This window comes from Garra rufa, chromosome 25 (assembly GCF_049309525.1).
Source record: "Garra rufa chromosome 25, GarRuf1.0, whole genome shotgun sequence".
NCBI classification, from domain to species: domain Eukaryota; kingdom Metazoa; phylum Chordata; class Actinopteri; order Cypriniformes; family Cyprinidae; genus Garra; species Garra rufa.
Window position 1 is genome coordinate 1,720,287 of NC_133385.1, and position 128,135 is coordinate 1,848,421.

Here is a 128,135-nt window from a genome sequence, read left to right on the forward strand (position 1 = left end):
TTTTTATCTCAGTCGAAATTACGACATACTTTAGCATGTTATAATTTTGACTTTTTATCCCAGTCAAAATCATGACTTTAAAAAGTCGAAATTACGACATACTTTAGCATGTTATAATTTTGACTTTATCTCAGTCAAAATCATGACTTTAAAAAGTCAACAATACGACATACTTTAGCATGTTATAATTTTGACTTTATCTCAGTCGAAATTACGACATACTTTAGCATGTTATAATTTTGACTTTATCTCAGTCGAATTTACGACATACTTTAGCATGTTATAATTTTGACTTTATCTCAGTCGAAATTACGACATACTTTAGCATGTTATAATTTTGACTTTATCTCAGTCGAAATTACGACATACTTTAGCATGTTATAATTTTGACTTTATCTCAGTCGAAATTACGACATACTTTAGCATGTTATAATTTTGACTTTATCTCAGTCGAATTTACGACATACTTTAGCATGTTATAATTTTGACTTTATCTCAGTCGAAATTACGACATACTTTAGCATGTTATAATTTTGACTTTTTATCTCAGTCAAAATCATGACTTTAAAAAGTCGAAATTACGACATACTTTAGCATGTTATAATTTTGACTTTTTATCTCAGTCAAAATCATGAATTTAAACAGTCGAAATTACGACATACTTTAGCATGTTATAATTTTTACTTTTTATCTCGGTCGAAATTACGACATACTTTAGCATGTTATAATTTTAACTTTATCTCAGTCGAAATTACGACATACTTTAGCATGTTATAATTTTGACTTTATCTCAGTCGAAATTACGACATACTTTAGCATGTTATAATTTTGACTTTTTATCTCAGTCAAAATCATGACTTTAAAAAGTCAACATTACGACATACTTTAGCATGTTATAATTTTGACTTTATCTCAGTCGAAATTACGACATACTTTAGCATGTTATAATTTTGACTTTATCTCAGTCGAAATTACGACATACTTTAGCATGTTATAATTTTGACTTTATCTCAGTCGAAATTACGACATACTTTAGCATGTTATAATTTTGACTTTATCTCAGTCGAAATTACGACATACTTTAGCATGTTATAATTTTGACTTTATCTCAGTCGAATTTACGACATACTTTAGCATGTTATAATTTTGACTTTATCTCAGTCGAAATTACGACATACTTTAGCATGTTATAATTTTGACTTTTTATCTCAGTCAAAATCATGACTTTAAAAAGTCGAAATTACGACATACTTTAGCATGTTATAATTTTGACTTTTTATCTCAGTCAAAATCATGAATTTAAACAGTCGAAATTACGACATACTTTAGCATGTTATAATTTTTACTTTTTATCTCGGTCGAAATTACGACATACTTTAGCATGTTATAATTTTAACTTTATCTCAGTCGAAATTACGACATACTTTAGCATGTTATAATTTTGACTTTATCTCAGTCGAAATTACGACATACTTTAGCATGTTATAATTTTGACTTTTTATCTCAGTCAAAATCATGACTTTAAAAAGTCAACATTACGACATACTTTAGCATGTTATAATTTTGACTTTATCTCAGTCGAAATTACGACATACTTTAGCATGTTATAATTTTGACTTTTTATCTCAGTCGAAATTACGACATACTTTAGCATGTTATAATTTTGACTTTATCTCAGTCAAAATCATGACTTTAAAAAGTCGAATTTACGACATACTTTAGCATGTTATAATTTTGACTTTTTATCTCAGTCAAAATCATGAATTTAAACAGTCGAAATTACGACATACTTTAGCATGTTAAAAATTTGACTTTATCTCAGTCGAAATTACGACATACTTTAGCATGTTATAATTTTGACTTTATCTCAGTCGAAATTACGACATACTTTAGCATGTTATAATTTTGACTTTATCTCAGTCGAATTTACGACATACTTTAGCATGTTATAATTTTGACTTTATCTCAGTCGAAATTACGACATACTTTAGCATGTTATAATTTTGACTTTATCTCAGTCGAAATTACGACATACTTTAGCATGTTATAATTTTGACTTTTTATCTCAGTCAAAATCATGACTTTAAAAAGTCGAAATTACGACATACTTTAGCATGTTATAATTTTGACTTTTTATCTCAGTCAAAATCATGAATTTAAACAGTCGAAATTACGACATACTTTAGCATGTTAAAATTTTTACTTTACCTCAGTCGAAATTACGACATACTTTAGCATGTTAAAATTTTTACTTTACCTCAGTCGAAATTACGACATACTTTAGCATGTTATAATTTTAACTTTATCTCAGTCAAAATCATGACTTTAAAAAGTCAACATTACGACATACTTTAGCATGTTAAAAATTTGACTTTTTATCTGTTAAAATCATGACATTATAAAGTCGACATTACGACATACTTTAGCATGTTATAATTTTGACTTTTTATCTCAGTCGAAATTACGACATACTTTAGCATGTTATAATTTTGACTTTTTATCCCAGTCAAAATCATGACTTTAAAAAGTCAACATTACGACATACTTTAGCATGTTATAATTTTAACTTTATCTCAGTCAAAATCATGACTTTATCTCAGTCGACATTACGACATGCTTTAGCATGTTATAATTTTGACTTTATCTCAGTCAAAATCATGACTTTAAAAAGTCGAATTTACGACATACTTTAGCATGTTATAATTTTGACTTTATCTCAGTCGAAATTACGACATACTTTAGCATGTTATAATTTTGACTTTATCTCAGTCGAAATTATGACATACTTTAGCATGTTATAATTTTGACTTTATCTCAGTCGAATTTACGACATACTTTAGCATGTTATAATTTTGACTTTATCTCAGTCGAAATTACGACATACTTTAGCATGTTATAATTTTGACTTTATCTCAGTCGAAATTACGACATACTTTAGCATGTTATAATTTTGACTTTATCTCAGTCGAAATTACGACATACTTTAGCATGTTATAATTTTGACTTTATCTCAGTCGAAATTACGACATACTTTAGCATGTTATAATTTTGACTTTTTATCTCAGTCAAAATCATGAATTTAAACTTTAAAATCTTAACTTTATCTCAGTCAAAATCATGACTTTAAAAAGTCAACATTACGACATACTTTAGCATGTTATAATTTTGACTTTATCTCAGTCGAAATTACGACATACTTTAGCATGTTATAATTTTGACTTTTTATCTCAGTCGAAATTACGACATACTTTAGCATGTTATAATTTTGACTTTATCTCAGTCAAAATCATGACTTTAAAAAGTCGAATTTACGACATACTTTAGCATGTTATAATTTTGACTTTTTATCTCAGTCAAAATCATGACTTTAAAAAGTCGAAATTACAACATACTTTAGCATGTTAAAAATTTGACTTTTTATCTGTTAAAATCATGACATTATAAAGTCGACATTACGACATACTTTAGCATGTTATAATTTTAACTTTATCTCAGTCAAAATCATGACTTTAAAAAGTCAACATTACGACATACTTTAGCATGTTATAATTTTGACTTTATCTCAGTTGAAATTACGACATACTTTAGCATGTTATAATTTTGACTTTTTAGCCCAGTCAAAATCATGACTTTAAAAAGTCAACATTACGACATACTTTAGCATGTTATAATTTTGACTTTATCTCAGTTGAAATTACGACATACTTTAGCATGTTATAATTTTGACTTTATCTCAGTTGAAATTACGACATACTTTAGCATGTTATAATTTTGACTTTTTATCTCGGTCGAAATTACGACATACATTAGCATGTTATAATTTTAACTTTATCTCAGTCAAAATCATGACTTTAAAAAGTCAACATTACGACATACTTTAGCATGTTATAATTTTGACTTTTTATCTCAGTCGAAATTACGACATACTTTAGCATGTTATAATTTTGACTTTTTATCCCAGTCAAAATCATGACTTTAAAAAGTCAACATTACGACATACTTTAGCATGTTATAATTTTAACTTTATCTCAGTCAAAATCATGACTTTAAAAAGTCAACATTACGACATACTTTAGCATGTTATAATTTTAACTTTATCTCAGTCAAAATCATGACTTTAAAAAGTCAACATTACGACATAGCATGTTATAATTTTGACTTTATCTCAGTTGAAATTACGACATACTTTAGCATGTTATAATTTTGACTTTATCTCAGTTGAAATTACGACATACTTTAGCATGTTATAATTTTGACTTTTTAGCCCAGTCAAAATCATGACTTTAAAAAGTCGACATTACGACATACTTTAGCATGTTAAAATTTTTACTTTACCTCAGTTGAAATTACAACATACTTTAGCATGTTATAATTTTGACTTTTTATCTCGGTCGAAATTACGACATACATTAGCATGTTATAATTTTAACTTTATCTCAGTCAAAATCATGACTTTAAAAAGTCAACATTACGACATACTTTAGCATGTTATAATTTTGACTTTTTATCCCAGTCAAAATCATGACTTTATAAAGTCGAAATTACGACATACTTTAGCATGTTATAATTTTGACTTTTTATCTCAGTCAAAATCATGACTTTAAAAAGTCGAAATTACAACATACTTTAGCATGTTAAAAATTTGACTTTTTATCTGTTAAAATCATGACATTATAAAGTCGACATTACGACATACTTTAGCATGTTATAATTTTGACTTTTTATCCCAGTCAAAATCATGACTTTATAAAGTCGAAATTACGACATACTTTAGCATGTTATAATTTTGACTTTTTATCTGTTAAAATCATGACTTTATAAAGTCGAAATTACAACATACTTTAGCATGTTAAAAATTTGACTTTTTATCTGTTAAAATCATGACATTATAAAGTCGACATTACGACATACTTTAGCATGTTATAATTTTGACTTTTTATCTCAGTCGAAATTACGACATACTTTAGCATGTTATAATTTTGACTTTTTATCCCAGTCAAAATCATGACTTTAAAAAGTCGAAATTACGACATACTTTAGCATGTTATAATTTTGACTTTTTATCCCAGTCGAAATTACGACATACTTTAGCATGTTATAATTTTGACTTTTTATCTCAGTCAAAATCATGACTTTAAAAAGTCGAAATTACAACATACTTTAGCATGTTAAAAATTTGACTTTTTATCTGTTAAAATCATGACATTATAAAGTCGACATTACGACATACTTTAGCATGTTATAATTTTGACTTTTTATCCCAGTCAAAATCATGACTTTATAAAGTCGAAATTACGACATACTTTAGCATGTTATAATTTTGACTTTTTATCCCAGTCGAAATTACGACATACTTTAGCATGTTATAATTTTGACTTTTTATCTGTTAAAATCATGACTTTATAAAGTCGAAATTACAACATACTTTAGCATGTTAAAAATTTGACTTTTTATCTGTTAAAATCATGACATTATAAAGTCGACATTACGACATACTTTAGCATGTTATAATTTTGACTTTTTATCTCAGTCGAAATTACGACATACTTTAGCATGTTATAATTTTGACTTTTTATCCCAGTCAAAATCATGACTTTAAAAAGTCGAAATTACGACATACTTTAGCATGTTATAATTTTGACTTTTTATCCCAGTCGAAATTACGACATACTTTAGCATGTTATAATTTTGACTTTTTATCTGTTAAAATCATGACTTTATAAAGTCGACATTACGACATACTTTAGCATGTTATAATTTTAACTTTATCTCAGTCAAAATCATGACTTTAAAAAGTCAACATTACGACATACTTTAGCATGTTATAATTTTCACTTTATCTCAGTTGAAATTACGACATACTTTAGCATGTTATAATTTTGACTTTATCTCAGTTGAAATTACGACATACTTTAGCATGTTATAATTTTGACTTTATCTCAGTTGAAATTACGACATACTTTAGCATGTTATAATTTTGACTTTTTAGCCCAGTCAAAATCATGACTTTAAAAAGTCGACATTACGACATACTTTAGCATGTTATAATTTTGACTTTACCTCAGTTGAAATTACAACATACTTTAGCATGTTATAATTTTGACTTTTTATCTCGGTCGAAATTACGACATACATTAGCATGTTATAATTTTAACTTTATCTCAGTCAAAATCATGACTTTAAAAAGTCAACATTACGACATACTTTAGCATGTTATAATTTTGACTTTATCTCAGTCAAAATCATGACTTTAAAAAGTCGAATTTACGACATACTTTAGCATGTTATAAATTTGACTTTTTATCTGTTAAAATCATGACATTATAAAGTCCACATTACGACATACTTTAGCATGTTATAATTTTGACTTTTTAGCCCAGTCAAAATCATGACTTTATAAAGTCGAAATTACGACATACTTTAGCATGTTATAATTTTGACTTTTTATCCCAGTCGAAATTACGACATACTTTAGCATGTTATAATTTTGACTTTTTATCTGTTAAAATCATGACTTTATAAAGTCGACATTACGACATACTTTAGCATGTTATAATTTTAACTTTATCTCAGTCAAAATCATGACTTTAAAAAGTCAACATTACGACATACTTTAGCATGTTATAATTTTGACTTTATCTCAGTTGAAATTACGACATACTTTAGCATGTTAAAATTTTGACTTTTTATCTCGGTCGAAATTACGACATACATTAGCATGTTATAATTTTGACTTTATCTCAGTCAAAATCATGACTTTAAAAAGTCAACATTACGACATACTTTAGCATGTTATAATTTTGACTTTATCTCAGTTGAAATTACGACATACTTTAGCATGTTATAATTTTGACTTTATCTCAGTTGAAATTACGACATACTTTAGCATGTTAAAATTTTGACTTTTTATCTCGGTCGAAATTACGACATACATTAGCATGTTATAATTTTGACTTTATCTCAGTCAAAATCATGACTTTAAAAAGTCGACATTACGACATACTTTAGCATGTTAAAATTTTGACTTTTTATCTCGGTCGAAATTACGACATACATTAGCATGTTATAATTTTGACTTTATCTCAGTCAAAATCATGACTTTAAAAAGTCAACATTACGACATACTTTAGCATGTTATAATTTTGACTTTATCTCAGTCAAAATCATGACTTTAAAAAGTCGAATTTACGACATACTTTAGCATGTTAAAAATTTGACTTTTTATCTGTTAAAATCATGACTTTATAAAGTCGAAATTACGACATACTTTAGCATGTTATAATTTTGACTTTTTATCTCGGTCGAAATTACGACATACATTAGCATGTTATAATTTTGACTTTATCTCAGTCAAAATCATGACTTTAAAAAGTCAACATTACGACATACTTTAGCATGTTATAATTTTGACTTTATCTCAGTCAAAATCATGACTTTAAAAAGTCGAATTTACGACATACTTTAGCATGTTAAAAATTTGACTTTTTATCTGTTAAAATCATGACTTTATAAAGTCGAAATTACGACATACTTTAGCATGTTAAAAATTTGACTTTTTATCTGTTAAAATCATGACTTTATAAAGTCGAAATTACGACATACTTTAGCATGTTATAATTTTGACTTTTTATCCCAGTCGAAATTACGACATACTTTAGCATGTTATAATTTTGACTTTTTATCTGTTAAAATCATGACTTTATAAAGTCAACATTACGACATACTTTAGCATGTTATAATTTTGACTTTATCTCAGTCAAAATCATGACTTTAAAAAGTCAACATTACGACATACTTTAGCATGTTATAATTTTGACTTTATCTCAGTCAAAATCATGACTTTAAAAAGTCGAAATTACGACATACTTTAGCATGTTATAATTTTGACTTTTTATCTCAGTCAAAATCATGACTTTAAAAAGTCGAAATTACAACATACTTTAGCATGTTAAAAATTTGACTTTTTATCTGTTAAAATCATGACTTTATAAAGTCGACATTACGACATACTTTAGCATGTTATAATTTTGACTTTTTATCCCAGTCGAAATTACGACATACTTTAGCATGTTATAATTTTGACTTTATCTCAGTCAAAATCATGACTTTAAAAAGTCGAATTTACGACATACTTTAGCATGTTAAAAATTTGACTTTTTATCTGTTAAAATCATGACTTTATAAAGTCGAAATTACGACATACTTTAGCATGTTATAATTTTGACTTTTTATCTGTTAAAATCATGACTTTATAAAGTCAACATTACGACATACTTTAGCATGTTATAATTTTGACTTTATCTCAGTCAAAATCATGACTTTAAAAAGTCGAAATTACGACATACTTTAGCATGTTATAATTTTGACTTTTTATCTCAGTCAAAATCATGACTTTAAAAAGTCGAAATTACAACATACTTTAGCATGTTAAAAATTTGACTTTTTATCTGTTAAAATCATGACTTTATAAAGTCGAAATTACGACATACTTTAGCATGTTATAATTTTGACTTTTTATCCCAGTCGAAATTACGACATACTTTAGCATGTTATAATTTTGACTTTTTATCTCAGTCGACATTACGACATACTTTAGCATGTTATAATTTTAACTTTATCTCAGTCAAAATCATGACTTTAAAAAGTCAACATTACGACATACTTTAGCATGTTATAATTTTGACTTTATCTCAGTTGAAATTACGACATACTTTAGCATGTTATAATTTTGACTTTATCTCAGTTGAAATTACGACATACTTTAGCATGTTATAATTTTGACTTTTTAGCCCAGTCAAAATCATGACTTTAAAAAGTCGACATTACGACATACTTTAGCATGTTAAAATTTTTACTTTACCTCAGTTGAAATTACAACATACTTTAGCATGTTATAATTTTGACTTTTTATCTCGGTCGAAATTACGACATACATTAGCATGTTATAATTTTGACTTTATCTCAGTCAAAATCATGACTTTAAAAAGTCAACATTACGACATACTTTAGCATGTTATAATTTTGACTTTATCTCAGTCAAAATCATGACTTTAAAAAGTCGAATTTACGACATACTTTAGCATGTTAAAAATTTGACTTTTTATCTGTTAAAATCATGACTTTATAAAGTCGAAATTACGACATACTTTAGCATGTTAAAAATTTGACTTTTTATCTGTTAAAATCATGACTTTATAAAGTCGAAATTACGACATACTTTAGCATGTTATAATTTTGACTTTTTATCCCAGTCGAAATTACGACATACTTTAGCATGTTATAATTTTGACTTTATCTCAGTTGAAATTACGACATACTTTAGCATGTTATAATTTTGACTTTTTAGCCCAGTCAAAATCATGACTTTAAAAAGTCGACATTACGACATACTTTAGCATGTTAAAATTTTTACTTTACCTCAGTTGAAATTACAACATACTTTAGCATGTTATAATTTTGACTTTTTATCTCGGTCGAAATTACGACATACATTAGCATGTTATAATTTTGACTTTATCTCAGTCAAAATCATGACTTTAAAAAGTCAACATTACGACATACTTTAGCATGTTATAATTTTGACTTTATCTCAGTCAAAATCATGACTTTAAAAAGTCGAATTTACGACATACTTTAGCATGTTAAAAATTTGACTTTTTATCTGTTAAAATCATGACTTTATAAAGTCGAAATTACGACATACTTTAGCATGTTAAAAATTTGACTTTTTATCTGTTAAAATCATGACTTTATAAAGTCGAAATTACGACATACTTTAGCATGTTATAATTTTGACTTTTTATCCCAGTCGAAATTACGACATACTTTAGCATGTTATAATTTTGACTTTTTATCTGTTAAAATCATGACTTTATAAAGTCAACATTACGACATACTTTAGCATGTTATAATTTTGACTTTATCTCAGTCAAAATCATGACTTTAAAAAGTCGAAATTACGACATACTTTAGCATGTTATAATTTTGACTTTTTATCTCAGTCAAAATCATGACTTTAAAAAGTCGAAATTACAACATACTTTAGCATGTTAAAAATTTGACTTTTTATCTGTTAAAATCATGACTTTATAAAGTCGACATTACGACATACTTTAGCATGTTATAATTTTGACTTTTTATCCCAGTCGAAATTACGACATACTTTAGCATGTTATAATTTTGACTTTATCTCAGTCAAAATCATGACTTTAAAAAGTCGAATTTACGACATACTTTAGCATGTTAAAAATTTGACTTTTTATCTGTTAAAATCATGACTTTATAAAGTCGAAATTACGACATACTTTAGCATGTTAAAAATTTGACTTTTTACCTGTTAAAATCATGACTTTATAAAGTCGAAATTACGACATACTTTAGCATGTTATAATTTTGACTTTTTATCCCAGTCGAAATTACGACATACTTTAGCATGTTAAAAATTTGACTTTTTATCTGTTAAAATCATGACTTTATAAAGTCGACATTACGACATACTTTAGCATGTTATAATTTTGACTTTTTATCTGTTAAAATCATGACTTTATAAAGTCAACATTACGACATACTTTAGCATGTTAAAAATTTGACTTTTTATCTGTTAAAATCATGACTTTATAAAGTCGACATTACGACATACTTTAGCATGTTATAATTTTGACTTTATCTCAGTCAAAATCATGACTTTAAAAAGTCGAATTTACGACATACTTTAGCATGTTAAAAATTTGACTTTTTATCTGTTAAAATCATGACTTTATAAAGTCGAAATTACGACATACTTTAGCATGTTAAAAATTTGACTTTTTATCTGTTAAAATCATGACTTTATAAAGTCGAAATTACGACATACTTTAGCATGTTATAATTTTGACTTTTTATCTGTTAAAATCATGACTTTATAAAGTCGAAATTACGACATACTTTAGCATGTTAAAAATTTGACTTTTTATCTGTTAAAATCATGACTTTATAAAGTCGAAATTACGACATACTTTAGCATGTTATAATTTTGACTTTTTATCTGTTAAAATCATGACTTTAAAAAGTCAACATTACGACATACTTTAGCATGTTATAATTTTGACTTTATCTCAGTCAAAATCATGACTTTAAAAAGTCGAAATTACGACATACTTTAGCATGTTATAATTTTGACTTTTTATCTCAGTCAAAATCATGACTTTAAAAAGTCGAAATTACGACATACTTTAGCATGTTATAATTTTGACTTTATCTCAGTCAAAATCATGACTTTAAAAAGTCAACATTACGACATACTTTAGCATGTTATAATTTTGACTTTATCTCAGTCAAAATCATGACTTTAAAAAGTCGAAATTACGACATACTTTAGCATGTTATAATTTTGACTTTTTATCTCAGTCAAAATCATGACTTTAAAAAGTCGAAATTACGACATACTTTAGCATGTTATAATTTTGACTTTTTAGCCCAGTCAAAATCATGACTTTAAAAAGTCGACATTACGACATACTTTAGCATGTTAAAATTTTTACTTTACCTCAGTTGAAATTACAACATACTTTAGCATGTTATAATTTTGACTTTTTATCTCGGTCGAAATTACGACATACATTAGCATGTTATAATTTTGACTTTTTAGCCCAGTCAAAATCATGACTTTAAAAAGTCAACATTACGACATACTTTAGCATGTTATAATTTTGACTTTATCTCAGTCAAAATCATGACTTTAAAAAGTCGAATTTACGACATACTTTAGCATGTTAAAAATTTGACTTTTTATCTGTTAAAATCATGACTTTATAAAGTCGAAATTACGACATACTTTAGCATGTTAAAAATTTGACTTTTTATCTGTTAAAATCATGACTTTATAAAGTCGAAATTACGACATACTTTAGCATGTTATAATTTTGACTTTTTATCCCAGTCGAAATTACGACATACTTTAGCATGTTATAATTTTGACTTTATCTCAGTCAAAATCAGGACTTTAAAAAGTCGAATTTACGACATACTTTAGCATGTTAAAAATTTGACTTTTTATCTGTTAAAATCATGACTTTATAAAGTCGAAATTACGACATACTTTAGCATGTTAAAAATTTGACTTTTTATCTGTTAAAATCATGACTTTATAAAGTCGAATTTACGACATACTTTAGCATGTTAAAAATTTGACTTTTTATCTGTTAAAATCATGACTTTATAAAGTCGAAATTACGACATACTTTAGCATGTTAAAAATTTGACTTTTTATCTGTTAAAATCATGACTTTATAAAGTCGAAATTACGACATACTTTAGCATGTTATAATTTTGACTTTTTATCTGTTAAAATCATGACTTTATAAAGTCAACATTACGACATACTTTAGCATGTTATAATTTTGACTTTATCTCAGTCAAAATCATGACTTTAAAAAGTCGAAATTACGACATACTTTAGCATGTTATAATTTTGACTTTTTATCTCAGTCAAAATCATGACTTTAAAAAGTCGAAATCACAACATACTTTAGCATGTTAAAAATTTGACTTTTTATCTGTTAAAATCATGACTTTATAAAGTCAACATTACGACATACTTTAGCATGTTATAATTTTGACTTTATCTCAGTCAAAATCATGACTTTAAAAAGTCGAAATTACGACATACTTTAGCATGTTATAATTTTGACTTTTTATCCCAGTCGAAATTACGACATACTTTAGCATGTTATAATTTTGACTTTTTATCTCAGTCGACATTACGACATACTTTAGCATGTTATAATTTTGACTTTTTATCTCAGTCAAAATCATGACTTTAAAAAGTCGAAATTACAACATACTTTAGCATGTTAAAAATTTGACTTTTTATCTGTTAAAATCATGACTTTATAAAGTCGAAATTACGACATACTTTAGCATGTTATAATTTTGACTTTTTATCCCAGTCGAAATTACGACATACTTTAGCATGTTATAATTTTGACTTTTTATCTCAGTCAAAATCATGACTTTAAAAAGTCGACATTACGACATACTTTAGCATGTTAAAATTTTTACTTTACCTCAGTTGAAATTACAACATACTTTAGCATGTTATAATTTTGACTTTATCTCAGTTGAAATTACGACATACTTTAGCATGTTATAATTTTGACTTTATCTCAGTTGAAATTACGACATACTTTAGCATGTTATAATTTTGACTTTTTAGCCCAGTCAAAATCATGACTTTAAAAAGTCGACATTACGACATACTTTAGCATGTTAAAATTTTTACTTTACCTCAGTTGAAATTACAACATACTTTAGCATGTTATAATTTTGACTTTTTATCTCGGTCGAAATTACGACATACATTAGCATGTTATAATTTTGACTTTTTAGCCCAGTCAAAATCATGACTTTAAAAAGTCAACATTACGACATACTTTAGCATGTTATAATTTTGACTTTATCTCAGTCAAAATCATGACTTTAAAAAGTCGAATTTACGACATACTTTAGCATGTTAAAAATTTGACTTTTTATCTGTTAAAATCATGACTTTATAAAGTCGAAATTACGACATACTTTAGCATGTTAAAAATTTGACTTTTTATCTGTTAAAATCATGACTTTATAAAGTCGAAATTACGACATACTTTAGCATGTTATAATTTTGACTTTTTATCCCAGTCGAAATTACGACATACTTTAGCATGTTATAATTTTGACTTTATCTCAGTCAAAATCAGGACTTTAAAAAGTCGAATTTACGACATACTTTAGCATGTTAAAAATTTGACTTTTTATCTGTTAAAATCATGACTTTATAAAGTCGAAATTACGACATACTTTAGCATGTTAAAAATTTGACTTTTTATCTGTTAAAATCATGACTTTATAAAGTCGAATTTACGACATACTTTAGCATGTTAAAAATTTGACTTTTTATCTGTTAAAATCATGACTTTATAAAGTCGAAATTACGACATACTTTAGCATGTTAAAAATTTGACTTTTTATCTGTTAAAATCATGACTTTATAAAGTCGAAATTACGACATACTTTAGCATGTTATAATTTTGACTTTTTATCTGTTAAAATCATGACTTTATAAAGTCAACATTACGACATACTTTAGCATGTTATAATTTTGACTTTATCTCAGTCAAAATCATGACTTTAAAAAGTCGAAATTACGACATACTTTAGCATGTTATAATTTTGACTTTTTATCTCAGTCAAAATCATGACTTTAAAAAGTCGAAATCACAACATACTTTAGCATGTTAAAAATTTGACTTTTTATCTGTTAAAATCATGACTTTATAAAGTCAACATTACGACATACTTTAGCATGTTATAATTTTGACTTTATCTCAGTCAAAATCATGACTTTAAAAAGTCGAAATTACGACATACTTTAGCATGTTATAATTTTGACTTTTTATCTCAGTCAAAATCATGACTTTAAAAAGTCGAAATTACGACATACTTTAGCATGTTATAATTTTGACTTTTTATCCCAGTCGAAATTACGACATACTTTAGCATGTTATAATTTTGACTTTTTATCTCAGTCGACATTACGACATACTTTAGCATGTTATAATTTTGACTTTTTATCTCAGTCAAAATCATGACTTTAAAAAGTCGAAATTACAACATACTTTAGCATGTTAAAAATTTGACTTTTTATCTGTTAAAATCATGACTTTATAAAGTCGAAATTACGACATACTTTAGCATGTTATAATTTTGACTTTTTATCCCAGTCGAAATTACGACATACTTTAGCATGTTATAATTTTGACTTTTTATCTCAGTCGACATTACGACATACTTTAGCATGTTATAATTTTGACTTTATCTCAGTTGAAATTACGACATACTTTAGCATGTTATAATTTTGACTTTATCTCAGTTGAAATTACGACATACTTTAGCATGTTATAATTTTGACTTTATCTCAGTTGAAATTATGACATACTTTAGCATGTTATAATTTTGACTTTTTAGCCCAGTCAAAATCATGACTTTAAAAAGTCGACATTACGACATACTTTAGCATGTTAAAATTTTTACTTTACCTCAGTTGAAATTACAACATACTTTAGCATGTTATAATTTTGACTTTTTATCTCGGTCGAAATTACGACATACATTAGCATGTTATAATTTTGACTTTATCTCAGTCAAAATCATGACTTTAAAAAGTCAACATTACGACATACTTTAGCATGTTATAATTTTGACTTTATCTCAGTCAAAATCATGACTTTAAAAAGTCGAATTTACGACATACTTTAGCATGTTAAAAATTTGACTTTTTATCTGTTAAAATCATGACTTTATAAAGTCGAAATTACGACATACTTTAGCATGTTAAAAATTTGACTTTTTATCTGTTAAAATCATGACTTTATAAAGTCGAAATTACGACATACTTTAGCATGTTATAATTTTGACTTTTTATCCCAGTCGAAATTACGACATACTTTAGCATGTTATAATTTTGACTTTATCTCAGTTGAAATTACGACATACTTTAGCATGTTATAATTTTGACTTTTTAGCCCAGTCAAAATCATGACTTTAAAAAGTCGACATTACGACATACTTTAGCATGTTAAAATTTTTACTTTACCTCAGTTGAAATTACAACATACTTTAGCATGTTATAATTTTGACTTTTTATCTCGGTCGAAATTACGACATACATTAGCATGTTATAATTTTGACTTTATCTCAGTCAAAATCATGACTTTAAAAAGTCAACATTACGACATACTTTAGCATGTTATAATTTTGACTTTATCTCAGTCAAAATCATGACTTTAAAAAGTCGAATTTACGACATACTTTAGCATGTTAAAAATTTGACTTTTTATCTGTTAAAATCATGACTTTATAAAGTCGACATTACGACATACTTTAGCATGTTAAAAATTTGACTTTTTATCTGTTAAAATCATGACTTTATAAAGTCGAAATTACGACATACTTTAGCATGTTATAATTTTGACTTTTTATCCCAGTCGAAATTACGACATACTTTAGCATGTTATAATTTTGACTTTTTATCTGTTAAAATCATGACTTTATAAAGTCAACATTACGACATACTTTAGCATGTTATAATTTTGACTTTATCTCAGTCAAAATCATGACTTTAAAAAGTCAACATTACGAAATACTTTAGCATGTTATAATTTTGACTTTATCTCAGTCAAAATCATGACTTTAAAAAGTCGAAATTACGACATACTTTAGCATGTTAAAAATTTGACTTTTTATCTGTTAAAATCATGACTTTATAAAGTCGACATTACGACATACTTTAGCATGTTATAATTTTGACTTTTTATCCCAGTCGAAATTACGACATACTTTAGCATGTTATAATTTTGACTTTATCTCAGTCAAAATCATGACTTTAAAAAGTCGAATTTACGACATACTTTAGCATGTTAAAAATTTGACTTTTTATCTGTTAAAATCATGACTTTATAAAGTCGAAATTACGACATACTTTAGCATGTTAAAAATTTGACTTTTTACCTGTTAAAATCATGACTTTATAAAGTCGAAATTACGACATACTTTAGCATGTTATAATTTTGACTTTTTATCCCAGTCGAAATTACGACATACTTTAGCATGTTATAATTTTGACTTTTTATCTGTTAAAATCATGACTTTATAAAGTCAACATTACGACATACTTTAGCATGTTAAAAATTTGACTTTTTATCTGTTAAAATCATGACTTTATAAAGTCGACATTACGACATACTTTAGCATGTTATAATTTTGACTTTTTATCTGTTAAAATCATGACTTTATAAAGTCAACATTACGACATACTTTAGCATGTTAAAAATTTGACTTTTTATCTGTTAAAATCATGACTTTATAAAGTCGAAATTACGACATACTTTAGCATGTTAAAAATTTGACTTTTTATCTGTTAAAATCATGACTTTATAAAGTCGAAATTACGACATACTTTAGCATGTTATAATTTTGACTTTTTATCTGTTAAAATCATGACTTTATAAAGTCGAAATTACGACATACTTTAGCATGTTAAAAATTTGACTTTTTATCTGTTAAAATCATGACTTTATAAAGTCGAAATTACGACATACTTTAGCATGTTATAATTTTGACTTTTTATCTGTTAAAATCATGACTTTATAAAGTCGAAATTACGACATACTTTAGCATGTTAAAAATTTGACTTTTTATCTGTTAAAATCATGACTTTATAAAGTCGAAATTACGACATACTTTAGCATGTTATAATTTTGACTTTTTATCTGTTAAAATCATGACTTTATAAAGTCGAAATTACGACATACTTTAGCATGTTAAAAATTTGACTTTTTATCTGTTAAAATCATGACTTTAAAAAGTCGAAATTACGACATACTTTAGCATGTTACAATTTTGACTTTTTATCTGTTAAAATCATGACTTTAAAAAGTCAACATTACGACATACTTTAGCATGTTATAATTTTGACTTTTTAGCCCAGTCAAAATCATGACTTTAAAAAGTCGACATTACGACATACTTTAGCATGTTAAAATTTTTACTTTACCTCAGTTGAAATTACAACATACTTTAGCATGTTATAATTTTGACTTTTTATCTCGGTCGAAATTACGACATACATTAGCATGTTATAATTTTAACTTTATCTCAGTCAAAATCATGACTTTAAAAAGTCAACATTACGACATACTTTAGCATGTTATAATTTTGACTTTATCTCAGTCAAAATCATGACTTTAAAAAGTCGAATTTACGACATACTTTAGCATGTTAAAAATTTGACTTTTTATCTGTTAAAATCATGACTTTATAAAGTCGAAATTACGACATACTTTAGCATGTTAAAAATTTGACTTTTTATCTGTTAAAATCATGACTTTATAAAGTCGAAATTACGACATACTTTAGCATGTTATAATTTTGACTTTTTATCCCAGTCGAAATTACGACATACTTTAGCATGTTATAATTTTGACTTTTTATCTGTTAAAATCATGACTTTAAAAAGTCAACATTACGACATACTTTAGCATGTTATAATTTTGACTTTATCTCAGTCAAAATCATGACTTTAAAAAGTCAACATTACGACATACTTTAGCATGTTATAATTTTGACTTTATCTCAGTCAAAATCATGACTTTAAAAAGTCGAAATTACGACATACTTTAGCATGTTATAATTTTGACTTTTTATCTCAGTCAAAATCATGACTTTAAAAAGTCGAAATTACAACATACTTTAGCATGTTAAAAATTTGACTTTTTATCTGTTAAAATCATGACTTTATAAAGTCGACATTACGACATACTTTAGCATGTTATAATTTTGACTTTTTATCCCAGTCGAAATTACGACATACTTTAGCATGTTATAATTTTGACTTTATCTCAGTCAAAATCATGACTTTAAAAAGTCGAATTTACGACATACTTTAGCATGTTAAAAATTTGACTTTTTATCTGTTAAAATCATGACTTTATAAAGTCGAAATTACGACATACTTTAGCATGTTATAATTTTGACTTTTTAAAGTCTTAAGGATTTTGACTTAAGTGTGTCATAATTTTGAATTTTCAAGGCATGCTTTTTTTTCTTACCTGGTGGAACTGGGCTTCCATATAAAGAACAAATTAAGAATTTGGGGAAAAAAAACTTAGGTGAAACCAGAGTTTAAATAAAAAAAATATCAGACAAAAGTAAAACAAGCTAATGCATTTGAGAATGAGATTAAAATTTTTAATTATAATTTTAAATTTGCACTTTGCTTTCTCTCTTTTAATAACTAACTCTTACTTTTGATGTTGGTTTCAAAATGTTTTTTTTTTTTTACTTTGCATTCACTGTTTGCTCAAAAAATGAAATTACACTTTGGGTTCACCCATTTAATAACACATTTAAACAAACAAACAAAAAAAAAAAAGCTTTATTAGTATGAAAATAAGAACACAAGTTTTGAAGAAAAGATTTATTCAGTGTCAAAATATCACAATGACCACACATTCACCTGGTCAAGAGAGACGACTACAGATTACTCAAATCAGACCGAGAACATCGAGCCAGAACAAGTACACAAATATACAATTGAAATGTACAACGGCTGCTCCCAATCAACAAAAATAAAACCAGACTAAGAAAAAACTCTGAAATTGATCTGGAAAGCTTCTAGTTAATTAAACTAGTCAGAATGTAAATGTCAATACAGTCTAAGCTCCAGGAAGCATTTATAATCAAAGGAAGCTTGTATTGAGATTTTTGCTGGTTTTCTGTTCAAAGAACAAATCATAACCCAGACATCAATTCAATACTAAAACATCAGGAAGAACAAAATCACCACCAGGTTTTTCCGTCTGTACTTTGATGAATGCACAAATACACATTGAGTTGCTGGTTGAATCTGGTTTTGTCAGCGTGTCTGAGGTAGAGTTAGTCCTGGCCCGGTTGTCTTCAACAAACAATAGAAGCCTTACAACGTCTGAAAATAGACTCTGCAGTGTTGATTAAAGGCAGGAGATTGCACAATAATTCACATTTTGCTGCAATGTAAACATTATCTGAAATGTAATTCAGATCCTGTGAGGAATGACAAATAAATACAACAAAAATCAATTGATATGCTGTTCCACACCTGACTATATTTTGTTCTGCAGAAGAAAGTCAATGTTAATGTGAACTGGGGCTGTTATGCTCCAACATGACCATAAAACTAGTCCATAGGAAACATCAGGGAAATATGAGATGGGAGGAAAATTATATTTCCAATTGCATTCTCTTGCAGAACTTTTGTGTTCCCACAGAAACATTGGGCGAGCAATTGAGGAAAACTTTTGCATGCAAACAAGTAAAACAAAGAAATTTGGAAAAATGTACTTGGATTAAATAAAAACATTGGGACAAAAGCAAAAAAAGTTATAAAATGTAATAAACTTTACACTTTTTAAATTTTTAATTCATACTTTGATCTTTTAAATTACTGTTTTGCCTTCACTCAAGAAAATTTCTTATTTTGCTTTTCACATTTTTTTACCCATATTTTGAATTTGCTCGTTTAATCACTAAAGTTTTAATGTATAAATTAAAAATTTGGGGAATAAATTATTATGAAATTAACAAATTAATTAAAAACAGTTTCTTGGGTGAAGGTAAAACTTTAATTAATGAATGTACATTTTGGGGAAAAAAACTTTGTGTTAAAGTATGAATTCAAAATTTTAAAAACGTAAAGAAAAAAGTAAACTTTAGCGATTAATCAAGTGAATGCACAGTGTAAAATGAAAATTGTGAAAAATATCTTCTTCGGAAAAAGTAAAATAGTAAAAGAGAGAATGCCAAATAAAAATTAAAAATAAAAAAAATGGGAATTTTGAAAAGGTAAGCAAAAAGTAATACTTTAGTGATTAAACAAGCAAAAGCAAAGTATAGAATAAAATTTTGAAAAAAAAATTGGGCAAAAGTAAAACATTAGCAAACATAAAGCAAAAATGCAAAATTTTGGAAAAAATAAACTAAAAAATAAAAAATAAAGGTTTTGTGATTAAATGAACTAATTCAAAATTTTTGTGTAAAAGTAAAATTTAGAGTCATTTTCTTAAGTGAAGGCAAAACTAATTAAAAAGAGTGAGCAAAGTATGAATTCAAAGATCTAAATCTAAAAAAAGTATTAAAAATAAATTCTTTTTTTCAGTAAACAAATGGTAAATGCAAAGTTCAAATTTGAAAAAATCTTAAGGTGAAAGAAAAAATGTGAAACATTATCTTTAAACTACAAAAAAAATTGATTAAATGAGTGAATGCAGTGCATAGATTCTTAAATTATTTAACTTAGTGACTGAAATTTAATTTTTTTCAGTGAGCAAACAGTGAATGTAAAGTTCAAATTCAAAATTTTGAAAAAAAAAAAAAATTATTGGTAAATGAAAAAAGGTGAAAACAAAACTAGTGATTAAATGAGTGATTCAAAATTCGGGGAAAAATAATTATTTGGAAGAACTAAAAATTTGAAATTTTTTCTTGAGCGAAAGCTAAATTTAGTAATTAAAAGAGAGAGAATGCAAAGTACATTTTTAAATTAACAAATCTTGCCAAAAGCATAATTCAGAAAAAAATTGTGTTAGTGATTAAATTCAAAATTTTGGGGAAAAAAAGACATTCTTGTTCAAAAGTGAAACAAGTGATTAAATGAGTGAACACAAAGTCTAAATTAAAACTTTTAAAGAAAAACAAATTTAATTCTAAATTTTGAAAAATGTTGCATGTAAAGCAAAACAAATGAATGCAAAGTTCAGATTAACAATTTGAGAAGTTAAAGGGGAATGCCAAACTATTGCTAACATACTAAAAAACACTGAAATAATTATTCCTCCCATGTCATATTTTTCTAACACTGTGTCCTCTCAGAGACTTTGTGAATTATGAGACAACGGTAACGTTTGAGTGAATAATTCCTTTAGGTGCCTTAGTCAAAATATTCCGGTAACAAAAAAGCATTAAAAAAAATGCAGTGAAACTTGTTGAATTGCTTAGAAAACATTAACAAAGTGAAAAATATTCTCGTCTTTTCTCATAAAAATCGCCGCATTGAACGAGGCAAAAGTAGATCGTACCGCATGGGGTAAAGTTTGAGGAGTCGCGTGTGAATCTATACAGTAGTAACCGACAGGAAGGCGTTGTGAACTTTGGATCCTTCAGGTGCTTTCTCCCCGTGCGTCATCAGCTCCTGAATGGTCATCCAGTTGTCCAGAATCTTCTTGTTCCGCTTCTTCATCATCTTGCGGTGGCTGAGTTCGATGATGCTCGCTTCCTTGCGTCCCTCTCCGCTGCTGAGCGGATTTTCCCGCAGACTCTCCAGGCGGCTCCGCTGCATGAACTCCCGCCGCCGCCGCTGCTCCTTGGCCCGCAGGAGGTGCTGCTTGCGCTCTTCCTTGCTCCAGTAGCGTCCCATCTTCATCTCACTCATGGTGTCGTCGTCGGTCGTCATGCCGCCGCTGCGCTCCTCCTTGATCTTGAGTGCTCTCTCCCGGAGGAGTCGGTCTCGGACGGGCCTTTTGGTGATGTACCTGGACAGAGAACACAAATCAACAACTTCAGTAAATGTGTGAACAAAATACTGCTCCAGTAAAAATATTAAGCAATCCTTTTCAGTTTTACTTGAGTACAAATGTACTGATAAATGTTTTAGCAATTTTAACCTGTGTGTACTTTTATATTTAGTAATGTTATATATTATATACTGTACAATCCTACTGCTCAAAATACCTCAGAGAGAGGGGCTTGTCATACATTAAAATATCAGTTTAGGTAACTGATATTTCTTGAGTGCAAACAAGTGAAAAAAAATCAGGCAAAATGTATATAATTTTAAGAAGAATGCTGGAGACTCGCTAGCGAGTTGTTGACTCAAGAACACAGAGTTGTTGACCGGAGAACAGCCAGTTGTTGACTCGAGAACAGCCAGTTGTTGACTCGAGAACAGCCAGTTGTTGACTCGAGAACAGCCAGTTGTTGACCAGAGAACAGCCAGTTGTTGACCGGAGAACAGCCAGTTGTTGACTCGAGAACAGCCAGTTGTTGACTCGAGAACAGCCAGTTGTTGACTCGAGAACAGCCAGTTGTTGACTCGAGAACAGCCAGTTGTTGACTCGAGAACAGAGTTGTTGACCTGAGAACAGCCAGTTGTTGACCTGAGAACAGCCAGTTGTTGACTCGAGAACAGCCAGTTGTTGACTCGAGAACAGCCAGTTGTTGACCTGAGAACAGCCAGTTGTTGACCTGAGAACAGCCAGTTGTTGACTCGAGAATAGCCAGTTGTTGACCGGAGAACAGCCAGTTGTTGACTCGAGAATAGCCAGTTGTTGACCGGAGAACAGCCAGTTGTTGACTCGAGAACACAGAGTTGTTGACTGGAGAACAGCCAGTTGTTGACTCGAGAACACAGAGTTGTTGACCGGAGAACAGCCAGTTGTTGACCGGAGAACAGCCAGTTGTTGACCGGAGAACAGCCAGTTGTTGACTCGAGAATAGCCAGTTGTTGACCGGAGAACAGCCAGTTGTTGACTCGAGAACACAGAGTTGTTGACTGGAGAACAGCCAGTTGTTGACTCGAGAATAGCCAGTTGTTGACCGGAGAACAGCCAGTTGTTGACTCGAGAACACAGAGTTGTTGACTGGAGAACAGCCAGTTGTTGACTCGAGAACACAGAGTTGTTGACCGGAGAACAGCCAGTTGTTGACCGGAGAACAGCCAGTTGTTGACCGGAGAACAGCCAGTTGTTGACTCGAGAATAGCCAGTTGTTGACCGGAGAACAGCCAGTTGTTGACTCGAGAACACAGAGTTGTTGACCGGAAAACAGCCAGTTGTTGACTCGAGAACACAGAGTTGTTGACTGGAGAACAGCCAGTTGTTGACTCGAGAACACAGAGTTGTTGACCGGAGAACAGCCAGTTGTTGACTCGAGAACACAGAGTTGTTGACCGGAAAACAGCCAGTTGTTGACTCGAGAACACAGAGTTGTTGACCGGAGAACGGCCAGTTGTTGACTCGAGAACAGCCAGTTGTTGACTCGAGAACACAGAGTTGTTGACCGGAGAACAGCCAGTTGTTGACCGGAGAACAGCCAGTTGTTGACTCGAGAACACAGAGTTGTTGACCGGAGAACAGCCAGTTGTTGACCGGAGAACAGCCAGTTGTTGACTCGAGAACACAGAGTTGTTGACCGGAGAACAGCCAGTTGTTGACCGGAGAACAGCCAGTTGTTGACTCGAGAACACAGAGTTGTTGACCGGAGAACAGCCAGTTGTTGACTCGAGAATAGCCAGTTGTTGACTCGAGAACAGCCAGTTGTTGACTCGAGAACAGCCAGTTGTTGACTCGAGAACAGCCAGTTGTTGACTCGAGAATAGCCAGTTGTTGACTCGAGAACAGCCAGTTGTTGACTCGAGAACAGCCAGTTGTTGACTCGAGAACAGCCAGTTGTTGACTCGAGAACAGCCAGTTGTTGACCTGAGAACAGCCAGTTGTTGACCTGAGAACAGCCAGTTGTTGACTCGAGAATAGCCAGTTGTTGACCGGAGAACAGCCAGTTGTTGACTCGAGAACAGCCAGTTGTTGACCGGAGAACAGCCAGTTGTTGACTCGAGAACAGCCAGTTGTTGACCGGAAAACAGCCAGTTGTTGACTCGAGAATAGCCAGTTGTTGACCGGAGAACAGCCAGTTGTTGACTCGAGAACAGCCAGTTGTTGACCGGAGAACAGCCAGTTGTTGACTCGAGAACAGCCAGTTGTTGACCGGAGAACAGCCAGTTGTTGACCGGAAAACAGCCAGTTGTTGACTCGAGAACAGCCAGTTGTTGACTCGAGAACAGCCAGTTGTTGACCGGAAAACAGCCAGTTGTTGACTCGAGAACACAGTTGTTGACCGGAGAACGGCCAGTTGTTGACTCGAGAACAGCCAGTTGTTGACTCGAGAACAGCCAGTTGTTGACTCGAGAACAGCCAGTTGTTGACCGGAAAACAGCCAGTTGTTGACCGGAGAACAGCCAGTTGTTGACTCGAGAATAGCCAGTTGTTGACCGGAGAACAGCCAGTTGTTGACTCGAGAACAGCCAGTTGTTGACCGGAGAACAGCCAGTTGTTGACCGGAGAACAGCCAGTTGTTGACTCGAGAACAGCCAGTTGTTGACTCGAGAACAGCCAGTTGTTGACCGGAAAACAGCCAGTTGTTGACTCGAGAATAGCCAGTTGTTGACCGGAGAACAGCCAGTTGTTGACCGGAGAACAGCCAGTTGTTGACCGGAGAACAGCCAGTTGTTGACTCGAGAACAGCCAGTTGTTGACTCGAGAACAGCCAGTTGTTGACCGGAGAACGGCCAGTTGTTGACTCGAGAACAGCCAGTTGTTGACTCGAGAACAGCCAGTTGTTGACTCGAGAATAGCCAGTTGTTGACCGGAAAACAGCCAGTTGTTGACTCGAGAACACAGAGTTGTTGACCGGAGAACGGCCAGTTGTTGACTCGAGAATAGCCAGTTGTTGACCGGAGAACAGCCAGTTGTTGACCGGAGAACAGCCAGTTGTTGACCGGAGAACAGCCAGTTGTTGACCGGAAAACAGCCAGTTGTTGACTCGAGAACAGCCAGTTGTTGACCGGAAAACAGCCAGTTGTTGACTCGAGAACACAGAGTTGTTGACCGGAGAACGGCCAGTTGTTGACTCGAGAACACAGAGTTGTTGACCGGAGAACGGCCAGTTGTTGACTCGAGAACAGCCAGTTGTTGACTCGAGAACACAGAGTTGTTGACCGGAGAACAGCCAGTTGTTGACCGGAGAACAGCCAGTTGTTGACTCGAGAACACAGAGTTGTTGACCGGAGAACAGCCAGTTGTTGACTCGAGAACACAGAGTTGTTGACCGGAGAACGGCCAGTTGTTGACCGGAGAACAGCCAGTTGTTGACTCGAGAACAGCCAGTTGTTGACCGGAAAACAGCCAGTTGTTGACCGGAGAACAGCCAGTTGTTGACCGGAGAACAGCCAGTTGTTGACTCGAGAATAGCCAATTGTTGACTCGAGAACAGCCAGTTGTTGACCGGAAAACGGCCAGTTGTTGACCGGAGAACAGCCAGTTGTTGACTCGAGAACAGCCAGTTGTTGACCGGAAAACAGCCAGTTGTTGACTCGAGAATAGCCAATTGTTGACCGGAAAACAGCCAGTTGTTGACTCGAGAACACAGAGTTGTTGACCGGAGAACAGCCAGTTGTTGACTCGAGAACAGCCAGTTGTTGACCGGAGAACAGCCAGTTGTTGACTCGAGAATAGCCAATTGTTGACCGGAAAACAGCCAGTTGTTGACTCGAGAACACAGAGTTGTTGACCGGAGAACAGCCAGTTGCTGACTCGAGAACAGCCAATTGTTGACCGGAAAACAGCCAGTTGTTGACTCGAGAACACAGAGTTGTTGACCGGAGAACAGCCAGTTGTTGACTCGAGAACAGCCAGTTGTTGACTCGAGAACAGAGTTGTTGACTCGAGAACAGCCAGTTGTTGACTCGAGAACAGCCAATTGTTGACCGGAAAACAGCCAGTTGTTGACTCGAGAACACAGAGTTGTTGACCGGAGAACAGCCAGTTGTTGACTCGAGAACACAGAGTTGTTGACCGGAGAACGGCCAGTTGTTGACCGGAGAACAGCCAGTTGTTGACTCGAGAACAGCCAGTTGTTGACCGGAAAACAGCCAGTTGTTGACCGGAGAACAGCCAGTTGTTGACCGGAGAACAGCCAGTTGTTGACTCGAGAATAGCCAATTGTTGACTCGAGAACAGCCAGTTGTTGACCGGAAAACGGCCAGTTGTTGACCGGAGAACAGCCAGTTGTTGACTCGAGAACAGCCAGTTGTTGACCGGAAAACAGCCAGTTGTTGACTCGAGAATAGCCAATTGTTGACCGGAAAACAGCCAGTTGTTGACTCGAGAACACAGAGTTGTTGACCGGAGAACAGCCAGTTGTTGACTCGAGAACAGCCAGTTGTTGACCGGAGAACAGCCAGTTGTTGACTCGAGAATAGCCAATTGTTGACCGGAAAACAGCCAGTTGTTGACTCGAGAACACAGAGTTGTTGACCGGAGAACAGCCAGTTGCTGACTCGAGAACAGCCAATTGTTGACCGGAAAACAGCCAGTTGTTGACTCGAGAACACAGAGTTGTTGACCGGAGAACAGCCAGTTGTTGACTCGAGAACAGCCAGTTGTTGACTCGAGAACAGAGTTGTTGACTCGAGAACAGCCAGTTGTTGACTCGAGAACATGACCTGTTCTCTTGATCATGAATCGGACACTGCTATCGCATCTCAGAGTGGTTGACAATTTCTCCAGTTCAAAATAAGAAGGAACAACATGGAGTAAGAAGTACAAAAGTAAAAGTTTCTCAAAATAAAAATACTTCACTAAATAAAAGATATTTAAGTGCACCACTGGTACCTGGTTCCGTCACTCCGGACCTTCACCTTCCACTCCATCTTGGGTTCAGAAGGGTGGGCAACCTGCGGACCACCCAGAGCGAACTCTACCGCCGACTGCTGCTGGATCAGCTGCATGTAGCTTTGGTACTGTCGTGCATGCACAGGCATGTCAACCGCCCGCTGGCACCATGCGGGAATCCGTGAGTGTGAGCCTTCGGGAGGCGTCTGCTCAGACTCAGACGGGTTGCTGTGGTCAGGACTGCCGCTCGGTGCCCGTCGGAGCGCCAGCAGGTTCTTCTGGTTGGTCAGGCTGACCCTGCGGCGCTCCGGAGAGCGGTCCATGGCTAGCGGTGTGCTGCGCGAGCTCTCAGCCGTGTTATACGCGCTCGAACTGTCCTTGTCCGACTTCTCGGGATGCTCGCTGATGTCCGCCAGCTTGCGGGATCCCAGTTGATGCGCCTTCATGATGTTCTGGCACTCCAGCTCAATGCTGCGCAGCTCCTCGTTGAGCATGCGCAGCTCACGCTCCACGCCGCCGCTCGGCTCCTTCAGGCTGCATTCGATGGTGCTGCTTCGTGCGTAGAACAGGTCGTACTCGCCGCTGTTGCGGATCTGACACTTCAGCTCCAGGAGCTGCCGATAGCGCTCGTCCTTCTCCGCTCCGTCCGCCGAGCTCCGTCCCGACGGCGAGCCCTGCCGCAGACACCGCGATAGCTTCTTCTGGATCTGCGCGAGGACATTCTTCTCTGAGCCGGCCGTCGTATCGATGATCTTCTCGTGATTGTAGGAGCAGGACGCCATGATGGTCTCATCTTGAGTTATTCTAGCCTGCAGGAAGATTCTGAGTGAGAATCATTCAAGCGAAACCAGCATCTACTGAGACTTTATTAGCAAGTTTTCATGTTCATTTAGGAGATTCTAGGAATGCATGATTATCTGCTTTTGTTTGAAAGTTCAGATGAAAAATAAAATGATTCAGAATGTTTGTCATCTATCGTTCTTTAATTTCTAAAACAAGCAATGCACTGCATAAAATGATTTTCTAAATATTTTTTACTTGTTTTTTTAGTACAAATATATAAACTTTCTTGCTTGAGAGCAAGTATAGAGTAATGTTTTCTGAAAAAATCAAAATATTGTGAGTTTATACTTCAAACTAGAACAAATATCTGCCAGTGGGATCTAAAAAATCTTCTATCAAAACGAAAATCCAATGGAAGATATTTGTTTCTTTTTTTAAATAAGCTATAAACTATATAATTTTATATTTTTTGTCAGAAAAACAGTCAAATTTTTAAATATTATTTTTCTAGTGGGTGCAGGACACTACAGTTCATTTATGTAAGTGAGGATGGTAAAATAAAGTAAACTTTGACATTATTCAATTAATAATTATTTGGGACCAAAAATTATTCAGACACTTTAGCCTGACCATGTTTTGCTTAAGTGCGTTTTTTAATTGCTGGAAAACAAGACAAAATACTACAAAACTAGAAAATTAAAAGCCATAAAAATGTATATATAATAATGAAATAAAATAATTATTATCTGAAATAAAACTAAATAAAATATTTTAAAAATTTATGAATTTTATTTCAGATACTGAAATAAAAATGAATAAAAGTTATGAAGACATTAAGAAAACTACTGCAAATGAGAAAAATAAAAATGACAACTTTAAGTACAATTATCAAGAAAGTAGAAAACAATCTAATTCAAAATAAAATTATAATTTTTGTTAATATTTTGAATGAGATTTTATTTATGTATTTTCTGTGCTCATTGTAATTTTAAATAAGTAATTTTAAGTTTAAGTAATTTGTTTTATGTTTTTTGTCATTTTTGTTTTTATATAAATTTGGGACTATTTATAAATTTTTATTTTATCAGTTTTAGTTCTTTAAATTAAACTAAATTAAAATGAATAATGTTGCCTTTGCAAAACATTTGAAAAGAAACCAAAGTTTACAGCTTAAGTATGTGATTATTGTTTTAGATAGATGTTGGTTTCTCTCACCTTCTCCTCTTCCTCTTGAGCCGCTCTCTTCATCTCCTCCTCCTCCTCTTCTCTCCTCTGCTCCTCCAGCATTTCCATCTTCAGCTCCTCTAAGAATTCGCTGTGTTCGTCGTCCAGCCACGGCTCCTCCTGAAACAACACAAAGCGGCTCAGTCACGGTACATTCTGCATATAGAAGATAAAGCTCTTTTGGCCGTTATATGATGATGTTTGTTTCTGTTGAAGCTTGAAGTCAGAGTTCAACTTCAATGTCAGATTCCTGGTGAAGAACTGCACGACTTGTTATCCTGAAGCCCATGAAAATGAAAAATGGGAAAAATTTCATTTATTTTATTTTTTTTCCCATTTCATTTATTTTCAAACTCCAAAAATGTTAAAATGGCCAGTTTTCTTGTCATAATTAGAATGTTATTTGAAGATTAATTATTTTTAAAAACATATTTTAGTAGTTTTAAATGTTTTTGTTTTGTTTTAGGTGTAGTTATTTTTGTACATCAAACTAAATAAAAAAGAGTAATGTTGACTTGCCCAACTTTAATTAAGTTTAAGACTTTTTATATATGTTTTATTTCAGTTAGATAAGATGACGTTTTAGTGCCAAATTGAAAAAAAAAATCAAGTCGAAATACTACGACAATAAAGTCAAAATACTACGAGAGTGAAGTCGAAATACGAGAATAAAGTTGAAATACTACGAGAGTGAAGTCGAAATACTTCGAGAATAAAGTCGAAATACTTCGAGAATAGTCAAAATACTTCGAGAATAAAGTCAGAATACTTTGAGAATAAAGTCGAAATACTTCGAGAAAAGTCAAAATACTACGAGAGTGAAGTCGAAATACTACGAGAATAAAGTCGAAATACTACGAGAATAAAGTCGAAATACTTTGAGAAAAGTCAAAATACTACGAGAATAAAGTCATAATACTTCGAGAAAAGTCAAAATACTACGAGAATAAAGTCGAAATACTACGAGAATAAAGTCAAAATACTTCGAGAAAAGTCAAAATACTACGAGAGTGAAGTCGAAATACTACGAGAATAAAGTCGAAATACTACGAGAATAAAGTCGAAATACTTCGAGAAAAGTCAAAATACTACGAGAATAAAGTCGAAATACTACGAGAATAAAGTCAAAATACTTCGAGAAAAGTCAAAATACTACGAGAATAAAGTCAAAATACTACGAGAGTGAAGTCGAAATACTACGAGAATAAAGTCGAAATACTACGAGAATAAAGTCGAAATACTTCGAGAAAAGTCAAAATACTACGAGAGTGAAGTCGAAATACTTTGAGAATAAAGTCAGAATACTTCGAGAATAAAGTCAGAATACTTCGAGAATAAAGTCAGAATACTACGAGAATAAAGTCAAAATACTTCGAGAATAAAGTCAGAATACTACGAGAGTGAAGTCGAAATACTACGAGAATAAAGTCGAAATACTACGAGAATAAAGTCGAAATACTACGAGAATAAAGTCGAAATACTTTGAGAAAAGTCAAAATACTACGAGTGTGAAGTCGAAATACTACGAGAGTGAAGTCGAAATACTTCGAGAATAAAGTCAGAATACTTCGAGAATAAAGTCAAAATACTTCGAGAATAAAGTCAAAATACTTCGAGAATAAAGTCAGAATACTTCGAGAATAAAGTCAGAATACTTCGAGAATAAAGTCAGAATACTACGAGAGTGAAGTCGAAATACTTCGAGAATAAAGTCAGAATACTACGAGAGTGAAGTCGAAATACTTCGAGAATAAAGTCGAAATACTACGAGAATAAAGTCAAAATACTTCGAGAATAAAGTCAGAATACTTCGAGAATAAAGTCAGAATACTACGAGAGTGAAGTCGAAATACTTCGAGAATAAAGTCGAAATACTACGAGAATAAAGTCAAAATACTTCGAGAATAAAGTCAGAATACTTCGAGAATAAAGTCAGAATACTTCGAGAATAAAGTCAAAATACTACGAGAATAAAGTTGAAAAATTTCGAGAATAAAGTCAAAATACTTCGAGAATAAAGTTGAAAATTTTCGAGAATAAAGTCAAAATACTACGAGAATAAAGTTGAAAAATTTCGAGAATAAAGTCAAAATACTACGAGAATAAAGTTGAAAATTTTCGAGAATAAAGTCAAAATACTACGAGAATAAAGTCGAAATACTTTGAGAATAAAGTTGAAAATTTTCGAGAGTAAAGTCGAAATACTACGCGAATAAAGTCAAAATACTACAAGAATAAAGTATTTTGACTTTATTCCCAAAATATAACGATTTTAATCTCATAATCGTAGAATTTGTTTTATTTTTTTAACATGGCACTTAAAACGCCATCTTAGTGAGATACTATAATAACCCTGATAAAAAAAAATTCTTAGCACCATTTTCTTTGTTTTCAGCTGAAAACATTTCTTCATTAAACTCCCTCGTGCTAAACTTAAGTTGATTGTGTTTTTATGGCTCCGATGTGAGAAACACATTAACGTTAGTGTCTCCGTCACACACACATTACTGGAGCTCATGTTCTCTGGTGATGAACTAGAGCAGCAGCGGTCAGCGATCTCACACATCATCTACTCGTCTGCATGGACGCGTTTAATTAAGAGTTAATGTTCACACAAAATGCTGTGGAGTGAAACGCCAGTTTCTCAGGTTGAACCTCCTAATATATTCCCATGCTGTTCATTTATATACCCAATCACACCAGGATTATTATACTTTGATATTAGTAAGATGGACTGCATTATAAATATCATGAATATTAATTAATTAAGCCATGCAGATGTGTTTGTACCTGCATTTCCGGCCTTGCGACCAGCAGCACGATATTCCTGCATTCTTCATTCGAGAGAACAGCCACCGCTTCCTGTCTGTCCTGAACGTCCTGCCCATTTATCTGTCAATCATAGACATCAGCCAATGAGATGCAGTGTTACGTTACTACATGGTGAAAAGTACAAATATGTAACCATTCCTAAATCAATATAATTTTACTGGAGATGCAAAATCGTGTTTAGAAAAAGATGTTTCTTTGTTTGTACTGGAAAACACAGTGTGTGGAAGCATGTGAGATTGTGGATGCTTTTATCAGGAAGCACAGAATCCATGGAGAGCTCCTCAGAAACACCTCAGGATGTTTTCCTGAGCGTCAGACTGCAGCTAAAAATACGCCGGCGTGAATCGACATCAGAGTAACGACTCTGCCAGGACCCCTGCTCTCCTGCAGGTCCTGTAGCTGACAGTCTCTTTTTTTCTCTGCTGACTCAAGCGCTCTCGTCCTCTGAGGTGTTAAACTTAATGAGCCGCTCGGCGCACATGATAGCAGATGTACAGCAACACAGACGCTTAATGAGTTAAAGGTGAAGTTACCTGTAAAATACGGTCGCCTTCTCGGATTCGGCCGTCTCGTGCGGCGATGCTGTTCGGCTCGATCTGAGAATGAAAGCAGATTTCAGATTTAAACAGTTGACGTTTGAAATTGATGTCATTTAGAATTATAGACTCTAGATCTGATTGGCCGAGGCTTTAATATTCCAGCCAATCCAGTGCTCCTCTGTGATCAGAACGCATTAGTGCACGCCCACTTTTGCCTACTAATTTAAGATTTTCAAGTGTCTTTGTTTAAGAGGTACAAGTCATTAACCAAAGCAATCAGCCACAAGGAGAATCTCAACATAACAAACTTTCTTTTGAAGCAAAAAACTATTTGAAAATTGGACAAAAAGTCAAAGACACAAGACTGTGAACTTAAAGATTCTTATGAAGAAAATAAATGGGATTTTTACTCCCAGAACCGACTGCTGGACTTTGTAGCAGGGTTCATACAGAGACTGTAAAATGAAATGCCATGACTTTCAAGGAGCTTATTAAGCAGTTTTTTTTATTTTCACAGACTTCAATCAGAGATCTCACTTATCGAACAATGTATTCCATTTCAAATAATAAAACAAGAAAAATAGATAAATAAAAACATACTAACAAAAAATGGCAGAAATAAAGTATAGCACATTCAATGTATTACTACTAAAGTATACTAAACCTATACTATAGTAAAACCCCTGTTATTTTTCTTAAGGGATTTTTTATGTGTATACTTTCTTTCCTTTTTTTTATAACTCTACTGCATTCATGGTTTGATGTTTTCTACAGTTGTAAAATTTTTTTTGAAAAAATAATTCGCGAAATCGCTCAGAAATCCTGATCTGAAACTAATGATTTGCAAACCCACACTAAAGTCCCGATCTGAATCAAATAATTCACAATCCGTGCTCCAAAGTTTCCATCTGAATCAAATGATTTGTGAACCCGCTCCAAAGTTTCGATCTAAAGCAAAACGTTCACAAACTCCCACTAATGTTTCAATCTAAAGCACAAGATTTGCAAACCTGCACTAAAGTTTAGGTCTTAAGCAAAAGGTTCATGAATTCACTTTGTAGTCCTGAACTAAATCAAATGATTTGCGATCCACGCTTCAAGGTTTCAATCAAAACCAAAAGATTTGCGAACCCACCCCAAAGTTTTGACATAAACCAAAAGATTCATGAATCCGCTTCGAAGTCCCAAACTGAATCAAATGATTCACAAACCTGCTCCGAAAGTTCGTTCTAAAGCAAAAGATTTCCAACCTGGCACTTAAGTTTTGATCTAAAGCAAAAGATGAATGAATCCACTCCAAAGTCCCGATCTGAATCAAATGATTTACAACCGCACTCCAAAGTTTCAATTGAATCAAATGAACTGCATTCTGCACTCCCAAGTTTTAATCTGAAGCAAAAGATTCATGAACCCACTCAGAAGTTCCGATCTAAATCAAGTGACTTGCAATCTATGCTCAAAGGTTTCGATCTAAAGCTAAGGATTTGCGAACCTGCACTAAAATTTCGATCTAAAAAAAGATTTGCGAATCTGCACTAAAGTTTAGATTTTAAGTAAAAGATTCATGAATCCGCTTTGAAGTCCCGATCTGAATCAAATGATTTGCGATCTGCGCTACAAAGTTTCAAACTAAAGCAAAAGATTCATAAACTCGCTCCGAAGTCCTGATCTGAATTAAATAATTCACAATTCGTGAAATCTAAAATTTTGATCTAAATGAAATTATTTGTGAACCCGCTCCAAAATTTTGATCTAAAACAGGATTTGCGAACCCACACTGAAGTTGCAATGTAAAACTAAAAATTCACAAACCTGCTCCAAAGTTTGGATCTAAAGCAAAAGATTTGCGAACCCACTCAGAAGTCCTGATCTGAATTAAATGATTTACAATTTACACTCCAAAGTATCGATCCGAATCAAATGATTTGCAAACCCGCTCCACAGTTCCGATCTGAATCAAAAGATTCGCAACCTGCTCCGAAGTTTCGATCTAAAGCAAAAGATGAATGAATCCACTCCAAAGTCCCGATCTGAATCAAATGATTCACAATCCGCACTCCAAAGTTTCAATTGAATCAAATGAACTGCATTCTGCACTCCCAAGTTTTAATCTAAAGCAAAAGATTCATGAACCCGCTCAGAAGTTCCGATCTAAATCAAGTGACTTGCAATCCATGCTCAAAGGTTTCGATCTAAAGCTAAAGACTTGCGAACCTGCACTAAAATTTCGATCTAAAAAAAGATTTGCGAATCTGCACTAAAGTTTAGATTTTAAGCAAAAGATTCATAAACTCGCTCCGAAGTCCTGATCTGAATCAAATGATTCACAATCCGCACTCCAAAGTTTCAATTGAATCAAATGATCTGCTTTCTGCACTCACAAGTTTTAATCTAAAGCAAAAGATTCATAAACCCGCTCCGAAGTCCTGATCTGAATTAAATAATTCACAATTCGTGAAATCTAAAATTTTGATCTAAATGAAATTATTTGTGAACCCGCTCCAAAATTTTGATCTAAAACAGGATTTGCGAACCCACACTGAAGTTGCAATGTAAAACTAAAAATTCACAAACCTGCTCCAAAGTTTGGATCTAAAGCAAAAGATTTGCGAACCCACTCAGAAGTCCTGATCTGAATTAAATGATTTACAATTTACACTCCAAAGTATCGATCCGAATCAAATGATTTGCAAACCCGCTCCACAGTTCCGATCTGAATCAAAAGATTCACAAACCTGCTCCGAAGTTTTGATCTAAAGCAAAAGATGAATGAATCCACTCCAAAGTCCCGATCTGAATCAAATGATTCACAATCCGCACTCCAAAGTTTCAATTGAATCAAATGAACTGCATTCTGCACTCCCAAGTTTTAATCTGAAGCAAAAGATTCATGAACCCGCTCAGAAGTTCCGATCTAAATCAAGTGACTTGCAATCTATGCTCAAAGGTTTCGATCTAAAGCTAAGGATTTGCGAACCTGCACTAAAATTTCGATCTAAAAAAAGATTTGCGAATCTGCACTAAAGTTTAGATTTTAAGCAAAAGATTCATGAATCCGCTTTGAAGTCCCGATCTGAATCAAATGATTTGCGATCTGCGCTCAAAAGTTTCGATCTAAAGCAAAAGATTCATAAACTCGCTCCGAAGTCCTGATCTGAATTAAATAATTCACAATTCGTGAAATCTAAAATTTTGATCTAAATTAAATTATTTGCGAACCCGCTCCAAAATTTTGATCCAAAACAAGATTTGCGAACCCACACTGAAGTTGCAATCTAAAACTAAAAATTCACAAACCTGCTCCAAAGTTTCGATCTAATGCAAAAGATTCATGAATCCACTTCAAAGTCCTGAACTAAATCAAATGATTTGCGATCCACGCTTCAAGGTTTCAATCAAAACCAAAAGATTTGCGAACCCACCCCAAAGTTTTGACATAAACCAAAAGATTCATGAATCCGCTTTGAAGTCCCAAACTGAATCAAATGATTCACAATCCGCACTCCTAAGTTCTGATCTAAATCAAATGATTCACAAACCTGCTCCGAAGTTTTGATCTAAAGCAAAAGATGAATGAATCCACTCCAAAGTCCCAATCTGAATCAAATGATTCACAATCCGCACTCCAAAGTTTCAATTGAATCAAATGAACTGCATTCAGTCCCTCCAGAAAAACGCGGCGTTTTTTTGTGATTGTTGCGGGCAAAAATCCTTGATTATGCGGCACGTTTTCTTAAAAAATGCGATTGAATATGCGGGATATTTATGCAATTTTATGCGATGAAATTGCGGGAACTTGCAAAAACTGCGGGAACTTGCAAAAACTGCGGTTTGGTGAAAAAGAGAGAAAAAAGTGATTCCCCCAACACCCTTATTGCCAGATGTAGCACCGTAAGGGGTGAATTTCGTTATTCTGGACTCAATTATAATTATAACATCGACTACTCCACCCTGGGAATCTCTCCCAGGGAAATAATGGTCAAAGACACCCAGGTCTGTTCCCACAAGAATAGAGCAGAGACGTGAATATAGAAAAAAAGATACAATATTTTATTATTACTGGGATAAAAGCTAAACACACAGACACAATTTAGGACACAAGGGGTTAATATGGCTTCCAAATCAAAACAAAAAAATAAACAAATTAGACAAATCAAAAGTAACACATCAGATGGCAAAGAGAAATAACCAACCTACCCCAATTCCACTTCACTTTGCACTTCAAACGTACACTAATGTACTCATTTCACCACAAACACACGTGTATTCAGATGACACGTGTAAAAATCAGAAGAACAAAATCACTCAGTGAACAAGGGTACCCATTAACATGGACCTAGAGTGGTCAGCACTCCTTAGCCCGTCCAACAAAATTAACAAAATCAACATCAAATTGACACAAATCAATAAACACACACACACACACACATACAAAAAAAGAATACAATCAAATAGTCATAAGTCAAAATCAACTAAACACGAAAAAAAAAAAAAAAAAAAAAATCAAATGACCATAAATCAAATCAAATCAATAAACACACACACAAATAAAATTGATCAACAAAAATAGAAAAGCAACAAAATAACAGATGCAATCACGTTACACCTGGTCCATCAACAATATACACACAACAAAATTTACTCCATAAGATCACGCAAACTCACAACCCTGTACCGATTTCTCACGCTCACACACTCGTACATATACACACTCGCACACGCTTCCAACAATAAACAAACAGACCACACTCAAACCACTCACATCAATTTATAATTTCAACCACACAACAATCTAATGGTACCATACGAACCCCACAAACACAGTCCTCCAGTTGAAACAGTGCGGGGATGGCCAAACGGCCACACGGATTAATATTCGGGTCTCACAATCTCTCGATGTCCAATACACTAGATGTGGACTGGTCAGGCTGGCGAAAATGAAGTGAGGCAAGACAGAACGTCGCGGCAAGGCACGACCACAATAGTACTCGAAAGAACGAAGACAAAGACCCAAACGGAAATGGGATTATGAAATCATGCAAGCCCGCATATTTTGCGCGCGGAAATCTGCAATTTATGCGGCGAAAGTGCGGCGTATTTGAAAAAATGCGTCCCCCGCATAAATATGCGGACTTTGGCTGATTATGCATGGAATCATGCGATCGCATAATCGCGTTTTTCTGGAGGGACTGTGCATTCTGCACTCCCAAGTTTTAATCTGAAGCAAAAGATTCATGAACCCGCTCAGAAGTTCCGATCTAAATCAAGTGACTTGCAATCTATGCTCAAAGGTTTCGATCTAAAGCTAAGGATTTGCGAACCTGCACTAAAATTTCGATCTAAAAAAAGATTTGCGAATCTGCACTAAAGTTTAGATTTTAAGCAAAAGATTCATGAATCCGCTTTGAAGTCCCGATCTGAATCAAATGATTTGCGATCTGCGCTACAAAGTTTCAAACTAAAGCAAAAGATTCATAAACTCGCTCCGAAGTCCTGATCTGAATTAAATAATTCACAATTCGTGAAATCTAAAATTTTGATCTAAATTAAATTATTTGTGAACCCGCTCCACAGTTCCGATCTGAATCAAAAGATTCGCAACCTGCTCCGAAGTTTCGATCTAAAGCAAAAGATGAATGAATCCACTCCAAAGTCCCGATCTGAATCAAATGATTCACAATCCGCACTCCAAAGTTTCAATTGAATCAAATGAACTGCATTCTGCACTCCCAAGTTTTAATCTGAAGCAAAAGATTCATGAACCCGCTCAGAAGTTCCGATCTATATCAAGTGACTTGCAATCTATGCTCAAAGGTTTCGATCTAAAGCTAAAGACTTGCGAACCTGCACTAAAATTTCGATCTAAAAAAAGATTTGCGAATCTGCACTAAAGTTTAGATTTTAAGCAAAAGATTCATAAACTCGCTCCGAAGTCCTGATCTGAATCAAATGATTCACAATCCGCACTCCAAAGTTTCAATTGAATCAAATGATCTGCTTTCTGCACTCACAAGTTTTAATCTAAAGCAAAAGATTCATAAACCCGCTCCGAAGTCCTGATCTGAATTAAATAATTCACAATTCGTGAAATCTAAAATTTTAATCTAAATGAAATTATTTGCGAACCCGCTCCAAAATTTTGATCCAAAACAAGATTTGCGAACCCACACTGAAGTTGCAATGTAAAACTAAAAATTCACAAACCTGCTCCAAAGTTTCGATCTAAAGCAAAAGATTCATGAATCCACTTCAAAGTCCCAAACTGAATCAAATGATTCACAATACACACTCAAAAGTTTAAAATGAATCAAATGAATTGCATTCTGCACTCCCATGTTCCGATCTAAATCAAATGATTTGCAAACCTGCTCCGAAGTTTGGATCTAAAGCAAAAGATTTGCGAACCCACTCAGAAGTCCTGATCTGAATTAAATGATTCATAATTTACACTCCAAAGTTCCGACCTGAATCAAAAGATTCACAATTCGCAAAATCAAAAATTTTGATCTAAATGAAACGATTTGCGAACTCACTCAGAACTTTCGATCTAAAGCAAAAGATTTGCAAACCTGCTCTGAAGTCGCGATCTGAATCAAATGATTTGTGATGCGCGATCCGATTGAAGCGCTACGAAACAGTGAATCGTTTTGCGATGCAGTGGTTTAATGATTCAGAGTTTCGAAAAGCTTCACTACGCACTTTTTAAAATCTTTGCAAGCGATGTTGATATAATTTGATCAGCTTTTCGCTAGTGAATCGCTTGAAATGAATGATCAAAGTCACGATTTTGAATCAAAGCGGTTTCAGCGTAAATGACTCGGTTGATTTGGTTGATCTTTTCACATCTTTAACCATGTTTACATGACTCTGTCAGTACTGCTATTTACTTTGATCGATTGTTCTCTGACATTAACTGAAATAAGCAAAAAAAGTATGTTTTTTGATTAGCATGAAAAGATATGTGCTTACAGACAGAATTAAACACTTATTTCATTGATATGTTGTCTTTCAACAATTCAAACACTTTTAAAGTACCTCTTCAGGAATACTGCTATTTTTAAGGGCCTTTCCAGATCTTACATTTCAAAAAGGTCAGATTCAATAGAGACACATTCTATAACAGCCAGTCAATGACCGTCTGATCTGTTGAGTAGATCTGTCTTCATTAGATCACAATAACACGACATGATGACATCTACTAATGAACTCAAGCACATAAATGAATAGTTCTTCCTGTCTAACAGAGGTTCATCACGGCAGCGCTGTAGTATCACTGATATCACGGCTCTCTGCTCTTCAATTTTATGGAGTGTAGATTTTAATAAGCCTGTAAGCGCTGACGGATCTGTATTCACACGCCGCAGAGAGACTATGAATCTGAGTCGACTTCTAATGAAGCCCAGAACTCCACACACAAACACTCACTAAATGAACATCCAAGCTGAAAACTCAGCTTTACATCACCGGAATAAATTACACTTTACTACATATTCACATTGAAAACAGCTATTTTAAATTAGAATAATATTTCAGTATTTTTACTGTGTTTTTGATCCAATAAATGTGGTAAGCCGTAGAGATTTTATTATAAATATACACTAGTGCTGAAAAGTCTAGGATCAGCAAGATTTTTAATGTTTTTTTTCCTTATGATCAAGGGTGCATTCATTTGATTAACTGTAATGTTGTGAAATATTATTTCAATGTAAAATAAATGTTTTGTGTGTTTTCAAATGTATTTTATTCCTGTGATCTAACCAATCCTAGCAACTAGAATCATGTTAACATGCTAATGATGCTAAAACATGCTAGTAACTTGCTTACCATGCTAACAACAGGTTAGCAATGCTAACATCATGCTAGCGACAGTCTAATCATGCTATCAACGTAATGTTAGTAACATGCTAATCAGGTTATAAACATGCTAATGAAAAGCTGACCATGCTAACAACAGGCTAGTAAGTCTGTGGAGATTCATTCATCCAGGTAGAAGTTCCTTCTAAATAGAGTTTAATTTACAAAAACACTGGACTTACAAACATACTTAAAAACACAAGACGTTTCAGTGTTCATCCAAACACCTTCATCAGTTGTTTGGTGCACAGGAAGTAACTCTGGCAATTGTAGACAAAAGGGTCACATGATCTAAATCACATGACAGGTGTTAGTCCAATTGTGTGCCAGAGAAGATGGTGCTCCAGCAAGGAGGACAGCCTAAAGGTGCTACGGGAGTATGAGAAAATGGCAAGGAAAGTGGCGGACTACAGGAACCATGTGCGCTTTCACCTAAGATGTCGGCTTCATGGAATTACACCTAAAAGTTTGCGTCTCAGATCATCTCTTAAAGGTCACAAAGCAACAGATATTTTACAAAGAGCTCAAAAACAGCTGTTAAATGAAATGATACGACAGGTGCATTTTACTTTGGATGTCTTGAAGCAAGAAAACAAACGGCTATATCAGAAGTTGGCTACCAAATTACCAGAAGATATTTTATACAAAGTGACTGATTTTGTACAGCATGCACAGTTGGCTCAACACACCAAGAGCAAGGAAAGACAAATTAAGAAGTTTGACTTGTTATGTTCACATACTCAAGGCATTCAACAGAATGCTCTACCGGAGGAAGATGTGAGAGTAAGTTCCGAAAAATGGGTGAAGAACCTGTCTGATAGAGAACTCACAGGGCCGGAGATGGAGGTTTTGGCCAAAGGTCTTAACTTTGCAGTAACACCTGATCACATCCCGGTGGTAGATATGATCACTGCAACTGAGTCAGCTATCAGGAACAATAATATCTCTGAGGAGGAGGCTGAACAGCTCCGTTCTCAGGTGTCCATGTCTCTTCTAAAAGCCAAACCCCCACCACCCAATCTCAGTAAACAGGAAAAAAGGGCCCTGACATCTCTAAGCAAGGATATTAATATCACTATCTTGCCAGCGGACAAGGGGAGATGTACAGTGGTGCTAAATGCAGACGACTATCACTCCAGGGTAACCACCCTGTTGAGCGATCACAACACATATGAAACTCTTAAGAGAGACCCCACCAGCAAATACAAGAAACAAGTGATTAATTGTCTACAGTCATTAGAAAAACAAGGAGTGATAGACCGCAAGTTATACTATCACTTGTATCCAGGAGACACCACACCTTGTTTGTATGGTTTACCAAAGATACATAAGGACAATTATCCCCTCAGACCAATTGTCAGTAGTATAAATTCAGTTACATATAACATTGCAAAATACCTGGCCACTGTACTAGCCCCACTGGTTGGTAACACTCCATACCATGTAAATAATTCTATGGATTTTGTGGAAAAAATCAGGGGATTGTCATTGCAGGGTGATGAAACCATGGTGTCATACGATGTGACATCCCTGTTCACATGCGTGCCAACAGTATTGGCGATTGAGACAGTCAGGAGTCGTTTGAGTCATGACCCCACGTTAAGGGACAGAACACAGCTCAACCCAGACCAGGTGAGTACTTTGTTGGAGCTATGTTTGAATACCACCTACTTTAAATATAAAGATGTCTTTTATAGACAGAAACATGGTTGTGCTATGGGCTCCCCCGTGTCTCCCATTGTGGCCAACCTCTATATGGAGGAAGTAGAGAGGAAGGCATTGGAGGCATATAGTGGAACCCTTCCAACTCACTGGTTTAGGTATGTGGATGACACATGGGTGAAGATCAAGATCAATGAAGTTGGCCCCTTCACTGACCACATCAATTCTGTGGATGATTACATTAAGTTCACTAAAGAGGAGATGAGGAAAAATCAACTCCCATTCCTAGACTGTGGCATATACCTAGGGAATGAAGGAGACCTGCAAGTGGAGGTTTATCGAAAGCCCACCCACACCGATCAGTACCTGATGTTTGACTCTCACCATCCTCTGGAGCACAAACTGGGAGTAATCCGCACTTTACAACATAGAGCAGGGACCATACCCACCAACCAGGGGGCAAGGAATAAAGAACAGAGACATATAGAAAAAGCATTGAAACAATGTCACTACCCTAATTGGGCCTTCACCAAAGCACAAAAGAACAAACAAAACGACCCAAAACCAGGAAACACCAAGATTAAAAGACCTAGAAGAAGTCACGTCGTTGTTCCATATGTGGCTGGGTTGTCAGAGAAGTTCCGGAGGGTTTTTTCTAAGCACAACATCCCGGTGTATTTTAAACCTAAAACTACTTTGAGACAGATGTTGGTCCACCCAAAGGACCAGGTTCCCAAACATCAGAAGTGTAACTTGGTATATGCAGTAAAATGCACAGAGGAGTGCAAAGATCTCTATATTGGGGAGACAAAACAGATGCTTAGTAAACGTATGTCTCAACATAGGAGGGGGAATTCTTCAGGACAAGAATCAGCTGTCTTCACCCATCTACAAAAAGAGCAACACAGTTTTAAGGATCAAGATGTTCACATTTTGGACAGAGAGGATGGATGGTTTGAGAGAGGCGTCAAGGAGGCCATCTATGTGAAAGTAGAGCGACCTTCTTTAAACAGAGGTGGGGGACTGAGACATCATTTGTCCTCATCATACAATGCTGTTTTGAGAACATTGCCCCGGCGCTTTGCAGACAAGCCAACTGACTCCCCCTCACAGGCAGGGGAGGGGAGACCTGTTTAAACTGCTGGAGCACCATCTTCTCTGGCACACAATTGGACTAACACCTGTCATGTGATTTAGATCATGTGACCCTTTTGTCTACAATTGCCAGAGTTACTTCCTGTGCACCAAACAACTGATGAAGGTGTTTGGATGAACACTGAAACGTCTTGTGTTTTTAAGTATGTTTGTAAGTCCAGTGTTTTTGTAAATTAAACTCTATTTAGAAACAGGCTAGTAATGCTAATACCATGTTAGCGACATTCTAATAATGATAACAACGTAAAGTTAGTAACATGCTAATCATGTTATAAACATGTTAGAAACATGTTAATCATGCTAATAGCTTGTCAATCATGCTAGAAACGTTAATAACTTGCTGATCATGTTAAAAAACAAGCTATCAAAATGCTAATAGTGTTGATCATGCGAACAACACGCTAGTAACATGCCAATCATGTTAAAAACATGTCGACAACATGCTAATCATGCTAGAAATAGGCTAACAACATGCTAATTATGCTAGAAACATACTAGAGACTTGTTAATCATACTGGTAATGCGGACATCATGCTAACAACATTCTAATAATGCTATCTACACGTTAGTAACATCCTAATCATGCTAGAAACATGTTAGCAGCATGTAAATAATGCTAACATGGTGATAACATGGTTATCATGCTAGAAACTTGCTAACAAATTCTAATCATACTTACAACACGTTAAAAACATGTTAATCATGCTAGAAACAAGCTAACAACATGCTAATCATGCTAGTAACATGTTAATGATGCTAAAAACATATTAACAATATGTTAATAATGTTAACATGGTAGCAACTTGCTAGTATAATGCTTATGCTAGAAACATGCTAACAACATGCTAATCATGCTAGAAACATGTTAGTAATATGCTAGTAACTTGCTAAACATAGTAATGCCAACATAATGCTAGCAAAATTCTCATCATGCTAGCTACACGCTAGTAACATGCTAATCATGCCAGAAACATGTTAGCAATATGTTTATGATGCTAACAACATGGTAGCAACACGCTAGCAGCATGCTAATCATGTTAAAAACACGCTAACAACATGATAATCATGCTAGTAAGCATGTTAATAACATGCTAATCATGATATTAATGCTACTGTCATGCTAGCAACATTCTTATCATGCTAGCTAGATGCTAGTAACATGCTAAATATCTTAGACACATGTTAACAACGTTAATGATGCTAACATGTTAATCATGCTAGAAAAATGTTAGCAAAAAGGTTAATCATGCTAGCTACATGCTAATCAAGTTAAAAACATGCTATTTTAAATTTTTTACTTTTTAAACTTTCTGATCAGGTTTTCTCAAGCCAACGTAAAGTTTGTCTTGACAAACCTTTTTATCTAGTTTTAAACTATAAAACTTTTTCACAATATCACAATTTTCTCAGTATTTTGATCCAATAAATGCAGCTTTGATGAGCATAATTCTTTAAAACATGTTAAAATCTTACTGATCCCAAACTTTAGAGCGGGGCTAGTTGTCACACAGTCCATATCCCAACAACTATCAGATTTAGTTCATTTAGACTGGACTTCATGTACTTTATTAAATGAACGAGAGCAGGATTAACGCATTGTGACAACTTACCCCATGCACTGTGACAACATGCCCCGCTATAGCGCTCAAAGTGTTTAAAATAGTTTGAATGATTTCAAAATCAATGTAAATGTTCCAAAGCTTCAATTTTTAAGAGAGAAGACTTCAAAGTTTGTGTCAGTCAACAGAATGGTCTTCAGCGTTGGCTGGAGTGAAGTGTGTGTCTGTTTTAATGTGTGTTGTTCACCTCGCTGACGTAGATGGCGATGTCCTCCTCATCATCCGTCCTGTAGCACAGCGTGAGGCCCAGCTTCTCCTGACTGCTCATGCGATGCAGTTCAACCTCCTGCAGACAGAAGAGATGCACATGACCCTCATCCATCTCTAGGAGCGCACAAACACACTCAGCACTGGCTTTTATCGATTAAAGGCTGTCATTAGAGCTTGCAAGCCTCTTCTGAGGAAATCAGTCCATTTACTATGCGCAAAACTCATGTTTATTTTGTAAATAAGTTTGTAATTATGTTAATGAGCATTCATTTATCCAGTCGTTCAGGCGGTTGCTGTGAATCCCGCACGGATACAGATGAAAAATTCATGCTGCGTTTCAGGAAAAAGTCAAGAATCATTGAGAACAGGAGCTCAATAAATCAAGCAAACAGTCAGATCAGAGTCATTTCAATGAGCAAAAGCTCTTCATGTTCAGCAAACAAAGCACAAACGGTGTATTAGAGAGACGCGGGACGTCCCAGCAGGTGAAACACAGGCGCGGCTAGAGCTCAGGGTCACGGAGGAGTCACACAATCCATATTTCATCCACAGACGGCCAGCGGATGAATGATTACAAACCTCCAGAACAAAAGAGCAGAAACAGGCAATAACTGTAATGGAAACTGCACTGGGGAAAATTGGTTTCCTTTCGAACATTTTTGCGGGTAGGGTTTTTAAAGTTGAATTTACTTTAAATATTTGTACATTATTTTTATTTGCAATTATTTTAGGATCTATAATAAACATAATTTTTTATATATATTTAGTTATTTAGGTGTCTGTTTTGGTGCAAGGATTTTAAATAATTAATTTAGGTGCATTTTTTGGTTCATTCATTCATTTGGTGTAAGATGTAATTTAAACCATTTTATATTTTGGTTTTGGTGTAATGCTTTTGTTTTTATGAATGTTTATGCATTTCATTAAAAAATTTCATATATATATATATATATATATATATATACCTATTTTTTTTTTATCCTATGTGAAATTTTAAAGCGGAAAGACTGAAATGGTATTTTCCTGAAATTAACATATTTCTGGGGTCACAAAGGAGTCAGAGAATCTATATTTCTGTAGACGTCCAGTGGCTGACTGATTACACGCCTCACGTGTCACAGGAACAACTCCAGAACAAAAGAGCAGAAACACTTGCAGCAGCTTGAAATACTACGAGAGTAAAGTCGAAATACTACGAGAATAAAGTCTGAATACTACGAGAATAAAGTCGAAATACTACGAGAATAAAGTCAAAATACTACGAGAATAAAGTTGAAATACTACGAGAATAAAGTCTGAATACTACGAGAATAAAGTCTGAATACTACGAGAATAAAGTCTGAATACTACGAGAATAAAGTCAAAATACTACGAGAATAAAGTCGAAATACTACGAGAATAAAGTCAAAATACTACGAGAGTAAAGTCGAAATACTACGAGAATAAAGTCTGAATACTACGAGAATAAAGTCTGAATACTACGAGAGTAAAGTCGAAATACTACGAGAATAAAGTCTGAATACTACGAGAATAAAGTCGAAATACTACGAGAATAAAGTCGGAATACAACGAGAATAAAGTCAAAATACTACGAGAATAAAGTCGGAATACTACGAGAATAAAGTCGGAATACTACGAGAATAAAGTCGGAATACTACGAGAATAAAGTCTGAATACTACGAGAATAAAGTCAAAATACTACGAGAATAAAGTCAAAATACTACGAGAATAAAGTCTGAATACTACGAGAATAAAGTCTGAATACTACGAGAATAAAGTCTGAATACTACGAGAATAAAGTCTGAATACTACGAGAATAAAGTCTGAATACTACGAGAATAAAGTCGAAATACTACGAGAATAAAGTCAAAATACTACGAGAATAAAGTCGAAATACTACGAGAATAAAGTCAAAATACTACGAGAGTAAAGTCGAAATACTACGAGAATAAAGTCTGAATACTACGAGAATAAAGTCTGAATACTACGAGAGTAAAGTCGAAATACTACGAGAATAAAGTCTGAATACTACGAGAATAAAGTCGAAATACTACGAGAATAAAGTCGGAATACAACGAGAATAAAGTCAAAATACTACGAGAATAAAGTCGGAATACTACGAGAATAAAGTCGGAATACTACGAGAATAAAGTCGGAATACTACGAGAATAAAGTCGGAATACTACGAGAATAAAGTCAGAATACTACGAGAATAAAGTCAGAATACTACGAGAATAAAGTCGGAATACTACGAGAATAAAGTCGGAATACTACGAGAATAAAGTCGGAATACTACGAGAATAAAGTCAAAATACTACGAGAATAAAGTCGGAATACTACGAGAATAAAGTCGGAATACTACGAGAATAAAGTCGGAATACTACGAGAATAAAGTCGGAATACTACGAGAATAAAGTCTGAATACTACGAGAATAAAGTCAGAATACTACGAGAATAAAGTCAGAATACTACGAGAATAAAGTCTGAATACTACGAGAATAAAGTCTGAATACTACGAGAATAAAGTCGGAATACTACGAGAATAAAGTAAGAATACTACGAGAATAAAGTCAGAATTCTACGAGAATAAAGTCAGAATACTACGAGAATAAAGTCGGAATACTACGAGAATAAAGTCAAAATACTAAGAGAATAAAGTCGGAATACTACGAGAATAAAGTCGGAATACTACGAGAATAAAGTCAGAATACTACGAGAATAAAGTCGGAATACTACGAGAATAAAGTCGGAATACTACGAGAATAAAGTCTGAATACTACGAGAATAAAGTCTGAATACTACGAGAATAAAGTCTGAATACTACGAGAATAAAGTCGGAATACTACGAGAATAAAGTCGGAATACTACGAGAATAAAGTAAGAATACTACGAGAATAAAGTCGGAATACTACGAGAATAAAGTCGGAATACTACGAGAATAAAGTCAGAATACTACGAGAATAAAGTCGGAATACTACGAGAATAAAGTCGGAATACAACGAGAATAAAGTCGAAATACTACGAGAATAAAGTCAGAATACTACGAGAATAAAGTCGGAATACTACGAGAATAAAGTCAGAATACTACGAGAATAAAGTCGGAATACTACGAGAATAAAGTCGGAATACAACGAGAATAAAGTCAGAATACTACGAGAATAAAGTCGGAATACTACGAGAATAAAGTCAGAATACTACGAGAATAAAGTCGGAATACTACGAGAATAAAGTCGGAATACAACGAGAATAAAGTCAGAATATTACGAGAATAAAGTCGGAATACTACGAGAATAAAGTCGGAATACTACGAGAATAAAGTCGGAATACTACGAGAATAAAGTCAAAATACTACGAGAATAAAGTCGGAATACTACGAGAATAAAGTCGGAATACTACGAGAATAAAGTCTGAATACTACGAGAATAAAGTCTGAATACTACGAGAATAAAGTCTGAATACTACGAGAATAAAGTCTGAATACTACGAGAATAAAGTCAGAATACTACGAGAATAAAGTCTGAATACTACGAGAATAAAGTCGGAATACTACGAGAATAAAGTCGGAATACTACGAGAATAAAGTAAGAATACTACGAGAATAAAGTCAGAATTCTACGAGAATAAAGTCAGAATACTACGAGAATAAAGTCGGAATACTACGAGAATAAAGTCAAAATACTACGAGAATAAAGTCGGAATACTACGAGAATAAAGTCGGAATACTACGAGAATAAAGTCGGAATACTACGAGAATAAAGTCGGAATACTACGAGAATAAAGTCGGAATACTACGAGAATAAAGTCTGAATACTACGAGAATAAAGTCTGAATACTACGAGAATAAAGTCTGAATGCTACGAGAATAAAGTCTGAATACTACGAGAATAAAGTCGGAATACTACGAGAATAAAGTAAGAATACTACGAGAATAAAGTCGGAATACTACGAGAATAAAGTCGGAATACTACGAGAATAAAGTCAGAATACTACGAGAATAAAGTCGGAATACTACGAGAATAAAGTCGGAATACAACGAGAATAAAGTCGAAATACTACGAGAATAAAGTCAGAATACTACGAGAATAAAGTCGGAATACTACGAGAATAAAGTCAGAATACTACGAGAATAAAGTCGGAATACTACGAGAATAAAGTCGGAATACAACGAGAATAAAGTCAGAATACTACGAGAATAAAGTCAGAATACTACGAGAATAAAGTCGGAATACTACGAGAATAAAGTCTGAATACTACGAGAATAAAGTCTGAATACTACGAGAATAAAGTCTGAATGCTACGAGAATAAAGTCTGAATACTACGAGAATAAAGTCGGAATACTACGAGAATAAAGTAAGAATACTACGAGAATAAAGTCGGAATACTACGAGAATAAAGTCAGAATACTACGAGAATAAAGTCGGAATACTACGAGAATAAAGTCAGAATACTACGAGAATAAAGTCGGAATACTACGAGAATAAAGTCAGAATACTACGAGAATAAAGTCGGAATACTACGAGAATAAAGTCGGAATACAACGAGAATAAAGTCTCAGAAAAAAAATAAAAAAATAAAATAAATTCTAAATTGCTCCAAAACTAAAGCACACTATTTGTGAACCCACACCGAAGTTCTGATCTGAATCAAATGATCCATGATCCTGGCTCCAAAGTGCCGATCTAAAGCAAAAGATTCACAAACCCACTTAAAAAAAGGCATGAACATCTTGCATGACATGGTGGTGAGTAAATTAAACTGGAATTTACAGGTTAAAGGGCGCTGTGTGAATAAATTGTGTGTTATTTATAAACTTGTCACTCATTGCAGCTCATGAACAGAGGTGCTGGGGGTTGAGGTGGGCAGCGGTGAGGAATCCATCAGCCGTCACACGTCAGCAGACGCCCGCGGGACACACTCACACTCCATTACGGGCGGGATGGCTGCTCTGATTGGGACGGCACCAGGGGGGTGTCAGCTGTTATAAATGGGGGACGTCTCACCTCGTACTCAAAGTCATCGGCCCTCTCCGCGTCCACCGCCATGTTGGAGAGATACTCGCTGCCCTCGAAGTATTCCTGATCCATCGTGTGCAGAGAGTGACAGCTGATGAGAGAACACACAGATATTACTAAGAGATACACAGTGATAAATGATATTCATAGGCATGTTGTGTACACTACCAGTGTTTTAAACTATTCTCAAAACATTTAGACTTTTTCCTCAAAGTATTTAGACTTTTTCTCGTAGTACTTCGACTTTACTCTCGTAGTATTGTGACTTTATTCACGTAGTATTTCGACTTTATTCACGTGGTATTTCAACTTTATTCACATAGTATTTCGACTTTACTCTCGTAGTATTTCGACTTTACTCTTGCAGTATTGCGACTTTACTCTCATAGTATTTAGACTTTATTCACGTAGTATTTCGACTTTATTCTCGTAGTATTTCGACTTTACTCTCAAAGTATTTAGACTTTATTCACGTAGTATTTCGACTTTATTCACGTAGTATTTCGACTTTATTCACGTAGTATTTCGACTTTACTCTCAAAGTATTTAGACTTTATTCACGTAGTATTTAGACTTTACTCTCGTAGTATTTAGACTTTATTCTCGTAGTATTTAGACTTTATTCACGTAGTATTTCGACTTTACTCTCGTAGTATTTAGACTTTATTCACGTAGTATTTAGACTTTATTCACGTAGTATTTCGACTTTACTCTCATAGTATTTAGACTTTATTCACGTAGTATTTCGACTTTATTCACGTAGTATTTCGACTTTATTCTCGTAGTATTTCGACTTTATTCACGTAGTATTTCGACTTTATTCACGTAGTATTTCGACTTTACTCTCGTAGTATTTCGACTTTATTCACGTAGTATTTCGACTTTATTCACGTAGTATTTCGACTTTACTCTCGTAGTATTGTGACTTTATTCATGTAGTATTTCGACTTTATTCACGTAGTATTTCGACTTTATTCTCGTAGTATTTCGACTTTATTCACGTAGTATTTCGACTTTATTCTCGTAGTATTTCGACTTTACTCTCGTAGTATTTCGACTTTATTCACGTAGTATTGTGACTTTATTCACGTAGTATTTCGACTTTACTCTCGTAATATTGTGACTTTATTCACGTAGTATTTCGACTTTACTCTCGTAGTATTGCGACTTTATTCACGTAGTATTTCGACTTTATTCACGTAGTATTTCGACTTTATTCTCGTAGTATTTCTACTTTACTCTCATAGTATTTAGACTTTATTCACGTAGTATTTCGACTTTATTCACGTAGTATTTCAACTTTATTCACGTAGTATTTCGACTTTATTCTCGTAGTATTTCTACTTTACTCTCATAGTATTTAGACTTTATTCACGTAGTATTTCGACTTTACTCTCGTAGTATTGCGACTTTATTCACGTAGTATTTCGACTTTACTCTCGTAGTATTGCGACTTTATTCACGTAGTATTTCGACTTTACTTTCGTAGTATTGCGACTATATTCACGTAGTATTTCGACTTTACTCTCGTAGTATTGCGACTTTATTCATGTAATATTTCAACTTTACTCTCGTAGTATTTAGACTTTATTCATGTAATATTTCAACTTTACTCTCTTAGTATTGTGACTATTCACTTAGTATTTCGACTTTACTCTCGTAGTATTGCGACTTTATTCACGTAGTATTTCGACTTTACTCTCGTAGTATTGCGACTTTATTCACGTAGTATTTCGACTTTACTCTCGTAGTATTGCGACTTTATTCATGTAATATTTCAACTTTACTCTCGTAGTATTGTGACTATTCACTTAGTATTTCGACTTTATTCACGTAGTATTTTGACTTTACTCTCGTAGTATTGCGACTTTATTCACGTAGTATTTCGACTTTACTCTCGTAGTATTGCGACTTTATTCAAGTAGTATTTCGAGTTTACTCTCGTAGTATTGTGACTATTCACGTAGTATTTCAAACCTAAGAACGTTGCCGGTTATCCGGGTATTTAATACGGTAATCAGGTGCACCTCCAAAAACATATAAATATATATAATGACTATAGAGCCTGCCAAGTATAAGAAACTTGACATTTCGAGCTACATGATTAATCAAAAATAGACATTGATGCATAAATATTTAATACTGCAACTTTTTACACAACTATATCATGAGATCCACCAATAAAATGCTATAAAAATGTCTCACTGCACAATATGATATTTTGCAGCTCTATGTTGTATCTATATTTGTTGAGGGAGAGCCATGGGGTCACATGCGGAGAGGAACAATGGAGAAGCGCAGGAGGCCGGTGAAGAATGAGCACAGAGATTGCAGATGTCAGCAGAAAGAGACACAAACACACATAATGCATCTTCAGTAGAGATGAGAATTGAATTGTGCGTCTCCGTTCGTGCGTCTTTCTGTCGCCGACAGAAGAAATGAAGCTGCTGTCATGTGCGGCTGCTCAGAGTCTAATTCATCTTTATAAATCACGCCGGCTGTCTCCGCAAGACTCACGTGTCTTTGTTTTCTTGATGTTGTGGTGAAATGTAATCTGCGCACACAGCTGATCGGCGTTCATTAGCATGCGTGTGATCTGCTGTTTCTCTGGTACACTCAGGCGGTTTATGATCTGCTCTGTGACTCTGAGCAGCATTTGTAGAGTCTATAAACACTGACGGCGCAGCTGATGCCTAACCAGCCTGATCTGATGGGCTGCTTGATCATGTCTGGATTCAGATGGGAAAGGCAATTTACCAAACGGCAATTAAAAACTAGACAAAAAATTTTGTTGAGACAAACTTCGAAGTTGGTTTGAGAAAGAATGACCAGAAATTATCTTTTTTTTTTTTTTACACATTTTTACAGATTTAAAAAATTGTGTAAGTTTGATGGTTTTCAGTCTGAAATAGATTAAAGTTAAAAGTACTTTTAAAGCTTAAATGCTTTGAAGGAAAAACAGTCATTCAGATAAATAGATAGATAGATAGCATACTACTAGCAAGACTACCCAGTTTGCTAACATGTTTCTAACATTACCAAGTTACTAACATGCTGTTAACATGTCTCTAAAATTATTAGCATGTTGCTAGCATGATTAGGAAGTCACTAATATGTTGTTAACATGTTTCTAACAAGATTAGCATGTTACTAACATGTTGTTAACATGATTAGCATATTGATAGCATGTGATAAACACGATTACCATGTGATTATCATGCTGTTTGCATGCTTCTAGCATGATTAACATGTTATTAACATGTTATTAGCATGTTTCTAACATTATTACCAAGTTTCTAACATGCTTTTAGCATGTCTCTACCATGATTAGCATGCTGGTAGCATTATTAAGAGGTTACTAGCATGTTGCTAACATGATTCTAACATGATTTGTATGTTACTAGGATGTTGTTAGCATTATTAACATATTGCTGACATGTTTTATCATGATTAACGTTACTAACATGTTTCTAGCATTCTTATCAAGTAACTAGCATGTTGCTAACATGTCTTTAGGATGTTGTTAACATGGTTAAGAAGTTATTAGCATGTTGTTAACTAATGTTGTTAATGTGATTAGCCTGTTATTAACATGATCACTAACATGTTGCAAACATTATTGGCATGTTTCTAGCATGATTAGGAAGTTACTAGCATGTTGTTAGCATATTTCTAACGTGATTAGCACGTTGTCAACATGTTTAATTAGATTAACATGTTACTAACATGTTTGTAGCATTACTATACAGGTGCTATCATGTTGCCAACATGTCTTCAACATGACTTACATGCTGCTAACATGGTTAGGCAGTTACTAGCATGCTGTTAGATAATGTTTCTAATGTGATTAACCTGTTATTAGCATGAATAGGAAGTTACTGGCATGTTGCAAACAATTATTGGCATGTTTCTAACATGATTAACATGTTGCTAACATGGTTAAAGAAATCAACATGTTGTTAGCTAATGTTTCCAATGTGATTAGCCTGTTACTAGCATGATTAGCATGTTGCTAACATGTTTCGATTAAGATTTTAACATGATTAGCATGTCACTTACATGTTTCTAGCATGAGTAGCAGGTTGGTAACATGTTTCTATTAGGTTTTTAACGTGATTAGCAAGTTATTAGCATGTTGCTAGCATGATTATCATGCTGATAGCTTGTTATTAGCATTTTTTAACATGCTAGCATGTTGTTATCCAGTTTCTAACGTGATTAGCCTGTTTTAACATGACTAGTCAGTTACTAGCATGTTGTTAGCTAATGTTTCTAATGTGATTAACCTGTTATTAGCATGATTAGGGAGTTACTGGCATGTTGCAAACAATTATTGGCATGTTTCTAACATGATTAACATGTTGCTAACACGGTTAAGGAAATTAACATGTTGTTAGCTAATGTTTTTCAATGTGATTAGCCTGTTACTAGCATGATTAGCATGTTGCTAAGATGTTTCGATTAGGTTTTTAACATGATTAGCAAGTAATTAATATGTTGCTAGCATGATTATCATGCTGATAGCATGTCACTAACATGTTTTAGCATGTTTTTAGCATAATTAGCCAGTTACTAGCATGTTGCTAGGTTAGAAATGTTAGATGAGTCTCAGGGATTGTGGCAGTTTGAATTTAAATTTTGACAGTTGGAGTTTGAATTTTGACAGTTGGAGTTTGAATAGTGTTGGTCATTTGAACATTCCCTCAATGTAAGTCTATGGGATTTTTCACAGTTTTATTCATCATTTTTAAGAAAACCGTAAGCCCGATCAGTTAGAAAAGATACAGCAACTGACATCAAACCAGTTTGAAGATCTGGGCTGAGTTTGGAGTTTGAGTTAGTCTTACGTTATGTTTAAATAGGATTTCAGTAAGTTGGCTTTCTCAAGCCAATGTATTAAATTCAAACCCAGGGGATGCATTCTGGGAAATGAAGTATTCTTCCATCCTGATGTACAAATGTTGATTTATTAAACACACATGTATAAACTAGATGAACTAGAGTCTACTGCAAATGACTCCTGAATAATTCAGATTTCCAGGCACCAGAACAACAACAGCATTATTCACAGAGAATTCCTGAACGCTTTTGTGTTGAGAGACAAAGGGACTCCAAACGTCTGCATCAGCACACGACACACCGAAGGGAATTTAGAAACAAAATGCGGATGACAAATTTGAGAGTCTGAATTATCCACGGGCCATTGTGCGGCATTAATTACCTCCTAACACCCTCTCTGCGCCTCACTCGCTTTCAATTAACTTCCCAGCATCCACCGTCTCCTGAGGAGAAACCCAGATACTCCTGCTAAACTTTATCTCTTTGTCCTCAGAGACCAACTCCACAACAACAAAGACAGAATTAGGAAAGATATTCTGGCAAACCAGCGCTGTAGATCTCTGCATTGTTTTCGAGGAAACTCCAGCTGATACGGAACGTTCTAGCAACTTTCACTAACGTTCTTTAAACGTTACATAAATGTTAAGACCAAACGTTCTAAAAGTAATGTTTATGAAACAAGCGACAAGTCAGCCACTGCGCGGAAAAAAAGTGTTCAGCAAGCAAGGACTGACACTCTAAAATATCAAAAGTACAGAACTGACACACACACACACACACACACACACACACACACACACACACACACACACAGAAATAAGCAGAAAAATGCAAAACCTGATATTTATCCAATCAAAAAATATCTAAACCTTGCCAAAAGTAATCTTTTAGAATGTCTGAATATATCTCTAAATGCAAAGCCTATTAAAATGAAGAAACAGTAAAAAAAACAAAAAAACAATAGGAATCCCAAAGCCCCTGTATATATGTATATAGGGAGATACAGGAGGTTAAATGACATTACACAAGTTTTTATTTTTTATGCCACTAGATGGTGCAATTTTCACTTTAAAAAAATGGATTTTAAATTTTTTTACTCTATTTTAATGTGAAATGTTGTATTTATTGAAAAAGAATAAATACATAATTAAATTAAAAATATATAATATAAAATATAATTCTAGTGGGAAAAAATTGCTCATTAAAACTATATAAATATTGCATAGATTCATAAAAAATGCTCAAAATTCTAAATAATAATGACAAAATATTATTGAACAAAAATATATTTAATTGATTTTCCTGAAGAAAAAAAAAAGTTACTTTTTAAGGCTTCGGTCACTTTTGACCGCGAGGGAGCCAAGTGTGACCCATTAATGAGGAGGCCCAGGTGCCATAGAATGAAAATCTGTATTTACCTTGGCATAGTTAAATAATAACAGTTCAGTACATGGACATGACAGACCATCTCAAACACCATCGTTTCCTTCTTATATAAATCTAGTATTTGCAAAAGACCACTGAAAAACAGGTCAATTCCAACATAACACCGACTATTGCGCAATAGTCAGGAACGTTAATAGTTACGCCCCCAACATTTGCATCGCCCAATCATCGGATGATCTCCAGATAAAAAACAAAGCCAGGACAATAGTGAAATTGGCGGATCACAGGAATAAAGATTATGTTCCAGCTTGTGCAGGAGATGTTACAGTAAGTGCAGGGATGAGTTGGTGTCTGTACCCAGAAAGGCAAGGAAAACAAACACTGTGTTAGGAGTAAGGAGAGATGACTGCGCTGATGATGGAGAATGATTTACAGATCCTGATCATCGCTGACAGCATCTAAACTTATCAAATGTGGTAAGTACTGCGGCTGTAGTATAATGTTACACAGAGCACATGCAATCACCGATCTCAAAAGTGAAACTAAAAAGTTATCTTGGAATCAAAGCAGCAGTTTCAATGCCCTGCATATTAATAGCGGCTCGAGCTCCGTGATTAAATATATATTTTCTCCATGTGTTTCCTTACAGCTGTGTGAGAGCGAGCTGCTCTGTGAAACAGCCAATCAGAGCAGAGCACCTCATTAATATTCACGGAGCTTCCAAAATAAGGCAATAACAGACCATTTTATTCTAGGGACAAATCCTAGGGTTGTAAATGGACTTGTAAAACCGTTTCTGGAGAATTTGTACCCTTTCCTATGCCATATACCTTCTATGTAGATCTCAGAGAACAATTTAAAATATTCTCTCAATACATTCTATGGCACCTTTAAGCAATGTTGTTGTAATCTAATAATTTTCTGATCATGACAAGAAAACCAGAAATTTTAATGCTTTCAGAAAAAAAAGTTCAAATAATGCTACATTTTGGGTGAAAATAATAGTAAAATACAGCTGCTAGCAGTAATTACCAGGGTTCGAGCATTTAAGGCCTTTATGGCTTCTATCCTGTCAGGGTGTAGGCCAGCATGAAATAAATGACTGACACCAGAACACATGATGCACGGGTTTACTTAGATTTGTGAAGTTTTGAGTTTTCTTATAGGATGTATAGGTTTTGGGTACACTAGATCAGGGATTCTCAACCGGTGGGCCGCGAGATGGCTTAAAATTAATTTAAATATTATCCTAAAATGATCAAAGCACGCCTCTTTCGTGTTCTGTGATGGATTGCTTTGGACTCGGCACAGCAAGCCTCATCGTACTGTTAAATACAAACTGAACGGCAGCTCAAAACGTCTAACTGATGCACGCAAGCGTCATTAGATACCTGCAAGGGACCAGAGTATGTGAGCGGAGTGGAGAGGCAACATTTTCCCCTCCGCGCATTTAATAATCACTCCTCTCCGGGTTCATTATTTACCGGTCCACTCCTCGCTCACTGATATTAGAAACACCGCTCCGCGTCAAAAAAAATTCTGTATGTTTGAAATATAACAGTCCTGTTCATAACATATATTAAAACACAAAAAATGATAAAATAAAATAACAAGAGAGTTTGGAGCACTACTGTGCAAACTATGTTCCTACCACATGCCAAACTAATAACACTGTCAGCATTAAAAGAGTATAATTTCTGCTTTTCCAGTGCAAAGTTTGTAATGAAAATAAGAATACGTTTTCATCGTGACTAGATCATGACCAAATTATTAAATGAGCATGTTATAACTCTCCAAATGCAAATGTTCAACTTTTTTATAATTATTAATATAAAGAGTCCAACGAATTGTACTGCAGTGGTTTTTGAGTTAAAAACCTAGGACTAGGTCACAAAAGTAGTTTTTTTTATAAATAATATAAAATATTTAAATAACAGCTGGATTGACAGCAGTGTTCCTAGAGGCAAAGTTGTTCAGAATGAGAGGATCTATCATATGATATGAAGATCTAGTGTTTGTGTGAATATATGAGTATTATTTTAGGTCATTTACCATAGAAACTGTGTGTTTTTGAAGCCTTTTTAACTGTTATAGCACCACCTATGGTCCAATCTCTATGAAACTTTGCATGCTTGTTAAGAGTCATCAGACACATGTTTCCAAGAAGTTTTACAAAGTTTTCATTTACGTTTTATAGGCTTTTGTGTATACTTGGTCATGCCCCTTTTTAAATTGACCCAATTATATCCAACCAAAAGACCTAATTCAACATTTTTTTTTGATAATTTATTGATCTAGAGAGTCTAGAGAACTGCACTGCAGTGGTTTGATCGAGATTGAGCAAAAAAACCTAGGACTAGTTCTCATATGCTTTTAACATATTTGTGAATAATTAATTAACAATTTGATTGACAGCAATGGTTCTTGGGGCAAAGTTGCTCATAATGAGGAGATGCATGTTGTGTGGATGTGTGAAACACCACATGATTACAAAAGCAAAAAAAAACTTGTTAGCGCCAACTAGTGGCTGATTTCTTTCAAAATTCTTTAGGGCCATGAGTTGAACATGTCCACAGAGTTATGTTCCGATCGGCCTCTGTTAACCTTGTCTAATAGGTGCTCAAAATTCATTGGCTGATGGCGGCCATGTTTTTTTAGATACGCAAATGTCTTCGTAGACCCTTATGGCACATTGGACAAAGACACTGCATACCAATTTTCAGGTCAGTTGGACTAATGTTTGCATAGTTATAGCCATTTTTATGTTTTCTCCATCCTTACAGCGCCACCAAGTGGCATTTTTTTTTATTTGACCAAAGATTGATCTCATTCATGTTTGTTCCGAGTTTGATGAAGACATCTCATTGTGTTCAAAATGTATAGCCTTTTTAGTAAAAGTGGCCCTGACTCTTTCGAACTTTTTAAGTCGAAAGTTTTACTTTTTTTAATAATTATTGATATTCACTGTCCAGGGAACATTTCTGCAGTGGTTCAGCTCCGGTCAGGTGAAAAACCTAGGACTAGTTCGCAAAAGTAGGTTTCGGACAAATTTCAAAAATGTGAAAAATAAGTGAAAATTTCAGCGTTTCTAGAATATTAAAATTAAACGTTTAAATAATGCAACATTTTGGGTAAAAAAAAAAAAACTTTAAATATTGTTCTTATCATGACATATTTTAACATTAGAATATTTCGGGTGAAAAACTGTTGAATGTTGTAACCTTTAGATGATTTATCACAACAAAAAACTGAACATTTTAACATTCTTTGAATGTTCAAAAACATTCAAGTAACATATTTTGGGCGAAAAAATAGAATGTTGTAAGTAACGTTTTAGTAACCTTTAAACAACGTTATAATCACAACAGGCTTTAGAAGTGAATGTTCCCACATGGCTGTTGTAACCTAAATGTGCCGATGCTCCTGCGGCGCTCACCTGTCTGACAGGAGGAAGGGGCAGATATCGGGGACAGGTGGAGTAGCGGGACGGAGTTTGGCCAAAGCCATGATGTGCTCGAAGGTGATCTCCGTCTGCGTGCACACATCCACCAGCTGGACGTCCTGCGCCGACCCTTGACCCCGGGGCACAGGGGTCCGCCGGAGCACCTGCACCACGATGGGGTCTTTAGCGCTGCGTAAGGCTTCCACCGCCTCCTCATGACTGGCTCTGGACAGATCTCTCCCGTTCACCTGCGGACCACAAACACACTCCGATTTCAATCTAAACTAGCACACAATCCACCTCAAGTGTAGATAAGAGCAGCACCAACATCCTGCTAAACGTCTCCTTTAGTGTTCCTCAGAAGAAATACAGGTTTAGGCCTAAAGTTAGGATTTATGTACTTGAAAAAATTATAATATATATTATAATTTCATACATTATAATGCATATATATATATATATATATATATATATATATATATAAAATGTATTTATTGCATGGGTCAAAAACGTTAAGATGTCTACTTCAAAAGAAATTTACAAAAGTGATTTTATGTCCACAGAAAGCACATTAAATGTAAGTAAAGTGTCTACTTTTAAGGATTCAAATACGTTTTTGATGAATAAAATGTCAAACCTTGGTTGAAATAAAACAATGTTTATGTAAAAATTCTAACAACATGCTTATTCTGACCTGTGCATATTAAAATATATATATATAAAAAATTAGGGAGCATGTTAAATTTTATTGTGTTTTAAATGAGTAAAAAATTCTTACTGACAAATGGGCAAAACCTAGAATAGTGCCACATTTATATATACAAGTATACATATAAGTAGAATTACAGCTAATTAGTTTTTAGGGTTAAAGTAATTGTCTTTTAATGTCATAAATTGATTTTTGCTGTAAATATGCAAATATGACAAGATTGACACTGAATGACATTTTAGTGAGTGTCTTCTGTAGGGAAAAATGTATGATATTTATTTATTGCTCAGAAAAACAAAAACAAAAATGCAATGAAACTAAACCGAAAACTTTTACAGATTTTTTTTTTTTTTTTTAGAAAAACTACAATTTAAAGCAGTATTACACTTATTTTTAAGCTTAAACCCTTTTCCGTCTTTGACCCGCATATAAAATGTAGTTTAACTTTAGTTTGTACTAAAATACCAAAACTGAAATAAAAATGAATGAAAACTATATAGACATATTCAAAATATTAATAATTAGTATTATTATTTATCATAACATTCATTTTTGTTTCATTTAGTTTAACTTGATGTACTAAAATAACGAATTACTCAAAACTATACAGACATATTCAAAATAATAACAAAAATAATAAATATTATTAGTATTATTTCTCAAAACACTTATTTTTTTCCATTTAGTTCAGCTTTATGTACTTAACTAAAACTGAAATAAAAATTAACCAAAACTATATAGACACATACAAATAATAATAATGATATTTATTTTTATTATTATTTCTCATGACATATTTCATTTAGTTTATCCTTATGTGCTAAAATATCAAAATAAAACTGAAATAAAAAAATAATCAAAACTATACAGACATTTTCAAAATAATAACAAAAATATAATAATAATAATTATTATTATTATTATTTCTCAAAACATTTATTTTTTTCCATTTAGTTTAACTTTATGTACTTAACTAAAACTGAAATAAACATTGACTAAAACCATACAGAAACATAAAAATAACAATAATAATAATGATATTTATTTTTATTATTCATGTTTATTTCACATGAACATGTTTATTTCATTTAGTTTATCCTTATGTACTAAAATAACAAACTAAAACTGAAATAAAAAATAATCAAAATTATATAGATAAAATTATATAATAATAATAATAGTTTATATCTCACAATTCTAAGAAAAGAGTTAGTATTGAGAAATAAAAATTTGCAATTACTTTTATTATTTTTTTATTAAGTGGCTGAAACAGGCTTCCCTAAATTTTAGTACCACTGAGATACAGCTATAGTTTTTAATGATATTTTTTCATTTTAATTGAGTAATTTTGTTGTGTTTTTGTTATTTTTACTAGTTTTTTTTTATTTAAATCAATTTTAGTATTTTAGTACAAGTTAAACAATTTAAATGACAAATGTTGCAGCTCAAATTAAAGTTTTTTTTATATTATATTATATTTTATTTCAGTCAACATTTTATTTTAAATATATAATTTTTTAAGGTTAGTTTTATTATTTAATATAATAAGGCTATAATGAGCATGGTTAAATATGGCAATGAGATTAAAAAAAAATAGGATTTACTGATGATAAATATATAAATCTGTTGATTGTGTATTTAAAGCACATTCAGTTTATTAGCACTATTACAGAAATCGTATGGCTGAGAAACATGATCACGTTAAGTTTATCAGTTTATGTTAAAATGCAATTCAAGAACATAATCCTAAGTTTTGTCCTATATAGTAATTTGATAAATGAGTGAGGAACAGCGTGATGGGGTCCAGAAGAGCAGCATCAGCGCATGTGTATTCATCAGTGAGCTGTAATTAAACACTCATGAATGAATGGAGCAGATTGAGTCTCACAGGACACTGATTGGCTCTTAATGACACACATTATATCACAGCGCCACCGACAAACACTCCAGAGCCTCGTTTAGCTGATCTGGAGAGGTGTCTGCATCAACAAATACTGTTTCATGACGGCCGTTTGAGCTCGAGTGCGGATTATATTCATGTCATTCTTTTATTGGATCATTTCAAACAGTTCATACTGACAATAGATTGAAATAATGAACAGAAATGAGTTTAGTGCTATAAAATGACACCAAAGAAACGTTTTGATTCTGATCTGTTTAAGCAGCTCATGTCAACTTCTGAATCAGCCAATGGAGTGAGGCTGGGCGGGGCTACAGTAGCCTCACTGACCAATGACAGACAGGGGGTGTGTTCAGGAAATATGACTGAAAATTAGATTTTAATTTAGCAATATTTCTCACTGATGCATTCAAATAACTAAAGTTAGAAATTAAATACCAATGAATTAAAACCGTATAGACAAAAAATGATAATTTCAAAAATTAAAAACAACATTTATCTGCCTTTTCATTTAGTTTTACTTAATCAAAAGTATATAGATATAGTCAAAGTAATAATTATTATTTCTTATAACACTTTATTTATTTTAATTTGACTAAAACTGAAATAAAAATTTAACTGTAGACATTCAAAATAATTAAAATAATTATTATTATTATTTCTTGTAACGTTTCTCTCCCATTTATGTACTAAAATAAACTAAAACTGAATTAAAAATTAATCAAAACTATATACATATAAAAAATAATAATCATTATTAATAATATTATTATTTCTAGTAACACTTTTTTGATTTAGTTTAACTTTAATGTACTCAAATAAACTAAAATTTAAATAAAAATTATAACTATATAGACATTCAAAATAATAATAATAACTATTATTATTTTTTGCATAACATGTTTCCATTTAGTTTAACTTTTATTCACTAAAATAACTAAAAAATAAAAAAGGGGAAAAAAATTATTAATTATATGAATACATATTCATAATAATAGTTATAATAATGATTATTATTATTTCTAACATTTTTTTTTATTTAGTTATTTTATGTACTAAAACAATTAAAACTGAGAAATAAAAAATTTAAACTATATAGACATTTAATAATAATAATAATTTGTAATATTTTGCATGACTTTTCTTTATTTCATTTAACCATGTACTAAAATAAAACTGAAAGAAAAAATCATTAAAATGAAATAGACATTCAAAATATTAATACAAATAATAATTAAAAATATTTTTAATGACACTTTTTAAAATTTCATTTAATTTAAACAATTAAAACTATATTTAATATATATTTAAAAATATTTAATTTATATTTAAAAATATATTTAATTATTTAAAAAACTATTTAATTATTTTAAAAAGACTACAATAATAAAAAACGAAACATAAAATTACTAAAACTAGAATTAAAGTGCAATATAAAAATGAAAACTAATTATTATATGAAACTATTAGTGAACAAAAAAAAATCTCAATGATACTAAAATAAGAAAATAAAATATACTATAAACAGACTTCCGGTGCGGTGCTACAACAAGATGGTCGCATAACAGCGAGCTCCTGCAAGTCGGTTAGGAAAAAGTACCTCCTATCATTATAAATAGCGCTGATATCATTTCAATTTAAGTATGGACGGAGGGAGAAAGCTAAGGAGTCAGAGGACGAACAAGAATGATTCACAACAAAACCCAGAAGTGAACGAGTCTACTGAGCACGAGGAAGACGACGACGACAACGGGGAAACAATGCTAGGTGTAGCTAGCACTGATCAGAACGCGCTGCTTCAAGCACTAGCAATGCTTCATACAGAGTTAAAAGACTTTAAACAAGGAATGAGACGAGACCTGGACGAATTTAAAAACGACGTCAAGAAAGTTCTGAAAGACGACCTCGCGGAGTTTAAAGGTGAAGTTTTGCAGGAGCTCCAGAGCCAAAATGCTAACATAGCTGAGGCACAAACCCGAATAGCTGATGTGGAGTCGGCCTGCTTGGAGATGAAAGAAACGCTACTGGCGGTGGTGAAAGAAAACACGCAGATGCGGGACAAAGTTGTCGATCTGGAGAGCCGTTCAAGACGAAATAACATCAGAATTTACGGGGTGCCAGAAGGAAAAGAAGGAGGATCTGTCATTGAGTTTGTTAACGAGTTGTTTAAACGCCACCTGGCCCTGCCGGAGGGAATCGAGCTCCGTGTCCAGCGGGCACACAGAGCATTAATCCCAAAGCCAGCTGCTGCAGCTTCCCCGAGATCAATAATTGTTCACTTTTTGGAGTTTCACATTAAAGAGTTGGTCCTAAGGAAAGCGTGGCAACAGAAGATTGAGATTAACGGCAAAAGACTTTACTTTGATAACGACTACGCGACAGACGTCATGGAGAGGCGCAAGACATACGGACCCATCAAAGCAGCTCTGAGGGAGAAGGGGATCCGGTACCAGACGCCCTACACGAAGATGCGGGTGCACTGGGACTCCGGTCTGGTGATATACAGCACAGCGGAGGAGGCAGCTCGGGACCTGAACCGACGCGGAATCAGGGTGAAGGTGATGACCAAAGTGAACATCGCAGCGGCCGCGGAGGAGCGTCTGAACGCAGCGATGCCATGGAAACGTACCACCAGCGCTTCTGACAACACAGCTCTACGTGCAAGAGAGAGGCTGACGGAGTTTAGACGAGACACAGACCAAGGGAACCACAATGGATGAAAAGATATAGACTACGTCGCCGGGTGAACCCAAATATTATTATTATTATTTTCTACTTCAAAAAGATATTTATTTTTGTAATATAGAGTGTTAGTACACACACATCTGGGTCATACTATTTAATGACTCACGACTTAAGTTTATAGATCAGTAAAACCGATAAGAGGGAGAGTTCTGTAGCAAGCACTAAATGTTGGACAATTCTAGTATTTGTGGGTTTTTTCTCACAACTAGGGAGGGCCCCTACTACAGTGAGGCACTAAACCCTCCTCCCACCAACAGGGACCACAAGGGATGGATAAGTACATCTCCTTTTTGGAAGCCACTTTGTTCAGTGTTCAACTGTTGTTCTTTGATTTTGTTTTTTATGTTCAGAGTTGGATTGCCGCACAAACTCATTAGAAATGATAGAGTATAATATTAAAATACTGTCGTTGAATATTAACGGTTTAAATAATCCTGTGAAACGGCAGAAGGTGATGACAAAATTAAAGAAGGATAAATCACAGATTATTTTTTTACAAGAAACACACCTGTCTAGTCAGGAAAGTGAAAAGCTTAAAAGGTTTGGCTATACCAACTCATTTCATAGTTCATTCCGCCATGGATGTAGAAGAGGTGTGATCATACTTATCCCCAACACAGTGAAATTTGAATGTATCAAAAAAATTAGTGATAAAGAAGGGAGATTTATTATTGTGAAGGGAAAACTGGAAAACGAAATGGTGACATTGGTAAACGTATATGCTCCACCTAATAGTGCAAAACAATTCTTTAAAACCTTATTTGATACCATGATTTTAGAAATGGACGGAGTATTAATATGTGGTGGTGACTTTAATATTGTGATGAATAGTAATCTAGATACGACAAACAAGAATAAACATACCAACCATGTTACGAGAATGGTCAAGAGAACACTTAAAGAATTTGGGATAGTTGATACATGGAGGGAGCTACATCCTTCTAAGAGAGATTACACACACTATTCACCCCCTAACAACAGCTATGCTAGAATCGATCACTTCTTTATGAACAAGATTGATTTATATAGGGTAGAGAAGTGTGAAATCCAACAAGCAGATGTATCTGATCATTGTCCGGTTCATCTTGAAGTCAATTTGAAAGTGCAAGAGAAAAATACGTTATGGAGGCTAAACGTGGGAATACTAAATAACAAGTCAAGTGTGGAGGAACTAAAGAAAGACATCATAACCTATCAAAATGAAAATGATAATGGAGAGGTTACCCCTGTTATTTTATGGGACGCTCTTAAAGCAGTTATAAGGGGAAAACTGGTTGCTAAGACGGCAGCAATTAAAAAAAACAGAGAGGAGGATTATAAAAAGGAAAAGGAGAAGCTGTTTGTAACTGAACAGCAACACAAAACCACACAGGACCCCTCATTGCTTCCAAAAATTAAGGAAATTAGGAATAATATAGATAAAATACTAACCACAGAAATTGAAAAGAAGACACGATTTCTAAAACAATCCTATTATGAAGTGGGACCAAGGGCAACCAAATTACTGGCAAAACGTTTAAAAAAACAGCAAGCAGATCGGACAATCCACAAGATAAGGGATACAAGTACGAATCAAATAATTTATGACCCCAAAGAGATTGCAACTCAGTTTATGAACTATTATAGAGACTTGTATAGCCAGCCCCCCTCTGCTGACCTCGACCAAATGAAAGCTTTTCTTGAGAAACTGGACTTACCATCAATTGGAAAAAATCAAAATGACCATCTGACTTCACCCATCACAAAAGCAGAGATAGAGAAAGCAATTAACAAACTAAAAACAAACAAATCCCCCGGCAGTGACGGTCTACCATCCGAATGGTATAAAAAATTTTATGTACAGCTTGTACCTCTACTCGAAAAATCATTCAACTATACACTTGAATACGGTGAAATGCCCCCTTCCTGGAAAGAAGCTGTAATATCAGTGATCCCCAAGAAAAACAACAGTGAGACTTGTTCAGACTATAGACCCATATCACTACTCAATGTTGATTATAAATTGTACACCACAATCATTTCAAAAAGGTACGAATACTTTATCAGTGACATTATCGATGAAGACCAGACGGGCTTTATTAAGGGACGTCAAGCCCAAGATAACATAAGGAGAACCTTACATATTATCAACCATATTCTAAAAAAGGGGAAATGTGCAGCCCTAATAAGCCTTGACGCAGAAAAGGCATTCGATAGCGTAAATTGGACTTTTTTATATCAGGTACTTGAGGAATTCGGACTTAATGACAAAGCAGTCAGATGTATTAAAACACTTTACCAAAACCCGACCGCAAGGATAAGAATAAACGGCAGTCTGACGGAGAGCATAACTTTAGGACGATCTACTAGACAGGGCTGCTGTCTCTCTCCAACCTTGTTTGCAATTTTCATAGAGCCCCTGGCACAAGCAATCAGGCAAAATAGAGATCTTAAAGGAATAGAGGTCGGGGGAGAGGAACATACCATTGGACTTTTTGCTGATGATGTGGTCTGTTTCTTAGAGGACCCAGACACATGCATCCCCATACTAATAAACCAACTAGAGATGTTTGGCTTTTGTTCTGGATACAAGCTTAACTTGTCCAAAACACAGATTCTAACTTTCAACTACTCCCCATCCAAAATTATACAACAAAAACATAAGCTGAACTGGAGAGCAACAAAAATGAAATATCTTGGGGTCACTTTAACACAAAACATTGATGATCTATTTGAAGTTAATTATGCCAAACTGGATAAGGAAATTAAGAGCGATTTGGACAGGTGGGCTATCCTTCCATTAGACATTGGTTCACGAATAGAGACCATAAAAATGAGTGTTCTACCCCGACTTCTTTACCTCTTTCAGTCACTACCCATTGAGATACCCGAAAAACAATTCAGATTGTGGGACAGAATCATTTCAAGGTTTATATGGAATGGTCACAGACCGAGAATCAAATTTGAAACATTACAGATTGGAAAGGATAAGGGGGGTTTGGCACTGCCAAACCTCAAGGGATATTTTCAAGCTGCACAAATTAGACATGTAATTTGTTGGTGTGACAAAGAATATGTAGCCAAATGGAAGAATTTAGAAAAACTGGTACAAGGAAGAGAAATTCAAAGTCTTATTGGAGACAGAGAAGAAACAATGAGTGTAATTAAACAGGTGAATACAGTCACTCAGTTCACGCTAAAACTATGGTTTAATCTGGTACGAAAGTATAAACTAGAGAAAGAGCTCGGACTGCTTCGGTGGATATCTTATGACAAGGGTTTTGCCCCTGGTTCTCTTGACCAAAGATTTAAACAATGGATTCCTAATGGATTAACAGCGATATGTACAGCAATCAAAAATGGGAATTTCATGAGCTTCCAGGAGATTAAACAAAAATATGATTTAAGTAACCAAGATCATTTCAGGTATTTGCAGATAAGGAACTTTTTCAATAAAGAAATAAAAAATAGTGTAAATCTGGACAAAAATTTAATAATCAAAACCATAACTGAGGCCTACAACGGAAAGAAATTCAGAATAATCTCTACAATTTATGGGCATATAATGGAAGCAAGAGGGAATACGACGACATATGTTAAACTGAAGTGGCAGATTGAGCTGGGTGTGAACATATCTGATGATGAATGGTCACATATATGGAAAACACAGCAGTCAACAACATCATCACGTGTTTGGAGATTACATTGCTGGAAAAATTTAATTCGATTTTTTATAACACCCAAAATTAGGAATAAACATACTAAATTACCACAGCCATGCTGGAGAAGCTGTGGAGATGTAAATGTGAACCATTCACATGTGTTCTGGCTCTGTCCTAAAATCACAAAATTCTGGGAAGATGTTCATTTGGCTATAGGCAGAATTTTGGGTTATGATGTATCCAAGTCTTGTACATTATTATATCTTGGTGTCATTACGGAAAATGTTGTGTTGAAAGATGATAGATACATATTGAAAATTATGTTAGTAGCCTGTAAAAAGGCAATCACAAGAAAATGGTACAAGACAGACCCACCGTCACAGGAAGATTGGTTGAAGGTTATGGACGAAATACATATTATGGAACAACTGACTTATAAAATAAGGACTCAAGAGGATCAATACTGCCGGAAGTGGGAGAAATGGACTGAATACATAAAAACGACAGGACAAGGACCATATTGTCATTGAAAATGATCAAACTGTAGATGCATGGTGATCCAACTTGTTCTTTTTTACATTTTATTTTTAATTTTATTTTATTTTTATTTGTTTGTATTGTTGTTGTATAATGTTTAAGCAATGCTAAAGAAAAACAATAAAAAGAAAGTGTCAAAAAAAAAAATATACTATAAACAAACATTTATCTCCCAAATTGCAATTACTGTGATGTGAAAATAAGTATAGGATAAAAAAAAAAAAAAAGAATATGAATAAATAAACAATAAATTAATTCTAATATACTATGAATAAATAAAACAAATATGAATCAATACAAATAAAATAATGAAAATAAATTGTCAAAATGGTATCTTTTACAAAATGCTAGCATTTCTTGTATTTTTGGCCTTGGAGAGATGAAACACTTCACCTTTAAATCTATAGATTTATAATAATTGAACACAAAATTAAATACATAACCACTTCAAAATCCTGCTGAAAAGCGTATCTCTGGCAGAGAAAGTCTTTGCTAAAGCGGCCTTCTGAATAATGGAGCAAATACAAGCGTTTCTTTAAGGTGATCAATTCCCAGAGAAGACGAGCGTCTGAAACCAGACTCAGTTTGAGGTGAATGTAATATAGATGAGTTCATCAGATTGACTGCTGGAGCTGCTCTGAATGAAGCACATTTGTTCTGCATACAACAGACCAGCAGACGCTTGAACAATCATCATCGAACAGTCCAATAGAGTCAAACCAACACCTATACACTGCTGATCCAGCACTTCAGAGACCCCACAGAAGACAAACTATCCAGAAATAACGCTACACACGACAAATAGACACAGCTAATCAAACCAGAGGAATAACGTGTGATGACTAACTTTAAAGTTGGCTTGAAAAAGCCAGAGAGCTTCAAAACATTTGAATAGATTGATCTATTAGTAGCTATAAACTTTCAAGTTTAAATGTTTTGATAAATAGAAAAATAGACAACCAGACAACAGGATGAGCATGTTACTAACATGTTACTAGCATGATTAGCAAGTTACTAGCAAGAATTTAACACGATTAACAAGTTACTAGCATGTTGCTAGCATTATTAACATGTTGTTAACATTTTTCTAACACGATTAGCATGTTGCTATCATGTTTTTCACATTATTAGCATGATGAACAAGTTACTAGCATTATCAGAATGTTACTATAATGTTCTTAGCATGATTAGCAAGTTACTAGCATGTTTTTTCACATGATTAGCATGTTACTAACATGTTCTTAACATGAATAACAAGTTATCAACATGTTGCTAGCATGGTTCAAACATGATTAGCATGTTGCTAGCATGTTTTTCACATGACTAGCATGTTATTAGCATGATTAACAAGTCACTAGCATGTTGCTAGCATAATTCACATGTTACAAGAATGTTCTTAACATGAATAACAAGATACTAGCATGTTCTTAGCACGATTAGCATGTTGCTAACATTTTTCTAACATGATTAGCATGTTGCTATCATGTTTTTCACATTAACATGATGAACAAGTTACTAGCATTATCAGAATGTTACTATAATGTTTTTAGCATGATTAGCAAGTTACTAGCATATTTTTCACATGATTAGCATGTTACTAACATGTTCTTAACATGGATAACAAGTTATCAACATGTTGCTAACATGGTTCAAACATTATTAGCATGTTGCTAGCATGTTTTTCACACGATTAGCATGTTATTAGCATGATTAACAAGTCACTAGCATGTTGCTAGCATGATTAACATGTTACTAGAATGTTCTTAATATGATTAACAAGATACGAGCATGTTCTTAGCACGATTAACTTGTTGCACGATTAGCATGTTGCTATCATGTTTTTCACATGATTAGCATGTTATTAGCATGATTAACAAGTTACTAACATGTTTATTTTGCATGGTTAGCATGTTAATTAACATGTTACTAGAGTGTTCTTAACAAGATTAACAAGATACTAGCATGTTCTTAGCACGATTAAAACGTCGGTAACATGTTTCTAACACGATTAGCATGTTGCTACCATGTTTTTCACATGATTAGCATGTTACTAACACATTCTTAGCATGGATAACAAGGTACTAGCATGTTTCTAGCATAACTAACAAATTATTAACATGTTGCTAGCATGGTTCAAACACGATTAGCATGTTGCTAGCATGTTTTTCACATGATTAGCATGTTAGACAAGTTACTAGCATGTTTCTAATGTTGTTAGAATGTAACTGTAATGCTCTTAGCACGATTATACAGTTACTAGCATGTTTCTAGCATGATTAGCATGTTCTTAGCATGATTAGCAAGTTATCAACATTTTGCTAGCATGTTTCTAACGAAATTAATTTTATTAACATGTCAACAAGATTAACAAGTTACTATCATGTTTTTTAAATTGCATGTTGCTAGCATTTTCTTGGCATGATTAACACGTTAGCATCATGTTTCAAACATTATTAGCATGTTACTAACATGTTCTAAGCATGATTAGCATGCTACTAACATGTTAATAGCATGTTCTTAACACAATGAACATGTTGCTAGCTTTTTTCACGTTTAACATGTTACTGTCATTTGCTAGCATGTTTTAACATGATTAAGATGTTGCTAGCATTTTTTCACATAATGTTACTAGCATGTTCTTAGCATGATTAGCAAGTTACTAACATGATTAACATGTCGTTAGCATGATTAGCAAGTTACTAACATGATTAAAAAGTTACTAGCATGATTCTAGCATGATTAGCAAATGACTAGCATGTTTGTAGCATAATTAACATGTTAATAGCACGTTGTTAACATGATTTAAATAGAATAGAAATATTAGATGAGTTTGAATAGATGATAAATATTCGATAGAATGTTAGTTTGAATGGATCAGAAATAGTTGATAAAAGGGCAGTTTGATTGAGTCTCAAGGGATTGTGGCAGTTTAAATTTGAATTTTGACAGTTGGAGTTTGAATTTTGACAGTTGGAGTTTGAATTTTGACAGTTGGAGTTTGAATAGTGTCGATCAGTTGAACATTCCATCAATGGAAGTCAATGGGATTTTGATGATTTTTAATCTTCAATTTGATGAAAACTATAAGTCGGATCAGTCTGAAAAGATACAGAAACCCAAGTCAAACCAGTCTGAAGGTCTGGGCCAAGTTTGGTGGTTTTTCGAAAACTAAAATAAAAATTGATCAACAGTATTTAGACATTTTAAAATAAAAATAAAAGTTACAAAAACTTCTAAAATGTAAAAAATAAGTAAAAATGAATAAAATAATATAGACATATTTTTATAAAAAATTAGTAAACTTTTAATTAAAATAACATACAAAATTAAAAATGAATACGAAATATAAAAATATGAAAAATGCATAACTAAAAGAGGAAAATTAAAATACAATTACTAAAACTTAATAAATGAAAAAATACTAAATGAACTAAAATGAAAACAGAAAACTAAATAAGTAAAAATGAAAAAAAATAATATAGACTTTTCTTTTTAATTACTGAACTTTTAACTTAACAAGTGAACATAAAAAATATAAAAACATGAAAATAAACTCAAATATGAAAAATGTATAAAAAAAGTCGACATTTAAAAAAACTAAAATGAATAAAAATGACAAAAACAAAATAAAATTATTAAAACTTTAAAATGTATATATTAAAAAAAACAATAATAATAATATTTAAAATAAAAACAAGCAAAATGAAAACAGAACATGAAAATAAAAAACTAAAATTTAAATGAAAACAAATACAAAAATAAAACAAAAAAAGAAAAAATGACAAAGTAACTACAATTACCAAAACTTTATATTCAAAAAAAGCTGACCACGATGGTCTGTAAATTTCAAGTTAATGTTAAATATAAAAAAATTCTATAATGATAATAATAATCATAATATATACATAAAAGTACATAATTTGTATTAAAACACTAAAATAATATTTAAAATATATATTTTTTATCAATGATATACTATTATAAGTTTTTTGTTAATTTTAAATTATTGAAAAACATAATTATTATTATTTGTATTTCAGTTTCAGTTGTTTTTGAACATCAAGTTCAACTGAACGTAAATGAGAAATGCTGTCTTGTGGACTCGCTGAAAGGAAATAAGATTATCATTTTTATTTTATGGTGTTTTAGTTTTTCTGAAGCGTGAGCCAAACATAACCAGATGTTGATCTGATGTTTGTGCTGCAGGTGAATCAATGTTTGCGCTCAACAACAACAACAACAACAACAGTTTTTCAATGAAAATCCTGCAGGGCTTTTCTCTCACAAACACAGAAACAATGAAAGAGCTTTAGATCAACAGCAGAAGTTCAGCTTAGTCTTTTAAGTACACTTAAATGCCTATAAATGACACCAAATTTTGTCAAAAATTATTTCAAAATAGAGTTACTTTCACACAAAAACACTGAAGAAAATAAACACTTCACAATCATGAATCACAGCAAGTCAACACAAGTAGAGAAAAAAAAAACTTTTTTGACAATAACAAAAAAACAATTTTTTTTTTTGATATTTAATAATCATTTATTAATATTCTAGAATTACAATTTATTTATTTAATTTTACCCATTAAGGAAAGACTATTTTAAACAGTTATAAACAGATTAAAATAAAGAAACAATTATAAATAAATCAAATTAAATTATTAAATAAATCAATCAAAAAAAACTACATAATTCTATTAAAATAAGTAAATTATTTAAATGTAAGTTTTAAATTAATATGTAAACCAAAAATGAAATAAAATTAAACAAATTATAAATATGAAATAAATTATAAAATAAAAAAAATGATTAAAGAAATACATAAAAATATATGAAAATATTTAAATAACTAAAACTATATTGAAATGCTGAAAAATACAATAATACAACTACATTACACTTACAATGCTATGCAAATAATTAAATACATTTTAAAACTGTATTAAAATAATGCAAAATAAATACTAATATAACAAATAAATATATATTAAATTATATTAATATAACAGATGCTAAAAAAGAATGATATATAAATAATAATAATTAATTATAAATAATTGAAACTACATTAAAATAATAAATAATATAATAATATTAATATAACAGATGATAAAAAAATATTTTAAAAGTTATATTAAAATTAAATAACCAATGCTAAATAATAAAAATAAATATTATACAATTTAAAAATATAATAAAGAATAAAAATAGAAAACATTAAAATAAAGAAATAATTCAATTCTAATATTGTACATAAATATAACATTATCTATTGAAATAAGTTAACTATGTCAATTTAAAATAAATCTAAATTAAATAAAAATAAAAAACTGATTAAATGAATAAGTGCATAATGAAACATTAAAATAAAGGTATTTTATACATAAATGAAATAAAAAATTCTATTAAAATAATACATTTATTAAATTTAAAATTTAATACATTTAAAATTTAAAAATAAACTGATTAAAATAAAGAAATAAAAAATAATACATCATTCTATCAAAATTAGCAAATTAATTACTTTTAAAATAAATAAAAAATAAATTAAATTAAAACTTCGATTAAAATGAATAGGTAAATGATGAAACATTTAAATAAAGCAATAAATAAATAAATAAAACATTATTTTATTAAAATAAGTAAATTAATTACATTTATAATATATTACAATTAAATAAATAATAATAAAGATTAGATTAAAATAAAGTTAACGGTAAAACAGATAAAAAAAGAAATAATTTAATAAGAAATAATAAAACAATACATAATTCTATTGAAACAAGTAAATTAATTACATTTAAAATAAATAAAAAATAAACCAATTATAAAAATTGATCAATAGATCAATAAGTAAACAACAAAATGATTCAAATAAATAAATTATAAACAAGTAAATAAAACGTTATTAAAATAAGTTAATTAATTACATTTAAAATAAAATAAAATAAAATAAAATAAATGCTAAAAATAGATGAATAAGTTAAGTGTAAAACAGATTAAAATACAGATATAATTAAATTATAAGCAAAGTTGACAAAAATAATACATAATTCTATTAAAATAAACAAATGAATTAATTTTTAAATGAATAAGTAAACAACAAAACAGATTAAAATTAAGAAATAATAAAACATTCTATTAAAACAAGTAAATTAATTACATTTAAAATAAATTAAATTAAAAAATTAAAATTAAATAAATGATAAATGAATGAGTAAACAACAAAAATGGTAAGGGTAAAACAGATTAAAATACAGCTATAATTAAATTATAAGCAAAGTTGATAAAAAAATACATAATTCTATTAAAACAATAAATGAATTAATCTTAAAATGAGTAAGTAAACAACAAAACAGATTAAAATGAAGAAATAATGAAATAAGCAAATTAATAAAACATTTTTCTGTTAAATGTAAGTTAATTACATTAAAAATACATTAAAATTAAATAATTAAATAAATGATAACATAGATGAAAGACAATGAAATTATAAATAAATAAAAAAACAATTACTAAATAATATAATAATATAATATAAATAATAAATGCAAATTAATTAACTCCACTTAAATAAAAAATAATAAATTAAGAATACAAATTAGATTAAAATGAATAACGATGAAACATTTAAATAAAGGAATAAATAAACAAAACTAAATGTGAATCTACACTGTAAAAAAGTTGATCAATTTCAACTTAACTTAAGTTTGGCAGCTGCCTGAAAACTTTAAGCTAAACCAACTTAATTCATTTAAACGCACAAGTTAAATCAACTCATTTTTATTGTAATAAGTTAAAATTACTTGTAGTTTTAAGCTGATTTAACTTAAAAAAACTGAAGGCAGCTGCTGAACTTAGATTTTTAAGTTGAATCTGGTGAAAACTTTTTATAGTTTAGTGACTAAATAACCAGTGTTTACCTGTTGAAACTCACTGCTAGGACTCGACAGGTGGTGGTCTGGGAATTATGTGATGCTTGACTAATAAAAGAAGGCTTTATTTCCCATAATCACCTGCAGCATGCGGCTCTGAAGCTTTCAGGTGAGAGAAATCGTCCTCCATTAAAGCCAAGACACGTTTACAGCCTGAAGCCCAAACAAACGACAGCGTCTCTCTTTGTCTCCATCTGTCTTTAATTCGTGAAATCTGCCCTCAAACACTCTTATATAAAAAACTGGCCTTTCAATCTGGGCTGGAAAAGTGACTCAATAAGAAAACAAACAATAAGTAAAAATACTAAAATAAACGTAAAAATTAATTACATTTTTAATTCTATTAAAAACATAAATATATTAAAATAATGTGGCAAATAAAAATTTAATAAATACGTCACACAATTATATTAAAATATTTTTTAAATATATATAAAAAATATTTAAGTAAATAATACTTAAATATAAAATTTATTAAATAATATAAAATGGTATTTCAGTGACAAAACCTGAAAAATATAATTAGATAAAAATAAATTAATAATAATAATAATAAAATTAATTATTATAAAAACATAAATATATTGAAATAATGTGGCAAATAAAATTAAATAAATATATTTAAATTAGAATTATATTAAAATAATTAATAAATATAATCAAATATAAGTAAAAATATTAAAATAAATGTAACCCATAAAACATAACTATATTAAAATAGTATGGGTAATAAAAATTAAATAAATATTTAAGTAAATAATACTTAAATGGAAACATTTAATATTTAATAATTAAAACTGTATTTAAATGGCAAAACCTGAAAAATACAACTATATTTAAATAAGTAAAATAACAAGTGTTAAACATCTAAATAATGTCACAAGTAAATAATAAAATTATATTAAAATAATTAATAAATATAAAACGTTTAAGTAAATAATACTTAAATATAAAATTAAATAAGAAAACTGTATTTAAATGACAAAACCTGAAAATACATTTATATTTAAATAAAAAAATAAATAGTTGAAAGTACATTAAAATAACAAGTGTTGAACATAAAATTGTATAAAAATAATTAAATAAATGTAAAAAAACTGTATTAAAATAATGATAAAAATTAATATAACAAATGCTAAAAAATAAAATAAAAAGAAGAGGGGGAAAATGATATTAAAATACATAAAATGTTATTTATATTAATTATATTAAAAGTACATACATATATTAAAATAATGCAGTACAGAAAAATATAATAAATAATAAAATCACATAAAAATAGTTAATAAATATTGAAAATAATTCAGTAAATAATACTTAAAATATTAATTAACCTAAAGCAATTTTAAAACTATATTAAAAATAAGAGATGCTAAAAATAGATTATGTAAATAAATCAAAACGTCAAAAGGAAAAAAAATAAAAAGTTATTTTTAAAATACATAATAAAATGATATTAAATATTATTTATATTAAAAATACATAATTATATTAAAATAATGCAGTACACATAAATTAAATAAATAATAAAATGGCATTAAAATATTTAAGTAAATAATAATTCTATATAAAAATAATTAATTAAAACAATAAAATTATTTTAAAATAATGTAATGTTTGAAACTGTTTTCAAATAATGCTAAAAAATAAATAATACCTAAATAAAATATTAAAATTAATATAACATGCTAAAATAGGATTATATGCAAATAATATGTAAGTAAAAAATGTTAAACAAAATTATATCAAAATAAATATTTTAAACTACATTAAAATAACAAATACTACAATTAAAACACATTAAAATAAACGTGAATTTATTAATAAATAAATATAGAGTAGAAATTTAAAAATAAATGAGAAAAAAAACAAATAAAACTTAATAGAAAATAAAAAAAATCTAATTATATAAACATTTAATTTAGAAATAAATGAATAATATAATTTGATTTCTATAAACCAAGTTTTTTAATAAATATTTAATTTATTTGCATCAAACTATTTCATTTTTAAATCAAATTTTATTGTTCTAATATTTTGTATTAATTCATAGAAATTAAATTATATTGTTCATTTATTTCTAAATTAAATGTTTTATAAATGTTATATATTATAAAATGTTTATATATAATTTTTCTATACTAAATATTTTATTTTATTGATTTTGTGTTATCTACAATAACCTGTCAACTGAATCAATTACACAAACGAACGAATCAATGTAAATGACTCTCGTCTTGACTGGAGAAGTGAATGACACTCATGATTAAGAGCATAAACGCTCCTCAAGCGTCTAAGATCATCTCCAGACGTCTGAGACGTGACAAACCCATGATAAATCGAGAGGATTCGTTCATAAGGAGCAGCTCCAGACTCATGAGGATCTGCCAGCGAACGCTTTCCAAAAGCTGAAGCCAAAGTGAAAGAGCGTCAGACATCTGCTCACATTCATCTGCTGTTTACTCACTGATGAGGATAATTACTGAGGAGTAAAGCGTCTGCTCCAGGGCCAGTCTTCAGACACTTACAGTCAGTTTCTCCTCATCCTCTCAGTAAAGACAGCAGTGGATCTGGACTGAAGACCATAAACCTGCAAACGTTCAGAGACGTGATGCAACTCCACGAAATCATGAGCTCAAATCATCCTGAATCAACACACACCACACACTGGTCCATGCCAAAACTGAGATATATATTTGACTAAATAAAGACCCGACTAAAAGGCTGAAATAACATTATTCATATTATGTGTGGAATATTAGGCTATTTGGAAAGTTTTTTCTATTACATTACATCACTGTCCTTTTACATTTATTTTAATTGTTTATTTGTAATTATTTATTTCAATTACAATGTTTAATTTTGATTTATTTATTTAAACAAACACATGTAATTGAAATAAATAATATATAATTTAATTTACTTTATAAATAATAAAATAACATTTTAATTCAATAAGATAAATTCTATTGTTCATTTATTTTCTAAATTATTTTATTCTAATCAATTTAAATTATATTTATTTATTTACTTCCAACTGTATTTGTTTTTTATGAATTTGTAACTTGTTTATATCAAAGTTTATTTAGTTTAATCAAATTTGTTATTGTTTTTTAAATCAAATGTATTCTAATATTTTGTGTTTATTCATATGAAACAATTATTTTATTCTTTTATTTCAATTGTAATTAAATAACTAAGTTTTATTTAACTCTATTTCATTTTTAAAACTAATTTTATTCTAATATTTTGTATGAATTCATATAAAACATTATATTATTAATTTATTTCTAAATTAAATGTTTTTAATTTAATATCATTTCTATTTTAATAAATAAATACAAATATATTTATTTGCCTCAAACTATATTTGATTTATAAATCAAATGTTTTATTCTAATATTTTGTATTCATTTATAGAAATCAAATTATATTGTTCATTTATTTCTAAATTAAATGTTATTATTATAATCAATTTTAATTATATAAATACATTTCATTTTAATACTTATTTATTTAAATCAAACTATTTGATTTTGAAATCAAATTTGTATTATTCTAATATTTTGTATTAATTTATACACATCAAATAATATTGTTCATTCATTTCTAAATTAAATGTTTTATTCTAATCCATTTTAATTATATAACTTTTATTTTAAGTTTAAGTTTTATTTTAATACATATTTTAATTTATTTACACAAAACTTAGCTTTTTTTTAAATCAAGTTTTATTATTCTAATATTTTGTAATAATTTATGGAAATCAAATTATATTGTTCATTTATTTCTAAATTAAATGTTATTCTATTCAATTTTAATTATATACATTTTATTTAAATACATATTTATTTACATCAAACTATTTTATTTTTTTTAAAATTGTATTATTCTAATATTATGTATTAATTTATAGAAATAAAAAGACTATATATACTAATATATTTATTTTTATAAATCAAATTATATTATTTTAATACCTTTTGTTATTTAATTAAATCAAATTCATATTCAATTTCACTTCTGTTTCATCTTAATCGAGTTTTGTCATTGCTATTCATTTTTTCTATATTGTTTATTTTTAGTGTTTTAGGGAATTTAGTTTGAGTTATTTTAGCACTTCAAGTTAAACTAAACAAAAGTGAGAAATGTTTCATTGAAATCATTTGTTTTATTTTTTATGTATAAAATCTAATTTATCTAAATCAAATTACATTATTAATTTATTTTTAAATCGAATATTTTAATGAAAGTATATAAATCAATATATAAATGTGTATAAATGTAATTATATTATTCATTTATTAATTAAATAGTCAACATTTTTTATAATAAAAAAATATATATTTATAATTGTTATTTGTTTTAATACATTACTCGTTATTTCGCTAATCAAGCTGATTTGTTTAATTTATAGTTTTTTTTTTTTAATCAAATTTAGTTAGCTAGTTAAGATATAAAGTCAGTGAGTTATCTTTAATTCTCTCATTTTTTTTTTACACTGTTTCACTTTGTTCCCTGGTTTGTAAAAGGCCGGATCTACAATAAAGCGGAGCGGACTTGAGCAGGAAAACTCATGTTTGGAGGTCGTTTATTCCCCATAATGCCCTGCAGGTGTGTCAGATGGAGTGTTTTCCCACAAGTCTTTGAGACGGGGAGGTATTTCCTCACAGTCTGGAGGGTTTCTGACCTTTCCTGCTCATCATTGATTAATGCTGGATTTCTCCTGTAGCCACGTCTGAAAGTTTCCTGCATTCTCTCTCTCAGTCTCTCTCGCCGCCAGCGTTACTCAACCATCACACATGCCACAAACTAAATAGTTCAAATACTATACCAGGAATAAAACCTAGTACACATATCTCGCTTTGTTTCATAATTACAGTGTATATGTTTTTCATTATTTACCTCAAAAGAAAGAAAGTTAACTGTGACAACATGCCCCGTAGGTGGGGTACATTGTAACAGCTGTGACAGCTTAAATTAAAACAAAATGAAATAAAATGAACAACCTTTTCAAATAAAATAAAGGCTTTTTTTTAAGAATTAATAATCTAATTTTGGAGTTTGAGAATGAACACACGGCTGTACAGTATAGTTCAAAACAATGAGTTTTCTCATTAAAATCAATAAAAGAAAACTGTATTTGATTTTTAAATCAAATTTTATTATTCACATTTTTTGTATGAATTCAAATAAAACATTATATTATTAGTTTATTTCTAAATTAAATATTATTCTAATCAATTTGAATTGCATAACTTATAAGTTTTATTTTCATAAATATTTTATTTATTTATAAAATTTTATTTTATAAATAAAAAAAAATTTAAATTAAAAAATTTAATAAAAAATGTAATTTTTTTTTATTCTAACACTGTGTTATAAAAAAACTTTTATTGTTCATTTATTTCTAAATTAAACATTTAAAAAACTTGTGGAGCATTTTTTTGGTTTGTTAAATAAAAGTTTTTGTTTTTTTGTAACGAACAGCGCCCAGCGGAAGACCGATCATAGTCTGTTTGATAAATTTGCCTTCTCAAATCATCACGACTTGCCTAAAATCTCTAAATTAGTATAAACAGTGAATATAAACAGTTCAAGTATAAAACAATGTTAGTGTAAAGGTTAAACCTAGATATATGTGTGCTATTAGGTGCATATCCAATAGTTGATAATAGTGCAGTAAATGAAAGCTAAAGCCGCTTTGCAGGACATGGAGGCGCCAGCACCATCACTTGCATTGTTTCAGTGGAAGCAATTTAAAATTATCCATCATTTTTGCTCACAAAAGAGTATCATTGAAACTGTAAAGGGTGTACTTTTATCTGTGTGCACTCAACAAAACGTTACAAAAAGGGCTTTTATAAAATAAAGAAAACACACATGATTCTTGAACAGGAGCGCTTCGCAAAAATGAACCGAAACTCAGCGAATACATGCCTCACAGACATGATAAATATACCTATAAAAAGCTTTAAATTACTACTTAACGACATAAAACAAAACTCTTTCTTTGTGTAATCCGCAAAGATGCATTTCTCTCTAAATGTGCGTCCAAAAAGGAGATTGCCAGTCAGGATCTTTGTGACACTGACTCAGAATACACTAGTTTATTAATAAATAAGTCAAACATGTCCTTACCCCCCCCCCCCCCAACAACAAATTAATTGTCATTTATTTGTGTTATTTATCTTTGTGGCAAGTTTCAGCCTATCGCGTGGGCCTGAATGCAGATCTCTTCCAGCTGCACTGAAGGCAAGCGGCAACCTCCCGCTCTCTCTATTGAAACCAACACAGAAGTGACTTAAACTGCAATTCATGGACTGGCTGCAAAAGGGAGTCAGTCCCATAGATGCCCCATGTTAAAATGCCCAACTTTTCAGCGGAAAAAAAAATATATTTTTAGAGCCTGGTTCAAAAAGTGGGTTTTGGTCTAAAACTTGACTCTTCTGTAGTTATATCGTGTACTAAGACCAGTGGAAATGCAAAGCTTCAAGTTTCTAGGCTGATAAGATTAGGAACTACACTTCCATTCCGGCGTAATAGTCAAGGAAGTTTGCTGCCGTAATAAGGCTGAAGCAGGAGCAGTAATATCACACAACACATGTGCAAATGCTAAACTAGCCGGGAACTCATTTCTGATATTACTCCGCCTGCTTCGGCCATATTACTGCAGCAAACGTCCTTGACTATTACGCCGGAATGGAGTGTAGTTCCTAATCTTATCCATATTTTTTACAGTCTATGGCCGAAGGACACTAAACACCGTCCGAGTCGGTCTCGAAAGTGAAAGCGAAAGTGAAGTCTGGTGTTGTTTCCACCAGCGTCACATTTTTTCTTCATCATAATTGAAGGACGTCTAAAATATACAAATAAGGAGAAGCCTAAAACAGATTAAACCGATGCCTGTTCCGCGTCTGAACTATGTGAAAACTGGCCTGAAGCCCTAAGGGAGCAAAAAAGTCAGGAAATATTTAAACCATGCGTGTTACAGGTAACCTTGCATAAGCTTGTGCCCTGTGCTCCCCTTTACAGTCATTAGACACAAATATAAGAGCACAAAATAATAGGGCTGGGTATTGTGATTCGATTCAATTGCGATTCGATTCTTATTTTTGTGGTTTCGATTCGATTTCGATTCGATTCGATTCTTATTTTTGTGGTTTCGATTCGATTCGATTTCGATTCGATTTGATTCTTATTTTTGTGGTTTAGGTTCGATTTCGATTCGATTCAATTCGATTCTTATTTTTGTGGTTTCGATTCGATTTCGATTCGATTCTTATTTTTGTGGTTTCGATTCGATTTCGATTAGATTCGATTCTTATTTTGTGGTTTCGATTCGATTTCGATTCGATTCTTATTTTTGTGGTTTCGATTCGATTTCGATTCGATTCTTATTTTGTGGTTTCGATTCGATTTCGATTCGATTCTTATTTTGTGGTTTCGATTCGATTTTGATTCGATTCTTATTTTTGTGGTTTCGATTCGATTTCGATTCGATTCGATTCTTATTTTTGTGGTTTCGATTCGATTCGATTTCGATTCGATTTGATTCTTATTTTTGTGGTTTAGGTTCGATTTCGATTCGATTCAATTCGATTCTTATTTTTGTGGTTTCGATTCGATTTCGATTCGATTCTTATTTTTGTGGTTTCGATTCGATTTCGATTAGATTCGATTCTTATTTTGTGGTTTCGATTCGATTTCGATTCGATTCTTATTTTTGTGGTTTCGATTCGATTTCGATTCGATTCTTATTTTGTGGTTTCGATTCGATTTCGATTCGATTCTTATTTTGTGGTTTCGATTCGATTTTGATTCGATTCTTATTTTTGTGGTTTCGATTCGATTTCGATTCGATTCTTATTTTTGTGGTTTCGATTCGATTTCGATTCGATTCTTATTTTTGTGGTTTCGATTCGATTCGATTTCGATTCGATTTGATTCTTATTTTTGTGGTTTCGATTCGATTTCGATTCGATTCTTATTTTTGTGGTTTCCATTCGATTTGATTCTTATTTTTGTGGTTTAGGTTCGATTTCGATTCGATTCAATTCGATTCTTATTTTTTGTGGTTTCGATTCGATTTCGATTCGATTCTTATTTTTGTGGTTTCGATTCGATTTCGATTAGATTCGATTCTTAATTTGTGGTTTCGATTCGATTTCGATTCGATTCTTATTTTGTGGTTTCGATTCGATTCGATTCTTATTTTTGTGGTTTCGATTCGATTTGATTTCGATTTTATTTTATTTATTTATTTATTTTTGTGGTTTCGATTCGATTCGATTTCGATTCGATTCGATTCTTATTTTTGTGGTTTCGATTCGATTTCGATTCGATTCTTATTTTTGTGGTTTCGATTCGATTTCGATTCGATTCTTATTTTTGTGGTTTCAATTCGATTCGATTTGATTTCGATTTCGATTCTTATTTTTGTGGTTTCGATTCGATTCGATTTGATTCTTATTTTTGTGGTTTCGATTCGATTTCGATTCGATTCTTATTTTTGTGGTTTCGATTCGATTTCGATTCGATTCTTATTTTTGTGGTTTCGATTCGATTCGATTTCGATTCGATTTGATTCTTATTTTTGTGGTTTCGATTCGATTTCGATTCGATTCGATTCTTATTTTTGTGGTTTCCATTCGATTTGATTCTTATTTTTGTGGTTTAGGTTCGATTTCGATTCGATTCAATTCGATTCTTATTTTTTGTGGTTTCGATTCGATTCTTATTTTTGTGGTTTCGATTCGATTTCGATTAGATTCGATTCTTAATTTGTGGTTTCGATTCGATTTCGATTCGATTCTTATTTTGTGGTTTCGATTCGATTTCGATTCGATTCGATTCTTATTTTTGTGGTTTCGATTCGATTTGATTTCGATTTTATTTTATTTATTTATTTATTTTTGTGGTTTCGATTCGATTCGATTTCGATTCGATTCTTATTTTTGTGGTTTCGATTCGATTTCGATTCGATTCTTATTTTTGTGGTTTCGATTCGATTTCGATTCGATTCTTATTTTTGTGGTTTCAATTCGATTCGATTTGATTTCGATTCTTATTTTTGTGGTTTCGATTCGATTCGATTTGATTCTTATTTTTGTGGTTTCGATTCGATTTCGATTCGATTCTTATTTTTGTGGTTTCGATTCGATTTCGATTCGATTCTTATTTTTGTGGTTTCGATTCAAATTTCGATTTGATTCGATTCTTATTTTTGTGGTTTCGGTTCGATTTGATTTCGATTCGATTCTTATTTTTGTGGTTTCGATTCGATTTCGATTTCGATTCGATTTCGATTCGATTCTTATTTTTGTGGTTTCAATTCTATTTCGATTCGATTCTTATTTTTGTGGACTCGAATCGATTTCGATTCAATATCGATTAGCTATCAATATTTAATTTAAAATGTTAGTTTTGCAGACATGGGATCCATATTTTGATATAAATGCTGGTAACTGAAACTCTCCTACTTAAGTTTATTACTGAAATACACACCTACATTAATAATAGGGTGCACACAGTTGTTTATTGTAAACAACTTTTATTTAAAATGAACACTGTAACAAGAAGTCATAAATATGTGCATCCATTGTACACCTTGTAAACAAACTGCAAAATGCACATCACTGTAACAAAATTAAGACAGTAACAGTTCTTAACTACAGCCTTATCGTTTTTTTGATCACCAGATTTTCTGCAAAAAAAGCAGCTGATGGTGACACCTTCAGGACAAGAGGTGAATATTCATATCCTCTTACGTGAAGCACGCGCATTAAGAATATCGTTGCGTTAAACTAAAGATCGATTAAAAACGGAGAATCAATATTTACCCAGCCCTACAAAATAACAGCGGTGAGCACTCATACTCAAATAACATTATTAAATCTAAATCTGCCATATTCATCTCTAATGAACAATAAAGGCCAGTGAATAATGAATGATTGTCATTATTCCTGTGAGAGACAGCTGTGAATCTGCCACGACTGATGAGCTCCTGATTCCACAGCGACACTGACACACGTTTCCTCTTCCTGTGGGCCGGCCGACAGACAGGAAGAGGAATAGGGGACATTGGAGAATGAGATCCGACACAAACGGCTCGTTTATTAACGATATGAGAATCAAACGAGGCCGCGTGTCAGATATTATTCATCTGAATGAATTATCTGGGTGTATAAAGCAACAATGGACCTCATTCAGACAAAGGCTGGCTTTCCCAGATGCCTTTGTGCTCGTGCATTGAGGAGCGTCTCATTAAAGTCAAGAGTGTGTGTTTTGTTCTCTCACGTCACGCACATTGTTGAGCTCTGAATCGCTCTGTTCACACTGTAAACTACTCTGATTTCAGATCTGAATTGACTGAACTGACTCAAAACCTCATCTGTCAATCCGACACACCCATCATGAACTCTTTTATTCGGCTCATGAATATTAATTAGCAAAAAAGGCCAATAAATGAGCAGCAAACATCACCTGTTTTACAATCATTCATCAAATTACATCTCAATTTCAGTTTAAGTTTCAGTAATTCTGTCATTTGTATTAATTTTGCTAACATTTATATTTAAATTTGTTTATATTATAACGTTTTAGTACTTATTTTATTTCAGTTAGTTGTCAAGCCAACATTCTATTATTTATATATATTATTTATATATTATTTATAAATATTTATAGATACTTCAAACTAGTTTTCTTATGATTTTAGTTTTTTTAGATTTTTTTATTTATATAAATCAAATTAACTTTAATCCAATTTATTTGTTTAAATCATATTTTAATTTTTCAATTTGATTAAATCATATCTTAATTTTTATCAATTTATATATACATATATAAATCAACACATTTACTCATTTATATAAATCCAACAATTATTAATATTTTTTTAAATGTTTAGTTTAAAAATATATATATATTTAAATCAAATTGGATTACTTTAATAATATTTTTTATTTATATCAAATTTTTCTAAATCAGTATTAAAATATAGATATTACGCATTTAATTAAATTTGTTTCTATTTTATTATTCATTTTATTGTATTGTTTTATAATTCATTATATATTAATATATTTAATTTATAATTCATTATTATTATTTTTAGCTTTTTCGATAAACTGAAATAAAAAACTAAAAGTATGTTAAATCATATTTTATTTTTAAGTTTTATTGATATTATTACTTTTTATTTTATTCAAATATTTTATTTATAATATTATAAATGAGTATCCAAACATAGATATTAAACATTTAATTTTTTTTTTATTTGAATACTTATTTAATTGTATTGTTTTACAGTTAATTATGTAAATAATATATTTAATTTATTTCGAATTTATTTTTCTGCGTTATGACATAACATACCCATCAAATCCTGAATGACCAAAAGCACCATCCAGAACAAAACACATTTACAAAAACACTATCCTAATCAGTTTTATTCACTGTAAAAAAAAAAAAATAAATAAAAAAATCCCAAGTTGTAAATAAAACAAAGATTATTAGACATTTTCAGTCTTTCCATCTCAAAAGTTCACATTAACTGAACGCTGAGAAATCTGTGTTGCTCGCTGAAGTAGTTGTAAAAATGCTAAGATAATTCAGTTGTATTCTCTGCTCTGAAATGTCAGGATGTAAATGGATTCAGGTCTGCTTTTGTCCTTTTATCCTGCTCTGGAGGCGGACGTGTCCCATCATGCCCTCTGTCACCCGCGTCTTATCAGGGAGACCACAGAGGGTCTGAGCCGCGACCCGGACCAAGCTGTGGAGGACGAGACGGACCGTATATATATATATATATATATGATAAAGCTGCTGTGTTCTGATAGTACGAGCGTTTGTGGAAATGTCAGAGCGGATATTGAAGCTCAGACCATCTGCACAATCCCACAGAGACAACAACAACACGCTGAAGACACGCCTGCAACACCACAATCACTGTTTCACACTGGTTTCTCAAACATCAGCACGACTTATTATTAACAAAAAACAAACACATTCAACAAACTAAAGAAAATATGTAATAATATTTTGTTATTGAACAGGTCCCAAGAAAAGTTCACTAAAACTGAAATAAAAATGAATAAGAGCTTTATAGACACGTTTAAAAATAAATAAATGACGATGACAAACTATTTGTAATATCTTTATCATATTAAAATAACATTTGTGACCCTGGAGCACAAAACCAGTCTTAAGTCGCTGGGGTTTATTTGTAGCTATAGCAAAAAATACATTGTATGGGTCAAAATTATTGATTTTTCTTTTACGTCAAAAATCATTAGGAAATTAAGTAAAGATCATGTTCCATGAAGATTTTTTGTAAAATTCCTACTGTAAACATATCAAAATGTAATTTTTGATTAGTAATATGCATTGTTAAGAACTTAATTTGGAGAACTTTTAAGGTGATTTTCTCAGTATTTAGATTTTTATGCACCCTCAGATTCCAGATTTTCAAATAGATGTATCTCAGAAAAATATTGTCCTATCCTAACAAACCATACATCAATAGAAAACTTATTTATTGAGCTTTCATATGTTGTATATATCTCAGTTTTGTAAAATTTAACCTTATGACTGGTTTTGTGGTCCAGGGTCACATTTTAGTATTGTTTCTTTATTTTAAATTAGTTTTGTTATACAGTTAATGTATATTTTATTTCAATTATGACCTGTTTTTTAACAGTTTTAGTTATTTTAGTATTTTAATTTAAAATAAACAGATTTTTTTACATATTCAAATTTCAATTACCTTTTTTATTTATCTTACTTTTAGTTTTTAGTTTTTGATTTTCTGTAGTTATTTTAATTATAGGTACTTTTTCGTTTTTATTTTTATATATTACACATTATTTATATATATAATTTTTTTTTATGTGTCTATATACTTTTTTAAATGTTATTTATTAATAAAACGTACTTATGCCTTGGCACCTAACTAAAATTAAATACAGTATGTGTATTTCATACTTGATATTTTGTTTTATTTTAATTACTCTCTCCCTCTCTCTCTATACACACATATATATACACATATATATATATATACACACACACACACACACAAAAATAAAATATACATTAACTGAAATAAAATAAAATAAAATATGAAATAAAATATTTGTTATATATTACATATATATTTATATAAAATATAACGAAACCTGTTTAAAATAAATTATAATATACCATTTACAAAATATTTCATTTTATTTCAGTTAATGTATATTTTATTTCAGTTGTGAAATGTTTTTTAACAGTTTTAGTTATTTCCGTTAATTTAAACTAAGCTAAAAATAAAAACTAAAACAGATTTTTTAATATATTTAATTGCAATTATCTTTTTTATTTGTTGTTTTATTTAACTAAAGTTGACTTTTTATTTTAGTATCATTAATATACTATTATAATTTATTTATTTATTTATTTAATTAATTTACTTTTTTAAATGTGTCTTTATACTTTTTACAATTTTTTTTTTTTACATTTTAGTTTTATTAATACAACTTAACTAAAATGAAATACAGAATGTGTGTTTTTTTTATGTTTTATATAATCCTGCCTAAAATGAAATCAATGTTCTGAATACATCAAATCACAAAGAGTCACATTTCAAGAATTTCCAGTTGATAAATGATTGAGTCCAAACACTTTCTCACAATCCTTCATCCATCAGCAGCAGTTTGTCTCTCTCTAATGTTTCTCAATGATGAAGTCAATTAACGAGTTCTCCTTCTGTCCGGGACAGAGCGGGTCAGACCACTGCCAGCGACAGATGCGTGTGTGTGTGTGAGTGTGTGTGTGTGTGAGTGTGTGTGTGTGTGTGTGTGTGTGTGTGTGTGTGTGTGTGTGTGTGTGTGTGTGTGTGTGTGTGTGTGTGTCTGTGTGTGTCTGTTTATGTGTGTTTCCATTCACAACACAAGAGAAGAGCTCAAGCTGTTCACACACAAACACAACCAAACCAAACATGTCATCACCCGATTCACGCCTGTGATCACTGCTGTGAACTGCATTATGGGTCGATTTGGAGAGAGCACACTAACAAATCACGTGTTCAATGAGGCTCTACGTTTCATTTAACGACACGGCAGAGAAACGACCGATCACTGACTCAATCTGACCTCAAACTCTACAATAACGCCACTAAAGACCAACCAAACACTGAGCATTATGACTCCAGATCTTACATAGAAATGATAAATATCCTCCACACACATACAGAGTCAACTAACAATCCTGTTGGATGCATATCATCTGTCGCAATATTTTCTGAAATTACTAAATATGCTGGAAAAACTAAACAGGAGTCTTATTTGGCACCAAGTCTGATTTTATTTGATAATAAATACTGTATAAATTGCTAAATATTATTGCAGTTTAAGATATCCGTTTTCTATGTGAATATCTGTGAAAGTGTAATTGATTCCTGTTGATCAAAGCTGAAATTTCCAGCATCATTACTCTGTGATGCTTCAAGAAACATTTCTGATTATTATCAGTGTTGAAAACAGTTGTGCTGATCAATATTTTTGTTGAAACCGTCGTGCATTTTATTTTTCTGGACTCATAGATGAACACAAAGTTCAAAAGAACAGCACTTATGTAAAAAAGAAACCTTTAGTAACATTATAAATGTCTTTACTGTCACTTTAAATCAATGTAATCTATCTTTGATGAATCAAAAAGGAGTGTACCACTGTTTACATATTCACTTTTTTATGCAATATGAAATGTTTTATTTTATTTTTAATTTGTCGAAATACTTATACATAAAAAATATTATATTCATATTTAGTTTAATTTAATTTAAATTACTAATATATATATATATATATATATATATATATATATATATATATGTTTCATTAATACAACTTAATGAAAGTTAGTAAATAAAATCGGCACCTAACTAAAATACAGTATGTGTAATTAATTTTGTACTATATTTTTTTTCCCAATTATTAATACAACTTATTGAAAGTTATTTTTAATTAGTATTACTTTATTATTTAATTTTATACTTTATATTTTGTTTTTTAAACTGCTATATATATATATATATATATATATATATATATATATATATATTCCTACAAACCTTTTAAAATATTAAGCAAGGTATTTGTTTACATTTTTTATATAATCAAACACTGTTATTTTAAACAACAATGCAATTATTTTAATAACCATGGTTATTAATTCAGCCCAAATATATCTATATGAGGTGCACGTAAGTATTTCAGCCTGGTTCTCGAATAAATTTAATTAATTAAATAATAATAGTGATAATATCATTGCACATCTTTGTTTGGTTGTTTTAAATAAAATAATAAAGTGTGAAAATATTTTAATATTTTTAAATATAATAATAACATCACACTGCAGAACAATAATATTGTAAAATGCTATTATAATCTATTTTAATGAACTTTTTTTTTTAAATCCTGTGATGCAAAAGCTGAATTTTCATCAGCCATTACTCCAGTCTTTGGTGTTACATAATCCTTCAGAAATCATTCCAATATGCTGATTTATTATGAGAATTATGCGCACCCCTATCAATATATATCATGCCTAATATGTCCATTACCTATGGTATATCCCTGTAACACTCGCTCATGTATTATTGCTGTAATCTACCCATGATGCATCAGTGTGACCAGCAGACCAAATATAACAGCTCCTCAACATGAAGAGGCTTTAGTGTGTGTGTGTGTGTGTGTGTGTGTATGTGTGTGTGTGTGTGTGTACGGGTGATAAGAGTCTCTCTCAGGAGTCTTTCGCTCTTCCTTTCATCCGGTTCAAGTCTGATACGTGTCTGTAAAGGTCAAAGCGTCTCAAGTCATGCGAGTTAAAGGTCAATATACAGATCGGGAATGAATAAAATGCAGGTGATAACAGAACCTGGAGCTCATCTCGGAGTAAACGCATCAGATTCAAGTGTGTTTATGAAGATCAGTCTGAATCAGACAAATGACACCTGTCAATCAAATCACATGTGACATCTGGATCTGAATCTGACGCTCCTTAAGACCAAGTTCATCCATTCACCAAAGAATTAAACTGACTACATTAAGACAATTGCTTCATATTACACATCTTCTGAAATATGTTTAAATATCTAATTGAATATGCACTCATTTGCATGGATTTCCAGAAAATAAATCTACACATTGGATGAACCCAGGTTCAAAATTTTCTTTCATTTTGTTGACATATTAGAGATGGAGGTTTTTACAGAGGGGATTTTAGATTGCTATTTTTATCACTCTATAAAACAGAAAATACTGTCAACAGACAGACAAAAAAATAAATGTTTACCATTTTTTTAGGAATAAAATGCTGTATAAATCAATGTGAATGATATATAAACAAACCCCTCAGTAAAACCCTTCAGAATATAGAGAGGAATAAAACTACTAAGTTTGGTGTTTGTAAATGCTGCTAAAGTAGAGAAATAAACTCATTTAGAGAAAATGGCCTTTAAAAGATAAGATAAATCTACAGACACAAATATATAAAGTGCAATAATGAAATCAGTGTGAATGATATAAACAAACCCTTCTGTAAAAACCTTCAGAATATAGAAAGGAATAAAACTGCTAAGTTTGGTGTTTGTAAGTGTTGCTGAAGAGGAGAAACAAACTCATTTAGAGAAAACAGCCTTTAAAAGATAAGATAAATCTACAGACACAAATATATAAAGTGCAATAATGAAATCAATGTGAATGATATAAACAAACCCTTCTGTAAAAACCTTCAGAATATAGAAAGGAATAAAACTGCTAAGTTTGGTGTTTGTAAGTGTTGCTGAAGAGGAGAAACAAACTCATTTAGAGAAAACAGCCTTTAAAGAAACGTAATGTAATTTAAAGTCTACAGATACAAAAAAAGTGTAAGAATAAAATCAGTGTAAATGATATAAACAAACCCTTTTGTAAAAACCTTCAGAATATTGAAAGGAATAAAACTGCTAAGTTTGGTGTATGTAAGTGCTGCTAAAGTTGAGAAACAAACTAATTTTGAGAAAACGGCCCTTAAAGATACGTATTATAAGGTACATCTACAGAGTGACACAAATATATAAAGTGCAATAATAAAATCAGTGTGAATGATATTAAACAAACCTTTCTGTAAATACCTTCAGAATACATAAAGGAATAAAACTGCTAAGTTTGGTGTATGTAAGTGCTGCTAAATTGGAGCAACAAACTAATTTAGAGAAAACAGCCTTTAAAAAGATACGTAATGTAATTTGAAGTCAACAGATACAAAAAAAAGTGCAATAAAATCAGCGAGAATGATATAAACAAACCCCTCTATAAAACCCTTCAGAATACAGAGAGGAATAAAACTGCTAAGTTTGGTGTTTGTAAGTGCTGCTGAAGTGGAGAAACAAACTCATTTTGAGAAAAAAAAAGTCTTTAAAGATAAGATAAATCTACAAACACAAATATATAAAGTGCAATAATGAAATCAATGTGAATGATATAAACAAACCATTCTGTAAAAACCTTCAGAATATAGAGAGGAATAAAACTGCTAAGTTTGGTGTATGTAAGTGCTGCTAAAGTTGAGAAACAAACTAATTTTGAGAAAACGGCCCTCAAAGATACTTATTATAAGGTACATCTACAGACACAAATATATAAAGTGCAATAATAAAATCAGTGTGAATGATATAAACAAACCTTTCTGTAAATACCTTCAGAATACAGAAAGGAATAAAACTGCTAAGTTTGGTGTATGTAAGTGCTGCTAAAGTGGAGAAACAAACTAATTTAGAGAAAACAGCCTTTAAAAAGATACGTAATGTAATTTGAAGTCAACAGATACAAAAAAAGTGCAATAAAATCAATGTGAATGATATAAACAAACCCCTCTATAAAACCCTTCAGAATAAAGGGATGAATAAAACTGCTAAGTTTGGTGTTTGTAAGTGCTGCTGAAGTGGAGAAACAAACTCATTTTGAGAAAAAAAAAGTCTTTAAAGATAAGATAAATCTACAAACACAAATATATAAAGTGCAATAATGAAATCAATGTGAAAGATATAAACAAACCCTTCTGTAAAAACCTTCAGAATATAGAGAGGAATAAAACTGCTAAGTTTGGTGTATGCAAGTGCTGCTAAAGTTGAGAAACAAACTAATTTTGAGAAAACGGCCCTCAAAGATACTTATTATAAGGTACATCTACAGACACAAATATATAAAGTGCAATAATAAAATCAGTGTGAATGATATAAACAAACCTTTCTGTAAATACCTTCAGAATACAGAAAGGAATAAAACTGCTAAGTTTGGTGTATGTAAGTGCTGCTAAAGTGGAGAAACAAACTAATTTAGAGAAAACAGCCTTTAAAAAGATACGTAATGTAATTTGAAGTCAACAGATACAAAAAAAGTGCAATAAAATCAATGTGAATGATATAAACAAACCCCTCTATAAAACCCTTCAGAATACAGGGATGAATAAAACTGCTAAGTTTGGTGTTTGTAAGTGCTGCTGAAGTGGAGAAACAAACTCATTTTGAGAAAAAAAAGTCTTTAAAGATAAGATAAATCTACAAACACAAATATATAAAGAGCAATAATGAAATCAATGTGAATGATATAAACAAACCCTTCTGTAAAAACCTTCAGAATATAGAGAGGAATAAAACTGCTAAGTTTGGTGTATGTAAGTGCTGCTAAAGTTGAGAAACAAACTAATTTTGAGAAAACGGCCCTCAAAGATACTTATTATAAGGTACATCTACAGACACATATATATAAAGTGCAATAATAAAATCAGTGTGAATGATATAAACAAACCTTTCTGTAAATACCTTCAGAATACAGAAAGGAATAAAACTGCTAAGTTTGGTGTATGTAAGTGCTGCTAAAGTGGAGAAACAAACTCATTTTGAGAAAAAAAGTCTTTAAAGATAAGATAAATCTACAAACACAAATATATAAAGTGCAATAATGAAATCAATGTGAATGATATAAACAAACCCTTCTGTAAAAACCTTCAGAATACAGAGAGTAATAAAACTGCTAAGTTTGGTGTATGTAAGTGCTGCTGAAGTGGAGAAACAAACTCATTTAGAGAAAACAGCCTTTAAAGATACGTAATGAAATTTTAAATCTACAGACACAAACATGTGCAATAATAAAATCGGTGGGAATGATACAAACAAACCCCTCTATAAAAAACTTCAGAATACAGAGATAAATAAAACTCTAAGTTTTGGTGTACGTAAGCGCTGCCGAAGTGAAGAAACAAACATATAAAGATGTGGATTGGAATTGAAATCTCATTTACTTCTCATTTAATGTAATATACTTATCAAGAATGAGTTTGTATGTTGCTAGCAACACCTAGGTCATGGGTTTGAACCCTAGAAAATGATTGTCAGATTGAATGTTGTCATATATTCAGTATGTAATTATTCATTATTCAGATTTCACAAACCAACAGTCAAAATATTTGATGGATTGACACTTAAGCTGAAAATCTGAGAACGGCAGATTGATGTCTATTTGTGATGCATCATTTCAGCCAGCACTCACACACTCACTCACACAAGTTCACACATGCATTATTAATAGATGTGTGATTATGTAACAGTGCTGTGATTTTTCAGTATCAGGGATCGGTAAATATTCCCTTTTCATATTCCTGCTCTGAATGAGCTGGAAAAATGAGAGAGTCAGCAGCCAGAGGCTCATTCCCGCTGAACCCCAACACATTCACTCACATCACTGGATTTACATGAGAACCACAGCCTGCATAGGGCTCTATGAATCCTGGTTTATTTTTTTCACAAATTTGGTTTTATTTCTTCCCAAATTCTGCATCTCAGGTTTTATTTTTTTTCTGAATTCTGTTTTAATAGTTTCATTAAATGATGAATATTGAATCAGCTGAATTTAAATTTAAAAATACATTTTCAATAATTGTTTCTTATGAAACTTTTTACATATTATGTTTTCCATGAAATTAATGTTGTCAGTTTTATTTATTCTAGATTGTGTCTTTTATAATTACACACCAAATTATAGTTTCAGTTTTGCATTTTAATATTTATAGACACTATTCCATATTGCAGTTTGATTTATAATATGTTTGATGTCTAATCAATTGAATTCATAAAACTTTAACAAATCTAAAAATTTATTAAAAATGTAACAATCATAATGGTGTTCTTCAGAAATGCTATGCTGTTTTAAAAAGGCAGTAATCAAAGGAACACACAATACTTTAACAAATTAATTAATTGATAATATAAATGTAATTAAATTTTAATTGTTTCTTTTAGTGTAGCACAACAGTGAATTAAAACGTGTGTGATATTCTTTACAGCTTTATAATAATAAACTATTATTCTTATGACTTTGAAAAGGACATTTAACTCTACACACTGCAAAAAATGCTTTTCTTACTTAGATTTTTTGTCTTACTTCCAGCCAAAATATCTACAAATTCTTAAATCAAGAAGGATTTTCTAGACAAGTAAAAATTATTGTCTTGTTTTCAGAACAAGTCAAAATTAAGTATGTTTTTGCTTGAAACAAGCTATATAATCTGCCAATGGAGTAAAAAAAATCAGATTAAGAAAACATGGTATCGTGATTACAAAAAAAAACACTGTAAACCATGGTATTTGTCCAAAATCGATAGTATTAAGAGAAAAACACCTTTGTAAAACCATGTTATTTGCCCAAAAACTATGATATTGTATGAAGAAAACAAGGTATTATGAGAAATTAACACTGTAAACCATGGTATTTGTCCAAAATCGATAGTATTAAGAGAAAAACACCTTTGTAAAACCATGTTATTTGCCCAAAAACTATGATATTGTATGAAGAAAACAAGATATTTTGGGAAATTAACACTGTAAGTAAACCATGGTATTTGTCCAAAATCGATAGTATTGTGAAAAAACATGATATTACGATAAAAAAACACTGTAAATCATAGTATTTGTCCAAAAGCAATAGTATTATTTAAAAAAACATGGTATTATGATGAAAACCATTGTAAAACCATGGCATTTGCCCAAAAACTATGATATTGTATAAAGAAAACATGGTATTATGCATGTTTACCAGGATGTTTAAACATACTCCCACTGGAAAATGATGAGAATGCGGAATAAAACACTTTCTTATTCCCTCTTTTAAAATATACAGCTCTCCATCTCTCACAACAACGTCTGTTTCCAAACAGGTTTCCCAATTCTTACAATTTGAAGCAAAGAGACTCAGAAAAAACAATCAGAAGCCAGAATTCCTCCATCCTGCAGGATTCAGAGGAGGGGGGAACCTCTCTCTCTCTGTGTTTCTGCAGGTAATCTCACGGCTGCGGACACCAGATCAATCAAACGGCTCATTTTTCTCGTCCTTTGTTCCTGGTTCCAGCTGTGAGGTTTGAGGACCATCAGTCAGCGAGAGGCGGCCGGACAGAGAGATGGATTGGGGACATTTGTAGCGTCCAGTCCGGTGAGGAGGGGGTCACACGGGTCCCGGGGCCTCGGGCCGTTCCTCACACACGCACACACTCGTCCCAGCAGTGATGAAACTCATTTATCACACGTACACCTGTCCAATTCACACACTCAGAAACACACACATTGTATGGAGTCGCTATTTTAATGGAGTCCAAGCACTGAAACCAGTCTATAGGTGGCGCTCTTCATCACATGCACTGCTGAATAAACTGAACTCCTCTTTGACCTCAAGTCTCTGGAGACACCAGCACAGCATTACGGGGCTTATAGACCATCAGCAGACAATTAAAGAGCCCAGCGTACGCACACAAACATCAGCACGGATGGAAATGTCACTTCCTGTGCAGCGATGTGTTCCACACGCATCTGTAGGAAGACTAATTAGCCCAGAGAACGACACACACCGCTGAGCTCGACTCTCACCAGCGGAGCTTAACACACAACAACTAAAACACTGAATAATATTCAGTATAATAATATTCCTTAATGGTCTCTCCTATTGATAATGTACTCTGTGTATTTGCCCACACTCTTCCTCAATTACTTAACTAGTACAACAGAGCTAATATGTTTGTGCCATGGTCCAGTGGTGGTTTTACCATGATATATGTCTGAAAATTATAGTATTACGTCAAAGCCCACTAAGGATTATGATTAAAAATAAATGGTATTACGATGAAAAACCACCGTCAATCGTCCAAAAACTATGGCAATATGTGAAAACATGGTATTAAGATGATATACCTTCACTATGATATTGTGTAAAGAAAACATGGTATCATGACAAAAAAAAAACACTGCAAACCATGGTATTTGTCCAAATACTATAGTATAATGTAAAATAAATATGGTATTATTATGAAAGGCTTTTGTAAAACCATTATATTTATCCAAAAACCATTGTAAAATTATGGTACATAATATGTGAAAAACCATTGTATTTGTAAAAAAAACTACAGTATGTGGTAAAAACATGGCATTATGATAAAAAAAAATCATGGTATTTGTCTAAAAACTATGGAATTATGTGTAAAGAAAACATGGTATTATGAAAAAATACTATAGTATTATTTTTAAAATGGTATTATGAAGAAAAGCCATTGTAAAACCATGGTATTTGTACAAAACTACAGTGTGTGGGGAAAAAAAAAACATGTCATTATGATGAAAACCACTGCAAACCATTGTATTTGTCCAAATACTATAGTATTATGTAAAAAAAAAAAAAAAAAAAAATGAAAGGCTTTTGTAAAAACCATGATATTTATCCAAAAACTACAGTATTGTGTGCAAAAGCATGGCATTATGATGCAAAACCATTGTAAAACCATGGTATTTATCTAAAAACTATAGTATTATGTGACAAACATGGTATTATGATTAAAAAAAAAACACTGTAAACCATGGTATTTGTCCAAAATCTGTAGTATTATGTGAAAAACATTGTATTATGATGAAAAAACATTGTAAAATCAGGATTATTTATCCAAATCTACAGTATTGTGTGCAAAGCATGGAATTATGCTGAAAATCCATTGACAAACCATGGTATTTCTCCAAAAATTATAGTATTGTGTAAAGAAAACATGGGATTATGATTAAAAAAACACTGTAAACCATGGTATTTGTCCAAAATTGGAAGTATTCTGATGAAAAACCATGGTATTTCTCCAAAAACTACAGTATTGTATGCAAAAGCATGGCATTATGATGAAAATCCATTGACAAACCATGATATTTTTCTAAAAACTTTGGCATTATGTGAAAAGAACATGGTATTATGATGAAAAAAAAAAACATGATATTTGTCCAATGTATCTATTGCAAGTCAATCCTAGAATGCATTGCAACGGTTTATGAAGCAAAAAAAAAAAAAAAAATCAAGGAGGTCAGTATCATTCGTGGAGTCTCTATCCGTTAGCATTCCCATTCATCTCAATGGCAGATGTTCAGCTGCTACAGGAGCTCCACAATTACATCATTAAGCCTTAAAGGAACAGCAGCAAAAACAGCCTGTGTGATTACCAGAGTCACAAAGAACCAAACAGACCTAGACCGGCCTCTATAACGTCTGAATGAAATCCTGCAAACTGCTCACAGAGTCTCTGAAATGAAATGAGTGAAAGAGAGATGAGCGACACACTGACACACTTTCAGCCGTGGGTGTGTGAACACGCTCACGAACACCTCTTTTACACCATCTCACACTCTCAAACGCCAAACATTCACTTTGGTGTCTGTCCTTTCACAGGAAACCAGAGCTACTATGTATCTGACGCTACGGATCCAAAGAGAAGAAACACAACTCAGAGAGGATCTCATTGTTGGACACCTTCAGAAGCAGAAGCATAAACACCAGAGGACAACATACCAAGGAAAAACACACAAGATGTTAATATTTACCATAATTATTATGAGTATTATGTGAAAAACAGGGTAATACGATGAAAAACCATTGTAAAACCACGGAACATGTCCAAAAACTATTGCATTATGTGAAAACATGGTACTATGAAGAAAAAACATTATGAAACCAAGGTATTTATCCAAAGATTATGGAATTATGTGGAAAAAAAAAAATCCTGGTATTATGGTAAAAAACTTTGTAAAACCATGGTATTTATACAGAAAATACAGCATTGTGTAGAAAAGAATGGTATTATGATGAAAACCACTGCAAACCATGGTATTTGTCCAAACACTATTAGCAAAACCATGGTACATGTCTAAAAATTGTGCCACTATGTGAAAAACATGGTATTATGATGCAAAACCATGGTACATGTCCAAAAACTACAGTATTTTGTAAAAAAAAAAAAACTTTGTAAAACCATGGTATTTGTCCAAAATCGATAGTATTATTTTAAAAACATGGTACTATACTGAAAAAACATTGTAAAACCATGGTATTTGTACAAAAACTACCATGTGTTAAAAAAAAAAACATGGCATTATGATGAAAAACCTTTGTAAAACCATGGTACATGTCCAAAAACTACGGTATTTTGAAAACAAAACCTTTGTCAAACCATGGTATTTGTCCAAAATCGATAGTATTATTTTAAAAACATGATACTATACTGAAAAAAACATTGTAAAACCATGGTATTTATACAAAAACTACCCCGTGTTAAAAATAAAAACATGGCATTATGATGAAAAACCTTTGTAAAACCATGGTACATGTCCAAAAACTACGGTATTTTGAAAAAAAACCTTTGTAAAACCATGGTATTTGTCCAAAATTGATAGTATTATTTTAAAAACATGGTACTATACTGAAAAAACATTGTAAAACCATGGTATTTGTCCAAAAACTATTAGCAAAACCATGGTACATGTCTAAAAATTGTGCCACTATGTGAAAAACATGGTATTATGATGCAAAACCATGGTACATGTCCAAAAACTACAGTATTTTGTAAAAAAACCCTTTGTAAAACCAAGGTATTTGTCCAAAATCAATAGTATTATTCTGAAAACATGGTATTATAATGAAAAACCTTTGTAAAACCATGGTATTTGTCCCAAAAAATTGGCATTATGTGAAAAAAAAACATGGTATTATGATGTTAAACTTTTATAAAACCATGGAACATAACCAAAAATTGTGGCATTATGTGAAAATCATGGTTTTATGATGAAAAACATTGTAAAACCTAGGGCTGGGCGATAAAACGATAACGATATATATCGCGATAGATAAGAGATCGATATCAATAAAAAATGTGTTCGATAAAACGTTCGATATTTTGTATTCTTCGTTGGCCCGCCCAGCCCCCCTTTAACGTTCAGTTCATAGCTCCAGACCACAATAGAAGTTAAGGTTATCTTTCCTACAGAACGGGTCCACTTTGTTGTATTAAACAAACTAAATAGCCTTATGTTATTTATCTTATTTACACGACGGCATTTGATTTCTGTCTCTACATGATCGCGCATTTACAATGTCTCCTCACAGACGGGATCGCGGACCCCATTCATAAAAACGGACTTTACTATAGGGCGGAATTCGTCGATTTTTGGATCAATAAATCAAAAGTTGGTCTGTTAATTAATTCAGATCGCGATATGGACTAGTGTCTGTGAAAACTGAAATGCAAAAGACCGTTTCAATATGAATCCTGCATGTTCCGTTTTCCTCTATATGTATGAATGGAGGAGACACGTTTTATTTTCACTACATGCATACTGCACACGTGACGCTCCAGCTAATGTTTGGCCTTTGCATCTCACATGAACAGACAAACTCCAATAAATACATCTCCAAAGCTGCTGTGAGTGTCACTTTTTGTAAATTTTACCGTTTCATTAGTGAAACTAGCATCATTCATACTGTATTACACACTGAAACTTCACGGCAACCTGTCAAAATAAAAGTACGGTTTAACATGTTAAACAATATTAGTCGTGTATTACTGTACAGTATAATGTAGGTGTTTATATGTTCACATTTAAATAATTTACATAAAACAATATATATGATAAAAAATAAAATAAAGAGTCACCACTTAATTGTTGAAAAAATACTATTATTATTAAACCCTTTTTTAACTGAATATAATTTTTCTTCTATGTATTAATTTTAACAGTAAAGCTCCGTTTATTTTTATTTTAAAAAATAAATCAGTGATTTTGCTTTCATTTGATTATCAGAAAAAATTAAACAAGAATTTCTGGAAAAAAAAAGATTGTTCAAAATGTTGAAAGTTTTGGACTTATTTTTTTCACTTAAATATTTTTGTTATTACACAAAGTATAGGCTAAAGTACAGGGAAAGAAGTAATTTTGGCTACTGGCAACCAGCAATCTGAATAAATAAATATATATCATCAGCCAAGTACTTTGCAACAACCTCTGACCTGTGGTCAAGCCGTTCTTCTGGGCCATACATTAGCTTGACCATTCACTTCATCGACAATGAATGGGGTTTGAATTGAGGATTAAGAGATAATTAAGTGTATATTGTGACTTTAGACTTATGTTTACTTTTTAATTATTTGAGTTTTCCATGGTTGTTGACATTTCTGTCTTAATAACTGAGGGGATTATGATCAGAGGCAGGTTAAGTTTAAAATAAAAATGCTTGAGTGTAATATATTTTTCTCTTGGTCCTTATTTTAAATGGGTCATAAAAATATCAATAATTATCGATATCGACCGATATGAAACACTGATATCGTGATATAGTTTTCAGCCATATCGCCCAGCCCTAGTAAAACCCATGGTACATGTCCAAAAACTATAGCATTATGTGAAAAGCATGGTATTATAACGAAAATCCATTGACAAAACCCAACCGAAAATAAAGCTTCCAACAGAACTTCACATCACTGAATAATTCTATTTGATTATGACCTAATTCTGTTCATTTAGTGGCTTTGGTGCTATTTGAATGCATAAACGTGATCTACAGAAGCTCATCAGACCCATGTGATCTTCAACGGTCTGATTAAAATGATCCATCCGGAGGAGATTCGTCAAAACTCCTCGTTAGAGAATAACGGCAGCAATTAACTGAGTGAATCTCAGTGGCGGAACATTTCACATTTTTTAGAACCCAGAATCGCCTTTTACGAGCGCTAATGAGACCACTGTGAACACGATGAGTGTGTGTGTGTGTGTGTGTGTGTGATACAGAGGCCATTAAAGCCCTTCAGCATCATAAGAGTTAATGAAACACACAGCAGAGAATCAATCAGCAGCTCCTACAGGAGAAGATCAACACTGGATCATCTTCAACATTACAGACCTTCTGCTCAGTGGGGATCAGCGCTGATCATGTTCGGATGCGTTGTTGGTTATAAACTCACTGTTTGATTGGTTATGATCAGTAAAATCATGCAAAAGCTCCACAAGCATTTCAGATCTCCCAAAACAGCCTGGAACATCAACTGCTCCATACTTGTGTCACACAAGAACTACTATGGCGCTAGTGGTTTTATAAAGACACTTTAATATAAGCAATGTGCTATTAAATGTATTTAAATGGTACTCCAAAGAATACTGTGAAACTACCATGGTACGTGTCTGAGAACTATGGTATTAATACAAAAAAGATATGGTATTACTGTACGGTACATATCCAAAACTCCAAAATAATACTCCAAAATATAGTGTGCGAAACATCCAACGTCTGAAAGAGGTAAACCCTGTCCAAAAAATGTCCAAAAACAATGGTTTTATATGAAAAACCACTGTAAAACCGTGATACATGTCCAAAAACTATGGTATTATGTATCAAATACATGGTTTTACCATTAAAAAAATCATTGTAAAATCATGTACATGTCCAAAAAAAATGGTATTATGTGAAAAATACATGTTATTACGATGAAAAACCATTATAAAACTATGGCACTTATCCAGAAAAAGTGTATTACCATTAAAAAACACTGTAAAACCATGGTGCATGTCCAAAAACTATGGTATTAAGTGAAAAATTCACTGTATTACCATTATAAAGCTATGGTACACGTGCCAAAATGATGTTATTATGTCACAAATACATGGTATTACCAAGAAAATCACTATAAAACCATAGTACATGTACAGAAATACATGGTACTATGTGAAAAAATACATGGTACTACCGTAACAGACCACTGTAAAACCACAATACATGTCTAAAACTGGGGTATTATATGAAAAACTACTCTAAAACCTTGATACATGTCCAAGAAACAATGGTATTATGTGAAAAAAACATGGTATTATCATTATAAACTATTGTAAAACTGGTACTATGTGCCAAAATTATTTTATTATGTGAAAAATACAAGGTTTTACGATGAAAATCCAATGTAAAACTACGGTACCAAAGTCACACTATGGTGTCCAGAAATGCATGGTATTACAATGGAAAGCCACTGTAAAATCATGGTACATCTCTAAAAACTATGGCACTATGGCACTATGGCATTGTGTGAAACAAACGCAGTGAGTGCCCGGTGTTGTCATAAAAAGCCATTGTAAAACCACAGTACATAACCAATGCTACTGCCATGGTACAAATAAAAACATGGCAGCCTGCCTAAAAGCAAGGCAAAGTCAAGAAAGCACAGTACTGCCACATGAGAAACTCTGGGATCCTTGTGAATCTCAGGTAAGTGACGTGTGGCATGTCTCACCTGTGAGATCTCGTACAGTAGTTTGTAATGCTCCTCTCTCTTCTGTAAACTACACAGATTGCAGCCCATCCTCGTGTTCAGGGATACGGTGGCCGTCGCTCTCTCCCGCGGCGGCTCAAGGCTCGCGGCTCTCCCTCCGGAACGGCTCGCACTCGCGCAGCGCCTCTCATCCGTGTGTCAGCCGCACAGACCCGCATGCACAACCGCAGCCTCTGGCATCTGACAGCAGCGGCACGCTGGAGTGTGAGAGAGATCCGCTCACTCGCTCGCTCTCTGACACACGGACACGCCCCCTTCAGCAGCTCAGCCTATGAATAATGATGAGAGGGGTGTGGCTACATCAGTGGGAGGAGTCAATGAGCATCAGTGCTGAAACAATGAGGCTCTTTTGTGTCAGAACCACTGATGTCACACACAAACACACACAGCCAGCGCTGGTCAGACTGCACATTAATGTGGAGATTTTAAGTGGTTTTTAGTCTTAAACTGTTATTACTGGTTGGGGAGACGCAGATCACAGTGGAACTGATCAGAAGCTTTTCAACATAATATGCAAAAAGCAAAGTAGGTCATCAACCAACCAACCAATCCATAGGGACTTCACACACACACACACACACACACACACGAAATATAAGCATTATCCATGCAGATTATAGCCAAAAAGCAATAGCTGATACTTTTATTTTTAATGGCTGATTATAAATCGATACTGTTTGTAAAACAGGGTTAAGCTGAACAAGTACAGGTACAGGTAACCATACACAAAAACTATAGTATTATGTGGAAAAAAATAAAAATAAAACACAGTAAGCATTAATACCAACAATATAGGGTGTTATCATGAAAATACATAAACACTGTAAAACTATTGTCCAAGATTAGTATTGTTTGAAAATGACATGTTATCACCCTGAAAAAAAAAACATGGAAAATATCCAAAAATGATGGCATTGACGTAAAAAACCATTGTAAACTAGGTAAATGTCCAGAAACTATGGTTTTACCATTTAAAAAACCTATTGTAAAACCATGGTAAATGTTCTACAACAATGACATTACCCTGAAAAACCATTGTGAACCAAAAAAACATTGTAAAACTATGCAAGTGTCCAAATACTATTGTATTACGGTGAAGAAAATACTGTAAAACCATGGAAAAAAATGTCCAAAAACTATGGTATTACAGTGAAAATACATTGTAAAACTATGAAAAATGTCCAAAAAAACCGTATTATTATAACAAAACACTGTAAACCCACGGTAAACGTCCAAATACTATTGTATTATTATGAAAAACCATTGTAAAACCATGGTAAATGTCTGAAAACTGTAGTATTACTTCGAAAAGCCATTGTAAAACCATGGTAAATGTTGCAAAATATGGTATTAGCCTGAAAAACCATTGTAAGGCCACGGTAAATGTCCACAAAACTATGGTACTACTGTGAAAAACCATTGCAAACCCATGGTAAATGTCTAAATACTATGGTATTACCGTGAAAAACCACTGTGAAACTATGAAAAATGTCCAAAAACTGGGAATTATCATAAAAAAAATATTGTAAACCCATGGTAAATAGCCAAATACTATGGTATTACTGTGAAGAAACAAAGTAAAACCATGGTAAATGTCCAAAACTAGGATATTATCAGGAAAACCCATTGTAAAACCATTGTAAATGTCCAAAAACTATGGTATTACAGTTAAAATACATTGTAAAACTATGAAAAATGTCCAAAAAAAGGTATTATCATAACAAAACACTGTAAACCCACGGTAAACGTCCAAATACTATTGTATTGTTGTGAAAAAACAATGTAAAACCATGGTACATGTCTGAAAACTGTAGTATTACTTCGAAAAGCCATTGTAAAACCATGGTAAATGTTGCAAAATATGGTATTAGCCTGAAAAACCATTGTAAGGCCACGGTAAATGTCCACAAAACTATGGTACTACTGTGAAAAACCATTGCAAACCCATGGTAAATGTCTAAATACTATGGTATTACCGTGAAAAACCACTGTGAAACTATGAAAAATGTCCAAAAACTGGGAATTATCATAAAAAAAATATTGTAAACCCATGGTAAATAGCCAAATACTATGGTATTACTGTGAAGAAACAAAGTAAAACCATGGTAAATGTCCAAAACTAGGATATTATCAGGAAAACCCATTGTAAAACCATTGTAAATGTCCAAAAACTATGGTATTACAGTTAAAATACATTGTAAAACTATGAAAAATGTCCAAAAAAAGGTATTATCATAACAAAACACTGTAAACCCACGGTAAACGTCCAAATACTATTGTATTGTTGTGAAAAAACAATGTAAAACCATGGTACATGTCTGAAAACTGTAGTATTACTTCGAAAAGCCATTGTAAAACCATGGTAAATGTTGCAAAATATGGTATTAGCCTGAAAAACCATTGTAAGGCCACGGTAAATGTCCACAAAACTATGGTACTACTGTGAAAAACCATTGCAAACCCATGGTAAATGTCTAAATACTATGGTATTACCGTGAAAAACCACTGTGAAACTATGAAAAATGTCCAAAAACTGGGAATTATCATAAAAAAAATATTGTAAACCCATGGTAAATAGCCAAATACTATGGTATTACTGTGAAGAAACAAAGTAAAACCATGGTAAATGTCCAAAACTAGGATATTATCAGGAAAACCCATTGTAAAACCATTGTAAATGTCCAAAAACTATGGTATTACAGTTAAAATACATTGTAAAACTATGAAAAATGTCCAAAAAAAGGTATTATCATAACAAAACACTGTAAACCCACGGTAAACGTCCAAATACTATTGTATTGTTGTGAAAAAACAATGTAAAACCATGGTACATGTCTGAAAACTGTAGTATTACTTCGAAAAGCCATTGTAAAACCATGGTAAATGTTGCAAAATATGGTATTAGCCTGAAAAACCATTGTAAGGCCACGGTAAATGTCCACAAAACTATGGTACTACTGTGAAAAACCATTGCAAACCCATGGTAAATGTCTAAATACTATGGTATTACCGTGAAAAACCACTGTGAAACTATGAAAAATGTCCAAAAACTGGGAATTATCATAAAAAAAATATTGTAAACCCATGGTAAATAGCCAAATACTATGGTATTACTGTGAAGAAACAAAGTAAAACCATGGTAAATGTCCAAAACTAGGATATTATCAGGAAAACCCATTGTAAAACCATTGTAAATGTCCAAAAACTATGGTATTACAGTTAAAATACATTGTAAAACTATGAAAAATGTCCAAAAAAAGGTATTATCATAACAAAACACTGTAAACCCACGGTAAACGTCCAAATACTATTGTATTGTTGTGAAAAAACAATGTAAAACCATGGTACATGTCTGAAAACTGTAGTATTACTTCGAAAAGCCATTGTAAAACCATGGTAAATGTTGCAAAATATGGTATTACCCTGAAAAACCATTGTAAAGCCACGGTAAAGGTCCAAATACTATTGTATTGTTGTGAAAAACCATTGTAAAACCATGGTAAATGTCTGAAAACTGTAGTATTACTTCGAAAAGCCATTGTAAAACCATGGTAAATGTTGCAAAATATGGTATTAGCCTGAAAAACCATTGTAAGGCCATGGTAAATGTCCACAAAACTATGGTACTACTGTGAAAAACCATTGCAAACCCATGGTAAATGTCTAAATACTATGGTATTACCGTGAAAAACCACTGTGAAACTATGAAAAATGTCCAAAAACTGGGAATTATCATAAAAAAAATATTGTAAACCCATGGTAAATAGCCAAATACTATGGTATTACTGTGAAGAAACAAAGTAAAACCATGGTAAATGTCCAAAACTAGGATATTATCAGGAAAACCCATTGTAAAACCATTGTAAATGTCCAAAAACTATGGTATTACAGTTAAAATACATTGTAAAACTATGAAAAATGTCCAAAAAAAGGTATTATCATAACAAAACACTGTAAACCCACGGTAAACGTCCAAATACTATTGTATTGTTGTGAAAAAACAATGTAAAACCATGGTACATGTCTGAAAACTGTAGTATTACTTCGAAAAGCCATTGTAAAACCATGGTAAATGTTGCAAAATATGGTATTACCCTGAAAAACCATTGTAAAGCCACGGTAAAGGTCCAAATACTATTGTATTGTTGTGAAAAACCATTGTAAAACCATGGTAAATGTCTGAAAACTGTAGTATTACTTCGAAAAGCCATTGTAAAATCATGGTAAATGTTGCAAAATATGGTATTACCCTGAAAAACCATTGCAAACCCATGGTAAATGTCTAAATACTATGGTATTACCGTGAAAAACCACTGTAAAACTATGAAAAATGTCCAAAAACTGGGTATTATCATAAAAAAACATTGTAAACCTATGGTAAATATCCAAATACTATGGTATTACTGTGACGAAACACAGTAAAACCATGGTGAATGTCCAAAACTAGGGTATTATCAGGAAAACCCATTGTAAAACCATTGTAAATGTCCAAATACTAAGGTTTTGCTGAGAAAAAGCATTGTAAACCCATGGTAAATGTCCAAAACTAGGGTATTATCAGGAAAAACCAATGTAAACCCATGGTAAATGTCCAAATAGTATGGTTTTACCCTGAAAAACCATTCTAAGGCTACAATAGATAGCTATGGTAAATTATAAATTGTGGAAAACCATAAAAATGTGTAAATCCATGTTAAATGCCCAAAAACTATGGTACTACCGTAAAAAAAAACATTGTAAACCACAGTAAATGCCCAAAAACAATGCTATTACTTTGAAAAACTGAGTTACTGTGTAAATCAATGTAAATGTTCAAATATACACTCTGTATCACCATGTAAAACTATGGTATTAAAAAAATAGTCAGAATCAATGACAAAAATAGACAAACACAATATAAAACATGTTCATACGGCGGGGAAAAAAGTGTATAGTAAAAAAGACAAACATTGTAAAACAAGTGACACTTAAAGCAAAGCACTACAAGTAAATGATAGGGTATTTTTGTCAACTACTCAGTATCACTAGACTTCAGTTAATCAATCACAGTACAGTAAGACAAATGTTTTGTATAGCAAATTTTCTAAAGTTACGTTTAATTACGAAAGTGACGCATTATTTAATTAGAAATGCACAATTTCCACTGGATAAAGCCAGGTTCACAATTTTCTTTCATTTTGTTGAGATATTAGTTAAAGATTTTTATTGAGGGGATTTTTTTGGTTATTTTATCATCACTCCATAAATCAGAAAATACTGCCAATAAAACACATTTTCACCATGTTTTTAGGAATAAAATGTTAAACCAGCATGAACGATATATGAACAAACCCCTCAGTAAAAACCTTCAGAATATAGAAAGGAATAAAATACGTTTTGGTGCGTCTAAGTGCTGTTAAAGTAGAGAAACAAACTTTTAAAGATATGTATTGTAACTAAATTCTTCAGACACAAACAAAGTGTCAAAAAAATAACACTTGAATGTGTATTTTGTATTTTTCTTTATGTTCATGTTATGGAAGTCTGAAATTTGACCAGACATCGGTTTGCCGTTAGCATCTTGCTCTAATGAAACGTCCAAATGACGAGCTGAAGAACATCATCATGTCCGTCACAGCAGGTGTGATTGTGTGGCTCTTACAATCAGACCAGACACACCACACACTGAGAAGAGATGCTACAGAATTAACCAGCTGTAATTGTTCTGTAATTGACCCTGGAGCTCACCATCACACACACACACACACACACACACACACAGACACAGACACACACACACACACACACACACACACACACACACACACACACACACACACACACACACACACACACACACACACACACACACACACACACACACACACACACACACACACACACACACACACACACACGAGGGTTAAAGTAAACGAGCTCTCATCAGCTGACGATCAGTCAATTCCCTTTGGGAGAAAATAATCGGATTTGCTGGCTTTAATTTTCCTCAGACGCCCCGCGGGCAAAACATAATGCACAAAACCACACACCTACACACACAGTATCATACAACACAGTGCCTTAAGACAAGAAATATTCCTAATAATAATTTGAATATTAATTAACCAATTTTAAATGTGCTTCTTAAAGTGTGTAATGCAATAAAACTATATTATCACAAACTAGTAAAATACATAAACAAACAATACAAGTAAACATGCGTATTGCAAAGTGAGACATGAATTAGAACATTTAGAATCATTACTCATGTTAGTGTGAGACTCACTTATCAGCTCTTTCTGTGTAATGTTCAAGCAGATGACAAATCTGTAGTCTTCACTTGATATCTGTCAGAAGATAAGGAAAAGATGAAACCTATAAACCTATAACCTATAAACTAAACCCACACACTGGTGAATGTCCAAATACGATGGTATTACCATGAATAACCACTGTAAAACCATGATAAATATCAAAATACTATTGTATTACCCTGAAAAAACACTGTAAGCCATAGCAAATGTCCAAAAACTATGGCATTACTGTGAAAAACCATTGTGAAACCAAGGTAAATGTCCTAAAACTATAGTATTACTTCGAAAAGCCATTGTAAAATCATGGTAAATGCCCAAATACTATGGTATTACCATGAAAAACCATTGTAAAACTATGGTAAATGTCTTTAAACTATGGTATTGCTTTGAAAAGTAATTGTAAAACCATGATAAATATCTAAAAACTATGGTATTACCATGAAAAAAACATTATAAAACAATGGTATATGTTCAAAAACTATAGAATTACCCTGACAGACCATTGTAAACCATGGTAAATATCCAAAAACTATGGTATTACCATGGAAAAAAAACATTGTAAAACCATGATAAATATCCAAATACTATGGTATTACCATTAAACACCATTGTATAACCATGGTCAATGTCCAAAAACTATGGCATTACTGTGAAAAACCATTGTAAAATCATGGTAAATGCCCAAATACTATGGTATTACCATGAAAAACCATTGTAAAACCATGGTAAATGTCTTAAAACTATGGTATTACTTTGAAAAGTAATTTTAAAACCATGGTAAATATCCAAATACTATGGTATTACCATTAAACACCATTGTAAAACCATGGTAAATATCCCAAAACTATGATATTACCATGAAAAAAACATTATAAAACAATGGTATATATTTAAATACTACAGAATTACCCTGACAAACCATTGTAAACCATGGTAAATATCCAAAAACTATGGTATTACCATAAAAAAACATTGTAAAACCATGATAAATATGCAAATACTATGGTATTACCATTAAACACCATTGTATAACCATGGTCAATGTCCAAAAACTACGGCATTACTGTGAAAAACCATTGTAAAATCATGGTAAATGCCCAAATACTATGGTATTACCATGAAAAAACATTATAAGACCATGGTAAATGTCCAAAAACTATGGTATGACCCTAAAAAGCCATTGTAAACCATCATATTACTATGAGAAGTCATTGTAAAACCAATGTAAATGTCCAAAAACGATTTTTTTTACTGTAAAGAACCATTGTAAAACCATGGTAAATGTAAAAATACTATGGTATTACAGTAAAAAAAAACACTGTAAACCCATAATAAATGTCCAAATATACAATTCTGTCCACAAACATATGACCTTTCCCCATGTCTTCATTACATCAGTGAAAAAAACAACAAATCTATCAATCAATACTGCAAATGTGTGACTAATTACATGCAAACAAACGTTAAAGCGATGTTGCAGGAAAATAAATATTATACCGAGTGAATTTAAATAGCATTTTCTGCTGCTGAATGCATGTTTTTATAAACAAGATAAAACAAGAAACGCACTGGCGAGCTTGTTTAAACCTCACCTGCTTGACGTGTGTTTGTCTGTCGGCGGGTGAGAATATAACCCCAACCCTAATGAGACCAACAACAGCAGACATCTGTAAAACAGCCACACATGATCATCTGTGACCTACAAACATCAGACGCTCCACAGGGTTACAGAAGACACTTCAGAGGAGACACGCACCTCAAACACACCTGACATCATGTATGTTCACGACTGTGTCAGCGGCTCAGAGTCGAGCGTGTGCTGCGGGAAAACAACGAACAAAAGCACTTTCAGAGTCTGAATATAGATGTGAGAGCAGACACAGCATCTCAGCTCGGTTCACACAGCAGCAGGACGTCCGTCAGCTGAAGACGCTTAAAAGACATGAGCAAATGCATTCTAGAACTGAAGTGATTCTCATGGTTTGCATGTTTTAGTAAACTGATGAGTGTTAGTACATTCACCTGTGCACCGAAGCGAGTCTGTGGCCATCAGCATCTCAGCCAGGTAGAAAATTCATGTCCTCCAGATACTAACACCAAACTTATCAGATTTCCAGCAACATACAACCCCTGGCAAAAAATATGGCATCGCCTCACTTAGACATTGTTCATCCATTTTTATTTTTTTTTTACAGATAACAAATAAACAAATCACAGAAATTAAAACTATTTTTGTTCATTAATTTAACATTCTGGTTATGTGAAACATAACCAGAAATTACAAGATGTTTTTTCTTCAACACCGAATGATTCCATTTTTTTTTTTCCCCTACTTGATATGGAAATTAATTTTCCATTTATTAAAAGAGCTTCATCTCATTAGTTTGAGGTATGTTTCACATATACACAATGTTGAATTAATAAACAAAAAATTGTTTTGTGTCATATCTGTGATTTGTTTATTTGCAGTGAAGTAAACAAAATAAGCAAACAACATCTAAGTGTGGTGATTCCATACTTTAATCCAGGGTTTGTAGTAATCCATGAGCAAATCCTGAACATCTGACAAACACATCACTGATTCATGAGCACTGAACAAAACAAACGACTCAACTGAATCATTCTCAGTGAATCAACTCAACACACTTCACCTGCTCTTTTTACAATGACTATCACTCTATATAAACTAATACAATCACATACAACACTTTCAATTTCAAATATTTATTATATTCTTTTCTGATAAACATAACATTAACTTCGATGGTATGAGATGACCGGATGTTTTCAACTGATTTCTTATTAAATTCTCAGCAACTAAAATGCAGTGTTCAAACTTTTAAAAAAAGCGAATTAAGCAACAAAGTCCATCATAAAGTAATGTATTTTGAGCTGCGGATCGTCATATTTTAGCTTATTGGCTAGTTAGCAGTAAACCGGTTAGCTTAACTTACCTGTTTGTAGATTTGTGTTGGATGTCCTCAACGTGGAAAACAGTTGTCTTTGGAGTCAAAGTATGGATATTTAATTTGTAAACATCATGCTTCTTAGCTTATTTTAGTTAATGACATAAAACTAGCGCGCTAATCCAGTAGTGGTACTGACAGTGTAGTGTAAACATGGCTGAAGGAGCGAAAAGCGGAGGAACAAACAGTTTCCGTTAAACGAGTCATTTACACTGGAACCGCTCCGATTGATTCAAACTTAAACTCGAGACTTCGATCATTTCAAAACAGCCATGATTCATTCAATTTCTACGTCGCTCGAAATTATCTTTAAAAGCACGTAGTGATGGGCAAAACAGAGCTTTACGAATCTCCGAATCAGTTAAACCATTGCGTCACAAAATGATTCTCTGTTTTGAACCGCTCCAATCGAATCGCGTATCGCGACTCTTTTGATTCAGATCGGAAATGGGCGTAAGTTATAGTGAATCATTTGATCGGAACGTTTAAGCCGGTTCGCGAATCTTTTGATTCAGATCGGAAATTCAGTTTTTTTTATTATTATTTCTCCTTTTATTAAACAGTACAACAATCAAACAATTAAGACAGTACAAATATACAAAAAAAGACAAAATAAACAAAGACAAAAAAAAATACAGACTTGTAAAAAAAAAAAAAAAAATACTAAATACAAATCTCAAGGAGACACAAAGGACAAATATAAATATACCGTTTTCAATGCTTTCAAATTAACAGAACTTTGTATTCAGATTGGAAATGCACATTTAGCGAATCATTTGATTTAGATTGGAACTTTTGAGCGGGATTGCAAATCTTTTGTTTCATATCGGAAATGAGCGTATAGTGAATCTTTTGATCTGAACTTTTAAACGGGTTTGTGTATCTTTTGATTCAGATCGGAAATGCACTTTATTATTATTTCTCCTTTTATTAAACAGTACAAAAATCAAACAATTAAGACAGTACAACTATACAAAATAAACAAAGACAAAAAAATACAGACTTAAAAAAAAAACTAAATACAAATCTCAAGGAGACACAAAGGACAAATACTGTATAAATATACCGTTTTCATTGCTTTCAAATTAACAGAACTTTGGATTCAGATTGGAAATGTACATTTAGTGAATCATTTGATTTAGATTGGAACCTTTGAGCGGGATTGCAAATCTTTTGTTTCATATCGGAAATGAGCCTATAGTGAATCATTTGATCTGAACTTTTAAAGGGGTTTGTGTATCTTTTGATTCAGATCGGAAATGCACATATTTCAGCAGGTTTACAGAAATTCAAAGTGCCTATAGCAAAACATTTGATTTAGATCGGCACTTCCAAAGCACATAAACTTCAGAGCACAAATAGCGAATCATTTGATTTAGATTTGATTTGTAAGGATACGTTTATACAAGCTATGTTTATCTGTTGAGATTATCATGATGAACAAAATGTGTAAAGATCATAAATGTTTGTTGGTCAAAGAACGTATTTTCTTCAATAATACAAAGTGAATTAAAAAGTCATCTTGGGTTTACTGCCTTGTTCTTATCAGAAACTGAGAAAAATAATAATTGTAACATAGTAAATAATAATGATAGCGGCATGGACATTCAGTTTCATATTATTTAACAACATTTAAATGCGGAGCCTGGCAATCCCAGGAGAGATTCTGCACAGTTGAACATTTAAATGCTGACAGCTAAACGCTATCATAATGTGTTTAGGCTAACGTTACCTAGCTAGCGATACTTCTGTTCAAGTTCAGTCTTAATCGTATTCTTGATAATCAGTAACTTGCCTTCATAGTCATCAACACATTTTTTAAATCTTGTAAAATTTTTAAGCCTTTATTATTTTTCATCTCTACAGCTGTGCTATAAAATTCACTTCAAAGATTCACTTTTCATTCATAAAGATGACTTTTCATGGAAAACAACTTCTTTTTTTAAGATGAAAATGAGATGAAATGACCCATATAACCAGAAGATGGCAGCAGAGGATCAATCATTTGCTGCAGCTGCCATTTCAACCCCATAGTTTTTTCAAGATGTCTTGCTTTTCGATTTATTATAAAATTACTAGTATAATAAATTGTAGTACTTTCACCTCACTGAACTATATGTGACCCTGGACCACAAAACCAGTCATAAGGTTAAATTTTACAAAACTGAGATGTATACATCATATGAAAGCTCAATAAATAAGCTTTCTATTGGTGTATGGTTTGCTAGGATAGGACAATATTTGGCCGAGATACATCTATTTGAAAATCTGGAATCTGAGGGTGCAAAAAAATCAAAATACTGAGAAAATCACCTTTAAAGTTGTCCAAATTAAGTTCTTAACAATGCATATTACTAATCAAAAATTACATTTTGATATATTTACAGTAGGAATTTTACAAAAAATCTTCATGAAACATGATCTTTGCTTAATTTCCTAATGATTTTTGGCATAAAAGAAAAATTAATAATTTTGACCCATACAATGTATTTTTGGCTATTGCTACTAATATACCCCAGCGACTTAAGACTGGTTTTGTGCTCCAGGGTCACATATAGTATAGCAAGCACAGAAAGTAAAATAAAAGTAAAATAAATAAATAAGCTCAGACACAAACAGCCAATGAGGGTGAATTATTTAAATACTTCTACATAGTCCACAAATCAAAAATGAATGGTATAAGAATTAAATAGTGCACTCGCTATGAATTTGAAATATTTTATATAATTTAATAACTACATCTTTTAAGCTTATTCTGTAAAATCTATTAAATAGCCTATACTTAACCATCACAAACTTGTTTCTGCTGTAGTTTTGTTACTCTGAATTTAATCTGAATCATTTAATGCACAGCTCTGTTCTTGACATCAGCTTGTCAGATGTTTGGTCCGGTTATTACTGTCAATCATAGCAATGACTGCCACATATTTAGCAGATTTACTTGCATATTTTTTTAAACTGGCTTTTGTCATTCTTGAAATGCTATAAATGTTTGACTAACAACAAAAATTCTTCGATTCTGAATGGATTATGCAGAAAAAAGGAGAAAAGTACACTCCTATTACGGCACACTTCAGTTTTCAGTTTACCAGAAATTGCTTAGCTGGCTTATCTAAACAAGGAAGTAATCTGTGCATATGGTCAATTGGTAGATGAGCCAAGAGTGAATGTGTGTTAGTGGATCCAGCCGTCAATCTCAAAAAACAGAGCTGTTAGGTAGAAACTAACTCACAGACATGTGTGTTTTCAGGTTTTAACCGAGACAACCAGACACACATTATCACCCGCTGTTCAGCATCAGATTGAGAGTAATTGGAATGCACAATAATATATATATATATTATTGTGCATTCCAATTAATCTCAATCTGATGACAAAAAAAAAAATGTATATATATATATATATTTTTTTTTTTTTGGCAAAAAAACTCTTCATAAACTGGAATATAGCTAGAATGATACTTAGAAATATAAAAATATAAAAATAAAATAACCAATAGGTGGCGGCAAGCCACTATCCTAATAGAGTCACTGAGCCATTTATTCAACTGATTCCTTTAAAACGACTGATTCATTAATTCAGAAAGGAAACAATAACTGTTTTGATGAATGGATCATTGAATCATGGACCTGAATTAGTTCAAAAGTCAAATTCATTCAGTAAGGAAATAGCGATGTATATTGCTGCATTTAATTCTGTGACTAAATATCAATATTTATTGCTTCACAATGACAATTCTCAGTAACAAATAGCCATGACAAATGGAAATATTTGTATTATAACGATAAATTTATACAAACTGTGTGCATCTGTTGAGATTATCACGATGAACAAAGCATGCAAAGATGATAAGTCAACTGGGTTTTCAATGGGAACTTATATGTTGGCCTGCAAAAATACATCACCACTCCTGTACTCTAAATGTAATTGGAAGATGGACCAAGAGGGAATGTGTGTTAGTGGATCCAGCCAACAATCTCAAAAAACAGAGCTGTTAGGTAGAAACTAACTCACAGACGTGTGTGTTTTCAGGTTTTAAACGAGATGAAAATTGAGAGTAAATCAATCAATCACTCAGAAAAGACTCGAGCAACCAGACACACATTATCACCCGCTGTTCAGCATCACATCAGACGCAGAATCAGACCAGCGGGTGACACACACGTCTACACAAACACACACACACACACACACACACACACACACACACACACACACACACACACACACACACACACACACACACACACACACACACACACACACACACACACACAACACACACACACACACACACACACACACACACACACACACACACACACACACACACACAGTACGTATGGCTTTACTGCTGTGGCACTAATGGCTAATAGCTAACAGTGCTCAATGAATCAACCTCTGACTGAGTCTCACCAAGCGACACAAATTACCCACAAACCCACAGAGACAGACGGGGAAAGTTTTCCAGTTTATCTGGTTTAATTAAACCGCTGTCCGTGTGCGAGGAAACAGACCTGCATCTCCATGTTCAGCCCGAGGGGTTTGTGCTCCTAATGGGGCGTTTGGGTCGGACGGTCAGCGCTTTCTCCGTCCCACACATTCACTTACAGCTGCAGGAAACAGATAGTCAGACTAGAAGCGGCTTTAGTTTGATAACAGCCTCTCTGACCAATCCAGCTTAAGTTGGTCCTTATCTGGCGGACCAGCAGTAATGTTCCTAAAACCAGCCACAATACTATCATCAACCATAATATTTGACACTCACATTTCTAAGGCCTCTAAATGATCGATCAAAACTTTGATTGATGATTAAACCCGTCACACTCAAACTACTACATGTCTTCTGTCATCTGATGGATAGTTTTAGCAATGTCTTAGCAATTTTTATTAGTATATTAATTTTTTTTTTTAATTTAAAAGGACATTGTTCCATACACTCAACCTCTTCAGCTTTGCAAAATTGCATCATCTAAGTTATTGTAAAATATTAATGTGTTGCGAAGCAGTGAACTAGACATATATGGTATTATTTAAAAAAAGCTAACAACTTCAGCTTTATCATGCATCCCATCATTTTCACATTTATGGTACAAAAAATAACATAAAAAAGGTCTAAATCTCAAACAACCAAACAAATTTCAAATAACAGACGTTCAAGTAAAAACTTAATAATAAAAAAAGCTAAATAAGATTTACAATACAATAAAATACAATAAAAAATATTAATTATTCCACCCATGTGTTAAAATTTTGATTTCTTTTATGTAAAATGAGACCACTTTTAGCAATTTACTCCAATGTATGTGAGTAGGGCGCTATTTTAAATTCAGGTATGCCAAAATCAGTAAAAAAAATTCCCAAATATGCCGCAGATCTGAAGGGGTTAAAAATGAAAGGTGCTTTAAAAGGTTCTTCACAGGTTCTTCACATAGAAGAACCATTTTTGATTCCACAGAACCATCTCTTTCTTAACTTTTTATAAACTTTAACCGTCTTTCACCACAGAGAAGCTTTTGTGAAACAGAAAGGTTTTTAAGATGTTGAAGTATAAATCATTTAAGGCCTGGAAAACAGCAATATTCCTGAAGAGGTACTTTTCACACACATTCGTTTCTATGAAAATGAGTGTTTAATTTTGTCAATAGGATTCATGCAAAAAATAAAAATGAAAACATCTGATGTTTTTCACTTATTTCAGTAAACGTTAGAAAACAATCGAGCTAAGCCAGTAGTAGTACTGACAGTGGCGTGTAAACATGGCTGAAGATGCGAAAAGAGGAACAGATGAACCGAATCAATTGAGTCATTTACGCTGGAACCGCTCCGACTGATTCAAACTCGCGACTTTGATCTTTCGCTTCAAGCGATTCACTAGCAAAAACAAGATCAAGTTAAAAAACTATTTTGATATTGCTTGTAACGATTTTAAAAAGCACGTAGTGATGAGTGAAACGGAGCTTTTTGTGTCGCAAAATGATTCACTGTTTCAAAGAGCTTCAATCGGATCGCATTTCTTGAATCGTTTGATTCAGATTGATTCATATCGCGAGTCATTTGATTCAGGTCGGGACTTTGGGGCGCGTATCACGCATAGCTATCACAAATCATTTGATTTAGATCAGAACAGGTTCATGAATCATTTAGCGAATTTAATGATTCAAATCGAATGATTCAAATTGAATGATTCAAATCGACTGATTCACGATTTGACATCCCGGTTTGAATCAAACACAGATCTGGACTTCAAAGTTTTTTTGTTTGTTTTTTATTACACACAGAAAAAGACAAAAGAATATCCATATAAACAAACGTGTAGCCAGGGTAAACCTGGACCTCAAAGTGTGGATCGCGAATCATTTGCTTTAGATCGGAACTTTAGAGCTCAGATTGCAAACAATTTTTATTTTTTTTCTTAAACAGTAGAAAACATCAAACCATTAATGCAGTACGGTTATAAAAAGAAAGAAAGAAAGTATAAATACATTTTTTATTATTATTATTTATTATCTAAAATAATAGTACTATACTTTATATTATTATTTACTATCTTTTTTTTAGAATTCGAAATAGAAGACATTGATAATTGAGATTTCTGATTAAAGTCCTTGAAAATCCTGGAATTTTCTTTTACAGTATCTTTATGAACCCTGTATTTAAATCATTTTATGTCAGTATCTGCTATTGTTATAAAGATTTACATGGTAACATATCATTGGAGATATAGAGTGACCACTGATGTTTACAGAATTGGAAAAAGGTGCTTAAAGTAGTTGAATTTGACTTTGTGAAATTTAAGGCCTGGAAAACCCTTGAAAACAGCCATATTCCTGAAGTGGTACTTGAAAATGAATTATTCAAACAATGTTTATTTGAAAATAAGTGTTTAAATTTTGTCAGTATGATTCATGCAATAAAAAAAAACATGTTTTTTTCACTTATTTCAGTTAATCTTAGAAAACAATCGAACTAAGCCAGTAATAGTACTGACAGTGGCGTGTAAACATGGCTGAAGATGCGAAAAGAGGAACAGATGAACTGAATCAATTGAGTCATTTACGCTGGAAATGCTGGAATTATAAATACATTTTTATTAGTATATTAATTTTTTTTTTTTTAGAATTTAAAAGGACATTGTTCCATACACTCAACCTCTTCAGCTCTGCAAAATTGCATCATCTAAGTTATTGTAAAATATTAATGTGTTGCGAAGCAGTGAACTAGACATATATGGTATTATTTAAAAGCTAACAACTTCAGCTTTATCATGCATCCCATCATTTTTACATTTATGGAATAAAAATAACATAAAAAAGTCTAAATTTCAAACAACCAAACAAATTTCAAATAACAGACGTTCAAGTAAAAACTTAATGATAAAAAAGCAATATCAGATCATAAAATTATGAAAAAATACAATAAAAAATATTAATTATTCCACCCATGTGTTAAAATATAGATTTTTTTCTGTAAAATGAGACCACTTTTATCAATTTACTCCAATGTATGTGAGTAGGGCACTATTTTAAATTCAGGTATGCCAAAATCAGTAAAAAAAAATCCCAAATATGCCGCAGATCTGAAGGGGTTAAAAATGAAAGGTGCTTTAAAAGGTTCTTCACAGCGATGCCATAGAAGAACCATTTTTGATTCTACAAAGAACCATTCAGTCAAAGGTTATTTAAAGAACCATCTCTTTCTTAACTTTTTATAAACTTGAAGAACCGTCTTTCACCACAGAGAAGCTTTTGTGAAACAGAAAGGTTCTTCAGATGTTGAAGGTTCTTTTATGGAACCATTTACACGCCAAAGGTTCTTATGGCATCATGAAGCACCTTTATTTTTAAGAGTGTAAGTGAGATTTCTGATTGAAGTCCTTGAAAATTAAAAAAAGTAATTTTATTTTACAGTATCTGTACGAACCCTGTATTTATATAATTTTATGTCACTATCTGCTATTGTCATAAAGATCTCATGGATTTACATCACAAGCATTAGAAATTTGCTCAGTTTGAGTCTCTTAATAAAATAAAGCAGTTTTTTCCTCCTTATTCTCACTATATCTGACTATATGGACCATAAAAGCCTGATGAATTAAATACGATTCTCAATAAAACACAAATGCAAACTTTTATTTTAAAAGCTTTTTATTAAATATTCAATAAACTGTTCCATTTACAAAAATAAATATCGAAAAACACCTGAATTAGACAAAAGCTCTGTAAGTTTTCTGTCGTGGCTCATGATTTTTTGGTGTTCTCGCTCTTTTACAGTTGAACTTGTGACTTTTTTGCTCCTGTTTAATGCAAAATTAGGAAAGTTTCCTGTACACACTATGAGATTTAGATTCAAAGGCTGGCGAAGGGGAACATGAATAAATAAACTCCTCTGAGTTTGAGCCACACGAGACTGAAGTTCCTCAAAAGTTCATCGTTTCAAAATATTTGCAGTGCAACGGTTTCATTTGAGACACTCCATCACCCGCCGAGACACGAAACACGAGAACATGAATTATTCATGACTAAACAAAACAACAAAGTCTAATATGAGATGTGAATGTGAAGATGCTAATGAAGAGAACACACTCAGAGTTTAAAAGTCTATAATCAGAAAACACGTTAACATTATCCTGGTTTTACAGTGGTTTTGGGGTGCAGCTAAACTGTTCTTCAGTTCATTTCTCATATTTATGAGAAATATAGATATTTTATGTAGATATTATCTTACCTAATATCTTCCTTTTTAAAAATCACCCCAAAATTAAAACGTATCTTTATTTCAAATCTGTATTTTGTTGTCCTTTCCCCTGGTTTTGAAAAAGGAGGAGATGCTAACAGACATTGTTCAGTGCTTAGACTACATTTTAAATATATTTAGGCCTAAATTTAAGATTTATCTTAATTCCCTGTCAAATTCACATCCATTAGGATCACACAGTTTTAACATAAACTAATACATTTAATGTGATGAATATTTGTCAGTCAAACAGAAATTAAACTGGTCAGATTTTTGTAATAGTAATAAACTGGATGTGTTTTAAATACACAATAGCCAGATTTTTGTATTTATCTTTAATAAATCTTAGTTTTATTTCAATCTCATACATTTTAACTTGAATATTGCTCGTTCCACAGCTAGCCATATTTTAAACACATAAACTGAATTTTTTAACAATTTATATATATATTAGGGCTGGGACACGATTAATCGCGATTAATCGTGTCCCAGCCCTAATATATATATATAATTTTTTTTTTTTTTTTGAAATATGATTATTCAAATACATTATGCAAATAATAATGAACTATGCACTTATCTTTTGAGTGCAGAAATCTGAGCTTCACTGTGAAAAACAAGTGCACTTCTATAATGTACTTTGTACTTATACTAAAATTATTGAATACATCTAAGGGTACATAAATGTGACCTAAAATGTGATTTGAACATACTATCTCTGTACTTGAAAAGTTCAAATTTAGTTTGCACTTGTAATACAGTTGCACTTTAAGTACATTATGGAAGTGTTTTTAATTTTTTTGCCTGGGCATTTCTGTATGACTGACAAATATGAATCACATTAAGTTTATTAGTTTGTTTGTGTTAAAACTGAGTAATTTTAATGGATGGATATTTTATATGCAAATTCAAATACATAAATCTTACATTTAGGCTTATTCTTTGTACCAGAGGGACTCAGATGGAACTCAAGAATATTCTACAGAAGTTCTGAATTTTAAGCGTGATCATGAGCTGTCTGACTATTGAAGTGTGGCAATAAAACACACACAAAAAGATTAAAACGTTCACAGGAACATGGAGCTAATCTGCTTTTCCTCGTCACAACGGTGGCAATGTGAACATGCATGAGCGGAAATTCATTTGACTGACCTCTGAGGTGAAACTTCACAAAGTCTCAAGTCATCAGAAAGCTGGACGTCTGACAGAGAAACTCTTGAAAGATTCGGCTCAACTGCGAGCTGAAGAAACATGATGTTCAAATGATTCAGGTGAGTGATTCAGATGGTAATGAACAAATTCAGATCCTGCTGGATGGTTAGAAGATGAAGTGAAAGGCTGAAGTGAAGGAGCTCTATGAGGAGCTCAGTTCATATTCACACTCTCTTTATAGGCTCATAAAGACCTTGTTTGTCATCCGGACTGGTTAATGGTTTAAGCTGAGATGAGTAATGAGCAGCTCATGACTCCTATCCTCCTCATGTCTTTTAGACTACAGTATTTGGCTTTTCACAAGATGCTGTTTTAGTGAAACATACAAAATCCAAAAAAGTTTTTTCTCCACATCAGCAGCACATAAACACATCAAAACTTATATATTCTGAAAGTTTTTACTGAGGGGTTTGTTCTTACAGTATTCACACAGATTTTTATTGCATATTATCAATTTGCATCTATAGATTTTAGTTAGATTACAAAGGCCATTTTCTCAAAATGAGTTTGTTTCTCCATTTAAGCATCACTTACAAACACAGAAACTTAGAATTTTATTCCCATCTATATTCTGAAGGTTTTTACTGAAGGGTTTGTTCATACAGTATTCACCTGGTTTTATTATTGATTATTGCACATCATCTATTTGCGTCTATAGATTTCAATTACATTACATATGTTTAAAGAAAGTTTTTTTCTAAATGAGTTTGTTTCTCCACTTCAGCAGCACTTACAAACACAGAAACTTAGAATTTTATTCCCATCTATATTCTGAAGGTTTTTACTGAAGGGTTTGTTCATACAGTATTCACCTGGTTTTATTATTGATTATTGCACATCATCTATTTGTGTCTATAGATTTCAATTACATTACATATGTTTAAAGAAAGTTTTTTCTAAATGAGTTTGTTTCTCCACTTCAGCAGCACTTACAAACACATCAAAACTTAGAGTTTTATTCATCTCTATATTCTGAAAGTTTTTACTGAGGGGTTTGTTCATACAGCATTCGCACAGATTTTTATTGCATGTCATTAATTTGCATCTATAGATTTTAGTTGGATTACAAAGGCCATTTTCTCAAAATGAGTTTGTTACTCCACTTGAGCAGCACTTACAAACACCAAAACTTAGAGTTTTATTCATCTCTGTATTCTGAAAGTTTTTACTGAAGGATTTGTTCATGTATCATTTGCCTGGTTTTATTATTGCACTTTATCTAATTGTGTCTGTAGGCTTCAATTATAACATATTTTTAAAGGTTGTTTACTCAAAAAGAGTTTGTTTCTCCACTTCAGCAGCACTTACAAACACCAAAACTTAGAGTTTTATTCCCATCTATATTCTTAAGGTTTTTACTGAAGGGTTTGTTCATACAGCATTCACCTGTTTTTATTATTGCACTTTATCGTGTCTGTAGGCTTCAATTATAACATATTTTTAAGGCCGTTTTCTCAAAAATAGTTTGTTTCTCCACTTCAGCAGCACTTACATACACCAAAACTTAGAGTCTTATTCCTCTCTATATTCTGAAAGGTTCTACTGAAGTGTTTTTTCATATATAATTGACACTGGTTTTATTTTGCACATCGTCTATTTGTGTCTAGAGATTTCAATTACATTACATATCTTTAAAGGCTACTTTTTCTAAATGAGTGTGTTTCTCTACTTAAGCAGCACTTACAAACACCAAAACTAAGAGTTTTATTCATCTCTGTATTCTGAAAGGTTTTACTGAAGGATTTGTTCATGTATCATTTGCCTGGTTTTATTATTGCACTTTATCTAATTGTGTCTGTAGGCTTTAATTATAACATATTTTTAAAGGTTGTTTACTCAAAAAGAGTTTGTTTCTCCACTTCAGCAGCACTTACAAACACCAAAACTTAGAGTTTTATTCCCATCTATATTCTTAAGGTTTTTACTGAAGGGTTTGTTCATACAGCATTCACCTGTTTTTATTATTGCACTTTATCGTGTCTGTAGGCTTCAATTATAACATATTTTTAAGGCCGTTTTCTCAATCATAGTTTGTTTCTCCACTTCAGCAGCACTTACATACACCAAAACTTAGAGTCTTATTCCTCTCTATATTCTGAAAGTTTCTACTGAAGTGTTTTTTCATATATAATTGACACTGGTTTTATTTTGCACATCGTCTATTTGCGTCTAGAGATTTAAATTACATTACATATCTTTAAAGGCTACTTTTTCTAAATGAGTGTGTTTCTCTACTTAAGAAGCACTTACAAACACCAAAACTAAGAGTTTTATTCATCTCTGTATTCTGAAAGATTTTACTGAAGGATTTGTTCATGTATCATTTGCCTGGTTTTATTATTGCACTTTATCTAATTGTGTCTGTAGGCTTCAATTATAACATATTTTTAAAGGTTGTTTACTCAAAAAGAGTTTGTTTCTCCACTTCAGCAGCACTTACAAACACCAAAACTTAGAGTCTTATTCCTCTCTATATTCTGAAAGTTTCTACTGAAGGGTTTGTTCATATATAATTGACACTGGTTTTATTTTGCACATCATCATGCGTCTAGAGATTTCAATTACTCTTTATTAATTAATCTTTAAAGGCTGCTTTTTCTAAATGAGTGTGTTTCTCTACTTACCATCTATATTCTTAAGGTTTTTACTGAAGGGTTTGTTCATACAGCTCTCACCTGTTTTTTTTTTTTTTTGTTTGTTTTTTTATTGCACTTGATCTGATTGCGTCTATAGGTTTAAATTTTAACAAATTTTTAAAGGCCATTTCCTCAAAATGATTGTATCTACTTAAACAGCTCTCACAAACATCAAAATCTAGAGTTTTATTACTTGCTATATTAGTTTTTACTGTGTGGTTTGTTCACGTATCGTTTATTTTATTATTGCACTTTATATATTTACATCTTTACAACACTTCACTACTTTACAATATATTTAAAGGCCGTTTTCTCTCAAATTAATTTCATTATCCACTTCAGCAGCACTTACAAAACACAACAAAACCCAGTTTTATAAAAACCTTCATATTCTGAAGGGTTATTCATATATCATTTATACAACATTTTATTCCTAAAAAACATGGTGAAAATGTATTTTTTCTCTGCCTGTTGACAGTATTTTCTGATTTATAAAGTTAAATCTTTAAAAAAAAACTTTATCTTTAATTTGTTAACAATTTTGAACCTGCGTTTATCCAATGTTCAAATATATTTTCTGGAAATGTATGCATATAATGCATATTTAATGATTTGTTTGTGTAGTTAAACATGACATTTCAGAATACAAAAAAAAAATGTTTGCATGTTTTAATGTAATTAATCTACTGGAAGTATAGTGATATATGTTAGTTCATTTTTTACAGAATTCACCTGGGGTGTCTTGCCTTAAATAACATTAATAATTTCATAATACAATTTTTGACATTTAATTCTGCAATACAACAAATAGCTCAATAACAAATCGTCCTGTGCAGTATAACTACTTACATTTACATATACATTCATGCATTTAGAAAATGCTTTTACCCAAGTAATCTATGTTTCTGATGAGGAATAACTCTCAGAATTGCTGTTAGTTTCAGACATGGAAAGTTAGAAAGTGAAAGCGCATGACCATGGGCTCGATTTCTCTGCTGATTGGTTTCAGCAGCAGGTGTGTTTCTTCTGACCTCCAGGGTGAAACAATTTTACAAGGCTGTTTTGTAGCCCAGCCGACAGGATTGACTCATAAAACGCTGTATGTTCACGGACACCGTTCCATAAAATCCTGACACCTACATTTGTTTCTCAAACGACGTGCTTAGAACCGTGCTTACGGCCGGCGGGGGAAAATGATCCAGCCCGACTTTCTTCTTGACACGACAAAGAAACTTTAAGATCTATGAGAGATGGTGAATTTCCTCAAATATGTCTAGACGAAATCACACCAGCATTCATCAGAAACTGTTTCTCCATTCATGTGATAGTGACTGTTTACTCTGAGTTTCTTTTCACCGTGGTACAAAACACACCATTTGACATTCGTCCATCCATACTGATGAAAGTCAACATTCACAGGCCATTATACTTTAGAAATGTGATGCATTTCAGAGAAACAGGACATTAAATGAGAATGACTGCAAGCAGGACTTAATTAGGTGGTGAAAAGATGAAAAAATATTACATAAAAAATGTTCTAATATCTCAGAGGAGCTGACAGATCAGCTCTCATCGGGATGACATCT

At 32.2% G+C, this 128,135-nt stretch overlaps 1 protein-coding gene across 1 annotated transcript; it reads right to left on the bottom strand.

Annotated features, from left to right (window-relative positions):
• Positions 1–21,240: 21,240 nt before the first annotated feature.
• LOC141301886 (PDZ domain-containing RING finger protein 4) lies at positions 21,241–104,736 on the bottom strand. The gene is made up of 9 exons (XM_073832082.1): positions 104,668–104,736; positions 59,546–59,799; positions 49,873–49,975; positions 44,849–44,947; positions 32,366–32,428; positions 31,791–31,892; positions 28,992–29,120; positions 26,994–27,802; positions 21,241–22,079 (listed from the first exon to the last, which is right to left on the bottom strand). The coding sequence occupies exons 1-9, from the start codon at positions 104,734–104,736 to the stop codon at positions 21,662–21,664; spliced, it is 2,046 nt and encodes a 681-aa protein (XP_073688183.1). The 3' UTR covers positions 21,241–21,661.
• Positions 104,737–128,135: the final 23,399 nt, after the last annotated feature.

What these genes read in the sequence shown, in the direction of transcription:
- LOC141301886 (XM_073832082.1), bottom strand. Translation starts at nt 104,736, where the DNA reads ATGGGCTGCAATCTGTGTAGTTTACAGAAGAGAGAGGAGCATTACAAA. An exon ending in CCCTTCCTCCTGTCAGACAG is followed by an intron (nt 49,976 to 59,545) that starts GTGAGCGCCGCA and finishes TTCTCTCATCAG; the next exon opens with CTGTCACTCTCTGCACACGA. An exon ending in CCGATGACTTTGAGTACGAG is followed by an intron (nt 44,948 to 49,872) that starts GTGAGACGTCCC and finishes TTCTGTCTGCAG; the next exon opens with GAGGTTGAACTGCATCGCAT.